Source organism: Doryrhamphus excisus, chromosome 14, assembly GCF_030265055.1.
Source record: "Doryrhamphus excisus isolate RoL2022-K1 chromosome 14, RoL_Dexc_1.0, whole genome shotgun sequence".
Taxonomy (NCBI): Eukaryota; Metazoa; Chordata; class Actinopteri; order Syngnathiformes; family Syngnathidae; genus Doryrhamphus; species Doryrhamphus excisus.
In genome coordinates, this window is record NC_080479.1 from 6,134,302 (window position 1) to 6,250,979 (window position 116,678).

Consider the following 116,678-nt stretch of genomic DNA (forward strand, 5'->3'; position numbering starts at 1 on the left):
GTCTCTGTGCAGAAGTGATTGGGTTTTGGAGGGCGGGGTCTTGATGAGATTAAATGAATTAAGTTCACCCGTCCCCAAGTCCCTGCATCCTTCCTCCAATCACCGTCTATTTTGCGGTGGTGCAAACACACGCAGAGATGCTCAGGAATGTGCATGTTATCGGGAATGTGTGACGTGAGAATCATGTTGACCTTTGACTTGTCATCTTTCCTCCTTCATCCCATGTAACGAGGGATCAATCAATCAGTGCCCACCTCTACTTGCAATTAGCACCTGAGTGTGTCTTCATCTTCATTGCGTTGCTGTGACGCCACAAGGGCACCTCACGAGTCCTCTGCTGCTGTTGCCATGGTAACGTAATTTGCTCGCTCTGTAACACACACACACACAGCCATCCCCGTGACTTTTTTATGAGTCAGTGCTTCATTAAGTGTTGGGACCCAGAAGGAGACTTTGCTTTGAAAGCTTCCAGCATCATTGGTTGTACTGCAGGTACACACACACACACACACACACACACACACACACACACACAGCCGTGTTACACATCAAGCCTCCATCAAACATCAACAAACAGGAATTGTGACCTGCCCAGAACTTGGTGATGGCGGGTGTCCCAATCCCAGCGACCCAAGGAGATTTCCCAGGTCCAGTCTGAGCCGCAGCACCGCCTGACACATCTTTTGTGCCAACATGGTCTTGTGTGCATGCTTGTTGTTCAGCTTTCACCTGTCTTAAACGTCTACAATGTTTGTCTGCCAGGTCTGTGATGCCCACCCAGGACGTCCGGCTCAGCTGACACACTGACGACAGACCATTTCCTCATCGCAGCGCCATCCTTGTCTGAGGACATCATGTCCGGTTGCACAAAGTCCTCCTCCCCCTGCATGGTACAAGTCCTTGGACAAAGTACTCCGAAAGAAGTGGTGGACATCCAAATGTTATCAGAAAACAACCTCGCAAAAAATCCTGAAGCTTGGATGAAAACTGATCCCGTGCAGAACAGCCATGGTCCGGACCGTGAAAACAGAGATCCTGAGGCATTAGAAGACGACAATTCGAGTCACCACGACAAGGAAAAGGAAACGGATGTGTTGGAAAGTGACCACCAGTCTCAGAAGAAAGCCAAAGGCTACAAATGCAAATGCTGCCCATTCCGGTGTCAGAGCCTGACTGATTTGAATGCGCACATGGACTCCAGCCACCCAAACGTGTTCCTCAATCCACAGTACCACTGCACCAACTGTGACTTCAGTGCCAAAAAGTTTGAGATCCTCTCTGAGCACAACAAGAGCCATCATGCTGACAAGAACAACTTCAAATTCAAGAGGATTTATAAAAACAATCAGGCTATCTTGGAGCATGCTGGAAGCAAAGCTGGCCTGTTCCCACATTGCTTCTCCACCACAGTGAAATCTCCAGATTCTTTCGAGGTCCTCCGTGGGGACAGTCATGTCCCTGACCAGGAGGACCAAATCACGGCCGTCAGCCTCAACAGGACGATCATCATTCCAGAGCCCTGCATCCTCCAAGACCTGTCCCATGTCACCCCGGTGCTCCAGCGCCCACCGAATGTAAACTGTCTACCAAAAGTAGCCGTTCCACTGAACACCACCAAATATAATCCCACCCTGGACCACAACCTGACCCTGATTGCTTCGTTTAACAAATTCCCCTACCCGACGCACGCTGAACTGTCATGGCTGACGGCTGCCTCCAAGCATCCGGAGGAACAAATCAAAGTTTGGTTCACCACCCAGCGGCTCAAGCAGGGAATCACATGGTCTCCAGAGGAGGTGGAGGAGGCCAGAAAAAAGATGTTCAACGGCTCCATCCCTGCCGCCCATCACACTTTCCCAGCTCCGCCCACAGGTTTTGTCTCTTCACAGTCGACTAAAGCCTCACATCAGGCGGCAGTGGAGAAGCACAACCGAACAGCCAACCCCAATTCTGACACCAAAAAGGTTCTGTCAGGAGACACACTTAAACGGTCCTTGATGTCTCAATCTGGTCCTGAGTCAAAGCGGCCTGTCATGGTAGTTGCTCCCAGTCCAGGAGACTACAAAGACAAGGCCCTAATGGCTCCTCCTCCACCTCCTCCCTTTCAAAAAGACAGCCATTTGAATGCTCCCCTGGGAGGCCTTCCCCCGGTCACCACGGAGAGGAAGAAGCCACCCACTGCTGTGTCTTTAATGCCAGTGTCATCATCACTAGGAGTCAGGGGGAACAGTCTCTCCAACGCCAAAACTAAACCGGTGGTGTCGCTGCCGTCCATTGTCTTTCCGGAGTCCTTAACGAGGCCAATGATTGCTCCGCTGCCCACCTTTTCCCCGCTATTTAAAAGTTCGTTACTCATTCCCCGATCTTCCAAAGAAAAGCTTCTAAGTGTTTTGCCAACCGCTGATGTGATGTTCCCAAATTTGTCTCAACTTGGGACCGCTCAGGTGAAGAGGCCTCTCATCATCCAGTCTGAAGCCCTGGTCCACGTTCCAGGTATCCAAGAACAACGGAGTGCAGATGTGAAAGGCACCTTGCAAGGAGACACGACGCTCATTCCTGTCAAGGATGCTAACGGGATGTCTGGTGACTTAGCTGATGTGCCGGAGGAAGGCCAGGTTCTGGTTGCGACCAAAGCAGATTCCCAGCAGAGGTCGTCAGTGTTGACTCACTTTCCACTGCTGGAGAGAATGAAGGGGAAGACTTCGGAGCAGCTGAAGATCCTGGAGGAGTACTTCCAGAGGAACAGCTTCCTCTCCCACTGCGGTGTGGAAAGTCTGGCAGTTGCCACCTCTCTGTCCCACCAGGAAATTGATGGTTGGTTTGCAGAACGCCGAGCCCTTCGGGATAACCTCGAACTAGCTCTCCTCAACTCAATGGGTGCAAAGAGGATGGAAGTGGACAAACATTTGATGGAACCTCTCAATGGGATTCACAAGCAGAGTTCTAGTGTGGAGGATCTTAAAATCCCAGCTCTGCTGCCACCCTTTTCTAGCCCAAACCAAAATTCCTGCTCAGTGCCTCCGAACAGCCAATGTGGGGCGCTCCTCAAAGATTTTACACAAACCGAAGGGATGAGCCTTTCGGAGGTTCCTCCCGGGCAGGCCGGTGAGGCCCTCGCACGCTGGTTCTGTGATGGCCAACTTTTCCCAGACACTGGACTGAACGGAGGCCAGGGGCTGCTACCAAAAACTGCTTTGTCCACTTCCTGTGAGAGCTGCAAGGAAGTAGACGTGGCCAATAGCGGCAGCAAGATGCTGGAGCTCGGCTGGCTGATGGAACAGCACACCAACAGCCTCAGCACTCAGCAACACAACTAGCTCCAAGACCGCATCAGTGGCAGGTACTGTGTCGCCGAGTCTTTTTGGATTTTTCTGTGTTCCCTCCAGAATGTCACATGTCTGCATTTTCTCTTTGCCTAAACAGTTTTTTCGTCAAGTGTTTTAGTGTGAAGTATGCACACAGGCCGAGAACGTGTAAACTCCAGACATTTTCCAACACGGATGCCAGCCCAGATCTCCTGACTGTGCCTCCGTCGTGCTAGCCTCCGACATGCCAACCGCTAGCCTCCGACACGCCAACAACTAGCCTCCGTCGTGCTAGCCTCCGACATGCCAACCGCTAGCCTCCGACACGCCAACCACTAGCCTCCATCGTGCTAGCCTCCGACATGCCAACCACTAGCCTCCGACACGCCAACCACTAGCCTCTGTCATGCTAGCCTCCGACACGCAAACCGCGAGCCTCTGTCATGCTAGCCTCCGACACGCCAACCGCTAGCCTCCGTCATGCTAGCCTCCGACACGCCAACCGCTAGCCTCCGTCATGCTAGCCTCCGACACGCCAACCGCTAGCCTCCGTCATGCTAGCCTCCGACACGCCAACCGCTAGCCTCCGTCATGCTAGACTCCGACACGCCAACCGCTAGCCTCCGTCATGCTAGACTCCGACACGCCAACCGCTAGTCTCCGTCATGCTAGACTCCGACACGCCAACCGCGAGCCTCCGACACGCCAACCGCGAGCCTCCGTCACGCCAACCGCTAGCCTCCGTCACGCCAGCCTGCGACACGCCAACCGCGAGCCTCCGACACGCCAACCGCGAGCCTCCGACACGCCAACCGCGAGCCTCCGACACGCCAACCGCGAGCCTCCGTCACGCCAGCCTGCGACACGCCAAACGCGAGCCTCCGTCACGCCAGCCTGCGACACGCCAACCGCTAGCCTCCGTCACGCCAGCCTGCGACACGCCAACCGCTAGCCTCCGTCACGCCAGCCTGCGACACGCCAACCGCTAGCCTCCGTCACGCCAGCCTCCGACACGCCAACCGCTAGCCTCCGTCACGCCAGCCTCCGACACGCCAACCGCCAGCCTCCGTCACGCCAGCCTCCGACACGCCAACCGCCAGCCTCCGTCACGCCAGCCTCCGACACGCCAACCGCTAGCCTGCGACACGCCAACCGCTAGCCTCCGTCACGCCAGCCTCCGACACGCCAACCGCTAGCCTCCGTCACGCCAGCCTCCGACACGCCAACCGCTAGCCTGCGACACGCCAACCGCTAGCCTCCGTCACGCCAGCCTCCGACACGCCAACCGCTAGCCTGCGACACGCCAACCGCTAGCCTCCGTCACGCCAGCCTCCGACACGCCAGCCTGCGACACGCCAACCGCTAGTCTCCGTCACGCCAGCCTCCGACACGCCAACCGCTAGCCTCCGTCACGCCAGCCTCCGACACGCCAACCGCTAGCCTCCGTCACGCCAGCCTCCGACACGCCAACCGCTAGCCTCCGTCACGCCAGCCTCCGACACGCCAACCGCTAGCCTCCGTCACGCCAGCCTCCGACATGCCAACCGCTAATCTCCGTCACGCCAGCCTCCGACACGCCAACCGCTAGCCTCCGTCATGCTAGCCTCCGTCATGCTAGCCTCCAACATGGTAACCAGTAGGTGACTGTGCCACCTTGGTCTTTATTGCTGTATTGCTTGTCACCATTGAAGTAAAGAAACAAGCATATATCCACCAGCATTATTTGATTAGGGCAACATGGAGAAGGAGGAGGAGGACGAGGAAGCGGGTGTCGGAAGATGGAAGAGACTAGAGACAGAGACAAAGCAACTACAGACAAGGAAAAGAAAATGCAAAAAAAACATGTGGCCAAACAGGAAGTTCAACAACGCTGTGGTTTTGTTTATTCACTATTTTTTTTCTCGCTTAGCACTTTTTCGTCTTTCTCTTTGGGCTTTTCCCTTCAGGGGTCACTACGGCGAATCAACTGCCTACATTCCAACCCTGTCTTAGCCCGGAACCCACAATAATAGTAATATACTAAACATTTCAACTTCACCTTTGTTGGCATAGAGCGTACTAGATAGCCCTAAAGAGAATGGCCATTTATGACAACACGGATCCAGAGAAGGTAACCAGTCCTCCTCCATTATTCAGTCAAATGTTGTCTAGCTGCATGGTGATGGCATGTACTGGTGAGACGGGTACATCACGTAGCGTGATGAAGGGGTTCTATGCGGTGGAAGCTGGAGGTAAGCACCTTCACGTCTACTTTCCACCCATTGTTTGACAGAAGATGAATGAAAGGGATGAATGGCCATGGAAGACACGATGCTTACCAAAGACGCTGCGTGGCAGCCAGATCTACGCCACACGTCCATGTGCTTTCAGGACATGATTGGGTGGTGCCATGTCATCAGCAGCAAAACAAGCTTTGATTCCTTTGTCTTGTCTGGTAAATCGGGTGTGTGTGTGTTTTTGGGGAGGGAGCAGCCTAAAATAGCGGCGCCCCCCTGTGGTGCCAAAGCATGCAGATGAAAGCGATGTCATGCGTCATGCTGACAGATTGCAAATATGCAAAACAACATGGCCGACACAAAGAAAAGGCGTCTCCTTTGGAGGCGACTTGAAGAGGTTCTGGCTTTGGACCAGAATCAGTCCTGAGCCAGGTGACGGTGGTTTTTCACCTGTCTCTGTCCTCTTCCTTTCAGGTGCGAGTAGGAGCCAGCATCATTGTCGCCATGGAAACCACGCACGAGGACTGCTGGTCGACACCATGACCATGGATCCTGTCAACCTCATCCGACATCACCTTGGCAACAGTGACTGCCCCCCGCCACCCCCCACGTGACACCGGACCTTATTGGCCGTTAGCAGCTAGCTTGTGCGGCTAATGTGTCCGTAATGTTTCCGTCCTAGAAAGTAATCTCAGGTTTTGTCCCGATTTCGCCCTGAAGCCGCGTCGGGGGGGGGTGGGGTCAGGGAGTTGCTATGGAGACACAGGAAGGATGCCTCAATGTATCCTCGTACTGGTTGGACAAACTTCTCCTTGATTTTGCTGTCAATAAGCCTTTTCTTTTGGAACCATCCAATCACCTCCTTTTATTCTTTAGCCACGCCTCTCACACACACACACACGCACCGGACTTCCTGTCCTGCCTTCTCATTGGGCCTGGTACACACCTGTCCTCTTGAATGTGGGACATTCTGTGGGACAATGGACCTGATGAATGTGTCACACACGCACACTGCTTGTTGGAGAGGTCAGGGGTCATGTGAGGCGTTTGCAAATGGAGGAGGAATGTTTTCCTGGAGCTGAAAGCAGAAAAGTTGAATGTGACTGTTCCTGTGAGGCTCACGGTCGCTTTCATCGCCAAAGTGACAGACGCACACCGCGAGTTGTGATCACACTTCCTGTCAGGCCGGTGCCACTTCATTCGCTTGCGTCTCAGCTTTCATCATCCAGCGTTTCAACTTCCTGTCAAAAAGCAAATGTCTTGGGAGCCTGCTGGAGACGAGCGGGTGTCTTCTGGACGCCGCCGCACATCATCGGCAGCCAGCGCAACCCGGTGGATGCGTCTGGAGTCTGTAGGCCTGAAGAAGCCCCGCCCACCAGAAGCTGCTCCTCGGGGACTGGTGGCGCCGAGGGAATGTAAGGAAAAGATGAGCGCTTAGTAGGAAGTGACAGACTTTGAAGACGAGTTCATGCGTGTTAATGGCGCTATACATCACACGCCGCAACACGTTAACATACGCTAACCAACAGGTGCGCAGAGCTCTGTGAGGCCAACCGCAGGAAGCAGCGGCAGGGCACGCTGCCATCTGCTGACACAACACGGTGCCTGCCATTGTAGGCTGGGAAGGGTAAGGTTGGGTAAGGCTGGTAAGGAACACTCGCTTTTTTTCAGCTTTTTATTCCTGGCAAATGACAAGGTCAAAGTTGAAAGAGAATAAATAGGAAGAGGAAGTGGGTGCACTAAATTACAAATGAAAGTGTTTTTGTGTGCAAGGCTGACGTGGTGCTGGACCGTGTCAGTCCAGGAAGCCGTGATGTGATCAAGTCCAGTAAAAACATGACCTTCTTGTCCTGGCAAACACGCTTGACGGCACTCACTGGACGTCCTTTCACAATAAAAGTCCGCTTGGAAGGTCAGCTTGGAAAAGTATTTGGATACAAGAGGTCTCACTCGGAGAAATATCTGCAATCTTCTCTGTCATACAAAGCAGCCGAGAGAAAGAAGCAATATAAAAGCTGGCTTGTTCCCGCCACAATAAAAGGTCTGTCCTGTGACGACCGTGTCTTCCTCACCACTCGTTCAAGCAAGAGCCTGCTCACGTTTGCTGTGATGTCCCGCCAGGAGACAACTCACCATGATCCTCCTCTTCCGGCTCCGGGTTGCAGTCATCATCGGTTTGTTCTTTCACGTCCATGTCTCCTTCGCTGTCCGCATGTTCTAGTGCTTCCTCCTCCTCCTCCTCCTCCTCCACCTCGCTGAACACCTTGCCTTCCTTCGCCCGCTGACCCAACTCACAAAACCACGCCCTCACGTGTTGCTCGCTCATGTCCGACTTGGCTGCCAACGCATCCACGTCGCCTTCCCTCAGGACGCCGTGCTGGAGGTAGTAGTCCCTCAGGACCGCCTTGCCGCTTTTGGCCTGCAACACACGCACATTTGTGTATGAAGTACACCACCCTGTCCGTCTCAAGGAAACTTCTGCTACTTTGTTGGAAAGGTCCCATCACCTCCTGGTGAGCTTGGATATCCAATCCTTCATTCTTTCACCACTCCATCCAAACATCCTTCATGCATTTGACTTGCTGCTAAATGGCTAATATTTGTGTACTTCAATAAAGTTGAAAAGAAGGTGCTGGCTTTCCTCTCCATAGAAGGGCGGCAGTGACAAGCACCTTCCAGCTCACACTCACAAAGCTTTCACCATCTTCCACAATCTGCACCTATTCCAGCTGGATTCCCTTTCTGCTTCCCTGTTTTAATTTATTCCAGCCCAGTGATTGGCTGTCCACCCGTCCAGCTGGGATAGGCTCCACCACGCCCGCAACCTTTGAGAGCATAAAAACGTCAACGTATTTTTTGACGTCATCGCCACCCTAATTGAGATGCAGATGGAAGAGTAGTTTGTGCAACCTTGGAGGTATGAAGGATGGAACAAACTCCCCCTGCAGATGCAGAATATAGCAGCGTGTCACACATGCAGAGTGTGGAATGTTCAAGGGTCCTCCAGGTGGCTCTAGTCCTTGGGTTGGCTCCAGCAGCGGTTGGCTGTCGCCAGCGCCAGGTGTCCATCGTGGGATGTTGGCACACGGAGACGTCCTGCACCATCCAGCCTGGCCAACCACCTAACAGCACAGCATGGGTCATCTCGCCTTTCTGAGCGAATCAAGCGCTCCTTTTCTGTGACGTGCTACAAATGGTCTGTCTTGTACACAAACATGGCGTCGAGGGTGTTCATATTCACTCTAGAAATGACTTGCTAACCACTAGCAAGTTCGAGTGGCTGAACCAAAGCATCAAATGTCAGCACGTTCCTTGAACTCTTGGCCCCAGGGAGCATTTCAGCCCTAAAGATGGCTAACTGCAGGAAATACAGTCCAGATGTTGGATGTAATATCTGTGAGAAGTGACATGTACGTCTGTGTTAGCATGGTTAGCATTGTGTATGGCGCCAGCGGCTGACAGCAGCTCCTGTGTGAGCGTGACTGCACCCTTGCAGTAGTACTGTCCATTAATGAGACAAGAAATGACCAACAGTTATCTCCTCTAGTCACGTCTTCCACATGGTGTGACATAATAGCATTGGTATTCTATGGAGCCCCACTGGGGTACCAGCCAGTGCCTTGTGGTGCCAGTCCCAATCCTGGACTAAATACAGAGAGTTGTGTCAGGAAGGGCATCCCATGTAAACATGTTGCCAAACCAACTATGCAAATCCATACTTCCATACCGGATCGGTCGAGGCCCGGGTTAACGACTGCCATCGGTGCTGTTCACCTACAGGGTGCGGGTGGAAATTGGGTACTGTTGTTCAAAGAAGGAGAGGAGGAAGATGTGTACGTAAGAAGAGGGAAGAGGAGCGCCAAGAACCGAGAACTGAGAGCAGGGACTTTGAATGTTGGAACTATGACAGGACAAGGTAGAGTTGGTTGACATGATGCAGAGGAGGAAGGTAGACTACTGTGTGTCCAGGAGACCAGGTGGAAAGGTAGCAAGGCTAGATGTTTAGGAGCAGGGTTCAACTGGCTCTATCATGGTGGAGATGGAAGAGGAATAGAGTAGGAGGAGGTGGTAAAGAATGTCCTGGAGGTAAAAAGGTTAGCTAAGAAGAAGTGGGACAAGGGGATGACTGAAGAGAGTAGACAGGGGAACAGAGGGATGAATGCTAAGGTGAAAGGAGAGGCGGCAAAAACCAAACAAGAGGTCTATGATGACTTGTACGCTAGGTTGAACAGTAAGGAGGGAGAAATGGATCTCTCCAGGTCGGCAAGGCAGAGAGACGGAGATGGGAAGGACGTGCAGCAGGTCAGGGTGGTCAATGACAGGAATGGAAGTGTACCAACAGATGCCATTAGTGAGATGGGAAGATGGAAAGAGTATTTTAAAGAGTTGATAAATGAGGAAAAGGAGAGAGAAGGAAGAGTAGAAGAGGTGTCTGCTGTGGACCAGGAAGTAGCAAAGATTGGTAAAGAGGAAGTAGGAAAAGGAAGAATAGTGGGAAGGCACTTGGTCCTGATGGTATACCCGTGAAGGTATGGAAGTGTCTAGGAGAGGCAGCAGTAGAGTTCCTGACTGGGCTGTTCAATAGGATCTTAGGTGGTGAGAAGATTCCATTCCTCAGGAATGGAGGAGAAGCGTGGAGAAGACGTTTATTGGTATTATGTCCCGATTCCACGATACCAGCCTGATAATGATCCATCTGTGGCAGCATGACATTCCACAGCCTGCGTGGAAGTCACATCATTATTCTCGCTAATTCAGAAATGCTACATGGGAGGCCCTGCAGTACTGCCCTCATCCTGAAGGAGGTGGGGGTGGGGGCGAGCTCCAAAGGCTTCATTCATTAGAACTCCTTCATTCATTCATTCATTCTCTACGGCTCATCGTCTGGCTCATGAGGGTTGCTGTCTTCGGGCGAGAGGCGGGGTACACCCTGGACTGGTGGCCGGCCAATCACAGGGCACATATAGACAAACAACCATTCACACTCACATTCATACCTATGGACAATTGGGAGTGGCCAATGAAGCTAACATGTTTTTGGAACGTAGGAGGAAAATGGCTCCTAGCTGTGTGGCCTGCGAGCTAACCACACCTCCACCGTGCAGGCTCATTTTTGGAACTTGTTAATGAAAATATATTGGAAAGAAGAAATGTGTTTTATTCAGGGAATTAAAGTTGCATTAATTGCTATTTAGGTGGGCTGCACGTCGACTGAGTGGTTAGCACGCATGCCTCACAGCTAGGAGACCAGAGTTCAATTCCACCCTCTGCCATTTCTGTGTGAAGTTTGCACGTTCTCCCCGTGCATGCGTGGGTTTCCTCCCCAATTCCAAAAACATGCTCGGTTAATTGTCCAGAGGTATGAATGTGGGTGGGAATGGTTGTTCTGTCGTGTATTTGTCAGCAAATTCCAAAATGTCTGCTTGAACAGAACCAAGCATTTCCAGAAGGGTAATGTAAACTGACCTGGCCGGGCGTGGCGCCCCCCTGTGGCGAGCGCTTGCAGGGATACGGCCGACGTGTTCTCCTGGACCAACCCCGGAAACGCTTCCTGGACTTCTTGTGGATTTTGGTCCCACCATTGAGCGCCTCGTCCACCTTCAGACAAAGCACATGATCACGTCACGACGTCACGTGATGTCACATGGTGGGGGGGTGGGGTACCTTGCCGCTCTGGTACAGGTAGAACCACTTGAGGTTGCTGTTCTTGCAGGCGTACCGCGTGTCTCCGAACCAGTTGACGACGTAGGTGCGTGGCAGGCCGCTGTCCTCCGCCATCTTGTCGTACTCCTCGGTGGTCGGCCATTGCGAGCGGACGAAGGCTTTCTTCAGGATGTGGAGTTGCTCGGGCGTTTTCTTCATCATCCTGCGGCCCGAGGGGGTCACTGGGGGGCGTTCCCGAGTGGTGGCAGGTCTGAGCTTGTCTTCGGCCGTCTTTCCATCGAGCGAGCGCGGGTCCTGAGGTGTTTTGCGTCTCTCGATGAACCAGGCATCCACCTCGCGGCGCGTCAGCTTAGTGAGCGCCCGCAGACGCATCAGCTCGTCGTCTGACGGCGTGTCGGACTTGCGGAAACTGGACTCCAGAAGGAGGAGCTGCTCTGAAGTCTTCTCCTTGAACTTCTGGGGCGTGAAGTCTGGGAAGGCGTGGCGGAGTTTGGCGCGGCGGTCTCCCAGGGTGCGGGGCGAGGCCAGGGAAGCTGCGAACGTCGGCGAAGCGTCGCTGGCGTCGTCGCTGGAATCGATGACAATGGCGGCAGCGTTGTCGCCGGCATCGGCGTCATTTCCACTGCCTCTTGCCACCTGGGCGCCTGCAGCAGGCGCCGGCCCCCTGCCGGACGGACTGTCGGCGTGCAGGTCCTTGGAGTTGCGCTGGTTGTAGCGCGTGTCGCTGAACCACTTCTTGATGGCGCGTTTCGACAGCTTGGTGACCTGCATCAGGCGGGAAATCTCCGCCTCGGTGGCAAACTGACGCCTGCCGTAGCTCGCCTTCAGCTCGGCCAGCTGCTCTTTGGACTTTTTGGGTTTGGAGGCAGAGTCGAATGAGGCCGGCGAGGACACCTTCTCCGTCTTCGACTCAGATGTGGAGAGTTCAGCAGCTTTGGGCCGGTTGCCGAGAGCGCCGGCGACGGTCAGAGCGACGGGAGACCTCACAGACACGGTGCCGCCGACCCCGCTCACCTGCGTGAGGACGAGACCCGGCTGGCCCATGATCTGACAAGTCTGGAAGATGGACTGCAGGCCGTTGGCGGCGGGGATGACAGTGATGGTCTGGGGGATGGTCTGCACAGTGCCGTTAAACTTCTTCCTGCGCGCCTCCTCCACCTGCCAACGAGAAGCGGGTGACTTCTACAAGGTTCCCGCGGACTGGGCTGAGAAAGTCGTACAAACGAGGGATCGACCGATATGGTTTTTTTCGGGCTGATGCCGATACCGATTTTTTTCCATCACCCTTAGCCGAAGGCCGATTTTGCTTGGGCCGATATTTGTGGCCGATACTGCTTTTGCTGCCTCAATTTACATGAAAAAAATGACAATAATAACAAATATTCCAGGTCTCAAGTATAAACAAATATTTAGTTAAATGTAAACACTGAACACAGAAGGATTGAGCTTTCTTTAACAAACATTTAAACAGCGTTATCAACTTTAAAAGGAATAAATCTTCCATTCAACCATGTGCAACATTTCTGTCGTAGTTTTAAGATGCACATCCCCGAAACCACACGCGTATCGGCCGATACCGATTCAAGTAAAGAACGCAATCGAACGTATCGGTCGATCCTTAGTACAAACCTCCTCGGGTGTCCAACTGACGCCATGTTTGAGCCGCTGGGCGGAGAACCACACTTTGATGTTCTCCTCGCTGAACTTGGTCTGCGACGACAAGGCGGCGACCTCCGACACCGCTGGATAGGGAAACCTGCGCATGAGAAGACCTTTGACCTCCTGCCACAATTCTTTACATGGAAGTGTAACGCCGCCCCTGTGGGCGTGGCTACCTGTTGTAGGAGCTGACCAGCAGAACGTTATTGTCCATGGCAGCGTTGTAGGCAGGAATGCTGCTGACGGGGATGAGGAGCTGCGTCTGGTTCTGCTGGTTCTGCAAAGCTGACAGAACCTGGGCCAGCGTCCCAGCGGGTAGCACGGTGCCACCACTGCTGCCGCCTTTCACGTGCAGCACGTTGGCGCTGTTCACCACGAAGCTCGGGGACACCGTCTGGACGTGAAGGGGAGACGAGAGGGGGACGAGTCGTGGGCCGGTGGCAGTCACGGGCGACAGTGTGGGCGGGTCCTCGTACTCGTCAGTCTCGTCCTGGCTCTCCACTTTAATGCCGTCCTCGATGGCCATTTTGTGCGAGACTGTGAACTTTTTGGGCTCCGCCCTGCTCCTCATGATGGGGGTCTTGCTGAGGGCGATGCCTTTCCGACACACATCCTCCCCCTCGCCGGCTTCCATCTTAACGAAGCCGCCGTCGAAGGTGAGGTCGTTGACCGTCTGCTGGAAGACGGTCTCGTTATTACGTCTCACCATCGTGCGTGTGAAGTTGTCCTCGCCCGGGTGGTGGCGAGCGTTGTGCACCAGTAGCGTGTCGTAGCTGCAGGAGAGCGCACATTAGGACAAATAACCACACAACACACAGAGGTGGGCGGAGTCTACCTCCTGGTGTGGTAGTCGCACTCGACACACACGTACGACGTGTTGGTAACCACATCGGGATGCTCAGAGTCCACGTGCACGGTGAACAAATTGAGTTGAGACGTCCGGAAGTTGCAGTACTTGCATTCGTAACCTCCCTCGGTGGCGCTTGTGTGAGAGTAACCCCTCCCCCCCACAGGCCTGGAGACACTGAACTCGCCATCCTCGGACTCCACCTCATCCGTCACTTCCTCCGTGTCCTGATCGGAGTGGAGCGCCTCCCGAGGAGGAACCATGCACGGCGTGCTGGACTTCCTGCGGCTCGCCATCGTCCCTCGGGAGGGTGGAAGCTGCTTCAGTTGACGGCGCCTCCTTGTGGCGAATGCAAGTCCATCGCCCACCTTTCAAACCTGCCAACAACAACAAGCTTTCACAACAGTGCACGTACACGCACGCTTTGTGCATCAACGAGCTCAGGAATGACAAGACAGACCGGAAGCGGCGTGGCGACAACCATAGACAATGCACGCGCGCGCGCACGTACAGAACTAGCGCGGAAGTGGCAAACAAACTGAAACGAGCACGGTGGCTCGCTTGCGTTAGCTAGCTGAGATGAGTGTTTACCTGCCGAGTCAGCACGAAGCTGACTAGAAGTTTCCAAGGAGCAGAGTAGCAGCTAGCTAAGTGCGGGTTAGTATTTGGCTAACCGTGGACTAGCGGCCGTGTAGCATCTTGGCTTCGGCGTGTGGATGCGCAGTCTTCCGCCTTTTGCCCACCGAGGAGTCCATATGTCGGAGCCGGGCAGAGCCGCTCCAGCCGCCACGAACAAGCAGACTATGGGCCGTCAGCTTCCGTCCCGACTGTCATAGTTTGTTTGCTGGGTTAACAACTAGGATAGTTTGGCGAAAAAGACGTCGATAATGGAGCGAATCTGACAATGAGCATTTTGATAGCGTTACCGATGTCAGCAGTGGCACACAAACACATCCGCTTGGGGATTTTGGAAATAAAGTAGTCCGGTAAGTGAAGTAGTGTAAAAAGACATACCAGTTTGTTATATTAAAACATATATGATGGCGGACACCGTTTTGTATTAACTGCCATTATAATACCTGAGCTGGTCAGATGGAGCTTTTGCATACTGTGGGGCTCTCGATAAGACTAACGACCGACATTACGGCTTTTTATTTTGAAGACTAACATTGTAGCGGAAATGCTACCCGACTGACTGATGTGGAATTGATCGCTAAAGCTGTTGGTGTCTTTCTCATGAGCGTCACTGTGCGCGATGACGTCATCGGCGACCGTCTCCACTCGGCCGCAAAGTTGTTGGAAAACTTCATTTGAAATTGCTATAATACGATATAATCTAGCTAGGTGTGGTATACACTGATAAGAAAATAAAAGTAACACGTTGTAGACCTGAATAAATGAAATATTTTATGAAATACTTTTCATAGATGAAAGTGTTGACAACAAAATCAACAAAAGTTATCAATGAAAGTCAAACGTATCAACCCATGGAAGTCTGGATTTGGAGTTATAGTCGAAATGAAAGTGGCAAAAACACTACAGGCTGATCCAACTTTGATGCTTTAGACAAGTCAAAATGAGGCTCAGTAGTGGGTGTGGCCTCCATGTGCCTGTATGACCTCCCTACATTGTAGGCGTTGCCTTGGCGTGTTCCTGATGATCCTCGGGGATCTCCTCCCAGACCTGGAATAAATCCACCATGGATGGAGCGAGACATGATGTCCCAGATGTTCTCCATTGGATTCAGGTCTGGGGAACAGGCGGACCTGTCCATAACAACAATGCCTTCATGTTGCAAGAACTAGAACTGCTGACACCATCCAGCCACATGAGGTCTAGCATTGTGTGGCATTAGGAGGACCTCGGGGGAAACCGCACCAGAATGTGGTCTCACAAGGGGTCTGAGGATCTCATGTTGGTACCTGATGGCAGTCAGGCTACTTTCTTGGCAACAATAAGGGCAGAAAGTACGCAGAACAAGCCAACAACATGCTGACTGCTTTCAGAAACCTGGGCTGCAGCAGGAGCGCCCAGATGCACTAGCTTTCCACATATGAACCGGAACCTTCTGAATCCTCAGAACCTGGGTTCGATGAGTGACGAGCAGGTGGAGAGATTCCATCAGGACATGAGAGAGATGGAGACCAGGTATCAGGGTCATGATGGCCGACTACTGTTGGAATCTGAAGAGAGACCTCCCTGCCGCTGAGCATTCCAGGAGTTCCAAGAAACGGATATTCAAGCCCACAATGATGATGCAACATGCAATTTCCTGTACTACCTTTATCAATGCCCACATTCATTTGACAGTAATCCATGTTTCTGTCAGGTAATCAATATATGGAATCAATACATGGAAAAAGTGTTTTACCAACAACATACTATTTAGGATGAGAAGCATGACAAACATTAGCTGATAATGCCACAAAAATGTCATCGATGTCACAAGATCAGATTTTGTCAGACCGACAAAAACCTGACCTGATGAAGAGAAACGGATGCCAATTCCCGTTTCAGCAGTGAAGCCTAAATCAATTTGTAGTAGAGTAAGAGTAGAATGAATGTTTGTTGTGTTTGCTGATGATGACTGACTCCGCCCACAGGACGTCATGCGTTGGAAGATGGATGCTATGGAAGATGGACCATAGATGACGCTGACAGGACACGCATTTCATGGGTACACAGCCTGACGGTGGCCCCGCCCACACGATGGCGTCACATGGAGGAGGTCAAGCCGGGGTCAGCGGGTTGGAGTTGCATCAGCTGCAGGGGGCGCACTGTGTGTTACAGCGTTGGAACAGTCACATAACCGGGCCCCGCCCACCCGGCCACGCCCACATACCTGAGTCACACTGGGAGGAACCGGAGCGTCTTCCGGCGGGTCACGTGGGGTGTCGGCGGGCATGTCCTCTGAAGACGGACGCAGCGTGGCAGAATCACAGAAGATGCCGGAGTCTAAGGACCATCCGGTTCCTGTCAAGACAGGAAAGGCGTGTTACAGGCTGTTAGAGCGGCGCCACGGCCAGGCGTGGCGGCGAGGCCTCACCTTCCCCCTTGCACGGCAGCAACGATTCACTCGCTGTTGAAACTTGAAGGACACAAAGACACTCAGCGTTACACATGACATCACATCATCAGGGAGGCGGGGCTCATTTACCAGAGTCCACAGGGGGCGTGGCCTGGTGAACAGCATCTGCAGAGGAAGATGATTGACAGGGCAGGATTTGATAACAAAACCCAGACCGCAGTGACAGGGACCCCCCGCATTTGGACGTCCTGGAGCAGAGCATCCAGAGTAGCGGCACAAATAAGACGAAGGCCAAGGCCGTCACGAGCCCAATGGTGACGCCCACGCTCCAGCCTGCGTCGGCGGCGCTGACGATTGTGTGATCTGCAGGAGAAACGGAACCTTGACGTGGTTCTGGTCCGGTAGCGATGCCAAGACAAGCTCACCCCAAACGGCTTCCACCTCGAGTCCGGACGGCAGATGGCGGAGCACGCAGGCGAACATGGCCGTGTCGCTCTTCAACACCTCCACGCTGTCTCGGCGCTGGAAGGTGTGGTCTTCGTTGGGCCGCACGCCCGACGACGTCATCCCGTCCTCTGGGGTCAGAGTGCGGCCGTCCCTCCGGATCTCCAGGGAGACGTTCTTGTGGTAGAAGCCCGTGGCCAGGCAGGTCAGCACCACGTTGTTCCTGACGTTGTTCCTGGCAAACACGTGCACGCCGGCCAATGCTGCAAGGACACGCATGTGACGAGCGGGTTCTGGTCCACCGGCGTACATGACGGCTACATACATGCGTTGGCCGGGTGGTCCCGCTCGAACTGGAGGAAGCGGCTCATCCAGGTGATGCACTCCTTGTCCAGGTAGGCCCGAGTGTAATTCTTCAGCAGCTGGACCTTGTCCCACTTCCTCTTAGTCTCCATGGCCGCGTCCGAGGTTGCCACCCACACCGCCTCGTCGTAGTCGAAGGACAGGAAGTTCCGTCCGTCGTAGCTGTACCTGGCCACGCCACGCCGGAAGAGGACAGTGCCGTCGGACTGCAGGTCACCGTGGCAACCGTGCAGCCACTGTAGAGCGTGCACGTCTGAGGGGTGGAGTCGTGTCGGGTGAGCGAGCCCCCGGAAGCGTGGCGGGATGCGGTCCTACCTGAGTGGTTGTGTCTCATGCGCTGGAGCAGGATGTCCACGTTGACCTTGAACCAGCGCTGCTTGTTCTGCCTCGACTCGGTGCCTTGCTGCCAGTAGTCGGCGCTCAAACCCGCCTCCATCCACGGCTGCTTGGCCACCTTCTTTGTGGTGCCGCTGTCGTAGTAGTCGATCACGTGGCCGTCCAGCACCCCCATCGCCGTGAACTCCCGCGCCCCCGCCAGTACCGCCCCCTCCGACAACGCCGTGTAGATGTAGGTCAGGGAGTGCGTCTCTGGTGGGGGCCAACACCACCATTTAATACACACACACACACATTTAATACACACGTGGAGGCAACTTAAGCTTAGCGTTATCGTTGTTTTTGTTCAGGAAAGCTCATCATCATTTAGCTCCATCTTCTCGCCATTCATGTTCAATTTTGTCTTCTGCTTGAATGCGATTTTCAACATTCAATGAGTTGCATATATTTTATATATTGTTTATATTTTGGTACTTTTTACTCGGTGCTTTTCTGGTTGTTCTCATGACTAACTGTGGGGAAGCTACTCCATTTGTCTTTTCTTGCTCAAGTGTGCCACCCACTCTGCTGCCGCTGCCATCTGGGCCATTGACCATGTTGGTTCCTCTGTCCCATTCACCAGACCCCCCCCCCCACTTAGTTTAGCACGCCAGTCGAGGTGCCGGGGTACGACCTTCTACTTGGAGCTTGGAGCTCGGAGATTTAGGGTGATCGAGGGATTCCGAGCATTAGATTGCCTTAAAGATAAGAACCGGCCCTAAGCTAGTCAAGGCTATTTTAGGTTTTAGGAGTTAGCTTGCTGAGTAAATGTAGTATTGAGCTGTATAGAAATGTTTTTACTTTCGCTTTGACATCCAACGTTCGAAGATTCATAAAACTTACCACAGTTTGCGTTCATTGAAGGTCCGAAGACGACGTAAAGTACGAAGAGAAACATGTCAGTCAAAGATGTCAAACTTGATGCCGACTGACTCCAATTGTGTTGACTTTTTGACTTCTTACGCTTCTCTAGCGAGACCAGCCGTCGGTGCGTTCAGGTGCAGCTCGGATATGAGCGAGGTGATGCTTCTTCTATTTCCTCTTGCGCGGTAATTAATATTACAACGTTTAGCGCCATGATTTATATCTATCTGGTTTCCTTCGAATCACCCTAGAGTCAATTTAACAACTCAGTAGCATCTTTAATATTTTTGGGGATATGTTTTACATAACCCTTTAATGTTGCTGCATCTGGTGTGACACCCCTGCCTTGAACGCATCACCACTCTTTACCAACTTCAAGGTGTTGAACAAGTCATACCTGTAAAACAGGGGAGTCAAACTCAATCACACAAAGGTCCAAAACTCAAAGCCTACTTTTGGTGGTGGGCCCATAATTAGACATTACCCCCCCCCCCCCCACACACACACACATGACGATTTTTAATAATATTTTTATTTTTTAGTTGTGCATTCATTTTGACTTGGTTGTTTGTTTCAACAAAGCGATTGTTGATCGACCACTTCTTCCTCATTCTTGCCATGTCCAGGCAAAAGCTGCAGGATTTTTAGTTGGCAGCTGGGCAGATTATGTTTCCCAGCATGCTTTGCTGTAGTTAAAAATGATGACTTTTGACTCCTATGTCTTTGAAGGTGTGATGTTGGACAAAGTGCTGCAGGTTGTAGTCATTCATTCATTTTCTACCGCTTTTCCTCACGAGGGTCGCGGGGGGTGCTGGAGCCTATCCCAGCTGTCTTCGGGCGTAAGGCGGGGTCACCCTAGACTGGTCGCCAGCCAATCACAGGGCACATATAGACAAACAACCATTCACACTCACATTCATACCTATGGACAATTTGGAGTGGCCAATTAACCTAGCATGTTTTTGGAATGTGGGAGGAAACCGGAGTACCCGGAGAAAACCCACGCATGCACGGGGAGAACATGCAAACTCCACACAGAGATGGCCGAGGGTGGGATTGAACCCTGGTCTCCTAGCTGTGAGGTCTGCGCGCTAACCCCTAGACCACCGTGCCGCCCCAGGTTGTAGTCATGTACAATTAAATTATTTGGACTTTCCGTCTGAATCTGGCACCTGTATTAAGAATGGTTATTATTATTATTATATTTGGTGCAATAGAGAATATTGTTTCTACTTTTGAAATGAAAATTCCAGTGGAGTAGTTTACACCGGAGGAATCGCTTTCAGCACTTTGTTTGATCAGGTCTGCCAGGTGGGCCAACTGAATGCTATTTTCCAGTGGGCAGTTCCGTGGGCCTGATGAAATTATATTGCGTGCTGCTTTTGGCTCCCGGGCCTGAGGTTTACACATATGCTTTAAAAAAACAAAACAAGCGACTCGTGTGTAGGGAAAGAGAGAAATGAGTCCACGGTGTCAAAAAGCTCGGACTGTACAGTCCTCATATTTGTGCCAATATTTGATTGCTGATACTTTTTATGGGACACCACAAAGTAGTCAGGGTACAGCCTGGACTCCAGCTGTGGACATACTGTAAAAGTGGCATCACAACGCAACGCAACGCAACGCGCCCCTCTTGCGCTGCCCCCCACGACTCCCACGTCGAACTCGTTCTCAAATATTGAAATATTAGATATTATTTTCACCATGAACATACAGACAGGCATTGTCAAAATGAAGGTATAACAATATCAACAGATACGGGTGTAACCCCTCAAAAAAAAATAATCGTCATAATAATAATGTCAAAATAAATAAAAATAACAAAACTATACAAATAATCAATAAAAAGGCAGACTTACTCAGGCCAGTTCTACCAGTTAGTAGATTGCTTTTTACTAAGCAAGAAACAAAAAGGTAGACGGCAGCAAAATAAAAACCTACAACTCAGAGCTTCCCAGATGTCAAAGGTTCCAAGCGGGTTCCAAAGCGGGTTCCAAGGATTCCAAGCGGGTTCCAAAGCGGGTTCCAAAGCGGGTTCCAAGGATTCCAAGCGGGTTCCAAGGGTTCCATGCAGTCCCTCCTGTTAGTCTACACTGAATGGGAGTCGTGCAAATAGGTGAAGAAGGGTTGCCAGGTCCTGTGGATTTTGCCCATTGAGCCTCTAAATACAAATCTTAACTTCTCCAAAGTAAGGCAGCGCATGATATCCCTGAGCCACTGGATGCTTGTCGGCGGGGACGGCGCCCTCCATCTAAGCAGAATGTCCCGCCTGGCCACATGGTCATGATCCCCAAAAACACCGAGCAGGGCAATCATACGGTTTGGATCTTGGATCTTACCTTTCAAAATGATTGATAGAGGATCAAAACTTTGTTCCAAAGAGGTTGCAGTCGGGGGCACAGCCAGTACCTATGATAAATGGTGGCGTCCCCTGATTTACATCCGTCACAGGTGGGGGAGACGTCTGAGTGCATTCTGGCCAATTTAGCCTTTGACATGTGAGCCACATAAATCAAATCAAAATCCAATCAACTTTATTTGTATAGCACTTTTCCTGCAAAGACATGCAACACAAAGTGCTTTACAGAATTAAAAACAATTACCCCAATTAAAAGGAAAAATAAATACTAAGAAAGCCCCTCCCTCCCACCCTCCATACTAGACACACACAGACACACACAATCACACAATCACACACAGTAGGGAGACATGGCATGGCACTGAGGATCAAGGAAACGCCACCTTTGGGGCCGTCCACACTGGGAGGAGCCGCAGGCCGTGCCATTGGGGGACCAGCCCTGGGCCCCCCGACTCCGACAGACGGGCGACCCCCACATTAAAGGGAGGAACCCCCAGCCGGCCGGGTCCGAAGGGACCCAGGGATGGCACCCCCTCAGCAGACCCGCCACAGTGATGAAATGTTATAACTGTGTGAGTGTGGTGTGAATGGTTGTTTGTCTATATGTGCCCTGTGATTGGCTGGCCACCAGTCCAGGGTGTACCCCGCCTCTCGCCCAAAGACAGCTGGGATAAGCTCCAGCACCCCCATGACCCTCGTGAGGATAAGCGGTAGAAAATGAATGAATGAATGAGCTCTGGGGTCGGGTGTCTGTCAGACTGTGAGAGCTGACATGTGGAAATGTGTTTCTCCATAAACTTAATCAAAGTGTTGAGTTGAATCGCCATTGGCTTTTGGGTGTCGGAATCCCAGCCAGCCAGTTCTTAAAGGGGACACCATTTCCCAATGCTCAGTGAAAGAGCGGAGCTTTCAAAGCCCGTTTGCAGATGTAAGTCTGCACATGTTGATGGGATTGAAGAGGTATTCCTTCCACCAATCCACAACATCTCAAATTGAGGTCAGCAGCACACAATCGCCACCATACACAGTATTGACTGTGCACTGCTCTCCTCTCCTGAGACGCCGGATGGTGGTCCAGAATCTCTTTGAAGCCGTCCGGAAGTCATTCTCCATGGCTTCTCCAAACCTCCCATGTCAGAGATTTGCATCAGTGACTGCCAAAGCCGGGGACTGCTTGGCCGGCCGGTACGTGTCAGCTGCCTCCGAAGTCCCATGAGCCAAAGGCCTGATAGGACTCCTTCTTCAGCTTGACGGCCTCCCTCGCCAATGGTGTCCACCAACGGGTTCTGGGATTACCGCCACGACAGGCACCGACCACCTTACGGCCACAGCTCCCATCTGCCGCCTCAACAATGGAGGCACGGAACATGGCCCATTCGGACTCAATGTCCCCCTTCTCCGTCGGAACATGGTCGAAGCTCTCCCAGAGGTGGGAGTTGAAACTCCTTCTGACAGGAGACTCCGCCATTCCCTACAGACCCTCACAATACGTTTGGGCCTGCCAGGTCTGACCGGCATCCTCTCCTGTCATAGGAGCCAATTGACCACCAGGGGGTGATCGGTTGACAGTTCCCCCTTCTCTTCACCCAAGTGTCCATTACATATGGCCGCAAGTCCAATGACACGACCACAAAGTCAATCATCAAACTCCGGTCCAGGGTGTCCTGGTGCCAAGTGCACACGTGGACACCCTTATGCTTGAACGTCGTATTTGTTATCGACAAACTGTGACGGCCACAGAAGTCCAACAACATAACACCACTCGGGTTCAGATCGGGGGGGGGGCAGTCCTCCCAATCATGCCTCTCCAGGTCTCACTGTCGTTGCCAACATGAGCGTTGAAGTCCCCCAGTAGAATAAGGGAATTCCCCAAGGGAGCACTCTCCAGTACTCCCTCAAGGGTCTCCAAAAAGGGTGGATATTCTGAACTGCTGTTTGGCGTATAAGCGCAAATAAGAGTCAGGATCCGTCCCCCACCCGAAAGCAGAGGGAAACTAGCCTCTTGTTCACCGGGTTAAACTACAAAATACAAAATACAGGCCAAGAATTGCCACCCATGCCAATCGCCTCTCACTGCCAGACTATAAGTCGCCGGAACTTCTCAACCTCGCGCACCAGCTCAGGCGACTTCCCGACCAGAGAGGTGACATTCCACGTTCAAAGAGCTAGCTTCTGTAGCCGAGGATCGGACCGCCAAGGTCTCCCCCGCCGGCCGCTACCCAACTCACTCTATATATACGTATATATTTATATTTATATTTATATATATATCTTGGGGGTTGGCTCTCCTCCAGCCTGCTGACTCCCTGTTTCTGGTAGGGGTTGCCTCTCTGCAGCCCCTTGCTGGTCTCTTCAGGGGGTGGTCTGCCTTGGCTTTGCCCACACCCGTGGGGCCGGTGGTTCTCTGGCGGTGGGAGTTTGGCCTTGCTGCACAGGGTGGTTTACTGGGTTTACTGGGTGGGAGGAGGCAGTACACATATGCTCACATTTACGTACACACATGTATACGTATGCGTATATAAACACCAACAAAAGTACACACCTCCATATGCGCCCTCACAGCACATGGGTGCTTCTCTATACAATCTACCATCTTATCCCTGATGTCTATATGCTATTGGTATGCTATTATTACAGTAATAATGATGTCAAGCAGTGAGATTGTAATTACTGTAACTGTATGGCTGTAATTGTGTTTACTATCACGGTTCATGCCTTCATTGTTACTATTGCTACTGGTAAGTTGGACTGATATCATCTCCATGGTGACCCTTAGCCATCATTGACATTTAACTCATGCAGTCCTGTTTGTCACTCTTGTTGTTATGGGAATTGTTGTTGTTGTTTTGGTCTCTCCCTCCCGTTTTTCCTTCTTCTTCTTCTTCTTTTCTGTCCCCTCCTGCTCCAGACCGGAGGCTGAATGGCTGAGAAGATGATACCTCTCTTCTGTGTTCATTTCATATTGAGCCAATGCACACGGACACATGCAGAGGGAGCCCTCTTGTCATCCAGCCTGTGTAGTACTGAGAGACTAACAGACAAGTATATGTCCATTTATCATAAAGACCCACCTGCTTTCATCATAGGATAAATTCATATATCCATTATGGTAACAGTGCAGTAGTCAGATAGCAGCTAGTACTGCAGTAGTGTGTTGAGTAAGTGTGATATAAGCGAGTACTTTATTGTAGTAGTATATAGTAGTATATAGCGCAGTTCCTATGAAGCACACATGCTTTCCTGCCCACTGATTGGACAAATGAAGAGCAGAGAAGAAAAAGACAAAGATGTTTAGTCCATTATTTTAACCCACTTTAAGCCCCTCCCCCTCCACGCCCCATTGGTCCATCTCTTCCTCCCGAAGCGGAAGCCAAAGCCTCCTTTCTCTCTGCTCACGCTTTGGAGCCCTCCCACAATGGACGTCAGGGGCTCCTTCAGCCTCTGGCCCTCCCCTTCCTCTCCCGCCTGACGCTCGTGCACGGCCCGGAGGCGGGTCCGTGGTGGGCGGGGCATAGCTTCAGCTCTGCAGGCACGCAGCAGCTCCTCCTCATCCTCGCCCGGCCACACCTCCCACTCCCGACGATCCCTTTGGGCCTTGGCGGGAACGTGGAACCGCTCCAAGGCCGAGCGCAACCTCAACGACTCCTCGGTGGGCGGCCGCGGGTACGGCGTGACGCTGGGCGGGACTGGGAAGAGGAGGCTGAGAGAGAGCAGGGTGAACTGCGAGCCGCCATGATGGCGGCAACTTCTCATCTGCTCAAAAAAAACAAGAACACCAAACACTCGTCACAAACACGCCTTCTTCCTGCCGCCATCTTGCTATGTGGGCGGACCCTCATACCACCCAACATGCAGCTCATGTAGACATACACCACACAGACATACATCACGTAGAATCAGGTCACAGCCAGACAACACATAGGAGCAGACCGCATAGAGTGATCTTACATAAAGACCCGCCACATAGAGTTAGGTTACATAGAGACACGCGACATAGAATGAGGTTACATAGAAACACGCCACGTAGAATGAGGTTACATAAAGACACGCCACGTAGAGTTAGGTTACATAGAGACACGCGACGTAGAATGAGGTTACATAGAAACACGCCACGTAGAATGAGGTTACATAAAGACACGCCACATAGAGTGAGGTTACATAGAGACACGCCACATAGAGTGAGGTTACATTGAGACACGTCACGTAGAGTGAGGTTACATAGAGACACGCCACATAGAGTGAGGTTACATAGAGACACGCCACGTAGAGTTAGGTTACATAGAGACACGCGACGTAGAATGAGGTTACATAGAAACACGCCGCGTAGAATGAGGTGAGGTAGAGACACGCCACGTAGAATGAGGTGAGGTAGAGACACGCCACGTAGAATGAGGTGAGGTAGAGACACGCCACGTAGAATGAGGTGAGGTAGAGACACGCCACGTAGAATGAGGTGAGGTAGAGACACGCCACATAGAGTGAGGTGAGGTAGAGACACGCCACATAGAATGAGGTTACATAGAAACACGCCACGTAGAGTGAGGTTACATGGAGACACGCCACGTAGAATGAGGTGAGGTAGAGACACGCCACATAGAGTGAGGTTACATAGCGTAATGCCATGTAGAATGAGGTTACACAGAGACACGCCGCGTAGAGGGAGGTTACATAGAAACACGCCACGTAGAGTGAGGTTACATAGAAACGTGCCACGTAGAATGAGGTTACATAGAGTAATGCCATGTAGAATGAGGTGAGGTAGAGACACGCCTAATAGAATGAGGTTACACAGAGACACGCCGCGTAGAGTGAGGTTACGTAGAAACACGCCGCGTAGAGTGAGGTTACATAGAGACACGCCACATAGAATGAGGTGAGGTAGAGACACGCCACATAGAATGAGGTCACATAGAGACATGCCATGTAGAATGAGGTTACGTAGAAACACGCCGCGTAGAGTGAGGTTACGTAGAAACACGCCACGTAGAATGAGGTCACATAGAGACACGCCACATAGAATGAGGTCACATAGAGACACGCCACATAGAATGAGGTCACATAGAGACACGCCACATAGAATGAGGTCACATAGAGACACGCCACGTAGAATGAGGTTACACAGAGACATTCCACAATAGAGACATTCCGCATAGAAAGAGTTGAGCTAGATAAAGATGTCTAACCTCGAGGGAGTTGGATGTGGTCTGTGGTCCAACATTGGTTGACCTTTTTAAAAGGAGCCCCCCCCCCCTCCCCCACATGATGCCATGGGGGCGTGGCCATTGGCGGGAGCGTGACGCACACCAACAGGCTCTCGTGTGGCCTTCATTAGCGGTGCCTGATTGCTCCGCAGGAAGCACGCGCTCGTTAAGATGTTTGTCTCCAGGAGACCACCGTGTCACCTCTCAAGGTCATCCCATCCATGTCCCCCTCGGCCCCGCCCCTTCTGCCCGAAGCTGTAAAGGGGGTGTGCCCAGCAAATGGGTCATTTGAGTGATTGACATGTCAGGTTGTCATGGCAATGTGTCATCCGTTGGTCGACGGCCGAACGCTGACCTGGCTGACCTTAACACATCCTGACACCCCCCCTGAGCCTCAGCCAAGGTCGTTGTGGGACAATAGGTCCTCCACTGATTGGAGGAAGTGGGCGGAGTCAGTGTAAAAATAGACGCCAAGATGTCACCTTGACAACGAGACTTTTATTTCTACCAAAAAGCAAACATTTCTACAAATGGGAAAGTCAGAGATGTTCCGCTCCTCGGATACGGCGGGCCAGCTGCACGTCGCGAGGGAACAAGGTGACGCGTTTGGCGTGGATGGCGCACAAGTTGGCGTCGGAAAACAACATGACCAGGAAGGCCTCTGCCGCCTGGAAGGAACACCTGGTCAACAAGAACCTTCAAACCTTCACACCGATCACCTTTACCTCCTGCAGGGCCAGCAGAGCAAACACCTGCCACCTGAGAGCACCTCCGCTGAAGTTTTGACACACCTCACGGACCTGGGTGGGGGTGGGGGTGGGGAAGGGAGGGGAGGAGCCGGTTTATGCTTCACGTGACTTTAGAACAGCAACACAACAGGCTAACGTCTCACCAGGCGGGAGAACGGAACCTTCCTGAGGAGAAGATCGGTGCTCTTCTGGTACTTCCGGATCTCCATCAGGGCCTTCGTCCCCGGACGAAACCGTCGCTTCTTCGGAGACTTCGGCGGCCTCCCTGAGAACATGTTTGTTTTGACCAAGCAAAATCAAGATGGCGTCCCCCCCGGAGCGCATCAGCTCACCAGGCCGAGGCGTGCGCGACGTGGAGGCGACCGGCTGGGGCGGCGGCACCGGCGGGCGATGTCTCGGGGTGGCGCCTTTCCTCCGGCTGGATGACGTGTCATGGTGCATGGCGCGTCGGAGAACTGCTGCCGGAGAGGAAGAGATCAAGTGACCGTTTCAACGACGCAAGCCATTCGAAGTTAGACATCATCACTTTCCCCGTCATTCCGTCCACATGAAATCACCCGTTTCTTCAATCCACCTGCGTGTGGCGTCTTTCTCACCTTCGTTCTGTCCTGGTCCCTTGAATTTGTAGGAAGTAAAACCAAAGTAAACCGTCTGCTGCTCCTCTTTGCTAGCACATTTTTTTTTACCCCAGCCCCATTCGAACTACGTTCGATTATTAAATTTATGTTGGAATGAATGTAAACGCGACCGCGGGCGTCAAATGTACCAAATCCAGTACGGATGTTTGGAAAAATGAACTTTGCAGGAAGAAGCGCAGCCTCGACAACACAACAGCATCAGATTCAAACAAGCCCTCGCTGAGCGTTCAACCAATCGGCTGGCGCCAGTGGGCGGGACATCTGTAGCGCTTTAAAAGCCTACAGACATCATTCGAAGGGGCGGGCAGTAACGAAATGGCTTTAGTTTTTCATTGAAGACACCGCTCACCTCACGATGGACATCAAGCGCACCCTGGAGCACACGCGCAAGAATGTTTTAACCGATGAGAAAATAACGCGGGACTGCATGTTGCCATGGCAACCTGATCAGGTTTCACTAGATTGTTGGAAAGATGTCACGTCTTATTTCTTTGCAGTTCGTCTACTGAGTTTGTAGAGTTTGCGAAGTTCATCACAAGACGGTAGAGATTGAATATTTAACAGAAGGAATTCATGTCCATGATGTTCAGGTGAAAAAGGTTAGTGGGTGTCCAAGATGAAGAAAGCGTGCCATCTAGTGGAGCTTGAGGGAATAAAACACTTCTTTTGTTTTGAATCTTTCATTTTTCATACAGACAGCTCTGACAGGGGACAAGGTGAAGTAGAAGGGAAGAGAAGGAAGGAAGGAAGGAAGGAAACGTTGGTGATCAGACAGCTAAGGTCAACATGGCCGACGTGGATGTGTTTCTTCTAGATACAATAAAAAAGCAAAGTGAATATTTACATGTCGCTATTTACAACATTAAATAAAAGGAGACCAAAAAAAGTCAGGTGCTGGGATGACCACGCCGACGCCTCTTCAGACACCCTCTGATTGGCTGAGGAGATATTTGTCCTCACGGCTGCGACGCGCCGAGGAAGGTGAAGATGAGGGGTGGCGCTGGTGATGCCCACGGAGGACGGTGTGGTTGCCGTGGTGATGGTGGGCGTGTGAGCGGGCTGGAGGGGGCGGGTCACGCAGGGACCGGGGGACGGCAGAGGACTTGATGTGGACGGTCCGCGTGTCCATGACCTCGCAGTCCACCTGCATCATCATCTCGTAGCCACGGGAGGCGTTGTACAGGCTCTCTGATGGACAGACAACAACATCAGTCGGGCGGAGGAGGACGCCGAGCGACACCATCGCCGTGCTCACCGTTGACTGACATGGCGGGCATGACCAGCGACATCTTGGGCCGGCGGGTCTTGTTGTGGCTGATGGCGGGAAGCAGCAGGTGGTCCTGCGGGGACAAGCAACGTCAGACAGGTCGGCAGCTCGCTGCGAGATGCTGACGACACGAGTCTCTGACCCGTCTGAAGGACACCACGTAGAAGGTGTCCTCGCGGCGGTCGATGGCGTCCAGGAAGTCGCTGTAGGTCACCTCAGGCCCGGGAACAACCTGCAGCTGACTGCACAGAAGACCTGTCAGCGGGGGCCATCCTCTAGCAGGACGAAAGCAGCACTCCCACCTTTCAATGGAGCCATGGGTCTGGATGGGAAGATACCTCGACACGTTGGTCTTCCTGAGCTGGGCCCGCTGCACGCACACACGCACACACGCACACACGCACACACAAACACACAAACGTCACACTTGACTCAAGGAAAGAGGCGCCTGTGGTTCAAGAACCCACCTGAGCCATTTTGGCCTTCTTGGCTTTCCCACCAGACTTCTTATGGTTGATCTGATGACGCTGAACCCAACCTCGCAACTCAGCCGCCAGCCTGGAACCACATGGAGCAGAGGAGGAGCATTTGGAAGAATGAAGGAGCAGCATGAAGGAAGAGCGTGAAGGAGGCGCCTGAAGGAGCAGGCTTACCTGAGTGACTCTGAGCGGTTGAACTGCGGACAGTGGGCGGAGTTAAAGTAGCGTTCCAGATCATGAAGGAGGAGTTCCTTGGTGTCGGTGAAGATGCTGCTGGAGTTCCTGAGGACGAAGATCCTGGGTGATGACTCACATCAGGTTAAAGGTCACAGGGCTCTGAAAATAACCTGAATTGAAAGGATTCCGCCGCAAACGTTTTCGCCTCGCCGTCGTCCTCCGCAGGCATTTTGTCTTCCTGTCTGCCAGAAGGTCGGCGGCTCGGTCGGGGCGGTGGCCGCATCTCCAGCAGCCGGCGACTTGTGAAGGACTCGCCGCCATCTCGGAGGCCTGGTGCCAACTTCCTGTCCATGATGCTGCAGGACAGCAAGGAAGAGAATGCTCCTGAGCCCCGCCCACTTCCATCTCTGCTCCTCCGATGGTGATGGCCGTCCTTACCTGACGGGTCCCAAGCTGAAGGTGATGAAAAGAAGAAGAGCCATGACGCACACGGCTCGCCTGCTGCTCGGAGACTCCCCACCCTACATGACACAGAGCGGAGTTAAGGACATGTTAAGGTGTTCCTGAGACGGTCCAGATGTTCTGTGGACCTCCTTCCCAGCCAGTCTCTCCTTCAGCGCCTGGTTCTCCTTCCGGAGTTGCTCATTCTCCTGCTGCGCCCTCCTCAGCTGGACCTCCAGGTTCTGAACGTACTCCTTCTTCTTCTTCCTGGACTGGCATGCCGACTCCCGGTTCTTGATCATCCTCTGCTGACGCTTGAGAACTTTCATCTGAGGTGGGGAGGAGGGGGGGTGGGGGGTGACGGAGGGCGGAGGGCAAGAGGAGACGTGCTGGAATACTCACGTCTACGTCGTTGCAGGCTTTGCCGAGCAACGGCGTCGCCGGGATGATAGCTTTGCCAGGGGGCGGGGCCGTGGGTGAGACGGGCTCCACTTTGACGATGGCGGGGGCGGAGGCGAGACAGACCACTGGAGCGATGACCAGGGGACATAATCAGATCACGGCCATGTTGATGGCGTGCGTGCGTGCGTCTCACCAGGTCGCGCATGCTCCATGGCGGGAACGCCCGGCAGGAGAAGCGTCTTGGCGGCCGTCGGTGCCTGGGGGGCGGGCAGAGTGGCCACGCACAGGGGGCGAGGCTGTATGGCAGGTTTGGCACCAACGATGGCGTTGGTCTTCAGCGAGGTCAAGGCAGGAAGTACTGCAGGTCACAGGAAAGGATGCGCCTTCATGTCTATGACATCATCAAGGGGGGCGGAGCATACCGTCCCACCTGCAGCCTGTGTCTGGATGGCGGCCACAATGGCGGGCAGCCGCGTGGTAAACGATGTATGCGTCTCTGCGGCAGTGGTCGCCACGGTGACCTCCATGGCGCCCAGCGGGGGTGACATCACATCTCCAAACATGCAGGGAGGCGTGGGGGGATTTTCGCCTTTCAGCGGGACCTGTGAGACAAACCAGCACGCCGCAGGTGGACGTGGACAAACATGGCCGACTGTCAGTACATACCTGAGGATCGGCCAATGATGGCGAGCAGTCAGCCTCCGGCGATGACGCAGGGGACGGCGGCTCAGCTTTGACCTGGAACACTAAGCACATGACGTGTTGCCATGACAACACCCACACACCAACCCACACCATCACTCACTCATCTCCATCGGCGCCGCCGTGCTTCCCTCACTCCCGGCGCCATCGCCTGGGAGCAGATTATTGGGTGTGTGTTGCCATGGAGATAGGGGGTCCTCGCCATCCAGCGTGAGCACGAGGTCATTGTCGAACTGACAGAAGGAAAAGACGGGACAGGAGGTCACATGATTAGGAACAAGAACACATGACTGCAAAGGTCAAAGGGCAAGCAGCAGCGTCTACGTACGGATGTGTCGTACTTGGACGCCAGGCAAAGGCGGTCATGGTCGTCCTCCAAGCTGTCACAGTGGAACAAGCAAGCATCTGCGGGACATCATGCAGCCAATTGATTAGGTACAGCATACCTGATGTCTGCTCGTGGTATTGACTAGATTAATTAATCTTGAATCAAAGATCACTGCATCTCTGCTACCAGGAGGAGCAGAGTATCGAGGGGGAGGTGCCACCCCCTGAGTCACATGCTCCGAGCAAACCTTCTGTACTTTCCAAACGCCACGGCGTTGGCGATTTAGGTGGCTGGTAAGGTTTTTGATGTGCTCAGCGGCGTTCTCATGGTAGGGCAAAATGTCTTCCTCTTAGAGTGAGCTCAATGGACGCTAGGACAGGCCTCTAACAACACAGGGGAAAGGGGCGCTTGATTTGCTCACCCACACAGCACAGGTATTCGCTCCTCAAGGGAGCAATTTACAATCAGAGCTACTTCTAATGTTATCAGATTTATCTGCATGACGTTATAAATCCAGGCTGCACGGTGGACCAGTGGTTAATGTGCAGCGAGGAGAACCGGGTTCGATTCCCCGCTCGGCCCTCTCTGTGTGGAGTTTGCATGTTCTTCCCTTTTCCTCCACATTCCAACATGTTGGCTTCATTGGCCACTCCAAATTGTCCATAGGTATGAATGTGGGCGGGAATGGTTGTTTGTCTATATGTGCCCTGTGATTGGCTGGCCACCAGTCCAGGGTGGAACCCGCCTCTCGCCCGAAGACAGCTGGGATAGGCTCCAGCATACCCGCGACCCTCGTGAGGATAAACGGTCCAGAAAATGGATGAACATATAATTCCCCGTATGCACCCCTACACACCAGCATACAAACTCTCAGTATTTGGAGTATTTCTAGTACTACTAGTACACAAAGCCTCCCTACAAGTGGCCATATCCGGGTTTGCAGTGAGGAAGCACGATGTGGACGAAGAAGATCAGCTTTCTGTGACGTCATAATAGAGAGGAACAAGGCCGAGGCTAAACGTCAGATGACGTCACAGTAAAATGAATGTTTCACGTTTCTTGGCTCTTCACAACGTCACAACACATGCGATGCAAGGTGTTTTTGCAAGGTGCTTCTGCTGTACTCACCCCAGTCCTCGCTGGTCAGGAGGTTATCCTCGAAGAACCGACTGTCCAAGTCCGACATTAGATCCGTACTCATCGTCTCGAACGGCTTTGGCGCAGCGTACATATGACTCTTTCATCTCAATTTATTTCAATCTCTCATCCACTTTCATTTCAGCTCTAAAAACGACGTTTTCTGTGCTAGCTCTTAGCTGTGCGTGGAACAAACCAGGAAATGTCGTCTTTTAGCGTATACGCCCCTTTGGCACAAAATAGCCAATGGCAGGCTAAGTAGGCGTGATTCTCGCCTACCAAAACACCAATGAGACGATTTAAACTTGAGGGCGGTGCTTTACGGTATTAATATGGGGTTACGGATGATTTGAGCCAATAGAATCGCTGTCTATGTGATTGACAACAGCAAAACACCAATCATGTTCAACTTGTTGTTTTGGTTTTAATGAATTCGTTAATTCGTGAACATGTACTACATATACAAATTACACCAGAGCACATCACATCACAATACAGTTCACAGTTCCACGTGTCCGAAAGGGATTAGGAAGAAGCCCTCATTCATACCACATTTGTCACTCCCTTTGCGAAGTGTGAGCACATCGGAAAGTGGCCTTAACTATATCGTACGTGAGGGTTCATTTCCATGCAATACCATGTATATGAGTGGAAAGCAGTGAGGACACGGAGCCTCAACTTTTCGTCCAGATTGCGTCTGTATTGAAACTTCATACATTTCAAGAATTACATTCTTCTACAATCAATTGTCACAAATACGTACAAATAACATTCATTCATTCAATACCGTCATTACCTTTCCCAAATTGCATCCACTGTTTTGGTTTAACATTGGTAACATAAACATGTTAATACCATCACTTGACATAAGTGCATAGAATCAGCAATTTGTTAATTTGCTACGACACTGGACATACATATAGAAACAAATAAATCTCACACAAAGTGTGATGTCAACATGTGAACCCCTTTTTCTTCAGCATAGCAATTACAATAAATGGTCGAGAGTGTGTCTGTGTGTGCGCAGGAGCTCAATAAGTATATTCAACGAGCTTGCCTGTGAGACAAGGGTGAGGGCCATCTGAACCCAAAATGCCCACGAGACGGCACTAACTAATGTGGCCGGACGCTACTAATAATCTTACCCTATTTCGAAAGCGCTTAACAATACGATATGTTTAAATTACTTCCCTTCACGTATTATGAGTTTACGGAGATTGTATTTGTTACTTTTAACAACAACTGACCTGTAAGGACAGATATGAGTGGACAGCAGTGAGGACACGCAGCAGCAACTTCTTCGTCCAGAAAATGGAAATGGTCTTGTTTCTGCAATGTAACCTTCACAAAGATTTACAGAATGCTGTGAAATTTCTGTGTTTATCAGGAAAATTCCATATTCACAAATCCAGAGTGATGTTATGCAAGCCAAATATTCACCAGTTTTCTTCTGAACTGAAGATATTATGTGAATCACTGAAGCTGATAATCAAAAACAGAAAAACAGTGAAAACCTTCATACATTGGAGAACGTTCTAAAAACAATTCACATGAAGAACAAGCTTAAGTGACATGTTTTCTATTGTTTTTATTTTTGTTGTTCTTATTTTCAAGCAATATCCCTCACACATTCCTTTCTTTGTTATTTACTTTTTCTTATTATGTTATTGTTCTGTAGAATTGTTTTATACTGTTTTGTAATTGAAGTTTGTAATAAAATAAAATAATAAAAAAAAAAAACAATGCAATCTTGGCACAACAGCTCCCGAGACAAAGGTTCCACCTGAGTACTGCCCCAACTGTATAATACTATTAGTTTCACATTTTCTACCGTATTAAAGTCATCAAAAAAATATATGCGTATATTTGCTTTTTGGGTGTATGACACAAGCAGCAGGTTATTTTTTGAACTTTATGCATACTTTTAGCCATTTGAAAATGGAGCAAGTCGGCCACAACCATAACAACAAATTCCAACGTCTCCATATCTTGTCAGGTGCCCTTGAGCATCAATTACAGCTTGACAACAACATTTCATGCCGTTGATTGGATTTCATCATCCGGTTTCTCAGGGCGGTGTTCACAATGTAGCGGTCATCGGCACGGAATGTGGCGAACAGCATGACGAGGACGACTGTTTAAACACCAACTCTACTTGAACCACGACTTTTATTGGTCGATTCAAGGACCAAACAAATGCTGGGATTTTTGCCGTTAAGCTCTTCGTTAGAGAACAGCAACTTGTGCAAAAATGACTGAAACATTGAAGAGTTGGACATGTGCATTCAAAAGCTTAGAGAAGGTCACATTAAGGTCGCCTGTGAAGGTTTGAATGCCCTTTAGGCTGCTCCTGAAATTCACCCAAAAGCCGAATATCCCTAACCTTTTGTGAGTAGTGAGTGGGCGAACATGCAAACTCCACACAGATGCCCAAGCGGAGATTCCAACCCGGGTGTTCCCATCTCCTGACTGTGTGGCATGCTAACCACTCGCCCGCCGTGCGGCCCGGTGTTAGTCATTTCCTCTGTAATTTCTATTAGTGCCATGTTGGCTGCAAGTCATTAATTTGTATTGATAAATGTGTCCAACCTGTTATTGAAGAGCTTGTAGATCATCATCGACTTCAGGCGATCCAGCCACACTCGGCTCCGCACCAACACAACCATAGAAGTCGTGACTTTCTTACTCACTCTCAAAGTGTATGGTTAAGTTATTTTTATGTTTTCTACATCATTTCCGCTTCTGTAGGTTTTTTTTATTATAAATCTCTTTATAATGTGTTTTTTTGCAGACATTTCACAATCCTTTTGTCATTCATGGCGGATTCTTTTTTCGTATAGATTCTATATAGATATATAGTCTTTCAGTGGCCAATGATTGTAGCACTTCATGTAAGCATTGGTATGCTTCATCCACGTCATGTTCCCTGTACACGCTCCCATCCCTGACATCATGAAGTAGTTGTGCTAATCATGAGCGAATATATTATCAAGTGACGTAGCAAGTGACAATGCTCTGTAATTCTGCTCGGTTTGGTTATTTTAGAATGTGAACTCAAACTGTAGACTGCATCTCTAAAGTGGGCTGTTACCTTTGCTTTATTGGATTGAGCAGGTCAAAAGTGAAACCTCCACAAAGATGTTTTTTGTCTGACGTCTGTGCAGGTTGTTTTGATCCATCAGGAATAACTCCATGCTTGACTTGGGTGTCCTGCATATTCAACTTATCAATACATTCTGCTTTCTTCTTGACTGATTCCAATGGTCATACTTTGTAAAATAGCAGCACCAGTGAAGGACTGTTATTTTTTTACCACAATTGAAATATTCGTATACAGCCGCTCCTCCTCCACCTTTATTCTTCCTGTTTGTGCAACATATCATAACCTGGCAGTTCCAAGTCCACGCCCGGGTCAGAGTTTATCCATGTTCCTGAATGACTTTGAAAGCTTCCTTAAAATGACGTTATTATAATTTGCATACATACTGTTGATATGGATAATTGATAACTTGTTGCCAATATGAAGGATATTATTGTATTGTTCCGTGTAGTAAAAGAAGTTGATGTCCGGATCAACCTCTTCCTCCAGTTCTAGTTATTCCTGTTTGGGGATCAATTAATTGCATGTTATCTATTATTCTCCTTCCAATAACACTCTGGCTTCTTCTGGATTGCCATTTCATTTTCTTTACAACTGGATTGGATTTTCTTGACGTAGGTATCTGGCTCTCTCTGCAATGTCAGCGCTAATCTGGGTTAAGTGTTTGATGTGCATTTGTTCCTTTAAGCATCTTTCCTCGTGGCAATAAGCTGTTGGCAAATCTCTAATCATTGCTGCTGGTTTCCTTTGTCTTTCTGGGTAGAGGGTGACAGGTTGTCATGTTTTATTTCTGTGTATTAATACCTTTGTCCTGCAAAAGCTTTACTACTTGCTGCTCAACCGAGTCCCGGTCTTGGTTCCTAAGGCCCGATCCCACCACCCTGGGCATCACTCTTTCTGAACTGGCGAGACAGCCAGTCACCAGGAAAGAAATGTCACAACTGAGAAGAGAACTGACAATTTGGTACAAAGCGCCTGTTTTATGATGACTCCATGGAATAGGACCAAAATACATTTGTGACAGAAGGCAGTGTGGCTGAAGGGCCGAATGTCTGCAGGCAACTCTGGCGCATCCAGAAGGTTCCTCCCAAGTTTGGGCTGTAATTCTGCAAACGGACTTGAAGATGTGGTCGGGGTTAAGGGTGTCCTCCAAATACAAGCAGATGTTTATCCATCTGGGAGGTGCATGATTGGCCACACATGCATCGGGACCAGGAGGGACAATGAGTCCAAGCATACAGCCATGGTCACAGAGCGCTATCTTCAGCGTGAAGAGGAAGAAGAAGTCCTAGAAGTGATGACATGCCCCCCCCCCCAGAGCCCTGATCTCAACATGGAGTGTGTCCGGGACCAAGAAACAGAAGGTTTAAGGAGGCCTGTGTCTACAGAAGATGTGTGCTTAGCTCTCCAAGATGTTTGGAACAACCTACCACCAGAGTCCCTTCAGGAAGCGTGTGCACGAGTACGTGGAAGAAGGTAACGGGTGGTCAATTGATGGCAATGTCTCGTCTGTTCATTCAATGCCTTCTGGCAACTGATGAAAATAAACTATTGACACGTCTTCTTCTCACCTGGCTACAACTGTACCGTCTATGTACACACGGAAGATCATTCCCTTTTCCGGAATGGAATGCATCGTCTTCCTGCCTGCCAGGCCTAGAGTGCCGCCATCATTCATTTGACGGCCTTCATCTGTGTCGTGTCATAGCAGGCCAGAGGTCCTGGCTCACAGCTGCAGCAAGTCCGCGTCACCTTCACAGGTGACAACCGGACGTTTGGTGGCAGCGTGCACCTTCATGTGCGCGTCCAGCGAGCGTTTCTCCTGGTACCGCTTGCCGCATGCGGCGCAGACGTGCGGCTTCTCGCCCGAGTGCGTCAGCATGTGCCGCTTCAGGTCCACCTTCTGCACGAAGCTCTTGGTGCACACGTGGCAGTTGTAGACTTTGTCCTTCCTGTGGAACCTCTCGTGTGTCTCCAACGAGATCTTCTGGCGGAAGCTCTTCCCGCAGAGGCTGCAGATGAACGCCTTTTCTCCCGTGTGGATCTTCATGTGCGAGTCCAAGTTGCCCACCTGCCGAAAGTTCTTACCGCACACCTGGCAGGTGTACGGCTTCTCGCCGGTGTGGATCCTCTTGTGCACGTGCAGATGTTGACTCATTGTGAACTTCTTACCGCACACGTCACACGTGTGGATGCGAGGCCTTCCGCCAGTGTGCTTCTTCAGGTGCCGCTTGAGGACCGCCTTCTCCATGAAGGTCTTGCCACAGTACTCGCAGATGAACGGCCTGTCGCCGGCGTGCACTCGCACGTGGCGCTCCAGCGAGCTCTTCCTGGGAAAGTCTTTGCCGCACTCCTTGCACACCAACGCCTGTTGCGTCCTCGCCTGCACCGCCTCCACCCGGAGGTCACGCTTATGCGGCTTTGCTCCTTTTTGTTCCACGTGGGGTCGAACAGAGGCACGCTTATTCCCGCACAGGTCGCACAAAGGCTCCAGCTCCTCGGAAGGCTTGTCTGTACGCTTCCCACACTCTTGGCAGCGGTGCACCACGTCTCCATGACCTTCTGGAGCATGACGATCAGGCCGAGGTGTCCGGGGTGGAGCCTCTGCAATGGAGGAGAACACCTGCACTGTGATTGGCTACCAACAGTGAATCTAATCAATGAACGAGAAAGAAATAAAGTGGCATTGCTGGGAAGCAGCTTCCCCAACAACAACCAACATGGCTGACCTTTGCAAATAAACTATTGTTACTTGCTAGGAAAGAACACATAATAATACCCCGTCAACGTGTAAGCTAATATTCCTTCACCTGGTCTAGTAGTAAAAACGTAACTGATGTTTTCCTGCTGACCTGCGGCCGCTCCATCAGCCTCGTACTCGGTGAAAATGTGCTCCACGACAGCGGTGAGCCGCTCCAGGACCATCCGCTTCAGCTGCGGCACTTCCAGGTCTCCTCGCTCCTCCAGCAGCCGGACGACGTGCTGCTCGACCACAGAACGCAGAGTCCGCCACTCTTCCGTCGACATTTGCCCGCTGGATTCATCAAACGTTCTCACACAAAAAGCGGAACGTAAACACTCCAGCTTCCGGGGTAGCAGCGTGTCACGTGGTGTCGCGCATGCGCAGCAGTTGACCTGCGACTCCAGAGGCGTGACCGTATTTTCACGACTGAAAGCCATATTCCATGTAAAAGTATTCCTCCTCCGTCTGGATCCAACATGTATGTTACTAAGCACACGGATATCCCAACATGTTGGATGGCGTATTTTGGGCCGGGAAATGACATTTGGACATTTTTATATTGCTAAACACTCTGTATAATCAAAGACACGGATTGCAGAGGAAGGATGTTGAAAAAGTGTCACAAAATGGATTCCAAAAAACAGAAGACAGACAGGTATGGTAGTTCCATGATGAAGTAGGAAGGTACTTGATGTCTAAAGTATTGTATTACTGCTGCTGAGGCAGAAAAAGCTAAACAGAAGACAGTGTGTACTTGTCAAGGAGAAACTACAATACTGCTACACCACCCCAAATGGGCGGAGCTTTCTTCATCAAGGTTCAGAGTCGTCGTCCTCATCTTCCTCGGATTCTTCATCATCCACCTCTTCTTCCTCTCTGCTCACAGGGCGTCCGGCAGCTCTCTGTTGCTATGGCGACCAGCAGAAGGGGTCAGAGAGCAGGAGGTGAGAGTGGGACAGCCAAAGAGTGAGACCTACCAGGAAAGGTCCCGATGCAGACAGGAAGGAGGCAGTCCCGTCCAGCGAAGTCCTAGAATTGGCTCGCACGATGTCAAAGCGTGTCGGGTAATCGGGGGGGTGCAGCGAACTCCTGAACACCTAACACAGTCCACAGGGGGCGGCGTTTTGGGTCTCCTGAGGAGCATCATAAGAGGGTTGGTGGGCGGGACCTACCTTCAGGTCCTCCTCCTCGTCCACAATCTGGATGCTCTGATAGGCCAGCGTGTAGAACTCTAAGGCCTTGGCGTGGAAGGACATCTCCACGGTGACAAAGTCACACAGGATCTTCTGAGGGTCAAAGGACATGTCAGACACGTCATCACGGAGATGATGATGATGATGGAGCGCCATCTCCGGCCCGCCCTCGCGCACCTTGATGTCCCGGATCTTTTGCTTCTCAAACTCGTCCATGGTCTCCTCCAGTTGGCGTGTAGTGCGCGTGGCGTCCATGGTGGCTCGCTGCAACTCGCTCTCAGCCTGACGCGCACAAGAGGAACATCAACACAAGCGCCGCTCACACGTCATCAGAAACACGCAACGCACCTGAGACTGAAGGCGGGGTCAAGGAAGCCTGACTTCATTCACGCCTTGACCAAGGACTACTACTACATACAGAGTACTCTTTACTCTATGTGGTCTACATAATACTCCATACATCTACGTACTGTACATCATAGGCTATACAATCTTTGAAGTGAAGCCCCTCCCCCTGGAGAAGGATACGATGATTTGACGGTTGGACGGGTTCCGCTGGCGAGTCCTTTCCAGCTGATCCAGTTGTTTGGATTCTCGGGTTCTGGCGCTCTGAGTGGCCTTCACGTCCTCCTGTGGTGGCACGGGGCGTTGCCATGACGACGCAGTGCTCGCCATGCTATTTGGAAAGCGGCGCACTCACCCTTTTACGTCTCACCACGGCGCCGTATCCTTTCAACGGCTCGATAACTTTGGCTTCCAGGCGTGACACCTGAAAGGTCAACACGTCAACACGAGACCACGTCGCCACGCACACAACACTTACCTCCGCCTGCCGGTAGTCCTGAATCTTGGCCAGGTGGTCTGCAAACAGCTTCAGGCCGCTCTTGAGGCTCGGCGTCTCGGTGTCAGCGTACGCTCCGATCTCCCGCACCAGGAGGTCGGCCTTGTCACGAAGCCGTGCGGCTTTGCGACCGTAGGCGGCGAACATCTGGCACATCTCCCCAAAATGTTTCTCCACATTGCTGATCCTTTCCTGGATCGTCTTGGTCTGATTGTCCCTATAGGAAACACCTCTTAGTCTTTACAGCGCCATACCACAGCTAATGCAGAACACGACATTATGTCTTTATGTTCCTGTTGGAAACTCATATAAAACATGACTTTAATGTCCCTGTGGGAAACTCGTATATAACATGTCTTTATGTCCCTGTGGGAAACTCCTATATAACATGTCTTTATGTCCCTGTGGGAAACTCGTATATAACATGTCTTTATGTCCCTGTGGGAAACTCCTATATAACATGTCTTTATGTCCCTGTGGGAAACTCGTATATAACTCGTGTTTTATGTGTCTGTAGAAAACGCAATATGAAAAACTTTTAAAAAAGATGAAGGTCACTGAAATGAAAGATGGTCACTTGATGCAAGACGGCTAGCATTAGCAGCAGAGCTAGCGTTAGCAACACGGCTAAGCTTGGCAACAAGGCTAACGTTAGCAACACGGCTGAGGTTAGCAACACGGTTGAGGTTAGCAACACGGCGAGCGTGTGCCGGGTAACACCAGCCTATGTCCCATAAGACCTGGACAGCAACATGTCAACATGAATAAACGATACCTAGCTCGGGCGTCGGGGGTTCGACTCATCCCTGCTGAGAAGACTCACCAACCAAATGTAACGTCGCCGCGACACCACCCGAAGCTAACCGAGGTTAGCAAATAGGAAGCTAGCAAACTACTCCGTGGTTTCCATGGATTTGGTTGCGTTTAGGTACAAAGATAAAGTAGGATTTCTCAGCTGTTCTTCGCGAAACTGAAGTAGCTACCTAAAGCGTTGTGAAGTCGCAAGAACGAGTGATAAACCAAAACTGATTGGTAGACATATTATTGGTCTATACTGAGGAATTCCTTATTTAGAAACATAGCTGTGATATTGAGCTATAATCACAATCAGGTTTATTCTGTTGCATTAAACCTCGACTGAGACTTCCTTTATAGTCATTTTACAAAAACACAGCAGTGAAATTGCCAACGAAATGTCTTTGCCAGGCTCCCGGACATCAGAGACTAAAAAAGGAAGAATGAAAAACAAAGAAACTTAATTAAGAGCTAAAAAACGGGTGCAGTCGAGATTAAAGACAATAAATAGATGACACCGAATGTAAACAACATCTATTCCTCCAGAAAATATTGTAATATAAGAATATGACCAGGCTCAGGTCTCATGCAAGGACTACTGTGACATGTAGGCCTGTGTGGTGTCCTTTTTAGGACATAAGAGATTCTATTTTTCTATTTCTTTCTATTTTTACTTATATTATAATCTTTTATGTGACAAGATGTAATCGTATATGTAAAAAAAATTGATTCCAGTAGAAACAACTGAACTAGTAACATTTATGTGTGGAGAGCTGTCCTTAAAGGGGTCCTTTGGAAACTAAATTTAAATCAGTATTCTTTTATGTCCACCAGAGGCCGCCAGAGTCGCGAGGGGTAGAAAAAAGGTTTTATGCCGCGACAACATTATTGCTGACTCAGCGGTTCTCGGTCTCACCGGAAATAACCCACATTTGGCTCAAAATGGCTTCAACCTTTTAGGGTTTGAGCATGAATAAAATATGAGCTTTAAGACAACACCAAAATACTATAGCCAATCACTATAGCCAAGACGACGGCCACGCCCCACTAAAGATTATATAAGTTGATGTCCAGCTCTGTGGAGCTCAGATGTTGTCTTGGCTGCAGCAGCTCAGCTCGATCAACTTTTTGGACACTACCTGGAACCTGCCTCCAGTGCCTCATTTGGACTTAGAATTTTATTTGGCTTGCAACACTTTCACCTCCTGAAAAACGTTCTGAGGTTCTGAGGGAGCTCTCTGGACTTTCTGGACTCTCACTCGGAACTTTTAGTTTCTACTAAAAGAAACTTTAACCCGGACTTTATGTTGTGAAGAAAAATTACTGCTAGTTTTTACAAAAAGAACAACAAAAAGGACTGAAAAATAAAGACATGTGGGTTCATCCAGGGGCGGGCTTAGACGCTATTTAGCTGGCCCCGCGTATGACATCAGGCCGCCCGGATCTGATGCACCGTCACCTGCAAAAATCGGTCCAGTTCATATTTCATGTTGCATGTTATTCCTGATTCCTGATGTTATTCCTGACGTCTACATGTGTGACAGAGAATGTGGTGAGGGAACACTAGTGAATGAGTTTGATGCCCATGTAGCCAGGCCTGTGGCTTCTGCCCCCACGGAGGAATGAAGACTAGCCGCACCAAGACGGACTATATGTGCGTGAATGAGAGGGACCCAAGTGGAAGAGTGAGGTTACAGGGAGAAGAGATACAGAAGGGGGAGAATTTTAAGGAGACCAGCCATGTTGTTTGGTCTAGAGACAGTGCCGCTGAGGAAAAGACAGGAAGCAGAACTGGAGGTAGCAGAGATGAGGATGCTGAGGTTCTCAATGGGAGTGACCAGGATGGATAGGATCAGGAAGGACTACATCAGAGGGACATTACATGTTAGATGCCTTGTAGATAAAGTCAGAGAGGCCAGACTGAGATGGTTGGGACATGTCCAGAGGAGAGATAGTGAATATATTGGTAGAAGGATGTTGCCGGGTAGGAGGCGTAGAGGAAGACCAAAGAGGAGGTTTATGGATGTAGTGAAGGAGGACATGAGGGTAGTTGGTGAGAGAGAGAGACAGATGCAGAAGACAGGGTTGGATGGAGGAGATCGGTTTGTTGTGGCGACCCAAGAGAAAAGCCCAAAGAGAAAGAGGAAGAAGAAGAATGCCAGAGTTTAAAACTGTTTAAAACTTTAAACAGTATAAAGCATGTGTGCTCTACCTTAAAAGTCATACAAAAACGTTTGACTTGACTTTACTGATCAAGTTAGTCCCTTCATAAGGTTTGCTAAAGGTGTTTCACTGAGCTTGTATGAGCTAGCTAAGCGTCTCAGCTGTTCAAGCTCTTGCTGCGATGTCGCCTTCTCACTGGATGCTATGCCTTGCACTTCTGGCCATGGTCCGCCCCCTACTTGGCAGCCAATGGGAGTTGGCCAATTTTAAATTAGAGCTCGCCGCGCCAATTCACCCCTGCCCCCTTCAAAAAAAAAGGTGCGTTGCCAAGCTCTCAAAATGGAAGGAGGAGACAGAGGCTAGCTAACAAATATATTTCGGCATTACGATGCCACAATGGCACTTGTCATGTGTTAATGTCATGTATTATTTCAAGGACAATGCTCTGGAAGTTGGGAAGATTTCTACTGACAACCAGAGTACTGACAACCAGCAACAATGTACAACATGCAGCTAAACGAGAAGATGGATGATGGATGAATGATGCATGGACGATGAATGGAGAATGGATGGATGAATGATGCATGGATGGATGATGGATAATGGATGGATGATGGAGGGATGATGGATGGATGGATGGATGGATGGATGGATGGATGGATGAATGGATGGATGGATGATGGCTGGATGGATGCATACACAGTAGAGGTCTACACGGAGCGGCTGGCCCCATGGCTGGCCGGACTCCTCGGCTAACGGGGCGGGGCGGGCTGAAGAAATGTCAAGAACATGGCCACGTCCGTGGCCACGGCTATGGAAAACTAATATAAAAAATATTGATAGCCTCATTTGTTTCTTGAAAGGTCACCTATATTGTCCATAATCCTTCCTTATATCATCTTTTTCACACAATTTATACTATCTTGAGCTGAAAAGAGGTAATTTAACTTTTGTGCTTGTTTGGCCGGCCGATGGCTCGCCACATCCGGTCGTATGCCCACGCTATATGTCACCGCCATATTGGATGTGGCAAATGAATACAAGTACTGCAAATGTACTTACTTTATAAAAGCATCCTTCTACAAATAATTGGCCTTGTTTGTACATCCACACACCCACAAATATACCTGGGAAATAGCCAGGCACCCAAAACAATATATTGTCTCTTCTAATAATACAGACAACTTTATTGATCCCACACAGGAGTCATTCACATTACATCAGCAATAGTTTCTCACTACTTTTCACCAAATACTTTCTTACTCTTTATTATTTGTATGACTGACTAATTACTGTGTGATATTGTTGGAAAACAGTGCTACTGAAATAGTTTGGGGTGGGGGTCGTGTGTGTGTGATCCCTTTAGAATTGTTTTTTTTTTTTTTTGCTGATTGCATTTAAGTCGAGAAGTGTACTTGTGGTATACTTTAGGTATATTAGAGTGTACTTAGAGTGTAGTTTTATGAACTTAAAATGTTCCAATTTAGTTTGAGGAAGTATTGAGTTAGTATACTTTCTACTACACTAAATGTACATGGTCTTTAGTACACTTATTATACTTATATTATACTTACAATAATTATACTTATACTCGTACTTATACTGAAGTATACTTCTCAAGGTATGTCTTATCACTGAAAACGTTGAAATGACATTAATTGTAATATTTCAATGAAAAATGAATATTAAGTTTGGTGTTATTGGTTATATGTCTAGTTTCTTATTTGCACCATCTCATGTAGCTAAAACTCATCTGAGAATAAGAAATGAAAGAAAAATATTAAACTCACGTTAACACACGAACAAACTTCGGGGGTCCAGTCCATCCCGGGGCCCTGATTGGCTACAGCTGGGCGAGAATGTTTCTCTTTCCATTGGTCGGGCATCACGTCACTCACATATGTTAGGGCAACGATTGGTCGGAAGACCGGTAGTGATGTCCGTTGTCTTCCTGAAGTCGAACAGTCGAACACAGCCAGACTCAAGCTCCTTGACTGCAACTTTTATAAACAATTCATTCCCCATCACAACAAAAATATTCCCACGAGGTGACCCAATCTGACAGCCATCAATAAACCCGTGTTCCGCCCAAAGGCGGCTTCACTGGCCTTGTGATCGCACAGTTCCGGCGCCTTCAGGTCGGCGGGGAAGGCGAGGCGAAGCGGCTGCAGATGGAAGCTGCTCCGACGAAGGCGAAGCTGCAGGGCCGCCTTCTGGTGTCCAGCCAACTGGACGCCAAAGACGAGCTGGAGGAGGTAGGTTCACCACGACCTCCCCGGGGTGATCCGTGGCTCTTTGGGATAAACAGCCAGCGTGCCAGTTAGCATTGCTAGCAGCGTCATTAGCCTAGCCCGGTCGCTGTGGCTGATTCCTTCACGCATGAAGTTAGCCTGGCATGCTAATGCAGGTAAACATAAGGACCGCTTGAGCTACAGCGGCGTGTGTGTGCTTGCAGAAACTGGAGCGGTGTGTGGGAGTGGTTCATGCCTTGTCCAATGGACTTTCAGAAAGGGAAGCTAACGATGCCCTGACCGCCAACGTAAGACATCATTACCACACACACACACGCGCGCGCACACGTTGTAGTGATGGTGTTACCATGGCAACCAGGTGTGCAAAGGCCAGCAGCAACATGAAGAGGTGTGTCTTGGTCTCTTTGCTCTGCTCCTCACTGAACCGGCTCAGGCCCAGAGGGTAAGTCTGCCACCAGGCCAAGGCAGACATTGACATTGACACTGTGGCAACAAGTGTGTGTGTGTGTGTGTGCGTGTGTGCATGCTTGCAGTGTTACAGAGACCTGACACTCATGAACAGAGATGGAATGAACGTGATCCTGGTGAAGATCAACCAGATCCTAATGGAGAAGTTCCTCAAGTTGCAGGATGTTCCTAGGAAGCAGGTGGGCACACATGCAAGTGCACGTGCACCTACATGAGCACGGCGGTCTATACAGTGTGTGTGTGTGTGTGTGTGTGTGTGTGTGTATGTGTGCAGCTGGTGTGGCTGGTCAGAGAGCTGGTGAAGAGCAGTGTGATGGGAGCTGATGGGGTCGTCATGACACTGCTCAAACAGATCGCAGGTTAGCCACACACACACACACACACACACAGCGTGCACGGTGATGTCACCACTCTGTGTGCAGGAGGAGATGTTTCCACAAAGAACCTTTGGTTGGCTGAAAGCGTCCTTGACATCCTGCTGGAACAAAAGTATGACACACTCATGTTGAGAAAAAACAGCTGTTCCACCTAACGGTGGTGTGTGTCTCTGTGCGTGTGTGTCTCTGTGCGTGTGTGTGTGTGTGCAGGGAGTGGGTTGTGAAGAGCGGGATGCTGATCGCCATGTCCGTGTACACATACCTACGCCTGATCGTTGACCATGGCGCGCCGAGCCTGCTTCCTCTACGTCAGAAGGAAGTAGACTTCTGCATCAGCATGCTGCGGGACAAGGTAAGGAGGCAAGGAAGTGAGGAGGAAAGAGTCACACTTAGCCCGCTTTAATCGCACGTGTCGGTGCCGCTTGTGCTCCGAGCAGTTCTTGGAGTGCGTGATCATCGGGAGAGATCTGGTGCGCTTGCTTCAGAACGTGGCTCGTATCGCTGAGATGGAGCTCCTGTGGAGAGACCTTCTCCACAACCCTCAAGTCCTCAGTCCCCAGTTCACCGGTGAGAAGATCCTGATCTGATCCTGATCTGATCCCCGTGACCACGTGGGGCCGCTCCTGGGATTTTTAATGTATTTATTCCCTTGGAAGGAAGGTCTGGAAGAAAAACCTCCATGTGGCTCTGTGAACACACCCTGAGATACAACCATAGAAGCAGAAAGAACGTCTGGTCATGTGACACATTGTATACGTGCAGGCCATGGGAGACATGAGCGTGATATCTCTAAGATAAGACCTGCTCACATGGATAGAAAACCACGCTGGAGCTTTTGGAGCTCTTAGCCTGGGTGTGGCCCATTCATTGGCTGCCTCGTTCAGCACACAAAAGGATTGTGGATGATGGGTGCACTTTTCCTTTCATGGCATCCAGAACGGATGAAAGGCTGCAGCCATCAAATACTTGACCTTTTCCACCTGAAACCATGGCGACCAGGCCCTCATAGCCTGTGTGTGTGTGTGTGTGTGTGTGTGTGTGTCAGGTATTCTCCAGCTGCTCACGGCTCGGACTTCCAGAAAGTTCCTGGCGTGCCGTCTGACCCCTGACATGGAGACCAAGCTCCTCTTCATGACGTCCAGGGTGAGAGGAGGCTTCCTGCCGGCACGGAGAAGAACGTGTCTTCACAGGTGTCCCGTGTCCCATGTCTAGGTGCGCTTCGGGCAGCAGAAGCGCTACCAGGACTGGTTCCAGAGGCAGTACCTGTCCACGGCCGAGAGCCAGTCTCTGCGCTGTGACCTGATCCGCTACATCTGCGGCGTGGTCCACCCGTCCAACGAGGTCCTGAGTTCTGACATCCTGCCGCGCTGGGCCATCATCGGCTGGCTACTCACCACCTGCACGGTAAGCTCACTTGGAGGGTGCTGAGAGGTCATGACCTTTCACCTTTCAACATGTGTGCGTGTGCCCAGTCCAACGTGGCCGCCTCCAACGCCAAGTTGGCGCTTTTCTACGATTGGCTCTTCTTCAACCCTGACAAAGACAGCATCATGAACATAGGTGACACACACACACACACACACCTAGAAGGCGTCACAGTAATCAAGGTCATGTGACACAGAGCCCGCCATCTTGGTGATGCATCATTCCATGAAGCCTCATCCCGCAATCACCGCCACGCTGCTTGACTTCATGTGTCGGGTGAGACTCCACCTCCTCCTGGTCATGTGACATGCCAGCCAATAGGAAGCATGCTTTTTGTCCTAATTCCCCGCCACCTTGCTTCCTACCCTGTCTCCTCAGATCATTCCTCATTTCTTTCCTCCGTTGGAAGTTCAAGTTCGTCAAGGCGTCTTTAACTCTCTCAACTTCATCATGGAGAAGAGAGTGCTGGCGTAAGACACACACACACACACCGAAAAGGGACTGGTCAGGGACTGGCCAGTGACTGACCAGTCCCTGACCAGTCCCTGACCAGTCCCTGACCAGTCCCTGACCAGTCCCTGACCAGTCCCTGACCAGTCCCTGACCAGTCCCTGACCAGTGACTGACCAGTGACTGACCAGTGACTGACCAGTGACTGACCAGTGACTGACCAGTGACTGACCAGTGACTGTGTTGTTGTAGTCACTTGGCGCCATTGTTTGACAATCCAAAGTTGGACAGAGAGCTTCGCTCAATGCTCAGAGAAAGATTCCCTGAGTTCTGCAGTGCTCCTTCACCACCTATGGAAGGTACACACACACACACACACACACACACACACACCCTTGGATGTGATGTAAGTGTGTGTGTGTGTGTGTGTGTGTAGTGAAAATGGAGGAGATGGACAACCACATGATGGACAAGGATGAAGGTTGCTATGACAACACAGAAGCTGCCTTCAGTGATGATGAGGAGGAGATGAACAACAAAGGTTAGATCATCATCATCATCATCAGAATACTTCATCTTCATCAGTGTGTGTGTGTGACAGGAAAGAAACGGGAGTTCAGGTTTCATCCAATCAGAGAGGCAGTGAGGGAGGAGCCTGCTGACATCTCACCCTGGCTCGACCAATTAGAAGACACCATGAAGGACAAGGTGACCCAGCTGCAGAAGTCAAGGTCAGACTCACCTGAAGGTCAACAGCTTTACTTTCTTCATGTTTGCTGATCCATCTTCATCACGTCTTCAGTGACACGGAGACGCAGTGTGAGGTCATGCAGGACATTGTGGACCTCATCCTGGAGGTCTGTCTCTCTTGCTCTCTCTCGCTCTCTCACACACACACACACACACACACACGGTGGCACAGAGCAATGAGTGTGTGTGTTTTCCAGGAGGACTTTGACACAGAGCAGATGTCTGCTTTAGCTTCATGTCTTGCTGAAGTCTTTAAAGAGCATTTCCGAGGAGACGTTCTACCAGAAGACATCACAGAAGAGTAAGACTGCTGACACCACTACTACACACTGTGTGCGTATGTGTGTGTGTGAGAGAGAGAGGATTCCTCTAACCTGCATGTGTGTGCGTGTGCGTCAGGTCCCTGGAGGAGTCTGTGTGCAAGCCAGTGTGTCTGGTCTTCAGGAACCTGGTCACCATGCAGGAGGACAACAGTGGCTTCTCAGTTCTTCTTGACATGCTGGCTGAACTTTACCAGAAGCAACCTAAAATTGGCTACCATCTCCTCTACTACCTCAAAGCCAGGTGACACCCCCACCATCATCACATGTCATGTGACCTGTCCAGCATATTCATGTGTGTGTGTGTGTGTGTGTGTGTGTGTGTGCAGCAAAGCAGCTAACGGGAAGATGATGTTGTACGAGTCGTTTGCTCAGGCCACGGCTTTAGGTGACCTTCACACGTGTCTCATGATGGACATGAAGGCGTGTCAGGAAGATGACGTCCGATTACTTTGCTACCTGACACCCTCCATCTACTCTGAGGTACACACACACGCACACACACACACACACACACACACACAGGCACACTCAACGTGTGAACGTCTTGCTCCAGTTTCCTGATGAGACGTTGCGAAGTGGAGAGCTGCTCAACATGATCGTAGCCGTCATTGATTCCACACAGGTAACAGTTAGCTTAGCTTAGCACCAGGACCGCCAACGGATGCTAACGCTGATTGTAATAAAGTTGCAGGAGCTGATGTGTCACGTGATGATGGGCAACCTGGTGATGTTCCGCAAAGACTCGGTTCTCAACATCCTCAGTGAGCATGTGCAGCATCTTGACTGACTGCAGGGGGCGCCATCTTCACCAGCTTGCCTTCTTCCTCTCCTTCCTCTTGACAGTCCAGTCATTGGACTGGGAGACCTTTGAGCAGTACAGCACCTGGCAACTCTTTCTGGCCCACAGCATCCCCCTGGAGACCATCATCGCCATCCTGCAACACCTCAAGTACAAAGGTACTTAGCATCTTCGCCGCCCACCATCATGATGCTTTCATCGCATAACCCGCGTGTGTGTGTGTGTGTGTGTGTGTGTGTGTGTGTGTGTAGAACATCCAGAGGCCTTGTCCTGTCTGCTGCTGCAGCTACGTCGAGAAAAGTAACACACCACATGACGACCGCACTCCTATACAACAACTACACACTGTCATTAGCTGTCCACTGAGTCTGCCTGTGTGTCTCAGGCCCAGTGAGGAGATGGTGAAGATGGTTCTGAGTAGACCATGTCACAGTGAGGACCAGTTCACCACCAGTCTTCTGAGACACTGGGCATCCAAACACGACGACACTCTGGCAGAACACATCAAAGCTCAACTCATCAAGAACAACAACCAACCCCGAAAGAGACAAAGGTTCTGACTTGGAGCCCCTAGGACTCACTTGGGACTTAATAAGACTCATTAGGACTCATTAGGACTTACTGAGGACTTACTGAGGACTTAATAAGACTCATTAGGACTCACTCAGGACTCACTCAGGACTCATTAGGACTCATTCAGGACTTATTAGGACTCATTAGGACTCATTCAGGACTCATTAGGACTCATTCGGGACTCACTGAGGACTCACTGAGGACTCACTGAGGACTCACTCAGGACTCATTAGGACTCACTGAGGACTCATTAGGACTCATTAGGACTCATTAGGACTCATTCAGGACTTATTAGGACTCACTGAGGACTCGTTAGGACTCACTGAGGACTCCTTAGGACTCACTCAGGACTCATTCAGGACTCATTAGGACTCACTGAGGACTCATTAGGAATCATTCAGGACTCGTTAGGACTCACTGAGGACATATTAGGACTCACTGGGGACATATTAGGACTCACTGGGGACATATTAGGACTCATTCGGGACCCATTAGGACTCATTCGGGACTCATTAAGGACTCACTCGGGACCTCTTAGGACTCATTCAGGACCCATTAGGACTCACTGAGGACTCACTAGGACTCACTCAGGACTTATTAGGACTAAATCAATGGATTTGTATGTCTGTCTCCAGTCTTCGTAGTTCCAGCAGCAAACTGGCTCAGCTTACTCTGGAGCAAATCTTGGAACACCTGGACAACCTGAGACTTAGTCTTAGCAACACTAAGAACACCTGTGAGTATCGATCATCCAGCGGGTTGATAAATGGCTGTATTGATGATTGATTGTGTGGCCAGTCTTCAGCCAGACTCCGATCCTTCAGGCTCTGCAGCACGTTCAGGCCAGTTGTGATGAAGTGCACAAGATGAGGTACACATACATACACACGCGTACGCTGGGGCGTTGGCATGGTGACGGCGTGACTGCCTCCCGCAGGTTCAGTGACCTGTTTGCGTTGGCCGAGGAGTACGAGGACTCGCAGTCAAAGCCTTTGAAGTCTCGTCGTAAAGCAGCCGCCACGTCGCCTCGCTCCAGGAAGGGCGTGGCTCCGCCCACCAACAACGAGGAGGAGAGCGCCTCCAGCAGCGCCTCGGTATGAAGGGCACCCGAGAACAGTGTCATGTAACAGGCTGGCTGGCTGCTGATGTCACTTCCTGTTTGTGTCTCAGGAGGAGGAAGACTCCAAGCCCAAAGCGCCAAAGAGGAAGAGGAAAGGCTCGTCAGCCGTTGGCTCTGACAGCGACTGACCAGACTCCGCTGCCTTTTTTTTCCCCCCTGTGAACACTGGCTGCCAACAGGCCCCGCCCCCTCCCCACCCTCCGCCACTCTGACAGGAAGTGTCTGGGTCGGCCTTTTCCCACAATGCACTGTGATTTTAGCAGGATGTTGTCACTTTGGCTTGTGTTTTTTTGGAACTCTTATTGTGGAGGTTTGTGACTTCCTGCTGTTTTTTAGCAGTTTCTTCCTGTTTGTCACGCTGCAGTAAAATACTTTGTATAAAACCTGCTGCTGTTACACTTATTTTGAAAGCTAATGCTAACATCACAGCCTGCTTCTGCCCACATGGAGGCGGCAAGTGTGCTCATCATGCGTGCGCCGCTTCTGCTGTGCTGTTCCTTCAAGAGTGGACAAGACCTTTTCAGGTGACGCTTTCATCTGGGACTAGTACAGGTACTTGTACAGGTACTGGGAGTGTATGTCTTACGGGTAAGATACAGGTGCTAAGAGTTGTGTTGACGTGATTGACACCTGCTTTGTTTGGGCTTTCAGTGGTTGCAATCATGTCAGAAGTCAAGTCGTGATCATCTCTGCGGACTTTGGTTCTGACTTCAGAACGGATTCCGGACTTTTTTTTATCCTGTCCCGTCGTCCATGTCCCCTGTTGTCCCCGCAATGGTGCCGCAGCACCTCGCCGGACCGGAGCAGGCTGCTGACCAGGATGACAACCACCCCAGTCCAGACGGCCGGGCGGGATGGGCGTCTCCTCCTGGCATTTTACTGCGCCTGCCTCAGGTTGCACTTCCCGCCAAGGACACTTTTAATTTCCTGTTTGCAATAAAATGCTTTGTGACCTCTATAACAAGCTTCTTTGAGCCCGCCCACTTCCCAAATTGAAGGGTGGGCGTGGTCTTTATTTTCAGGACAAACATGAAAACATGTTGAACATCATTCAATGTGAATTTGAGTCTTCAATGACATCTCAAGGTCACAGGTCATTGCTTTGTTCCGGGGCCGAGCTGCCGTCTGAGGACCAGGATTTGTCTTTCTGGGTGGCCAGGTGGAAAAGATGAGCAAGGTCGTGGAAACGAAGACGCACCTGCAAGGAAGCGACCCTTCTTAGCATGGGACCAAACCTTGGTGGCAGAAGCCCCGCCCCCTCACCTGGTCAGTCGTCTTGTTTCCCAGCTGGGCGGAGACTTGTCTGAATGTTTTCTGGTTGGCTCCTCGCTGCTGACAGGCGGTCAAGATGGCGCGGTCCGCTTCCCTAAAACAGGAAGTCAAACTTCTACTTCCTGCATGGGGACAGGTGTGGGTGGGTGTGGCCTCACCTGGTCCAGATGACGAGTCTTTCTCCGTTTACGCCCATGGAGACATTTTTGGCAAACACTGGAAGCCTTGGCGCTTTGTGGGCCGGTGCGTGGCTCCCTGCTTTGGCCCGCCCATCATCCTCATGCTGGTTGTCCCCAAGATGGCGGCCTGTCGTCAAGTGAGAAGATGCCCTGAAGATGTCCTGCTGAGACAAAACCTGCTGAATATTTATCTTCCGTCTTCCACCTCTATGTGGGTCTACCTCGGATGGCGGACAGGAAGTTGAAGATTCAGGTGAGGACATTCCTCTGTCTTCTGCTGGGGCCGAAGCCACACCCAGATCACTTTCGGACTCCGCCTCCTCAGCCACAAACACGTCAGAGGCGGAGCATGTTGAGGATTCTGACAGATGCCAGACAGGAAGCACCGCCTCTTCGCTATCCCGCCCATCCATGTGGGTGGGAAGGGGAGGAGTAATGGGGGGGGGCGGATGCTGGACAAATCCTGTGCGGCGGAAGCTGAGGTCCGGTGGGGGGCGGGGCGGATAGCACATTGGGGTCGGGAAGCTGGTGGTGGTGGGGGCGGAGCCAGATAGACTGTTGGATCGTTGGATCGCTGCCAAGATGACAGGAATACTCCGCTTTGGGGGAGGTGGGGAGGGGGGGTGAGGAAATACGGTACGTATGAGTATGAGTATGTGTGTGCATGCGTGTGTGCGCGCGTGTGTGCACTCACCAGCAACCACAGAGGCATGATGCTCAAGGGTCTTTCCACTGGGGGGCGCTGCTCTGATGCAGCAACCTGACTGCAGGCTAGCGGCATGGACCACAACACCTGCTGGTACCTGTAGGTCTACACACACATACACGCTTACGATCAGGCAGGCGCGCACGTGTGTGTGTGTGTGTGTGTGTGTGCATGCGTGTACCTTGACCATGTTGTCGGGGGTGCCAGGTCTGCAACACTGCAGGATCCTACGTCGCACCTGAAGATGACTTTTGCCCAACAGAAACTCAGACACCAGCTTGGTCGGGTCACATGACCCCTTCATGTTCCTCAGACCCATAACCAACAGACTAACACACACACACACACACACACACACACACACACACGTCTCCATTGCTGTGCTTTTATTTTCACACCTGATAGTGTGTGTGTGTGTTACCAGTCTTCTGCTGCAGTGAAAGCAGCTGTCCTGCGGGGGCAGTAGAGAGCAGGGTCCAGACTGACACATGGCAGAAGTTCTGGGTAGAGGAAGACTGCACGAGTGGCAAAGATCCACGCCAGTTCAGCTGGCATGATGGGAAAACCACGCACTGGAAACACACACGCGCACACACACACTAAGTGTGTTGGCTTTAAAGCAGTGCTTCTCAGTTTTTCTGCTCCTCCCCCCAGGACAGAAATGCTGCCCCCTGATTGGCAGAGCTATTGAGAGAGGGATTTATTGATGTGCACTGTATAGACTGAACATTGTTCCCTGACCCCCAGGGGTGGTGTTAAAGGGGACCTCTGTCCATCCATTCATTTCTATGCTGCTTTTCCTCACTAGGGTGGGGGTGCTGGAGCCTATCCCAGCTGGACTGGTGGCCAGCCAATCACAGGGCACATAAAGACAAACAACCATTCCCACCCACATTCATACCTATGGACAATTTGGAGTGGCCAATTAACCTAGCATGTTTTTGGAATGGGGGAGGAAACCTGAGTACCTGGAGAAAAGCCACGCATGCACGGGGAGAACATGCTATTGACATGCTATTCCATGTCCATCATGTCCCCTAGGGGCCACACCACGCCAGCTCGCTACTAGCAGGCTCGCCAGCCAGAGTTAAGGCTACGGACTTTGGGAAAGTCAAGGCTAGCGGTGCGGGGGGGGGGGGGGGGGGGGGGGGGGGGGTTGCTCACTTTGTCCGCGTGCGTCAGGGGTGTGTCTGCGTCTCACGTAGCTGATGGGGTGATGTTGCAGCTCGTCCAGCAGCTGCAGCGCCCCCCGCAGGTTGGATGCTCTGAAAGCGCTGACGTCACCACGCCGCCATGATGACATCATCAGCTCGCCTCTTTGTGCCAACACATCTAACTCAAACTGAGAGACGTTGTCATAGTAACAGAATGATGCCATCAGGGGTGTGTGTGTGTGTGTGTGTGTGTGTTACCAGAAAGTGTCTGGTGCTTTCAGCTTCATTGTGAAGTTCTTCCACAGGTGAGGTCAGCAGGTGAAGCTCCACCAACAGTTGGACATGCTATAAACACACACACATACACACACACAGTCAGACAGTGCATGTGTGTGTGTGTGTGTGTGTGTGTGTGTGCATACCTGCTGCAGCTGCTGCTCGAGTGTGTTGCGTTGTTGTGTATCCAGCATCAGTGTGTGTGTGTGTGTGTGAGTAGAGGGTGTGTGTTGTGTGCTTCTGATCAAAGCCAGCTGCTGCTTGACAGTACGACGCTCTCTGATTGGTCCGTCCTCTGCCTCACCACTATGACCGTATTTGGACACGTCACATGCCTGTGTGTCCATGTGCTTGTCCGGTGTGGGCGTGTCCTCCTGTGGCTCCTCCTCCTCGTGTCCTTCCTCATCCACCTCCTGCCCCCCCAGGTCACCTTTAAGCTGGCAGCAGAGTGCACGTCACACCGTGCACGTTAGCCAACTCACACTCACTTTGCTGTGTGTGTGTGTGTGTGTATACAGGTAGTAGCCAAAAATCAGAATACCAAGTAAAAAGTGTTTTATTTAGCCAAAGTACCAAAAGTGCGAGAGATACGTCCATTGGCATGTCATGGATCAATACAATTGGTTGGTTCATCTATTATGGTACATTGGCTAAATAAAACACCTTTTACTTGGTATTCTCATTTTTGGCTACTACCTGTTTGTCTGTTACCGTGTCAAACAGCTCCTCCATCAGTTCATTCACTTCCTTTTCTGGAAAACATAGCATAACATCACATTCATATCTCTCATATCATACTCATACCTCTCATATCATATTCATATCATACCTCATATTCATACCTCTCATATCATATTCATACCTCTCATATCATATTCATCTCTCATATCATATTCATATCTCTCATATCATACCTCATGTTCACATCTCTCACATCATATTCATACGATAGTGATACTGATATGTATTGTTCTATACAGTGATATCGATATGATGTATACTGACTAGTGATGCGGACTGCCTTGTCGTCACGGTAATCCTCCTGGTCTGGTTCATCAAGGTCAGCCAGGAAGTTGTACTCTGGGTCATCTTCATCATCACACTCCTCTGACAGAGACAGGAGAGGCGTTACGTCGGCAGGCAGGACATCCAGCGTGAGTCTACTCACCGTCGTCCATGTCGGAGTTCATCAGGCCTCTCAGCCAAACGGTCCACTCTCTGTCCTCCGGGGCGGAGCCACAGTCGTACATGTCAGGGGTAATGTCCGGCGCCCTGAGCTCTGCCTCCAGTTGGCCCAGGGGGACGTCACGTAGAGGACGCTTGGACCGTGTCCGGTACGCCATCAGCCCCACTTCGTCATCTGACACTGGCTGACACTGCATGCACGAGCACACATGACATCACAACAACCATCATCATCTCAATCTGTCTCACACAACTATGGTGCATTCAAGTACCACCAAACATATGGCCAAAAAGGCTACATACTATATATTCTATTTCTTTCCAATGACAATATGGTGAGGATAAACAGTATAGAATATGGAGGATGGATGTATGATACCCCCGCCACGCTGTTTATGTCTTTATGTCACAGCCTTATTCCAAAACAGATCCAATTCATACTTTTCTCAGAAAGTCTACGCACAACACCCCATAATGAAAAACCTTTTTTTAAATTGTTGCAAATGTATTATAAATTAAAAAGTGAATAATCACATTTCCATAAGTATTCACAGCCTTTGGCGTGAAGCTCCAAAGGCTCCAGCTCAAGTGCATTCAGTTTCCACTGATCATCCTTGAGATGTTTCAGTAGCTTCATTGGAGTCCACCTGTGGTAAACAGTTGGTTGGACACGATGTGGGAAGGTCCTCGTCTCCAAGGCTAGTGGGGTGGGGGGGTTACAAAAACATTTCTGCTGCTTTGAAGGCTCCAATGAGCACAGTGGCCTCCATCATCCCTAAGTGGAAGAAGTTTGGAACCACCAGGACTCTTCCTAGAGCTGGCCAGCCAGCTAAGCTGAGGGATCGAGGGAGAAGGGTCCTAAGTCAGGGACGGACCAATAACCCCATGGTCCCTCTGTCAGCGTTCTTCTGTGGAGAGAGGAGAACCTTCCAGTAGGACAACCATCTCTGCAGCAATCCACCAATCAGGCCTGGATGGTGGAGTGGCCAGAAGGAAGCCACTCCTTGGTAAAAGACACATGGCAGCCTGCCTGGAGTTTGCCAAAAGGCACCTGAAGGGCTCTCAGACCATGAGAAACTAAATTCTCTGGTCTAATGAGACAAAAATGGAACTCTTTGGAGTGAATGACAGGCGTTACGTTTGGGGAAAACAGGAACTGCTCATCAGCAGGCCAACAACATCCCTCCAGTGACGCATGATGGTGGCAGCATCATTCTTGGAGTTGTGTTTCAGCAGCAGGAAGTGGAAGACCAGTCAGGATGGAGGGAACGATGACTGCAGCAATGTAGAGAGACATCCTGGATGAAAACGTGCTCTGGAAGCCGGGGCCACGGGTCATCTTTCAGCAGGACAACAACCCCAAGCACAGCCAAGATATCAAAGGAGTGGCTTCAGAACAACTGGGTGAATGTCCTGGAGTGGCCCAGCCAGAGCCCAGACCTGAATCCAATGAAACATCTCTGGAGCGATGGCTGTGCCAAAAGAGGAACAGGCTAGACTGGCCCAAGACAGGCGTGCCAATCAGGGGCGTCATATTCCAAGCACTTGAGGCCGGAATTGGCCAAAGGGGCATCAACAACGTATTGGGCAAAGGCTGTGGATACTTATGGTCATGTCATTGTTCACTTCTTCACTTGCAACAATTTTCCCTCCAAAAATTCACATTGCCGTTAGGGGTGTTGTGTGTAGCATCTTGGAGAAAAATAATCATTTCATCCATTTTGGAATAAAGCTGCTACATCTAATGTGGTAAAGGTGAAGCCCGGTAGATATAAGTGTTGGGATGGAAATGGGAATATGGAGGGCAGCTATCATGGCCGTGTAAGTGTCCCAAGGATGCCGAATAGAAATGTGTGCGCTAGAGCCCCCGTCTATCCTATACTAACTATTGTATTGTAAATAAAGAAGTGTGACCTGGTAGGGTTCCATACACACGGCCAGTTCCTCCTCCACGGCGTGAAGCTTCTCCAAGAAAGTGCTGTCTGTCACTGCTTTGGGAGGTGGGGCTTTGGGAAGGGGGGGGGGGGCCATCGGTCCGGACCCCACCCTGAAATGGCAGGGTGGCGCGCGAGAGGTCTGAAGGAGAAGAAGACGTGCTGAGCGTGCGGTCACTGTGTCTCAGGCGTCCCACTGGTACCTTCCAGGGGGGGCGGCGGGGGTCCCGGTCCGGCCTCTGCACTGCGCTTCCTCTGGGGGGCGACGCCGCACTCTCAAAGTCGCTCTCCTGCAACGTCTGGCACACAACCAAGGAGCGTCAGCAGAGGTTGTGAAGGCAGCCAATCAGCTGTCAGCCTCACGTCTTCAGCCGTCTCGTCCTCCTCCTCCTCATCAGGACGATACTCTTCATCAGAGGAGTCTTCCTCAGCCAGAGGGATGTCAACGAACTGGGGAACCTGAGCCAACACACACACCTTCCCTCACGTCTGTCCCATAGCTTGTCTGGCTCACCTTCACCTTCTACCTTGGAAACGGGAGCACTCTTCTTGATGGGAGAGATGTTCCATGCTGGGATTACCTGCCAGGAAGTGAGCAGGACGGGCGGACAGGAAGTGAGTAGGCAGACAGGCAATATGCAGGCCCCCAAAAGCCAAAAGAAGTCTCACCACGCCTTTTTCCACAACTTCTTTCAGCTTGGACCGAGTCATCTTGGGCTCCTGAGCAGCACGACAGGTTTCAGGAAGCAAAGAATAAAACATGAGCAACATCAGCATCGCAACTCACAAATGGCGGCACGGCGTCCGTCTGGTTGATGGCGGCTTTCATCATGGCCACCACGTGTTCATTGGTGATGACTTCCTGGAGGTCAAAGGTAAATGTCATGATCCACACAACTCACATCAGCCAATTGGACACACACTCACGTGGATGATGTTGCGCACGTTCACGCTGGTCAGGTTGTGCTGTTTGGACTTGTTCTCCAGTGACTGGTCCAGCTGACTGTCAATCATCTCTCCGCCCGCCCCCTCGTCTTCTCTCTCATCCTCTTCCCCTGCTTGAATTTTCCTCTTCCTCCTTGCTGCTCTCCTCCTGGCGCTCTTAGCGTGTTGGTCATCTAGGATGCCAAGACCGGCCAATCAGAATTGTGGTTGGAGTTGTCATGACGACCGTTTGTGCGCGTTACCCGTGGTGATGACCAGGCTGGATTCTGTGGCGTCGTCTTCAACTGGCGAGCATGCCTCCTCGCCAGGCCAGCGTTGATGGGACGTTCCCAGTTTCAGACGTGAGGCGTAGTTCATGGTGGATCACCGTGACCTGTGACCTTTGGGAAATAAGGCCAGCAGCGGGTCACCAGGCGTGTGAATTGAACTCTGACATTACACAGTAAAGAATAGTCACACATTAACGACTAGTTTGTTTTCGTGTTAATACATCGTCACTCGACAATCGATATGTTACAAGTGTTTCCGTTGATGTAGCATTAGCAAACGTTTAGCACAAGGAGCTAACAGCTAACATTTGCGACTACCACGTCCGTGCACGCTAGCAAGCTTGCTTACTCGCAAGCGGCCATTAGTCGTTACATCAAAGAGCAAAGTGTGTACTTGTGCACAAGAACGATCACCACCTTTGTCGCCATCTACACTTTCATCAACACTGCTTTCCTTTCCTTCCTGAAGCTTCTTCTTCTGCCTTCTTCAGCCCTTTCAGTTGACTGCCCCCTTCCGGAATGACGGCAGATGACACTTTCGATGTCCACTGTCTTCCATCGGTTCATGTCCTGTTCAATAAATGTTAAATAAGCCTTCATCGGCTTCAGCGTACATGTGAACAACGTTAAGTACGTTCTTTGTGTTGACATGTACTGTGACAGTAAATGAGAGCGTCATTAAAAGGAGACGTGTGATTTCAGGCTGTGTTTGAATCCGGGATCTGCATCCTTCTCCGCCAGTAGACCGTCTTGTTCTATTTATCTTCATAATATGAAGTGTTAGGTATTTACAAAAGTCAAATCTATCCACGTTGTAGAAACTTTGAAGAATGACTTTAGATTCAAAGTTGCACACATCAAACTGCCTACATAAATAAGTCACTTCATATTACGAAAATAAATAGAACAAGATATGTCATTATTTGTGTATATCGCATACATGTTTTATTGTGTTAACTTTTATGAATGTAAAACTTAAAACTTAAAAACTTAAAAAGGATCTATGAATATTACTACTGTTTAATATATCAGGTTCTCTCTCCTGTAAAACCTCATTTAAAAACTAATACGTTTGTTACTTTATTGTCGCAATTGAAGGCAGATATTCTGTCAGGACGTCAGGGTGAACGTGAGACCACGTGACACAACCAGGAAGTTAGACCTAGTCTGGCCAACCCGTGGCTCGCGAGCCTCATGCGGCTCTTTGGCTAGTTTCATGCGGCTCTTCAGGAGCTTTCACATGACATGCGTCAAAAATACTTGACTGACGCTGCCATTCAGTCCCCCTGCGGCTAGATGGCACGCTGACGAGGTAAGCCTGTGAGAGCGACGCACGACGAGAGAATCTCTGTCGTGACATTGTTTGCATTGTAAACAATTTCTGCTAAGTTGGCTCTCAAAATGGCAGGGAAAAAATGCACAGTTAAACGAAAATATGAAGAAGAACACAAGGACATTTTGACAGAGTGGGAGAGTTTATATTTTTTTGTTGAACGTAATGGCAAGCCGGTCTGTCTTATATGTCACGCAGCATTAGCGCATTTCAAAGCTTCCAATCTTCAGCGTCACTTCAGCTCACTCATTAACATCGAACAGGAATTTTCAAAAGGGACTGAACAAATTGGTCGCTTTGAAAAGTCAGGCAGAAAAGCAGATTTTCAAAAAGTTTACGAAACACTCAGAGACCGTAACGCTTGCATCATATCAACTGGCTTGGAACATCGCACGGGCTAAAAAGCCATACAACGAAGGGGACTTCATTAAAAAATGCCTCATTGACGCCGTTGAATTATTGTCTCCTGAAGACAACAAACTAAAACTGAGCGTATCAGACATCCAACTGTCCCGCCACAGTGTTGAACGGCCGTTGAATCACAGTTGCACTCTGACTTCAAGCATGTGAGTATTTTAGTGTGGCATTAGATGAGAGTTGTGACATACAAGACAAGCCTCAGTTGGCAATATTTGCACGGTCTGTGTCAAATGAATGTATGATCAAAGAAGAACTCCTTGATATTGTGCCATTAAAGACAGAACCCGTGGCATAGATGTGAAAGAAACAATGATGGCTGCATTTGCAAAAGCAAGTCTGCCCATACCTAAACTAACTGCAATAGCCACGGAAGGAGCGCCAGCCATGATCGGATCTGTGAAAGGGCTTGTGGGCCTGTGCAAAGCTGATCAAACATTTGCCGACTTTTGGAATTTCCACTGCATCATCCACAAGGAGCAACTTGTGTCTAAATCATTGAATTTAGAAAACGTCATGAAGCCTGTGATGGAAATCATCAACTACATCCGCACACATGCGCTTAACCACAGGCAATTCAGGAATCTCATCGCTGAGTTGGACCAAGGGCTTCCAGGTGACCTGCCACTGCACTGCGCTGTGAGGCGGCTGTCAAGAAGCAAGGTACTCTTTCGCTTTTTTGAGCTTTTTGATGCAGTGAAATTGTTCATGGAAGAGAAGGACAAGGACTATCCCGAGCTCTTGGACCTTGAGTGGATTATGGATCTGGCATTTTTAGTTGACATGCTGTGTCACTTCGACAGACTGAACCTGACCTTCCCGGGTAAGTTAAAAATGCTGCCTGACCTGGTGCAAAGTGTGTTTGCGTTCGTCAACAAACTAAAGCTGTTCAAGACGCATATTCAAAAGGGAGATTTAATACTCTGCTAAAAGCCAGTGAACAAGTCACCAGCCTGAAAAGAAAAGAGAGAGATATGCAATACTGATTGCAAACCTGCACGAAAGCTTTGTGACCCGGTTCTGTGATCTACAACTGAAAAGAACACAGATTATGTTCCTAGTCGACCCATTTAATGCGATAACAGACTGTTTGAAAGCCCGGCTCCTCACTGATGAGGCTGCGGCTGAGTTGGAGATGATCAATCTTTGTGAGGTGATCAACTGACAGCTGTTATAAGGGAAGGGACCACTGAGTTCTGGAAAAGTGTGCCAATAGAAAAATACCCCAACATCAAACGGGCTTAAGCGCTTAATAAAAACTTCACGTAAGTTTTTATTAGTTCATGGTAAATTTACATCCAAAGAAAATAGACTAGGGTGAAAATAAAGTAGAAGTATATTAATTAACATATATGAATAGAATGTGAATAATCTAAACGTATTATTGACTTTGACTCAGTCATCTCGCACTTTTATTATGAAGGCAGGCGGGGTTTTTACGTCAGTAGATCATGTAAAGTAACACAACAATGAGAAAGAGCGTCTCATTGGTGGAGGCCATGTCATTTAAGCCGACTAGTCCAGTCGTCGACCCGATCTACGAAGGCCAGCCGTTCGGACCCAAGATATCTTGGGTTTGGGATACTAATGTTTGGGTCAACGTGCCTGTGCGAGTCTGTTTTTTTCTGCCCTGAAACATGTGAAATCAAAGCATCAATCTGTTCTGACTGACACTCATTTGAAAGAATTGCTTTGAGTGGCAACAACAGAATACAAGCCAGATTTGAAGAGGATTGTTCAAGATAAGGAATGCCAGAAGTCTCACCAAGCAGCATAGTAAGAGAAAAATGTTATTACAATTATTTTATTTTATTTTTGTTTGTGGACTTGCTTGAACTGAGAGTTTGTGTGTGTGAGACAGTGCACACAATGTTAACTGTTGAAAACAACTGATATTATCATGTTGGTGTGGGATGTTTTCAATAAATATGGCTGAGCAGGGTTCTTTGTGTGTGCCTGCATACGTGGTTAAGGCATGGGATGATGTTCATGTGTGCCCATGTGGATGATGTGGCTCTTTGCAGTAAAACACAGTAAAAAGTGGCTCTTAGTCTCTGACTGGTTGGCCACCCCTGAGCTCGACCATCTGAATTCATCAGGCTGGTTCGCGATTGGAGGAGGGGCCTCCGAACGGCTGGCCTTCGTAGATCGGGTCGACGACTGGACTAGTCGGCTTAAATGACATGGCCTCCACCAATGAGACGCTCTTTCTCATTGTTGTGTTACTTTACATGATCTACTGACGTAAAAACCCCGCCTGCCTTCATAATAAAAGTGCGAGATGACTGAGTCAAAGTCAATAATACGTTTAGATTATTCACATTCTATTCATATATGTTAATTAATATGCTTCTACTTTATTTTCACCCTAGTCTATTTTCTTTGGATGTAAATTTGCCGTGAACTAATAAAAACTTACGTGAAGTTTTTATTCTGAATGTCTTTCACGGAAACCAGTTTATTATTATTTTTACTTTGCAGCAGAAGCATGAGGAGCATCCCCCTTCGCCATAAATCGTTTTCTCTGAATTGTGTCCTGAATCCTGCGTCTTCTCATCATGGCGGCTGCCGGTCGGCTCCTTCCTGCCGTTACACTGGCGTGGGCTCTTGCTTTGCCGACCATTGTGTCGTCTCGCAGAGATGTGCTCCAGCTCGGGGACGCAGACTTTGATTACCTAGCAACCGAGCACGACACGATGCTTGTCAAATTCTACGCTCCATGGTAACGACCCCTTAGCGATAGCCAACAGCTAGCATGCAACATTTGACTGTTAGCATGCTTTCAGTGCCATTTCATTCCCTACCTCTCTTTCCTTGTTCCTCTCCTCTTTCCTTCAGGTGCGGTCACTGTAAGAAATTAGCTCCAGAATTTGACAAAGCAGCGACCAAGCTAAAGGGGACTGTCCAATTAGCAAAGGTGACGTCATTATCGTGTGTGTTTTTGTGTGTGTGTTTTGCCTATGTCTTAACTGTGTGTGTGTGTGTGTCTCAGGTGGACTGTACAGCTCATGTTGACACATGTACTCGTTTTGGCGTGACTGGGTATCCAACACTGAAGATCTTCAGGAATGGGAGAGACTCTGCCTCCTATGACGGTCCTCGCTCTGCAGGTAAAAGACACGCACACACAACATAAGCTTACAGGCATTCATTCCCTCTTTGTGTGTGTGTGTTAGAGGGGATCTATCATTACATGAAGAAGCAGACAGGTCCGGACTCGGTCACCGTGTTGACTGAAGAAGACCTGCAGACCTTCGTCAATCACTACGATGCTTCAATCGTAGGTATGACGAAAACACGTCTGATGTGTCAACTTCTTGTTTGCTGGATTGTGTTTTTCTCTCAGGTGTGTTCTCGGGTGAAGAAAGTTCTCGTATGTCTGAGTTCCTAAAAGCTGCAGGACTTCTGAGGGATCAGTTTCGATTTGCCCACACCACCCAAATGAACCTCTCTTCACCATATGGACTCCACTCAGAGTGAGTCTTCAGACCCCCAGTTTAACTACCAACACCTAACCTAACGTTTTAACTCTATCTGTCCACACTTCAATGTTGCAGCTCATCAAACAAATATTAGTAAATATTAGTCAATGACAACACCGGGCATGTATGAGGACTGTTACACAGGGGTAAGATGTGCTGGAGGTGTGACTGAAGAGTTCAAGGTGGAGGTGGGACTGCATCAGGGATCAGCTCTGAGCCCCTTCTAGGGGCGCAAAACATAATATAAAAACAATATCTTATAAACTTCTAAAGTTTGAATCTTTCTTAAGTCTACCAGCAGAATACAACAAATTGTTGTTTCTCGCCACTAGTGAAGCATACATGTAAGCCAGAGAAGCAGAGAGGACCATCTGCATGGACAGATGCGTCCATGCAGAATTAAAAACTCCAATGCACCTTTGGGGGGGATATATTCATGGTTAGTTTACCATGTTGTAACGTTCCAACCAGAGCCAGAGCAGCCAACACCTGCTTACACTCCATGCCTCCAGCTCATCCAATCACTCCAAATATTTGAGCATTGCAAAGGGAGCCACAACAAAGAGGCTGAGGAACCATATGCGGCTCTGGAGCCATGGGTTGCTGACCCCTGAACTAGCTCATGTGTTGTGTTGTAAGTGAGAAGCGCTGGTGTAACTAGACCATGTGTTGTGTGTTTCAGAGGTGTGATGTTGTTCAGACCTCCCAGATTGTCCAGTCAGTTTGAGGACAGCGTTGTAATTTTTCAAGATTTTCTGACCATCTCATCTCTGAGACGCTTCATCAGAGATCACATGCAAGTATACGTATGTGTGTGTGTGTCTTGGGAGGACGGCCTTCACCTTATCCATGTGATTCTAGATTTGGACTTTGTCCACACATGACTTTGGAGAACAAAGATCGTTTGCGGGTTCGTGACCTCCTAACAGCGTATTTCCAGCTTGACTACAAACACAACCTGAGAGGTTCCAACTACTGGAGGAACCGGTAACACACGCACACACCAACCATAGAGATGTTAGGAATATCGAGCACGTGTGTCTCTTCACCAGAGTGATGAAGGTGGTGTCCAAGTATGTGGGGCGGGGCCTGACCTTCTCAGTGGCCAACAAGAAAGATTTCCAGTCTGAGCTGGAGGAGGACTTTGGCCTGGGGACTTCAGAGAGTGGAGATCTGCCGCTTGTCACCATCCGGACCAAAGTGGGTCACAAGTACACCATGAGGGAGGAGTTCACGTAGGTACCGGGCCTACAAGGACACAAGGAGGGGTTGACATGGTTCCACAGGTCACATGACTGTGTCTTCCAGGAGGGACGGTCAGTCTCTGGACAGGTTTATCAACGATTACTTCACAAACCGACTGAAGCGTTATATCAAGTCCGAGTCAGTCCCAGAAAGGCATAGTGGTGCTGTTCAGGTGCGTAGACTGAATATCACAAGACAGGCAGCAGGTGGCGCTGAGGTGCATGTTCAACAAAGCCATAGGGATACAGTATTGTACAGTGGTATGAAAACTATTGGGCACACCTGGTCATTTTCAAGATGTTCCTTTCTAATTGACTAGTTGTTGGGATCATCCATTTGAGTCAAATATTTCATATCGCAGACCAACACAGAGATAGATGAGAGGTCAGATGAACTGCACAGGATTTACAGAAAGTCTGCAATCATTATTTCAACAAAAGTAGGCAGGTGCAAAGATTGTTTAACATCATGGAAGGATACAAAAGCTAGCTCAGAGATTCCACCTGTCAGGTTCCACTCTGAGGAACATAATGAGGAAATGGAAGACCGCAGGCACAGTTCTAGTTAAGGACCGGCGTGGTAGGCCAAGAACAATTTCAGATAAGCAGAGGCCCAAGATGGTGAGAAGAGTCAAGGTCAACCCATAGACCAGCTCCAAAGACCTCCAACATGGTCTTGGTGCAGATGGTGTCACTGTGCATCCTTTAACTATTCAGCTATTCTGGGAGAGTCATGCGCAAGAAGCCTTTTCTGATCACATGCCTCAAAGGGAGTCGCACATTTGGACAAGCCAGCTTCATTTTGAAATAAGGTGCAGCGGACTGAGAGGGTGTAGGGGTGGTTCTGAGCAGCACCTCACATTGGTTGCAGTGGCTTATCTTTGATAAGGCAATCTAATGCTTGGACTCCCTTGATCACCCTAAATCTCTCACTTATGGCTCCAAGTAGAAGGTCGTACCCCGGCACCTCGACTGGCATGCTAAACTAAGTAAGGGGGGTCTGGTGAATGGGACAGAGGAACCAACATGGTCAATGGCCCAGATGGCAGCGGCAGCAGAGTGGTTGGCACACTTAAGCATCGTCTTGGCAAGAAAAGACAAATGGAGTAGCTTCCCCTTCAGCTAGTCATGAGAGCAACCAGGAAAGCACCGAGTAAAAAGTACCGTGCTGGGATCCCTACAGCATGGCCCTCTGTAAATAGCACCAGGGAAGAAGAGGAATTCCTGGCTGACCTGGAAAGATCTAATGATACTGGAGGCTCAAACCAGAACTGGAGGCCCTTTTGCTGATGCGTCCCATCTCAATACCAGGAGAAAAATCTTAAACCTTGGAACCTGGAATGTACAAACATTACATAAACAAGAAAATCTAGCCAATGAAATGAGGAGACTTCATGTTAACATTATGGGAATATGTGAAGCAAGATGGACAGAGAATGGTACCTACCAACCCGATGAAGATATGCTGTACTTTTCAGGAGGAAATCAACATATCAATGGCGTTGCAATTATGGTGGAAAAACAATGATCTAAATCAGGAACTGGATTTTGGCCACTATCCAATTCTAATGATTACAATGAAGGCAAAACCTTTGAACATCTTAATGGAAGTTCACATTCCAACTACAGCCCATAGTCATGATAAATCTATGAAGACATAAACTAATGCCGACAATATGCAAACTCGGATGAAATGATCATCGTCCAAGGTGACTTCAATGCAAAGATAGGAAGCAACATCCCAGGAAGGTTCAGCATAGGTACCACCACCTAGGAGAAAGGTTGATTGGGTTTGCTGAATAGCATAACCTAACTATCTCGAACACTTGGTTTCAGCACCCGAAACAACAACTGTATACATGCAGAAGTCCTGGTGACATCTACAGAAATCAGATATATTAGGATAAATGAATGAAATATTACGTAAAATTATATCTAACTATTATGTAAAATGGTATCGGGGCAAACATTGGCTCAGACCACAACCCTGTCATTTGCAAAACTCTAATTAAGCTAAAGAAGATCAGCAGAATTCGAAACACTGAAATATACAACCCCGACTGTCTCCTGAAAGAAGACTTTATAGAAATATATGCAGCTGAAGTCGAAAATACACTACATGACCAAAAGTATTTGCTCACCTGCCGTGACCCACCTATGAACTTAAGTGCCATCCCATCCTAAGTATGATGCCGGTCCACCTTTTGCAGCTATTACGGCGTCAACTCTTCATGGAAGGCTGTCCACAAGGTTGAGGAGTGTTTATTGGAGTCTTGGACCATTCTTCCAAAAGCATGTTGGTGAGGTCACACACTGATGTTGGTGGAGAAGGCCTGTCTCTAGGTCTCCGCTCCAATTCATCCCATAGGGGTTCTATGGGGTTCAGGTCAGGTCTCTGTGCAGGCCAGTCAAGTTCATCCACACCAGACTCTGTCATCCAGTTCTTTATGGACCTTGCTTTGTGCCCTGGTGCATAGTCATGTTGGAAGAGTATGGGGCGGCTCCAAACTGTTCCCACACGGTTGGGAGCATGGAATTGTCCAAAATGTTTTGGTATCCTGGAGCATTGAAAGTTCCTTTCACTGGAACTAAGGGGCCAAGCCCAACTCCTGAAAAACAACCCCACACCATAATTCCTCCTTCACCAAATTTCACACTCGGCACAATGCAGGGCCACGTGAAGTTTGAAGCTCTGTAGCAATTGACTGTGCAGGAAGTGGACAACACTATGCGCCTCAGCATCTGCTGACCCCCATCCATCAGTTTACATGGCCTACCACTTGGTGGCTGAGTTGCTGTTCTTCCCAAACTCTTCCATTTTTTATACTAAAGCTGACAGTTGACTGTGGAATGGAGATTCTTGTCTAAGCTCATCTGTCAGCCTGTCCATCACCATAGCAAACAAGAAGGGTCTCAGAGCTGATCCCTGATCTCTTCTGTCCCACTTAACTGTCTTCCAGTCCACATACATGTCCTGCACCACTTGAACATACTTCTCTGTCACTCCAGACTTCCTCATACAATACCACAGTTCCTCTCTAGGCACCGTCATAGGCATTCTCCAGATCTACAAAGACACAATGCAGCTCCCTCTGACCTTCTCTGTACTTCTCTATGAACATTCTTAAAGCAAATACTGCATCTGTAGTACTCTTTCTTTTTTTGGCATGAAACCATACTGCTGCTCAACTACTCTTTCCCATAACTTCATGGTATGGGTCATTAGCTTTATACCGCTGTAGTTGCCACAGCTCTGCACAGCACCCTTGTTCTTAAAAATGGCCACCAACACACTTCTCCTCCATTCCTGATGCATCTGAATGGCCATCTCAGTGCCCAGACCTAAATGTGATTGAAAATCTGTGGTGTGATTTAAAACGGGCTGTCCATGTTGGGAAACGATCAAACCTGACTCAACTGGAGATGTTTTGGAAAGAGGAATGGTCAAAAATACCTTCAACCAGAATCCAGACCCTGATTGGAAGCTATAGGAAGCATTTATTTCTGCAAAAGGAGGATTTACTAAATATTGATTTTTTTTGTTGGGATGCCCAAATTTATGCACCTGCCTACTTTAGTTTAAATAATTATTGCACACTTTCTGTAAATAAACTTCATTTGACTTCTCATCTATCACTGTGTTGGTCTGCTATATATGACATATTTACCTGGAATGGCTGATCCCAAGCAGTCATTTAGAAAGGAACATCTTGAACATTATCAGGGTGCCCAAACGTTTTCATACCACTGTATGTGATGGTGTACATGGTGTTTATGTGTTGCAGGTGGTGGTAGCTGAGTTGTTTGACGCCATCGTTAACGACCCTACCAAAGATGTCTTCATCCAGTTCTATTCTCCATCCTGTCCACACTGCAAGAAACTCCAACCTGTTTATACCCAGCTGGCCCAGATGGTACACCTTCATCTCACCATTCCCTCTCTCCTACTGCATTTCTCTCATTCAACAGTATAAACACACAACACTATACAAATACACAACTCTAGAAATACACTATATAAATACACAACACATATATAACAATGTAATACATAACACCATAACTCGTGGGATGTAGTTTGCGTACATGCCAAATAGCAGTGTGGGGTACCCGGCCTACTTGGAGTCCATCAAAGAGGGTTCAACGCCCATGTGGGCAATTACAGTGTTCCCTGGGGGGGGGGGGGGTGATTGGGAGGAATGACCTCCCCAATCTGAACCGCTGCATTGTGATGTTATTGGACTTCTTTGCAAACCACAGTTTGTCCATAACTAACATGTTCCAACATAGGATGTCCACATGTGCACGAGGCACCAGGACACCCAAGGCCGCAGGTCTATGATCGACTTTGTAGTCGTATCATCAGACCTGCGTCTACATGTTCTGGGCACACGGGTGAAGAGAGGGGCTGAGCGCTCAACTGATCAACACCTGAACAGACCTGGGTGACCCATGTGTAATGAGGGTGTGCTGGCAGTGTCTGCCTTTTGTCAAGTCTTCAATCTCACATCTGGCAGACCTTGGCTGCATCCCGGGGGTTGACGAGGATATCGAGTGTGAATGGTGCCCCAAACCCTATGGTAGACACCAGAGATCAGGGGGTGCTGTCAAGCTGAAGAATCTGTCCTATCAAGCATGAATGGCTTGTGGGACTCCTGAAACGGCTGACAGGTACTGTCAGGCCAAGCGACACGCTGCTTTGGCGGTGGTCTAGGCAAAAACGTGAGCTCCGCGAGGCACTGCCGCATGACTTTCGATGGCAAACCATCTGACGCGCCAGAAAGTGGAAGCAGTGCCCGGGGTCTGCTGACCTGGACTGAGGATACAGTCAAACGGTGGGAGGAATACTTTGAGGCCCTTCTCAATCCCACTGACATACCTTCCATAGAGGAAGCAGAGCCCAAGGACAGTTACATCACCATGGCTGAGGTATCTGGGGTCGTAAAAATGCTCCCCAGTGGCATAGCCCCAGGGGTTCCGCCCTAAATTCCTCAAGGCTCTGGATGTTGAGGGACTGTCTTGGCTGACACGTCTTCAACATTGAGTGGAAGTCGGGAACGATACCTGTGTCCACCGATTGGTATTGGCTGATGAGCATGGTGGGTGCGTGGTGGGTGCACGTCAGTCTCAGCACTTTCCCAGTTCAGCTGTCCAATGAGTGGACCACTCAATTGTAATCTGATGCATGTTCAAATGAAATAAAACCATTACCATATAAATACACCATATACTGTATGATAGTATAAATACATCATAGACATACCATATATGATAGTATAAATATAAAATGGACAAGAGTCGTTCTTGTAGTTTTATTTTGAAAATCCAGACCCATTGGTTGAGTCTTCCTCCTGTTCTGCCAGTTGTCTACAGATCCTACCGTCGTCATCGCCAAGATGAACGCCATTGCTAACGATGTCCCCCCCGGATATGACGTGCAGGGGTGAGAAGATGTGACACACGTGTTGGTGTGTGGCGTGGTGACGAATAATCCATGTCTCCTCCCCAGCTACCCCACCTTCTACTTGGCCGCCGCTGGCAGCAAGGACCAGCCCGTTCGATATGAGGTGAAGAAAATGCTTTATTTAGTTCATTTCCTGCCTGCTCCAGAAAGGTTGTACAACCGTCATCCTATGTTGCAGGGGGGACGAGAACTTGGAGACTTCCTGCGTTTCCTGCGGCGGGAGGCCAATCACAGCGCATCCAAGCAGGAACTCTGATCATGTGTGTCACATGGCTTTGAAAGACACCATTCTTATCGATGTATTTATTTATTCATTCACGGTGTATTTATTTGTCATGTATTGTTGAGGCAGTCCCGCTGCACAATTAAATAATTTCTGGGTGCTAAAACGTGTTGTTTTTTGGAGCACAATACCTACCGAACCGGCCCTACATACACAGTATGCATCCACCATAAGTATATACCGTTTACATGGCTGTATAAATATGTTTACGTGGACACATATTTTATATATACCTGTATGGATGGCTGCGCACACAGATATATTATGATTACTGTGTAAATGCATTGTCGCGGAGGCGCCGAGTAGGCGGGGCTTCGATGTCGGTCGTCCTCATGCCCTCCTTATTGGCTCCGCCCATGCTACCGCCCAAACCGTCGCTAGTTCCTCTCTGATCTGGAAGCTGCGTTGTCCCGCTGTTCCTACAACATGCTCGGCCAGCAGGTGCTCGTATTAAGTAAGTAGTAAGGTTTTGTCCAAAGTCACCGCTTGTTGTTGTCACAAATCTACCGAAAGACCGCGATTGACCACCAGCTCGAAGACGCCTTAAAAGGCAGCGGCCCACGGCTGCACGTGCTAGCTGTTAGCCGTGTTAGCCGTGTTAGCCGTGTTAGCGTGCCGACAAAGGCAGCCCACATGCTAGGTAGCCTGTTAGCTTCTTACATTTTCATGTCCAGTCATACTCGATTCCCGTAAACGAGCAGCTGGCATGACGTAAGACATGCTACTCCACTGTTGGACATTCATTCATTTCCTACAGCTTATCCTCACGAGGGCGGCGGCGTGCTGGAGCCTATCCCAGCTGTCTTGGGGCGAGAGGCGGGCTACACCCTGGACTGGTGGCCAGCCAATCACAGGGCACATATAGACAAACAACCATTCACACTCACATTCAAGTCATTAGAATTTTTATCATGCACCCCCAATTTGAAGTACTAGAGAAACTGCTAATATGTATTCATGTATCTCAACTGTACAGGCTGAACTTAAAAATGAAACCAGGAAAATACAACAAAATGGAGAGCATACAAGCATATTCAAGAGTCAAATTGCATGTTGAGTACTCTAAATTTGTACATGTTGGTAGGTCAGTATTGAAATGAAAGCCATCTTAAATGGCTTATTTATTTACTTATGTCTACTATATTGGCCAATAGGAGTGTAAAGGTGACCACAGGGGTGTTATATCATGTCTAAAAAGCTCTAGTCATGTTGTAAAGCATATTTTAAAAAGAATGTTTGATGACATAACTATGAATTTACAAATGCTAGTATGTGCATGTCGTTTGTTTTTCTGACGTTGAGACCAGTGGTTCCCGAAGGGGTCCACAGGGGGTACAGGAAAAAAAGGAAAACAATTTGTGCCTAACACTCAAAATTACGAGTGCACCTGAACGCCTCACAGTGCGAGGAGACCGAGCTGCAAGTTGTCCCTATGGGACAATAGTTGTCCCAAGTTGTCCCTATGTGCATCACATCAGATGAGTAAGTGTGAGTGATGACTTTGTGTTTCATCATGAAGATGCCATTTCTATTGGTGTTCCAATTGATCCCACAACCTGGCACTATGATGGAGATTCACCCCACAATGCTTGCATGTATTGTTGTGTTTCAGGTACTATTTATTAACAAGGAGGTAGTGGTTCTTAAAGAGTTGGGACACCATGGAAAGATTCCAGGCAGATCATTTACACTTCATACTCAACAAGCAGGATCCAAACTAGCAAACTCCTGTCAGTGCTGCTCCAGCTTTTTCTAAAATGGTGCATTCAGGTGCATCACCTAACCCCTGGGACACAAGTTGCCGCTGCATTCAGGGACACTTGTGAATAACAGCAAACACAGCCCCACATGCACATGCAGCCCAAAGTAGGTGATATCTCCAATGACAATGTTAGTCTACTTCTAACAGACATCCATGTTAAACAAAGCTTTGGACAGGAAGTGCTTTACCATGATTGGTCAGCCTTCCCCTTCCATTTGCTATGACATGAACATTCTGACTTCAACCAGAGCCATCCTGAGTCAGGCTTAGATGAAGATGAACTGGATGGAAGTGTGGTGTGCAGGAGTAGGGGTACGTGGCTTCAGGTCAAATGTCTGAAGGGGTACGTGACTGTAAAAGGTGTGGTCACTGGTCTAGACCCTGGGGATCCGGCCTGGCGGTTAGGGTTAGGCGCATGGATGGAATGTGAAATGGCCGTATTGCTATTTCAAAACGCACTTCCTGTGTGCAGACCAGAACGTGAAGAGAGAGTCGGGGCGTAAAGTCCAGACGGGAAACATCAATGCTGCCAAGGTGAGTGTCCGCCCAGCGCCCAACCACACCCCCCGACATGCTGATGACTGTCAAACGCCATGTGTATCACAGACCATTGCTGATGTCATCAGGACATGTCTGGGACCCCGTGCCATGATGAAGGTGAGTCATCTTCACATTTACGACACACTGTTTTACCCACGTGTTGTATTTACGGTACTCATAATGCCGTGTGTACTGGCGACTCTTCCAGCCTTAGTAGATACTAGGCTAGTAGTGCTGATGTTAGCTGGGTGGCTAGCAATGCTAATATATGTGGATGGCTAGCATGTTGTAGCACACCTGGTGGCTCGAAGACCGAATATTTTTGTAGGTGGCTAGCAGCGCTAATGTTAGCAGGGGGGCTAGCAGTGTTAATATTTATGTAGTTGGCTCACGGCGCTAATGTTACAAGGTGGCTGGCGGTGCTAATGTTAGCAGGGTGGCTAGCGGTGCTAATGATGTGTTTCCAGATGCTGCTTGACCCCACGGGAGGCATTGTCATGACCAATGATGGAAATGCCATTCTGCGCGAGGTGAGCCTTGCTAAGTTTTTGCAATGCAAAGATCTATCTTTGTTTGACTGCTTCCGTGTCTCCATGGTGACAGATCCAGGTGCAGCATCCCGCCGCTAAATCGATGATTGAGATCAGCCGGACGCAAGATGAGGAGGTGGGAGATGGAACCACGTCTGTCATCATCCTGGGTGAGGAAGCTAACATCCGTGTGTCATGTGGACAATGCTTTTATTTCTTACTGTGCGTGTGCGTGTTAGCTGGAGAGATGCTAGCGGTAGCGGAGCAGTTCCTGGAGCAGCAGATGCATCCGACTGTCATCATCAGTGCATACAGGCGAGCGTTGGAGGACATGTTGGAGACTTTGAAGGAGATCAGGTAGCCAAACGATACATGAGCTTCCTGCCAAACTTGTCGTGTGATTGAACGTTTTGATGGTGGTCAGCATCCCTGTGGACACGGCGGATCGCTCCATGATGCTGAAAATCGTGCACTCGGCCATCAACACCAAAGCTCTGAGCCGCTGGTCGCAGCTGGCGTGCGGCATGGCGTTGGACGCCGTGGTCACCGTGGAGATGGAGGACAATGGCCGCAAGGAGATTGATATCAAGAAGTACGCCAAAGTGGAGAAGGTAGGCCACATGGCCCACCACGTGCACTCTCGTATGCTGAGTGCACTTGTGGAACATTTTCCAGGTTCCAGGAGGGATCATCGAGGACTCGTGCGTGCTGAGAGGTGTGATGGTCAACAAGGACGTGACGCATGCACGCATGAGACGTGCCATCAAAGATCCTCGCATCGTCCTCTTGGACTGCTCGCTGGAGTACAAGAAGGGCGAGAGCCAGGTGACCTTCACACATGCTGTCAATCATCATGCCGGTCCTGACAGAAGGTACCGTGTTTAGACGGACATCGAGATCAGCAAGGAGGAAGACTTTGCCAGGATCCTGCAGATGGAGGAAGAATACATCCAGCAGATGTGTGAGGACATCATCCGCGTCAAACCCGACCTCGTCTTCACGGAGAAGGGTGTCTCAGGTAGGTCACGTCACGTCATGTTTGATGGACGCCATCTTGATGTTGTGGCTCCGCCCCACCAGACCTGGCTCAGCACTACCTGATGAAGGCCAACATCACCGCCATTCGTCGTGTCAGGAAGACGGACAACAACCGCATCGCCAGGTAAAGGCAGCTCATCTGCATAAAAGGATGTGGCCAATCAGCAGGACGCCGTGTCTTCCTGCAGGGCGTGCGGCGCTCGCATCGTCAGCCGCACCGATGAGCTGCGTGAGGAAGACGTAGGGATGGGGGCGGGGCTGTTTGAGGTGAAGAAGATTGGAGACGAGTACTTCACCTTCATCACAGAGTGCAAAGACCCCAAAGCCTGCACCATCCTCCTGAGAGGCGCCAGCAAGGAGATCCTCGCCGTGAGCTCCTCGCTTCCTGTGACCTCACCCCACCTCTCACTGTCTAACTCCGCCCCCCTCTCTGCAGGAGGTGGAGAGGAACCTGCAGGATGCCATGCAGGTGTGTCGGAATGTCATGCTGGAGCCCTTCCTGCTGCCTGGCGGCGGTGCTGTGGAGATGGCGGTGTCCAAGTGTCTGATGGAGCGTTCTCGTGCCCTGGTGGGCGTGGAGCAGTGGCCCTATCGGGCCGTGGCGCAGGCACTGGAGGTCATCCCCCGAACGCTCATCCAGAACTGCGGTGCCTCCACCATCCGCGTGCTGACCTCACTGAGGGTAGGATGGTTTTAGCCGCTCCAGTACTTGGCCGTATGACCGCCTCTCGCCCCCAACAGGCCAAGCACACCCAGCAGGACGCCGCTGTGTGGGGCGTGGACGGCGAGACGGGCTCCCTGACCGACATGGCGGCCGCAGGCATCTGGGAGCCGCTGGCTGTCAAAGCACAGACGTACAAGACGGCGGTGGAGGTGAGATGCTTGATTACTTCGCTCTCAGTTGCTCACTTCTGACCCGCTCTCTCCGCTCTCGCCGCAGACCGCCATCTTGTTGCTGCGCATTGACGACATCGTGTCGGGGCACAAAAAGAAAGACAAGGACGAGCCCATGGGAGGCCCTGGCGACCAATAACGTCATCACATGGCCGCTCCTTCATCCTCTGTCTTACCAAAATAAAATACACCTTATCTCCAGCTTGCCAGAATAAAACACCTCTCATCTTCTTACTAAAATAAAATACACTTCTAATGAATCAGGGTGAAATGAGTGAATTTCCATGAGTGAAATGGTCTGATACCGATACCAGTAGGGATGGCATAGATGCTTACCTCCGTCCTTAGTGCCTGGAGAGGGGATGTGATATCACTGATATCGGTGTGCATGTACGCAAGCTTGTTTCAAGCACGGTGCAAACGCTCACACATCATCCGTACCCCCAGGCAGCCCCCCACGCAAGGAAAGTTCCTCCTGCACTGAAAGTCCTATATAGTGTCTGCATGCTCCCAATCCGTACTGAGGCGGTACTCCTCCCCTAGGGTTGCCCACGCTTGCAAGTACGGCGGGGGGGTGTCTATAGCCGCCGCCTGAAGGATGATCACATCTCCAGCCTCAGACTCACATCACAGACATTTTTGAGGCACCTTTTGTGAGGGTGAAGAACTACACTTTTTCGTTTTAAGGAGGCGAGGTGTAAGGCGTATAGAGTGACTCTTTTCAGGACCAAACCTCACGAACTCGTACTCTTTGGAGAGGACGTGTGGGCTCCGTTTGTTCAACTCAATAGGTGTCTCAACTACAGTCGCATTCTCATGACATCATCCGTGCGCCTACTTTACAGGCATGAGCAATCATCTTTCGCCAAATTAGTAAAACAGCTACACTAATTTCTCATGTGTTTTTTGCCCCAAAATAAAGTCTCTTGGCAATTTCCGTTCACCGGTCAGGGAAGACACAGGACGACTTGTGCCCGGCAGTCGGATCGTTGGCGAATGACCCACCACGAGCCAGCTGACATATGAGGCAATCATGTGACCTGTAGTCACAAGAAAGATGGCGGCCGCCCTGCGGATGTGCGGCGTTTGGATCTTTCTACTTTTTTCTGCGGGTTCGGTCAGCGACGCTTTGACCAGAAAGGTAATATTACTTCAAATCCAAAGTTACACATTCAAGTATTTATGTGCTGTCGTAGCATACATTTCCTATTATGATAATAATCAACAAACACAAAGCAACTCCGCTAGCTTTTACTTTTATAGCCACATATAATATTGTATTGTTCAGCCGTGAACTTCCATTTAATTGAATCAATGTACTGATTACTTTGACTTTTACATTCACGTGATTATCAAGATAAGATATGCCGTTATTAGTCCCTCAGTGGGGAAATTTGCAACTTTTATTAGGTCTTTGTTTTACCATTGAATTGATGGCAAATATTGTTTTCTTGTAGACAAAAGCTGTAACGGAAGTAATGGTAACAATATCCATCCCTGTTCATCTTAGTATTTATTTCAGACACTGCAGCAAGAGCATACAGTTCACACAGAAATAGAGGGGTCTCGGGAACCTGGTCAGGACTCCAGGATGCCCCCCTGGGGAGGTGTTCAGACCTCAGGGAAGGAGCTGGTCAAACTGGCCGGAAAGGGAAGTCTGGGTTTTCCTGCTTAGGCTGCTGCCCCCGGAAGAAGATGGAGTGATAAATAATAACATAAATAATAAGACTGCCAGATCAATCAATCCCACATAGGAACATACATCCCTACATACATTCCATACATACATACGTTTCATTTGCATCCTTCCTCTTGCATTTGAGTTTCACTTTCTTTGTTAAAACATCAGGACTGTCATTTGAGCATAGAAATGTCATACTAGATTCTTGTGTAAACCTCCACCCCATGAAACAGTACAATTACTGCTTTATGTATACATGTACAGAAGTACTGCTAGAAGTGCATACTCTTATTGCCTTTACTACCTTCTCACCATCACACAGCACCTGGACTACAAAGGAACTCAAGTTACTTTACTTGGTCAACATAGCCATCAGTGGTTATTGATGGGTGGTTATTGATGGGTGGCCACTGATGGGTGGCCATTGATGAGTGGTATCTTCAGCTTTCTGTGCAGTTGAATCCTGGCGCTGTGGCCCCGCCTCCTGGTGGAGACCTCCTGCACGTGAGAGCTGAAGGAGACAACGACACGCTTCACTTCCTTTTTTGCAGCCAGGGGGCGCCAACTCTGCTGCTGGTTCACACCGACGTGCATTATTCTTCTGTCTCGGTCTGATAAGCTCCTCCCCCACGCTTGACCTCACACATATTTTCTAAAAGTTCAAACTTCCTCTCAGGTCAACTGGCCCCTTTTCTTGAGCCGCAATGCTAGCGGGAGCCTGCAGGTGGAGCCGGCCAGCAGCATTCTGTCCAGCGGGGCGCTGGTCTTCAGCCGGGTATGTTCCATGTGTCCATGCTGGAGCCTACCCCAGTTGTCTCCCTTTGTCTCCCTGTGGAAGTATTCTTCACGCTCACTCACCAAGCGTGTGTGTGTGTCAGCTGTTGGAATATGACGACATCAACAACACAGCAGAAGTGACCTCTGACCTTTTCCCGCCATATGAGCTGCACAACATCAGCTGGTCTGGCATGCAGCTGTCAGGGGCGTCGGCTAGGCTGTGCGGCGCCGTGGCTGGAGGTTCCGTTTGTGTGCATGTGGGTCCACGCACACACACACACACACACACACTTTGGTAGATTTTAGATCTACAGCGCACAGAACCTAACGCTGCTTTTTTCCTGCAGCTTTCTGTGTTTGAGTCGGAGGGGCGTGCTGAGATGTGGCCCCGCCTACGCCATACAGCTAACTCCTCCCAGGTAGAGGTGTGGCTTGACGGCCTGGTCCCAAGGACGCCGCAATCACGCTTCTTTTTGGAGCTGCAAGCAGTGGGCGGAGCCTATCCCCCGAATAGGGTGGAGGTGCATCGATCCATCGACGACGAGTTCACGCCGTCCATATTTAAGGTCACTCAACGTTTATTTCACCCGGGTGGAGGAAGTGGGTGTTGACCTTTGACCTTTCAGGTGTCTCAGTGGATGTCTGCCATCGACAGCGCCCGTGAGCGGGGCTTCATCCAGTGGAAGCCGGTGGCATATCGGCACTCGCCGCCCACGCTGGAGGACGTGACACCGTGTCGTCACTCCGACCCGCGCCCACTGGCAGGTGTGGCGGTGGCGGCGGCGTCCAGCCTGGTGCAGGCGTTTTTCACGACGGAGGAAGCATACGGACTGAACGTGAGCTTCGGCCTGGCGGGGCAGCCGTTCTACAACAGCACCAAGTTCCTCAGCTGGTTGGTTCTGTCGCTCCACTTTTGTCGCCGCTTCGTTTTCCTACACATCACTCCTCTCCTGCAGGACGGCGCTGGTGGGCGTCGGCCTTCCGCCTGCCGACACCTTCTCCCCACTGGTCCTCGCCATCATGGCTGTGGGTCTCGGTGCGCCGCTTCTCATCCTCACGGCAGGCGGAGTCTTCGTCTACACGCGAAGGAGATTGGCACCCTTGGCGCCAAGCTACGAGCCAATCAACTGACAGCAGAGTGGCAGCCAATCAGGTTGCACTCTTTTTAAAGTTGCTTTTAGTATTTATGTCATCATCTTCCTGGCCACGCCTCCAATCAGAAATGTCACCATGATGATGATGGACCAAGAGGAGTCTTTTAGAACGTCACAGCACGGCTTCCTCTTCATTCCTCTTTTTAAATCACCACACTAAATAAAGACTTAACATCTTCCACCTCATGGTGGACTTTATTGAAAAACAACCTGATGCTGCTCAGAGATGCTGGGAAATTTCAACATTCCAAGATGAGTTCATGGCCACCGGGTTTTACAGCCCTTCTAGATTGACTCAATCTGTCGGCGGACTTTCTCAGAGGCGAGTCGATCTAGCCACCGCTGGCGCGTGACCACAATGATGGCGGAGAGCGCTGTCAGGGCCATCATGGCCGCCTCAAACTTCCAGAAGAGATGCTCTTCCATGACAACGGAGCGGCAGCTGCAAGGACGACATGACTGAGACCGAGTCTGCAGCTTCCTGTCCATGTGACTTTGTCCTCACCTCTTGTACTCGTCTCTGTGGGACTTGGTACAGTTGACCCGCTCCACGTAACCCGTGTGGCTGCAGGCCAGCCTCGTCTTCTGGACACAAACATGTCATCACCTCAGCATGCTAACCGCTAAGCTAAGCTACCTAGCCTTACCGTCTGGAAAGCGCTACACTGAGAACACTCCACCGTGACCACAAACTCCTCCAGCAGCCAGCAGGGGGGGTCGACAGGCTTGACCACTGTGGAAGGACAAGAACCATAAAGAACGCGACAATGAAAGAGATTAACAACGGTGTCTTTTACCCGCAGTTTTGTCTTCAGCCAGCAATGCCGCCCCAAACACCCTGCAACACAGACACGACACATCAACCCCAGAACTGAACCCGTAAAGTACCATGTTCTCGGACCCACCTCAGGGCCACTAGACCCCAGAACACTGCGTGCAGGACCAGAACTCGAGGCCGACAACACGCCACTGGGACGCGCCAGGAGCTTTCCATCAGGCTGACGAGGTCCTACAGCTGCGACTCCATGAGGCTGAAACGGAACCGCAGAGGACTTCACGAGGCTGAAACAGCAATCACACAATACAATTGGACACCATTTGTCTTGTATTCATTATTCCTCCACGTCGTTTTCTTGTCTGACATCGCCCACATTACTCAACTGAAAGAACACGCTGGCTAACCATCAGGACTTCTCCCATTGAAGGCCATTTCAGACTTTGTGACCGTTTTACCCTCATTGAAAATGGGTGGTCAAGTTGACGCCCCCTTCTGGTGACAAAGTGATCTGGTATTTATTCTTTATTCGTGTGTTAAAAACGTAATCAACGTCTTATCAAATGAACGTTTTGTGTCATCTTTTGAATTAGCTAGATGACGTCATACGTTGAGGACAAATATGAGCTTTGCTAATGCTAATGATGCTAAGAGTTAGCATGCTAGCAGATACGAGCCACCATCAGCTTTGATAGCGCATGCGCTCACTCACCGTCATTCATTGACGCTCTCGTCATTTTACAAACATTCCAATGGTCACTTCAGCCTTTTAAACTCCAACTTATTGGACGTGTCGACGTTTAGCCTAGCTACATGCGGACACACAAGTTCTTGAAAGTACAAAGGAGTCATATCCGCTTAAAACCCTTCACAATAAACGTTTCACGAAGTCAATCAAAAAAGCCAGAAACACCACCAATAGAAATATAGGTATAATAATGGTTACACATGTTCATATATTATCGTTCCATAATTTTAAGCATTTTTCCATCGTCGATTATTTTGAAAGCTAAGGTTGAGCTTTCCTTTACGAGTATGAAACCGGAAGTTCTCACGAGGACAGGACAGTTGTGGTCCTGCGTCAACGACCAAAGCATTGGGAACACCCCCTTTACGTCGTGTTGATGACGTCAAGAGTTGCCACTGATCGAATGTCCGTAATGAAATTGTGTTTTTATCGTCACATGCTGGATACATACATCAGTGAGATGGCAGTCACAGGCTGCGGATGAAGACACGTGAGCACCTGGAACCTCGTGGACATCGGCACACCTGACCAGCCTGCTGCCCCTGGCTCCCCCCCCCCCAGCAGAACTGCCTCTTGTGACACTGCAAGCAGGAAGAAGGCTGTGAGATGGGAGAAGAAGCCATCAAAGCGACAGAGCAGTTTACCACGTAGCTCAGGCGACGTCTCCTCAGGCGGCGACACAATCCGGGAAGTCGAGCCAAGTCGCCGGGGTGACGCGTCGTGCCCAAGGACTGCGGTGCCGCCTCAGTGGTCACCTGGCACCCCCACCCCCAAAAATAAAAGCAACAAAAAACAAAACAGTCCATTGACGTGCCAGCGCCAAGCTCGCTACCCAGCATGCACCTGGCCTACCTCCAGCAGCAGGATGCAGTCCACTTCCTGCCGACACACTCCGACTAGCAGGAGCGCACAGAGCACACACACTCTCGTCCTCATCTGGCGATCGAACACGCTGGTTTGGAGGCTGACAAAGGGAGAAAATGATCCTCTTACGTCACATGACCGCAGGTCAGCTGATGAAGGCACGCCCTCTCACACGTCACTACAAGTCTTCGTGTATTTTTTATTTACTTCAACTCCTTCTGTGGTTAGGTTAGGTTTAAAATAACATAACATAATAAAATAGCTATAACAACATGATCTTTCCAACTCACCGACATGTTTTATATTATCATCAGTGCATTCCATTTCATGTATTAAACCATACTGTAGTAATGGGATGTCCCAAGGCAGATTTACAGTTGGCCCAGGCCCAGGAAGATTAACTTATGAAAAACACTAAAACAAAAAAAATGCAATTGAAAAAAATACGTGAATTATCAAAAAAAAACATCAAGAAGAAAAATTGTATTCACTCACATCAATGAACCACCGTACTGTGGGGGGTTGTAGGACACAGCCACACATCACTGCCCTCCCCAAGGAAGCCCCAGCTGCTCCTTTATAGGAATCTTATTCTGCCCAGCATGTTCCACTGTAGCCCATAGGTTGGTCTAGCAAACGTCCCATCACGTCACTTCACAAAACTGGATTCCCACAACACCATCTATGTGACCCCAATGCTGCTACCACTCCCATTAAACATTAACACATTAAATAAAACCTACAACCCCCTCCCTCATCCCCAGTACATGGTATGGTCTGATGATGTCACTGATGACATCCTCCCAAACATTCCTGCAGGTGACTCCCTTGGTCAGTGTCCACAGGTAGATGAACTCTGTACACCTGTTCCTAATGAATCCCAAATCCTAAACGGCTGTTGGATTTAGTTGGAATGAACCAAGTACTATTATAAATGATCTAACTTTCAATAAACAATGACGTCATTTATGTATATAATAATTGACAAGGGATGAGTTCTAATTCATTCACTTGGTCACACATTCATTCATTCATTCTTTTTCTACCGCTTATCCTCATGAGGGTGGGGGTGCTGGAGCCTATCCCAGCTGGACTCGTGGCCAGCCAATCCCAGGGCACATATAGACAAACAACCATTCACACTCACATTCATACCTATGGGCAATTTGGAGTGGCCAATTAACCTAGCATGTTTTTGGAATGTGGGAGGAAACCGGAGTACCCGGAGAAAACCCACGCATGCACGGGGAGAACATGCAAACTCCACACAGAGATGGCCGAGGGTGGAATCAAACTCGGTCTCCTAGCTGTGTGACCTGCGTGCTAACCACTCGGCCTGCACACAAACACTATTTCTATATTCATAAAAACAAAAAACCCAAACCTAAAAACTCATAAACACACACACACGCAAGCGTGCGGCACACTTGAACAGGATTAACAGATTTTCACTGCAGCTCACAGAAGCTTAACGTTGCTAAATGTAGCTAATGCTAACAACACCCAAAATCCACGTGACACCATGGAGAAACACTTCCAGGTAATGTGAGGTAGTTACATGCTGGTAATGATATAAAAAGCAATACTGGGTATTATAGTATTAATACTTAAATATTAATATCAATAATACTTAATATATAAATATAGGGTTAGGTATAAGGTTAAGTATTAAGCCTCATAGTATTCTAATGAATTATTATAAAGGATATAGTAAAAGAACTTAAATGCTGGCCGTGATATAAAAAAATCCATCTATCCATTTTCTATGCTGCTTCTCCTCACAAGGTCATGGAGGCTATGCTGGAGCCTATCCCAGCTGTCTTTGGGTGAGAGGTACAGGTGGACAAATGGAAATGGTAGTGATATAAAAAGGAAACACTTGAAATGATGTAAAATGCTGGTCACTATATAAAAGAAGATAAGTGCTGGTAATGATATAAAAAGTGAATGCTGGCTAAGTGAGCTGTCAGGGGAGTACCATGCGGGTGTCCCAGGACCACAGGGACCAATACAGCCGGCACCCCTACCTGTGTTGCTTGTCCCACATCAGATAGCCAGACAACCCTGCACACCGGTCCATCCATGAAAGTCAGCCGGTGAAATTCAGCCCCCCCGAGGATGGATGCAGGGTTGAGCAGGGCGATGTGGGTGCGCCTGCTTCGAGAACCAACCTGCCTCGAGAGACAACGGCTGTGGTAATTAATTAATTAACGCCTTCTCCACATCTGTTGCCCCTGGTCCATAATCACTCTGAACATCTGGCGGTAAACTGTCCCACAAGGCGAACCCTGCTCCGCCAAGTCTCGTGGGAAAAAGACTCGCCAAAGCGGCAACACGACTCCCTTCCCTGACTGGTGCCTCACCCACATGAAAAGGGCGTCTTGCCGTCTCTGTGAAATGGACCTGAGAGCCCCACAGGGACTGGTGGCCTGATTGTCACAATCATGATCCATGTCAAAGTCAAAGCAGTCACGTCGCAGGCCCAACACGCTGCTCCCGAACACAGCTAGCCAGCTAGCAGGGCCGACTAGAAAAATAGTTCAGTAATTGTGGTGCTGGGAAGGATTTAAAGAAGATAAATACTGGTAATCAAATAAAAATTGAATGCTGGTAATGACACAAAGAAGATTAACACTGGCAATGACATGTAGATGATAAATGCTGGTAATGATGCAAAGAAGATAAATGATGGTAATGATATAAAAGAAGATAAATGCTGGCAATTATATAAAAAGTGAATGCTGGTAATGATATAAAGCAGATTGGTGCTGGTAATGATATAAAGAAGATAAGCACTGGTAATGATATAAAGAGTAAATGCAGGTAATGTTACAAAGAAGATAAATGCTGGATATAAAAGAAGATAAATGCTGGCAATGATACAAAAGAAGATAAATGCTGGTAATGATATAGAAAGTGAATGCTGGTAATGATAAAAAGGAGAATGCTGGTAATAATATAAAAGAAGATAAATGCTGGTAATGACAAAAATGGAATGCTGGTAATGATATAAAAGAAGATAAATGCTGGCAACGATTTAAAAAGTGAATGTTGGTAATGATATAAAGAAGATAGGTGCTGGTAATGATATAAAGAAGATAAGCACTGATAATTATATCAAGAGTGAATGCTGGTAATGATATAAAAAGTGAATGCTGGTAATGATATAAAGAAGATAGGTGCTGGTAATGATATGAAGAAGATAAATACTGGTAATGATATAAAGATAAATGCTGTTAGTGATATAGAAGAAGATAAATGCAGGTAATGATACAAAGAAGATAAATGCTGGTAATGACATAAAAGAAGGTAAATGCTGGTAATGATATACAAGAAGATCAATTATCGTAATGATATAAAAGAAGATAAATGCTGGCAATGATAGAAAGAAGATACATGCTGGTAATGATATCAAATAGTGAATGATGGCAATGATAGAAAAGAAGAAGAAGAAGAAGAAGATAACAATCATAATATAAAAAGTGAATGCTATTAAAGAAGATAAATGCTGGTAATGATACAAAGAAGATAAATGGTGGTAATGATATAAAGAAGATAAATGCTGGTAATTGATATAAACAAAGATAAATGCTGGTAATGATATAAAAGAAGATAGATGCTGGTAATGATATAAAAAAGATAAATGCTGGTAATGATATAAAAGAAGGTAGATGCTGGTAATGATATAGAAAGTGAATGACGGCAATGATAGAAAAGAAGATAAATGCGGGTAATGATATAAAGAGGATACATGCTGGTAATGATATAAAGAAGATAAATGCTGGTAATTGATATAAACAAAGATAAATGCTGGTAATGATATAAAGAGGATACATGCTGGTAATGATATAAAGAAGATAAATGCTGGTAATTGATATGAACGAAGATAAATGCTGGTAATGATATAAAAGAAGATAGATGCTGGTAATGATATAAAGAGGATACACGCTGGTAATGATATAAAGAAGATAAATGCTGGTAATTGATATGAACGAAGATAAATGCTGGTAATGATATAAAAGAAGATAAATGCAGGTAATGATAGAAAGAAGATAAATGCTGGTAATGATATAAAAGAAGATAAATGCAGGTAATGATAGAAAGAAGATAAATGCTGGTAATGATATAAAAGAAGATAGATGCTGGTAATGATATAAATAAGATAAATGCTGGTAATGATATAAAAGAAGTTAGATGCTGGTAATGATAGAAAGAAGATAAATGCTGGTAATGATATAAAAGAAGATAAATGCTGGCAATTATATAAAAAGTGAATGCTGGTAATGATATAAAGCAGATTGGTGCTGGTAATGATATAAAGAAGATAAGCACTGGTAATGATATAAAGAGTAAATGCAGGTAATGTTACAAAGAAGATAAATGCTGGATATAAAAGAAGATAAATGCTGGCAATGATACAAAAGAAGATAAATGCTGGTAATGATATAGAAAGTGAATGCTGGTAATGATAAAAAGGAGAATGCTGGTAATAATATAAAAGAAGATAAATGCTGGTAATGACATAAAAATGGAATGCTGGTAATGATATAAAGAAGATAGGTGCTGGTAATGATATGAAGAAGATAAATACTGGTAATGATATAAAGATAAATGCTGTTAGTGATATAGAAGAAGATAAATGCAGGTAATGATACAAAGAAGATAAATGCTGGTAATGACATAAAAGAAGGTAAATGCTGGTAATGATATACAAGAAGATCAATTATCGTAATGATATAAAAGAAGATAAATGCTGGCAATGATAGAAAGAAGATAAATGCTGGTAATGATATCAGAAAGTGAATGATGGCAATGATAGAAAAGAAGAAGAAGAAGAAGATAACGATCATAATATAAAAAGTGAATGCTATTAAAGAAGATAAATGCTGGTAATGATACAAAGAAGATAAATGGTGGTAATGATATAAAGAAGATAAATGCTGGTAATTGATATAAACAAAGATAAATGCTGGTAATGATATAAAAGAAGATAGATGCTGGTAATGATATAAAAAAGATAAATGCTGGTAATGAAACAAAAAATGAATGCTGGTAATGATATAAAAAGTGAATGACGGCAATGATAGAAAAAAAGATAAATGCTGGTAATGATATAAAGAGGATACATGCTGGTAATGATATAAAGAAGATAAATGCTGGTAATTGATATAAACGAAGATAAATGCTGGTAATGATATAAAGAGGATACATGCTGGTAATGATATAAAGAAGATAAATGCTGGTAATTGATATAAACGAAGATAAATGCTGGTAATGATATAAAGAGGATACATGCTGGTAATGATATAAAGAAGATAAATGCTGGTAATTGATATAAACGAAGATAAATGCCGGTAGTGATATAAAGAGGATACATGCTGGTAATGATATAAAGAAGATAAATGCTGGTAATGATATAGAAGAAGATAAATGCTGGTAATGATATAAAAGAAGATAGATGCTGGTAATGATATAAAGAAGACAAATGCTGGTAATGATATAGAAGAAGATAAATGCTGGTAATGACATAAAAGAAGATAAATGCTGGAAATGATATACAATAAGATAGATGCTGGTAATGGTACAAAAAAAGATACATGGTGGTCATGATATCATGAAGTGAATGCTGGTAATGATGTAAAGGTAAAGTTTCACGTCACAGTAACAAGTCCTGCTGCCTGGCTGTCATTGGACACAGTCAAGTCAAGGGGGAGGGGCTTATGAGTCCTGATTGGCTGAGAGAGATCTGGACTCCTGCTGTCCGGAGGTGAGTGTGTGGTTCAGCTGCTGAGGACGTTCTGAAGAACATGCTGGACAAAGCGCCCAGGGAGAACATTCATGTGGCCCTCATCTGAGAAAATCCCACAGAACCTTGGAGAAGTGAACATGAAGGATTATTTGTTGTGGATTACAAGAGAACACGGTTCTGGTCTTCAATTGGATTAAGCGAGCGGGAGGTGGATTACCCAACGTGCCTGCAGATCACCATGGAGACGCCAGAATAGAAATGCAACAGGTAGTTCCCTGACACATCTCATACAGACCTGTTGGAATTGGGTGGGATTGGCGGGTCTGAATGGAAGGCAGAAGAAGAAGTTGAGGGCCAAAGTGGTGTCGCTGCCACCATCTTGCCGACTTTGAGCAACTGGATTAAAAGGAATACGATGGCGTGCGTCCTGCTGTGATTGACAGCTATCATGTGTTGATTGACCAGTGAGTGTTGCGTCATGTGATCCATTTGAGCTCCCTAATTATGTCTGACCTTACACCTTTCACCAAGGAGACATGGACAGCCATTGGTGGGATCATGGTGAACCCGCCCCGATGTCCACGGTAAGCCCCGCCTCTTCTGTCGAGCGCCACTTTTGTGTTGTTTATTTCTTCCCACTCTGACCTCTCAGCAGTGGCGTCCGTCCCGGGATGGAGAGCGCCTCATTGGGCGGATTCTGCTCAACAAGATGACCAAAGACAGTTCGATTCCCACTGACACCGGAGCACTGCTCGGACTGAAGGTGTCACACGTGTCCTGTCCTGTCTTTGGTCCTCTGGGAGAGCCTGGTGTAACCTTCCCTGTACCTCCAGGTGGTCGGCGGGAAGATGACCGAGTCGGGTCGTCTCTGTGCGTTCATCACCAAAGTGAAAAGAGGAAGTCTGGCAGACACTGTGGGACACCTGAGGGCAGGTAAAGTGGTTTGCTAGTATTTGAGATTCCTGTCTTGAATGGACTTTTTCTTCTCTGATGAAGGCGACCAGGTTCTTGAGTGGAACGGCCATGTTCTCCAAGGCGCCACCTTCAACCAAGTTTACAACATCATCCTGGAGTCCAAATCAGAACCGCAGGTGGAGCTGTTGGTGTCCCGACCAGCCAGGTGAGGTGATGTTGAGAGAACGTCTTCCTGGTAACCGCCCTAACGTCAGTGCTCCGATGTTTGCAGACCTGCAGGCTCCGCCCACATCCAGCCTGTCTCCAGTGACACTTTGCATTCAAGTTCAACTTCCTTTGAATGTCCTGTAAGTCCCAAGCACTGTGGAGGGACAGGTCTCAGGAAGTACTTTGTTTCAAGGCCGTCAGCCAATCAGCTGACAGTTTACAACACCTGCTTTTCTTCTACTTGCAGACTGAAACCAAGCGACTTCTGGTTCCCAGACTTCAGGTATGTGATCTCCTCCACTCTCAAGGTCTGTGCTGGAGTCTACTTGAGAAAAGGTCCATCCCTGCCTGGTCCATAGCACATAGCCGTTAGCATAGCATAGCTGTTAGCACACAGGCTGAATGTGATTATGGTTATGATAAAAGTGGAAGAAGGAGGTGAGAATGTGATTATGGTTATGATAAAAGTGGAAGAAGGAGGTGAGAATGTGATTATGGTTATGGTAAAAGTGGAAGAAGGAGGTGAGAATGTGATTATGGTTATGATAAAAGTGGAAGAAGGAGGTGAGAATGTGATTATGGTTATGATAAACGTGGAAGAAGGAGGTGAGAATGTGATCATGGTTATGATAAAAGTGGAAGAAGGAGGTGAGAATGTGATTATGGTTATGGTAAAAGTGGAAGAAGGAGGTGAGAATGTGATTACGGTTATGGTAAAAGTGGAAGAAGGAGGTGAGAATGTGATTATGGTTATGATAAAAGTGGAAGAAGGAGGTGAGAATGTGATTATGGTTATGATAAAAGTGGAAGAAGGAGGTGAGAATGTGATTATGGTTATGATAAAAGTGGAAGAAGGAGGTGATATCAGTGTTTGAAATGAGACTGTAGTTCCTCTATATTGGCTTGGTCCTTGCTGGTGGTACTTCTACTTGTACTTCATCCTTTTTAACCATAGCAGTACCGTGATTAGCGTACTGGACTACGTGGGTTGGGTTAGGGGTGGGGTTGTCCTTCACTTGACCTTCTCTTTGAGTGGGCCTGTCCAAGTGTTACATTTTCACTACTTTTGACACAACTTGCCATTCTCGAACCAGGAAGTGAAGACATTTTGAAAAACGCTGCTGGTGACACTCGAAGCTCATTAGAACATCCTGGTGGAACTGTGAGCAGCAAGATGAAGAGGATGTTTCAATAGCCAAGCACCGCATTTATTGATCCATTCATGGATGACACACCGTTGTCGATGTTGAGAAGAGCAAGTTGTGTAAGAAGCAGGGAAACTTTCAAAGGTTTATGGGAGGTCAAATGAAGGTGACCTTCATCCTGGAAGCTCACAGCAAAGCCCAGTATCCCTAAGCATGTGTGAGTAAGTATTGTAAGTAAGTAACATTGTCAGGAACGGATGCATGGTGGTATCGGAACTAAAGCATCCATCAGGCCGAGTGGCGTCATCCATCCAATGTCTGATCATTCTTCTTAGCTGGATCATGTCATTCACGCTGGAAGGAGAAGGACACCACTCTTATTGTAGCATCCATGCTAGGTGTTTTCCTTGCAGGTGAAGCTGTGGTACGATAAAGTTGGCCATCAGCTGATCGTTACCGTCCTTGGAGCTAAAGAACTTCCTGTTCGAGCAGACGAGCGGCCCAGGAACCTTTATGTCAAAATCTACTTCCTACCTGACAGAAGGTGAGGTGGTGAAATTGCAGCAGATACCTCGTTGTCACCTGCTAACTGGAACTTCACATCAGTGATCAGAGTAAGCGCAGGACGAAAACAGTGAAGAAGTTGACAGAACCTCGGTGGAATCAGACCTTCGTGTACTCTACGGTCCACCAACGGGAGATCTCAGAACGGATGTTGGAGCTGACCGTCTGGGATCAAGCGAGAGGTCATGAGGAGGACAGTCAGTTCCTTGGAGAGGTGGGAACAGGCCGTGCATCTGAAGCTTCGCCGTTTGCATAAAATCAAGATATTTTATTCATCCTGAAGAAATTCTGGTCTCCAGTGGCAGCACTGGTTTGACAGCTCACATGTTCTCCAGTAGCCACGGGAACAACATCTAGCTTCAACAGTAGCCATCATCACAAAGCTTGCCAACCTGGACGGATATCCTTGCACACAGGAGATTGCTTAATGTTCTTGTAGGTCTAATTGTGCTGTGGTTCCTCAGGTCCTGATCGGACTGGAGACCGCCCTCCTGGATGATCAGCCCCACTGGTACAAGCTTCAGAGACCTGGCAGTGCCACTCTGCCACGAGCCAACTCCTCCCCCTACCTGCAGAGGAGAGTACAGCAGCATGAACCACCTGCCAGGAGACTCCACTGTGAGTAAACGGCCGATGGCCATCTCGACATGACTTCCAGACACAAACCGGATTCCATGTCATACCTCTCATAGGACACTTTGTTTGGTTATATGAGCAAAGACTTTTCAAGTCCAAGTTCTGGTCTTTGGTCTTGATGAAGGAATGAGTTTGTTTGGACACAACACAAGCTACTCTACCATCTTGTGTCTTCTCCATTGATTTATTTGGTTAACTACATCATCAACAACAACAGAGGCGATCAATGAACCTACCTCAAACATTGTGAGAACCGTCCACTGACTGGTGTGGGACAGTGGTGGGAAAGTCTCGGCCTACTTCCTGCTTCTGTCACACTTCAACGTTCCAGATCATGAAAGACATTGAAATATTAGTCAATGACATCACAACTCGGTGCCCTCCGGTGGGCTAGTGGTTGGCGTGTTGGCCACACAGTCAGGAAGACCTGGGTTGGATGAATGGATGGATGAAGTAACAAACGTGCAAAAACACTTCTTCAGAAGACCGTGTGCTTCTCTTCAAGCAAACGTTGATGATTGGACCAGCCAGAAACGTCGCTGTTACCATAATAGGTCGCTTATGAGATCTTCATGTTTCTGCAGGTTCTCAGAGGTTCAGCGATGGAGACTTTTCTGATTACGACTGTGAGGATGGTATGATGGTGATATCAGGTGATCTCCACGTAATGCATCATTGTTGCTTTGCCACGTCACATCCTGTTGCAGTCGCCAGCGGCTCAAACACTTGGGGGTCAAACAAGCGTACTTGCAGCTCAACGTCACGTGAAATCAGAGCAAAAATGCTTGCATGAATTGTTCTCGTGTACGCAAATGGGAAAAAGTTCTTCCCAAGATAATCCATCATAAAGGAAACATGTTGAAGAACAACATGTTGAAGATCAAGGGCAGAGAGAGGTGGCTGAGGAAGCGGTATCTCTTGTAGAGTGGAACCCAGTGGAACCCTGCATTCATCATGTGTGACGCAGAAGATAGCTGATTCATCCACTTGTACAATTTCATGTCTTCATGCAACATACCATGCACACTCACTCAGTTGGAGCAAATCACATGAATCTACCAACCACTGTCTACTGCCACCCAATGTCTGCCCCCCATTCAAACACAATGGTCTGCAGGGCCTCCACTTCATACTTTGGTCATGTGAGCCACTTGCTCAACACTTGTTCCAGGCTTGTTCTCTTATCCTTCCCAGAGTCCTGGCAGAAGGTCCGAAACCTCCATAGCTCCACCCACTCTCTGTGTGAGCACGTGCCATTGAATCATGGCTCACAATCCGATCTGGTCCTGATGAGGTCCCAGTCGCCAAGCCAGCTGGCTCCTCATAGGTAGGTGGCCGCTACTGAACGTGTTCTGTAGTCCAGGTGATGCATGCTGGGTCCCAGGTGAAGGACACCTTCCACACCAACGACAGTTACTTCTCCATTCTTGCCTTCTGGCCTCTAACATCTGACCTGGCCTCCAGTGCCAACACTCTTTACCCTTTAAACCGCAAGGACGCTGTGCGGCTGCTGCGAGGCACCAAGCTCAGCCGAGCTTATTCTGACGTTGGCCAGTACAACAGCCTGGACAGGTAAACCTTCTTCCATCTGACGGAGGACTGCCTGGAAGCAGTTTTCTATGTTCTGCTCCACATGTAGTCATGGCAGTTGAGCTTTTGTTGCAGTTGTGCCTGTAGTACTGGGACTCGTTGTGATCCATTTCGGGATTGTCTGTGTGTTCAGGAGGTCACTGAGGAGAAAGTCTGGGGCCAACTCTGTTGATTCTCATGACAGGTCCTGAAACACACCACGCAGACTCTCAGTAGTGCAAACAGTACAGCAGGTATTCGTAGTAATGAAGTGAGCAAGTCGTCTTCATCTCTGTGTATAGTTACTCTGGAAGATTGTGCAATACGTCCTGGCCGGGTCACATGACAAATGGAATCGTAGAGGACTACAGGTGAGTCCAGGGACAGTTGAATTTGTTGTAGTATCAGAGATCCTGACACGCTTATGCTCTTCAGCCAGGACTTCATCCCAAACTTTCCCTCCGAAGCAGAACCCTTCGATGAGGAGTTGCTCAGGTAACCAGTGCTGTTCCTCACAATTGTAGAGCTAAGATTTATTGGAGGACATATCTTGAAATAGATAGAAATAAGTCAATAGAGTAAATAGAAAGTACGATGATAGATCTTGACACTTGTTGGTCATGGAGCTGTTGATATTTAGTCTCATGGCTATCAAGTTGTAATTGTAGATTTCTGACAGGGTTAGCCCACAGGACGGATCTGTCCACATGAGTCCAATCGGAAGCCCCTTGTGCAGTCGGCGAGGGCGCCAGTTGCCTAGCGTCCCACCCAAGGGTGCCCCCGATACAAGTAAGACGGGTAGCACTTCAAATCAACTCCAGTAGATCTTCTTGACTTCGACTATTTGCAGTAGCTCATGAGGTTAGGTTGACAATCTTAAATAAAAACAACATAAATCCAATTAGCATTCAGCCTAAATATTCTTCACTGCTCAGGAAATAACAATCAGGGTTTCCATCAAACTAGAAATCTTGGAAGCAACAATACAGTCTTACCAAAATCAGCAGTAGTCTGTTCATAGTAGATTCCACAGTACATCAGTCAAACTACATAGTATTCATGATGTAAGTACACATCCAATTTGCTGTTATCCATCCATCCACTTCCTATGCCATATATCCTTGCTGGACCGGTGGCCAGCCAATCCCAGGGCACATACAGTATAGACAAACAACCATTCACACTCACATTCATACCAATGGACAATTTGGAGTGGCCAATTAACCTAGCATGTTTTTGGAATGGGGGAGGAAACCGGAGCACCCGGAGAACTTGCAAACTCCACACAGAGATGGCCGAGGGGAGATTCCAACCCAGGTCTTCCCATCTCCTGACCGTGTGGCCTACATGTCAACCACTCGACCCCCGTGCGGCCCCTTTGCTATTAAACATTAAAAAGAAAAGAAACCAAAACTATTATCCCGGTGACAACACAGCCAGTCAAAGCAACATCAGGAGATGGTGATTGCTGAGGTCACCTTTGCCACAGAGGAGCAACAGCGAATCAAGAGAGGACTTTGATATCATGTGATGTTTGTGACTTCTAATATGTCTTTTTATCTTTTCCAACCTTCTGTCTATCAGTTTGGGCCACGTCCACCAAAGTAGTCCCAAATGGAGGCAGAGCTCCTCTTACTCAACTTTCCCCTCCCCCCTCACAAAAACAGGCCCACCCCCATGTCAACAACGTAGCTGCTCCACTTATAAGAATACAAGCTCCTCCCCCAGCACCTGCCCAGCCCCGCCTAGCTCCACCTGAGGCAGAACCACCTTTGGCCAACAGCTCGACCAACCACATGCCACAATTTCATCAAGACCCACCCTTGCCCCCCTCACCTAGCCCAGCTCCCCCTCCAACCGCTCCTCCCCTTCGATCTCCACCAGCTTCTGATCAAGTTCTGCCAGCCCCCAGCTGCTCTCCAGCCCCACTCCCATCTCCACCAGCTTCTGATCAAGCTCTGCCGGCCCCAAGCATTTCCCCAGCCCCACTCCCATCGCCACCAGCTTCTGATCAAGCTCTGCCGGCCCCCAGCATTTCCCCAGCCCCGCCCCCACAAACTCCAGGTTTGTACCAAGCTACTTGGATGTGTTGGCGTTCAGTAAATCTCACAGCATTGCAAGCTTTGTCGTCATTGGTGTGTTTTGCTTACATCACATCGGACATCACATGACGTGTGCCAGAGGCGGACAGACGCTCAGCAACACCTGGTGGTACCAGGAAAGGTATGTTTCTCAACATCTGGTCATGTCCAACAAAAGCTTCAAGCTTTGTCTCTGCCACCTTGCAGAGGTCACATGGGAGGACCAGCAGAAGAAAACAGCGAATGGTACGCATCAACAGTGTTCCAGTACTGTCCTGTCACTGTCCTGGTAGGATGAGTAACGTAGTAACGTAGAGAGATCACCATCACTGTCCTGGACTCCATGGCTACTTGCTGACCAGGAGGTTCTGGAGGAGAAAGTGGGTCTTTGGACAGACACACAGTTGATAGCACAGTCCAAACAACACTATGGCGTCGCCCTTTCTTTTCTTTTCTTTTCTTTTCTTAATTTATTTCAGACATGCATACTATGTTACATTATTCTTTATTCCTCACATTTACACTTACAATACAATACACTTACAATATCTATCTATCTATATATATATATATATACGTATTATATATAAATATATATATACACACATACATACACACACAACACCTCATTACTACACATGTCTGAAAAGGAGCAGGGAGAAGCAAAGCTTATTAAATCCTACCCCTTCTCCACGCCATAGCAGCTACCAATTCAATAAGTGATTTTTTTCCACACATATAATCAGAATCTTACATAAGACAAAAGAACAAAAGAAGAGTGGGAACATCGGACACCCCAGCAAAACCCCAGGCCATTGCTGAAGCACACCACCAACCCACCTGGCCCCGACCCCCCTAGCCCCTGAGTGCACCCACCGAGTGCCCAGCACTCCAGCAGTCCCCGCACACCCCGCTGCCCTCCAATAAGGTGCCATTTTGGCTGGACCCACAATTATGTGTGATCCCTGGGCGGGCCTACATTTGGATGGATTGTTTGTTCTGTTATCCAACAGACTTCTTCCTCGTGCCACCGACATGTTACCAACATGTGGTCAACGTGACACCCGATGTCCAACCATCATTCACCTCATTATTGCGAATTATTGCGCCCCAAGTGCCATCTGCGGCTATCCGCGCAAGTGTGCTGAAGCACCTGAGACCCCGACTCACACCCCCAGTAGCCAGGGAAGGCCAGACAAGGCAGGGTCCACTTTACGAGCACACTCCCGCACACTCCCGCCCTTCCCAGAGCTTCACCTAGATGCCCGACATCACCCCCCCCCCCTCATGTTGCCTGCCTATAAATGATGTTACCATGATGGAAACATAACAACTGGAATGTTTGCAACTTGGCTCACAGCAACTGTTATGTAATCTATACAATACCGTATACAACTTGCTTTCTGGTACTCACGATTCCCTTTCATATTTGCTCATAAGATTGTTTATGAATAGTTGTTTAAATCTATTTAGCGTATCACAAGTTCATTCATTCATTCATTTTCTACCGCTTTTCCTCACGAGGGGTGTTGGAGCCTATCCCAGCTGTCCTCGGGCGTAAGGCAGGGTACACCCTAGACTGGTCGCCAGCCAATCACAGGGCACATATAGACAAACAACCATTCACACTCACATTCATACCCATGGACAATTTGGAGTCGCCAATTAACCTAGCATGTTTTTGGAATGTGGGAGGAAACCGGAGTACCCGGAGAAAACCCATGCATGCACGGGGAGAACATGCAAACTCCACACAGAGATGCCCGAAGGTGGAATTGAACCCTGGTCTCCTAGCTGTGAGGTCTGTGCGCTAACCCCTAGACCACCGTGCCGCCCCGTATCACAAGTTTTCATCTTTAAATCTAAATCATTCCATATATCTACTCCTTTGATTGACATACATCTCTGCTTTACATTTGTTCGTACTTTCCCTTTTGCATACACACTCATTCCTCGTAGATCATATTGACTAGTACGAATCTGAAACATCCCCTGGATAATATTTGGGAGCATGTCTTTATTTACCTTAAACATCATTTGCGCAGTTTTGAAATCAATTAGATGATAAAATTTTACAATTTGCGAATTTACTTGTTGGTGCTTGGTAAGCAGCTTGATTGATTATCCTTATTACTCTCTTTTGCATCATGTAAATTGGTTTTGTAGGTGTGTCCCCAGATTTCAATGCCATAAACAATATATGGCTCTATAAAAGTTCCATATAGTAATTGTAGAGAATGTTTATTGAGGATGTACTTTAGTTTATGTAGTATTGTGATTACTTTTGATATTTTGTTTTTTATATGATTTATATGTGATTTCCAGCTTAGTTGGTCATCTACAATAATTCCTAAAAATTTGCTTTCCTTTACTTGTTCAATTTCAGTATTCTCTATTTTAATTTGTGTTTGTTTTATTTTTTTTATGGTTTCCAAATATAATATATTTGGTTTTATGTAGGTTTAGTGATAATTTATTTGTGGCGAGCCATCTTTTTATGGTTCCAAGCTCCCTCTGCACTGCAACCAGGAGATGTTTCAGATCCCCACCAGTACATAATACATTTGTGTCATCGGCAAACAAAACAAAATGTAACAGCTTGGACACTTTACAGATGTCATTTATATACATAACAAATATATATCCTTTGTGAAAGGATCCCTCGTGGAAAGCACTTGTAATTAGGACCTTCCTGACTTGATAACTGTGGCGCCTGTTAAGCAACATCTGCACTCGTGTTCAAATGTGATCTGTGTCATCGCTGCTGTGAAATACCACATACCACATATGCGCCTTGTGTCTCCACAGGTGTGATGAAAGATCCGGAGAAGGTGAGCACACCCGTTATCCATAATGACATCATGTCGTTCATGACATCCTACTTCTCATTAGTGTCCACAGACCAGCCTCTCGGTAAAGTCCTCCCTCAGTGACATCAGTGATATGTCAGCTGAGTCCAACCTCCTTGGCAGCCAATCAGGTCAAAGCCTCAGGTGACTGGCTTGTCATGGCGATCACAGCGATGTCGTGTTCTGCATATTTGATGTCGGAAATATGTTGTCTGCTTACTGGTGGCCGCAGTCATGCAGAAGGTCTGGAGGGCCCATCAGTGGACTTGGGGCAGGGATTAGGAGAAGTGACCACGCTGCTGAAAAGTGACTCCGTGGATGAAGGAGAGGAGGAGGAGTCTGAGACGGCAAAGTAAAAGACCAAACAATGTGATGGACTTTAGTGCCCCCCCCTTTTTAAATGTCTTCCCTCTCCTGCAGGCCGTCAGCTGCTCCTGCCGCCAAGTCTTCCAGTGTGGGCGGAGACATTTGTTCACTGGGGCGCAACGATGACGATGATGATGACAAGAAACGGCGCTCCAGTTTAGGCGCTCGGATGATGGGAATGGTTGGACTGGGAAAGAAGAGCCAGAGCGCCTCGCAGCTCAATCCAGAGGGTGAGTTCCAGTTTAGCCCCAGCGGTGTCAGGATCACCATGGCCCACCTTGAGGTCTGTGGTGGTCAAAGGTGAAGGTCTAAAAAGATATCAGGACCAGTAGCTCCACCTAGAACCAGTAACAAAGCCACTGGAAGACCGGTCGTGTGTGGCTTTTACTGTATATTGTGTCTGTCCAGAGGAAGAGAAGAAGAAAAAAGTAGTGAGACTTCCTGTTCAGAGGAGCATGGAAACCGGATTGGCAATCGAGTTTAAGTCTCGCTTCACTCGACAGCCGAGCCGTGACCCAGATGCAGATGACCCAAAGCCTGGCGCGTATGAGCCTTCCTCTTCACAGCTGCCATTTTGCTCCGTTGGATCCGTTCCTTTGTCATCATTGAATCTGTGTTTCAGGTTGATCTTTCCAGGAGTCAAGTTGGCTACTGACAAACACTTTACCGGCTTCCTAGAAGGGCTAGGACCTGCGCAGTTGGCCGGGAGGCAGACTTTGGCCACCCCAGCCATGGGTACTGATCAATCATGCCTTAATACCAATGATCCAACAACTATCCACTACATTGTTCTGCTCTGGTGCTCTACTGGTCAGGAGATATCCAGATCGGCATGGTCTACAGGAAAGAGCGCCTGGATGTGGAGGTGATCCGAGCCAGGGGGCTTGTGGGTAAACAAGGCAACAAGAACACGCCAGGTAACGCCATGGACAGCCCCAAAGAAGGTTGTTGAGCACAGTGTAGAGTTGTAAGCAGCAGCCAAGCCAAGGGAAAAGTACAGTCATCGTATCAACCATCCATTTGTGGCTGGGCAGAGGTTGGCCGCTGCATTGATCTGGAAAGAACAGATCTTTACTGTTCTAGAGGGAACAGTGATACTGTAGAGAAAGTAAAGTTGCAGACAGCACAGTCAACATCTCCAGATTGCCATAAGGGGTATGTGAATAAAAATGACAGACATTAGAGCCGAATTGAGATTGAAGCAAGTGCAGAAGACAGGTGACAGCAAGAAGTTGTGGTGGGTTTGATGAACAGATCTAGTAAGTACGTTTATGATGACGTTATGCATCATGAAGGTCTTTCCAGATGATTGATGTTGAGAGCTGGTCATCTGTATGCGCCTGTCATTTCTTTGTTGGCTGGATGCACTATGTTAGGAAGCCCCCACTTGTTTGGGCGTTGCAGCCACTTTGTTGGGTAGTCATTGAATACAACATTTGCTGCACAGACAGACGTGGAAATTCGATTCTACCCTTCACCTTGTCCTTGTTGACAAATGTTAATGCTGTGCATAAATGCAGAGATGAGCTTTAATCGTATTAGCTGTGTGCTGTTGTGCATTTTTGCTCGGTGCATAATGCTATATGTGCTCCTATGCAGGGGAGTCCTTCGTCATTTGGGAGCCCTCCTATTTCAATTTGGCTCTGCCTCCTATTGACATTATTTCCTCATTGAATTGTACTATTTCCATGCTGTTGTAGACCAAAGCACAGCAAAAGAGCAAAAAGATCCCACTAACACAGCGTGTTAGAAATTAGAAAGGTACCAAAATGTACCAGGAGATACAGCCCTGATCTTAAAGGGGACCTATAAATGTAGTTAGAATGTTGTATTCTGGTGTTGAACCATGCCAAAGGTTCAGATAATAAGGTTTGTGCATTTTGGAAGTGATTCCTGAAAGAGGTTTGGGATGGCTCTAAACACTGGGTTTGAAAAGGTGTGGTAAAACTGTCCCTTTGTGATGTCACAGAGAGGCGGACTTTCAAATATGGGCGTGATAATCTCTTTGACCAGCTACTCTGTTTATGAAACAAGCTCAGGCAGACGTTATTGTATTTGGTGATCCCCAGCAAGATAAAAATATTTTTATCTGTCAACAACATTTCACACGGGACTGTTTATGTGAACATGAACATGAAATATCTGCCAAACTGTTCCTGGAGCCAGAAGCAGCGCCGGCAAAGGTGCATTAATTTTGAACACCCTGTTCGTCCACACGGCACCCTCACATCTGGCTTCTGAGCTCCACCACACCAACGGCTACTCTGACAAAGTGTGTCCGACAATGAGTGCTCTTCCTCGGGCAGGCGAGCTTGCTACACGTTCGGCTTCTCCTGAGCTCTACCACACCAGCTACGTTACACCGCTCTTGAGTTCATACAAGTTTCGTCAGGCGTCTCCAGCCAGTCGATCACGAGCTACCAGTAACACCTTTCAATTAACTCTCCAGAGACTTTATTCATTTATTATAACTCCTATTCCAACTTTATCATTTAGAAAGTGGGCTTCCTTCCTAGTTAGGTAGCACTTTGGGTGTGTGACCAATCACAACAGAGTGGGCGTGCCCGGAGGCGGGCCATGGGTGGAATGAATTAAAACAGACTGTTTTGGTGGGAAGCACAAATCCAAGGAAATCCAGCTGGAATAGGTGCAGATTCTGGAAGATCTAAGTTTTCTGTGTGAGTTCTTGTGTGTAGCTGCTCTATAGGAGTCCACAACTGAATACAAAGGGTGGAAAAATGAGCATAATAGGTCCCCTTTCAGACCAGTGTCAAAATAGCGAGAATGTAGCTTTTGCACATTTGGATCTTAATTAGGTTTTACGTAGAGTACAATATGCAAAAGCAACAACGGGGAGTGAGACAAAAAAAACTTACAAAAAAGTAATTTATTAAAAAGAAGAATTCAGGTGAAATAGGCTATTTATGAGCTGATCAAAAGTTGAAGACTGTGGCTCCAAAAATGATAAACAACTCTCCAAAGCAGCAGAAGAAAATGTCTCAGAAGGACTCAGTAATGAGGAGCTCCAGCTTTCTTGTTCTTCGGGCATGCTTGATGAGAGTGTTTCAGGAGGCTATTGGGAACATTGGTCCAAGTGGTGAAGATGATATCACCAGGGGCATCAGCTGTCTGGAACCGATGGCCAGTTTTGCAACCTTCCCTGCCATCAATCCCCAAATGTTGAGGAACCCAGCTGTTAACCCACAGAAGAGGGCTTCAGTCATGAGGGATGCCGTTTGACGACCCTGAACCACCTGAAGCTCCAGTGTTCCACTGATTGAAAAAGCATGCCGGATCACGATGGACCCCCTCCACTGTTCCGGGTAGAAAACATCTCAGGTGGATCTCCTTGTCATGCCAGGAACATTGGAAGTCATCTGGACCGTAAAGGTTACATCAGACTTTTTTCCACCTTCCAATGTCCTATGTTTGATGCTCCCTGGCAAAGTCTAAACAGGCAGTCTTGTGGCGTTGAAGGAGACCTGGTCTTTTGATTCCATTTTGGTTTTTGAAGCCTTTTCCTGTAGATGGCGTCTGATGGTTATTGGGCTGGAGTCGGCACTAGTAAGGGCCTTCTTTTGGGTCCAGGACCGCCCCGCGTGTTGATGGACAGTCCATCGGATCCTTTGGCTCGGTGCAGGTGTCATTTTTTGGAGGTCTAGCCCTTGACTTCTTTCTCCGGTAATACTGAGGATCTTTCCAAAAAGTGGAATGACTGTCTTCCTGCGTCCAAGCTCAGCAGCAAAGGCATGCTGCCAGAGGCCTGGCTGATGGAACTCCACCATCCCACCATGTTCAGGAAGAGAAAGCTTCTTAGCTTTAGCCATCAGGGGGCTGACCGTGTCAATGTGGAAATGGCCGTTTGGAGCAGAGTTTGACTTTTATAGCCTGTGGTCTTAAACTTTTGATCAGATCAAAAACAACCTATTTTACTTTCTTATTCTTAATGACAAGTTCGAAATGCTTATAATAATACTAATACATTTTAAACAACAATAATAAACATTTTTAACAAACAATAAATAAGAACATAAATAATAAATATAATATATATATATTATAATTATAATAATAAAATAGGGGGGGACCATGTGATGCAGTGAGGGAATAAGCTAGTTTGAACAGATGAGTTTTGAGTTTGGAGTTGAAGATGGGAAGGGTGGCAGAGTTACGGAGGTCAGGTGGCAATGACTTCCAGAGTTTGGGAGCAGAGCGGCTGAAAGCTCTGCTCCCCATAGTGCTAAGGCGTGCAGAGGGAACAGTGAGATGGATGGAGGAGGAAGATCTGAGGGAGCGGGAGGGATTGACAATGTGGACGAGGTCAGAGAGGTAAGGGGGGGCAAGGTGGTGGATGGACTTGAAGGTGAACAGAAGGATTTTGAAGGTGATTCTATGAGTCACTGGAAGCCAGTGGAGTTGCTGCAGGATGGGGGTGATGTGGTGGGATGAGGGGGTCCTGGTGATGATCCAGGCAGCAGAGTTCTGAACCAGTTGTAGTTCATGGAGGGATTTGTGAGGGAGGCCGAAGAGGAGAGCGTTACAGTAGTCAAGGCGGGAAGTGACAAGGCTATGGACGAGGATGGTGGTGGTGTGGGGGGGTGAGGGAGGGACGGAGACGATTAATGGAGCGCAGATGGAAGTAAGCTGACGTGGTGACGTTATTGATGTGGGATTGGAAAGATAGAGTGCTGTCGAGGATGACACCCAGACTCTTGACCTGGGGGGAGGGGGACACTAAGGAGCTGTCGATGGAGAGAGAGAAGGAGTCAACTTTAGATAAGGTGGATTTGGTGCCAATGAGTAAGAATTCAGTTTTATTGCTGTTAAGTTTCAGAAAGTTGGAGGTGAACCGTGATTTTATTTCAGAGAGACAGGAGGTTTGGAAGAAAGGTAGAGCTGGGTGTCATCCGCGAAGCAGTGGAAGTGAATGTTAAATTTGCGGAAGATATGGCCGAGGGGGAGAAGGTAGGTTATGAAGAGAAGGGGCCCCAGGACAGAGCCCTGGGGCACACCTGTGGTGACTGGGGAGGGGTCGGAGGAGAAAGACTTATATGCATATTGTAGCTCTACATAAAACCTCATTAAGGTCCAAACATGCTAAATACATATTCTACCTATTTTCACGCTTGTCTTAAGATCAGGTGTGTGTCTTATGTTATGACATGATTTTTTATCATCATAAATATTTCATCATATATCAAAGATGTTTCAATGTGTGGTTTATGTTTTTTGAGCATGTCGGAGTAGGGGCTACATGACTTGCAGCTAGTTGTCTGCAGGGGTGCACAACTGTGTAATCACTGATCTTGAGTAAGTAAAGTTCTAGATGACACTCAAGTTCTAAAGTGCTACATAAAGTTCTAGAGCGAACAGCAAAGCTCTAGATCAGTGGTTCCCAGACTTTTTACAGTGGCGTACTCCTTCAAACAAGTGACCTGAAGCCATGACCCCATGACCCCAGACCATGGTTATGGTTTAAAGTCTGCATCGTCATTTGGTGCCAAATTGAAGGGGAGGGTTTACCAATGATGCTAAAGCAGGATCCAAGTAGGAAAATACATACCACGACCATAAAGTCTTCACCCCCAGGGACGGCTTTTCACCACTGAGCATACACCGTCTCCTTTCTGCTCTGTTCTTCTCACGCCGTGAGGCCTTCAGATACACTCGTAATTGTGTGTTTGGAGCTAATGGTTTTTTATCCATATTCACATACCCCCTATTCCAATTGGTGTCGCCCACTTTGGGAAGCCAGGATGTAGAGAAATGCCAGTAAAGCTCTGAAGAACAGACAGCACAGCCAAGTCAAGATGTGATTAGCTGACACCGACTGCTGTGCTGCAGCTGCATACGTGAAGGTCTACCTGATGGATAACGGCAAATGTTTGCTGAAGCGAAGAACTCGCCTGGCCAGAAAGACACTGGAACCGCTTTATCAACAGCAGCTGCAATTTGAAGAAAACCCAGAGGGCAAAGTTTTACAGGTAAGATTGGGATGAGTGTGCTCACGAACGTTCGTACTAACTGTTGTATTCATACAACTAACTAACAACTAACTAACTAGTTCATACTAACTCCTCAAACTCTCAGATCATCGTTTGGGGTGACTATGGAAGGATGGACCATAAATCCTTCATGGGTGCCGCTCAGGTTCTACTGGATGACCTGGACCTCTCCAACATGGTGATTGGCTGGTTTAAACTGTTTCCTGCCACCTCACTGGTGGACCCTGCTTTGGCTCCGCTGACCAACAAAGACACAGAGGGCGGGGCACAGTAGGAACATCTGGTAAAAGTACCACCTACGATCCTCCCCTGATCTTCTGGTACTCATCTGCGATGGCTGTTTCTGGACCAGTCCATTTATACCAGACATTACAGTGCTAGCAAGTCACCAAGTGCATCCCTCGCCAAAATGGGCAGAGCAAGAACTCAGGAAGAACTTGGTCCATCAGGACACCAATCCATGCTTCTAACGGGAGGTTCTGCTTCTGTATGTGGACAAAATGCGGAGGGTAAAAAAGGCACATTCAGTTGACAAATGAAAATATAAGGTCGGTGGCTTTTATCACAACCCCACTCTAGTGACTGTAAACCCAAATAAAGTCTAAAAACTGAATCCATGAGCCTTTAGATCCTTCCCAGTGCTTTTGTCGTATTCCGAAATAAATGAAGCCAATGAACTTACGTTTGAAACTTTAATCTTTCCATTTGAAATGTCCAAACAAAAAGAAAAAGCGCAAACAAGCATGCGGGTCAGAGAACACAACAATGAGGAGAAATAAGAATAAATAGCTCAGGTACCAAAAGACGGCAACACAAAAATACTGGCAGGTCCTTCCATGGCTTCAGGAAGGTGAAGATGACATCCAGGACTGAACAGTCCTTCTCTGCGTCTTGCTGCCACGACCAAGATCACGCCAACAAGTCCACAAACATTTGTGAACTCATCGGGCTGGAGATATAGGACTTTTTCCCTTTAGAATCAGAGACCACAATGGTGAGCACATGTCGAACGGAAATGTAGAATTTGCAAAATGAGCACTTTTGGTTCTTGCTGTAGGGATCCCAAGGATCACCATGGTGCTGGATCACTTCTAAAGCCAGGGGACAGGGACGGGACACTCTTAGTTTCTGACCTGGGAGAATGCAGTGCGAGTGACTAAACACCAAACAGGGTTCAAAGATCCTCACTATGGTCTCGATCCAGGGGGGGTGAAAATGTGACACAGTCAACATGAAAGAGCTAAGTCATTTTCTGAGGGCTTTAAGTTGCATTGGACTTAGCAAGTTTAAAAAGAAATTGCTTAAATAGGTTTCTCATCTGCTGCATCACACTTTGAAAATTCCCGGTCCAGACAGAACACAAGCTAACGTGCTAATCAGTTAGCAGCTACAGCGGTACCTCTCGCATGTTAGCCAGCAGCTTAGCCTGGAGCCTGTTAGCACAGCTGCAGGAGCTCATCATCGCTGCTCTCCATCTTGCCCCCCACCTCCAGACATGCGTCAGGGATCCGGGCGGTGTGAACCTTTCCGCAGTGTTCGCATGGGCCATCCCACCCTGCTTGTGTGCTGTTCCCACGGGGTTGTCGTAGTGCATAACTTGTGTTGGAGGAGGGAGGTGGCTCCAACAGCGGTTGTCGAACATCACTGAACAACGAGGAGGAGTCCGAATCTGGGATCAGAAGCTCCACGTCCTCCTCTTCCTCTCCGCTGCCTCGCTGCTCCGTGGACTCAGTCCTGGCCCTCCCTGTGTCCGTTTGGTGCAGTGGACTGCGACCGGTCCAAGTCTGGTTCTGACTGGTTCTTATCAGGTTCCTGGTGAGTCGGTGCAGCCTCTGGGCCAGACGCTGCAGGGTGGAAGTGGCCGGGGATCGGAACGCCAAGGAGTCATTGTGACATATGCCTGGATTGTCCGTTACCATGGTGACTGGGCTGGCAGGGGGTTGAGCCTCCCTGGGATTGTTTTGGAGTTGGCTGGGGGCAGCTGGTAGGTTTATGGGGGCCGTGGAGGGCATCATAGATACTGAACTAGAGGGCGGGGTCTTCTGGGGAAGCGGGGCAACAGGACCACCCACCGCACCAACGGCACGCTCCCTACCTCTCTCACTCTCGGTGTCAGTGTCATCAGAGTCCGGGGAAAGCAGGTCTGATCCGGAACTTCCAGTTCCAGCACTGTCCTCCAGGTCAGCAGAGACCAGGGCCAAAGATGCCGACTGTCGCGAGTGGGAGAAGTTGAAGAGGCTGCGCCACAGGTTGCTATGACGACCGGCAGAGGGGAGGCGCAAAGTGGTGAAGCCGAGCTGAGACCGGACTGCCAGACGCAGGTTTTCCAGAACGGACGCCTGAGGGATGACAGGGTGAAGATGATTGTTCTTTCCGACCTTAGCGGTGTTATTCGACCATCTTATTTGGTCATGTGGACATATTAAATCTTTACCTGGCTCCCAGAGCACACTGGGAAATCCTCCACAGGCGGGATCAAACCCTGAGCTATTAGTTGGCCATATGAGGGCGGGGCTTCCCTCCTCAGCAGCTCCGCCTCAACTCTGGACAGCTGGGTCTCGAAAGACCTGTGAGCGAGCAATCAGTCATCAGCTGAAAAGTGGAATCTAAGCATTGGACGTCGTAGGCTTGTGCACGCTCACCTGCGTTCAAACATGCGCAGCGAGTAGAGTTTACACGTGCACCCGAGGGCGATGACTAGCAGGAGGCCGCAGACGAGGCTGCCGATTACTGCGGCTGTGATCACTCTGGTGGGAACGACGACGGGACAACTTTCTTCGTCACTGCCGTCACCGCAGTCGTCCTGGGCGTCGCACACCCAGGACTCGAACACACATCGGTTATTCTGGACAGAGGTCAAGATTCACTCACTGGTCACACGCTTAGCTATTTTTGTATAATACCTTGCAGTGGAAGTTCCCGGGTTGGCAGAAGAAGCAATTCTTCTCATCGGAACCGTTGGGGCAGCGGTTCTGGTAGTTACAGCGGTCTGATCGAGGATAACAGGCTCCGTTTCTGGAACAGGGGAACTCGTCCTCCTGACATGTGGAACAGTTCAATTCGTCCCGGCCGTTAGGACAGTGCCAGTAACCGTCACAGCGCTGCTGCTCGGTGTAACAGCCCCAGTTCCCCCCACAAGGCACCTCCCAGGGCAGGCAGAAGCCATCCACCTGAGGAACAGTACACAGAAGAATAGAACCCGATGTGGCCTTGAACAACACAATAAGATCTGGTGTAAAAGAACCTGGTAGGTGACATTGAAGCCTCTGGCGGCATTGATCTTGTCGGCGTAGAAATGGACTCGCAGCTGGCCAGATGACGACACCACCACCACGGGTGATCTGGAGTCGAAGGCTGTCAGCACCCTGAGAAGGCGGCGAGGGTTCTCCTTGAGGCCGTCATACACCTTGACATAGTCACCGTACCCTGTTCCGTCCAGTTTGAAGTCTGTGAAGCGCAGAATGACCTGCGGGAGCAAACGGCAGTTTCAGCATTTCCACTGCAGAAGCAATCTTTGCTTTCAGCCAATCCACACCTTCCTGTGGTCGCCGGTGTCAATCAGCCATGTGCAGTTACTCCCTGGAGGGTAGAAGTCAGGATAATTTGGAGAGCTGAAGGAGCCGTAAAAGTTCCTCAACCAGTCTCCGCAGGTTGGTACGTCACAGTCAATTTCATCTCCCAGATCCTGAGAAAGGGGGGGGGGGGTGAACGGTTAAGCCCAAGAAGCCAAAGTAAGCTAAGGGAAATGGAACTAAGTGACCTGGCAGTCGATGCTGCCGTCACAGCGGAGGCTGTGGGGCAGACATGTGTAGATTCGGGTGTAGCGGGACAAGCAGGGGAACTGGTTCAGGCCGCAGGGTTGAAATGAGAACGGTGAGTCTACACACAGGTCTTCATCGGAATTGTCCCCACACTCGTCCATGGAGTTACAACGCCACCAGTCGGGGATGCACTTCCCATTGGAGCAGTGAAACTGGTCCACATCACAGCTGGAAACATCAGACTTCCCTACAAAGACACGGCACAGTCACACAGGACCATGTCCGTTCATTGTGCAGCACCTCTTCACACTCACCTGTGACATAGGACAGTCGGAAACCTTTTCCTGTCAGAGTGTCGTCAGAGTGGAAGTGAATCCAGACGTGGTCCTGGGATGAGATGTAAGGAGGTGGCGGGGACGAGCCACACACTCGCAGTCCATCCAGGTTCTTGTAGCTGCTGATTGACATCCAGTCTGACGAGCAACGGTGTGAACCCTGCAGGTCGAAATCCTGGAAGCTACAAATGAGGAATTTGTCAGCCCACTCGTTGTGACATGTGAGCCGTGGCCACATTGTACCTGATGGTGACGGTGTCTCCAGGTCGGCCTCGGATGTTCCAGCTACAGTTGAGGCGCGTTGGGTACTGGAAGGGCCAACCGGGGCTCGTGATGATGCCGCTGGATGCACGTAACAGCTCAGACGAGTCGCCGCACGCTGAGAGTGATATAGATTGAGCTTTGATTGACACATGAACGTATCCATCAACTCATCACCTCACCATTGGAGATCCCAGACATGAAAAGGTTTTCGTTCCTCTGGGAGGCAGCAACGCATCCTGCAGACACACACACGAAAGTACTGGTTGAGCTTGAAGCAAATGACACAATCATTTTAGCAGCTCTACTTGCGGCACTCCCGTTGCCATGGAAACTATATTTGCTGTGTTGGCATTAGCAGCATTAGATTCTCCTACACGGATGAGATGTTGGGATGTCTGTTTGTTTTCAAGTAGAATTCCCGATGCTGCCTCGATATGAATGAGCCAGCAAAGCCAGTGTTGATGTAGCTGTGTGCGTCAATGTAAACATCACTCCCCTGACGCCTGAAGAGTGGTGTTGGACATAGTTGATAGGTTGGGCCTTTAAGTCGATGCCTAGCGAGCTCTCATGCCATGGACGCAGGTTCGAACCCCGGGGGTGCACGGGGTGGACCAGCAACACAGCATTCTCACAATGTGATGTGTCACGTCTAGTGTGACGTACAAAATACATAGAATACACTTTCACACCACAGGGACTTTTCCTCACAAGGATAGGACGGTAAAAAAAAAGACACAAAGGGACAGCCGGTCTGTCCTTACTCGAAAATGTGTGCCGACTTTTAGTGCTGCTCAGAAAAGTCATGCTATGTCGGACAGAAGACTCACCTGAAAAGAGGAGCAGGTAGACACCTGAACAGACCATGATGAAGATGACGGTAACGATGAGTCCAAGGTCACAAATCTACCTGACAGTTAGCTTAGCAAAGCACAAAGCACTGTACAATGGAGATGAATGCTAAGCTAAAGCTAACAAAGACGCTACAGTTAGCTCGTTAGCACAATGAACCAGGACCATCCATGACGGCGACTGCTTTCCTCTCACTTATACGGAATCAAGTCGGAATGTGTGTTGTATATACAATATACCAATTGCACGTTAGCAAACCTGAGACGAGTGCAATTTCACATGCTAAGCGGCTACTTGTACAAAAAGCAAGCGCAGATCGACTCATCGAGTGGCCGACTAGCCGCTGCATGCTAATGTGGCGAAGCAAGCAGCCTGGCCGCGCTCAAACTCTTCAGTAAAGGCATGAAGGCCCAGTTGGCCGCCAGATTTGTCCGCAGAGGAAGTCTCAAAAGCGGCGTGCAACACAGAGAACGTCGCCTTTTTTGTTAGCTACAACCCGCTACATTTCTATTGTATTCTAGTTGTCACAACAGCAAGGCCCCGCCTCCTTCAAAGTGACGTCACATAACAACTTGGCGTCATCCACGTGAGCTGCAATAAAAACCCTTCTGCTGACACTAAGTGATGCGCGATACCACAGACTTGCTTTCCGACACGATAGGAAGACCTGGGTTGGAATCTCCACTGGCCATGTCTTTGTGGAGTTTGCATGTTCTCCCCGTGCATGCGTGGCTTTTCTCCGGGTACTCCGGTTACCTCCCACATTCCAAAAACATGTTAGCTTCATTGGTCACGCCAAATTGTCCATAGGTATGAATGTGGGTGGGAATGGTTGTTTGTCTATATGTGCCCTGTGATTGGCTGTGGATGAAGAAGGGATGGGTGGCTGGACTTCAGCCTTCAGCTTAATTATACAATATACAGTAGTTGCTAAAAAAAATAAAACCCATTCAATTGTTAACATGATATCATATTCATGCTATATCAGTTGGAAAATGTGAAACAAAAGGGAGGGAATAGTGAGTGGATACCAGTTGGTTTAGCCTTGGCTGCTAGCTGGGTGATGGTAGATGATGATCATATTTTTGTCAAAAACACGTGTTGCTGACTTTGCTCCAATACTCACTACTGTTGAACGCCCTTACTAGTTGAACTACATTTCGGGTTTGATTGATGGTAAGTGGCTCTTTCCCACAACAATTATTTTGTCAGCAGTGAAGGTATTGTACTGTTCAAATAGCGCCATAACCTCCTCATGAGGGTCGCAGGCATGCTGGAGCCGAGAGGCGGGGTACACCCTGGACTGGTGGCCAGCCAATCACAGGGCACATATAGACAAACAACCATTCCCACCCACATTCATACCTATGGACAATTTGGAGTGGCCAATGAAGCTAACATGTTTTTGGGATGGGGGAGGAAACTGGAGTACCTTGAGAATGTCACCTTCCCAAGGTGAGAACAGGGAGAACATGCAAACTCTACACAGAGATGGAATCGAGCTGTGTGGCCTGCGCGCTAACCACTCGCCAGCCGTGCAGCCCCTACAAGCTACATTTCTACATTGTAAATGCAGCCCAGTTTCTGCTGTGGTAACCATGGTGACGCCAGATGCTCCTTCACACGACATGACGAAGCAGTCCTGCTGCAGCAGATGGGAGAGAAGTGGGGAGCGACTTCATGTGGTGTATCTTGACAAGCGGGGGTGGGGGGTTAACTGACCAGTGTAGTGCAAGTCTTAGCTGCCATGGGCACCAAGTCTTTGGGGACGCTCATTGACTACGGCCAGTTGAGCAACATCTGTAACGTCCTCTCCAACAACACTTGAAAAATATTATTTTGAACATATTGATTGGTTTAATTGATTTTTATTTTGACTAAAATCTAAATATTTTATTATTTATCTAAAAATTTTGTGGACAGAAGAAATGTGAACTAAGGAGAAGAAGAGTCCTGGACGTAGTGCTGCAGGAAGTGGTCCAACGTAAAAACCTTCCCCCATCCCACGCTGGGATCCATGCTGATGAAGTCATCCAGGTTCATGAGGGAGTCTGTGGGGAGCAGCACACGGATCACTCGCCTACCAGGCCTTTCCCACTCATCAACTCTGACCTGTGGTACAGATGGGGGGGTACGGTGGGGGTGGCATCTTCCAGGACCCGTCGTCATTCTTCATGTGTGACCGATCCGAGGCGAAGGTCAACAGGAAGCAGTTGGCGGGGACCACACGCAACTTCCTGTGCAACAACAGCGATAGTGACAAGATCACGTGCTGCGGGGGCTACCCGCGGTGTGGGGGCTACCTGCGGTACGCGGCCTGAATGCCGTGGTCCGTGCGTAGGGCGTGCTTGGCGTACAGCTCCAGGCTGCAGGGAAAGGGCATCGTCGAGTCCAGATCGTACACCACAGAACCAGACCCGCCGCAGATGTGAAGCAGAAGCACGTGGTAATCCTATATGACACAGACATGACACTTTCGACCCGGCCTGGAGACCACATCACCACATGAAGGTTGGCACCTACCCAAACCACAGGCTGGTCTCCACATGCGCACTTCTGCTTCCACAGTGGAATCTGATGGATGGCCATCATCTTATTGCTCATCTCATTCCTCTCCAACAACACTCCGCCCCTTCCCGGTGTCTTCTTTTGGCACATTTGTCACCCTTCACCGTTTCACCTCATCAAACAAACGGCCGTGTTGGTCAAGGACAACACGACTCAACCCTTGATGCAAAGCTGTGCAAACCACAACTGAGAGGAACGGACATCGATCAGCGTGGAAAAGGTTCTAAACCCATCTCAACGCTTTGGGACTCCAGCCAACCACAGGGAGAGCTAGAGCTGGGCGATATGGACCAAAAACTCATATCTCGATATATTCAGGTTGAATATAGATGTACAATATTATTCCATAAAGTGAGTTTAGACAAAATAAAAGCCAAAGATGCATGTCAAGTTGCTTTATTCAAATAAATACTTACTGTTGTTTTTACATTTTAAAGCTTCATGCAAGATGCACATTAAAAAAGGTTCTTGTATAACAATAGCGGCTAATATAAAGTGGGCCATTCCCTTTTCCTCATATTGGAGTTTTAAGATGATGAAAATTACGTTTAATGGTCTCCAATGGAAGTACCTCCATATTACCGAGTTACTGCTTACGCCTTGATGACTTTTCCATTGCAGACACCATAGCCTGTTTGCTAGCCTCCGGGCTTCTGCTCCTCCCCTTCTCCCTCCTGCATGATGGCACGAGGGAGATACAGCTCAAATCCAGTCTATACCGATAAACAATATGGTTAGGGATATCATGCTTACAGTAAATATGGATACATCGCCCAGCACCAGTGACAGTCAAAAGATGGAAGAGTGGTGAACCTCTCGGGAGCGGTTGGCCAACCAAAATGACCCCAAGCCCAGCCACGACTCATCCGAGAGGTCACAAAGACCCCACAACAACATCCAAAGAAGTGCAGGTCTCACTGGTCTCAGTAAAGGTCAGTGTTCATGACTCCATCATAAGAAAGAAACTGGGCAAAAAGCACTGAAGAAAAAAAACATTAAAACATCTTGATGATCCCCAAGACCTTTGGGGAAATGCTCTGTGGTTGAACTTTCCATCTGGCATTTGAGAAAAAGAAGTGTCAAAGACGGTGGTGGTAGTCTGATGGTCTGCTGTGATCAATGGAAGCATGAATTGTGCTGAAGGAGAATTGTGGGGCCATCTGTTGGTGACCTCAAGCTGAAAGCAACTCGGCTTGTGCAGCAGGACCATGATCCAAAACACAGCAAGTCCACCAAAGCAGATGAAGACTTTGTCCTGACCTCAATCCTACTGAGATGCTGTGGCATGACCTTCAAAATGCCTTCATGCTGGAAAAGCCTCCAAAGTGGCTGAATGACAACAATGAGACTCATTGCAAGTTATCACCAAGGCTTGATTGCACTTGTTGCTGCTAAGGGGGGCCGAACAACTTATTTAGCAGGGACATGGAGCTTTGTGTTGGTTCCTCCCCTCAGCATAAAAGTTTCATTTACTCAGTGCATCAAGTGTTGATTTGTGTTGTGGGGGACTACTAACTACATTTGGATGATGATCTGAAACATTGAAGTGTGACAAACATGCAAAAAGGAAGAAATCACCGCTGTCCCAACCCCCCATCAACCGTTTGAACCGAAAGTTGCCTGGCCGGATATGTAGTGTACTCTCACCGTTCTGTTGTCATTTGAGATGAAAACCACAAAGATTTCTTCTAGAGGTGCACTTCCTTCCTTCCCGATCAACTCACAAAGTTTCCAAACATTTTCTTCACTGCAAACACAATATACAAGAACAGGCTCAACATTGGTCTATTTTGAAAATATACCTCAGCAATACTTTTCTTACCAAATGTACGTGAACGTCGCACATGAACGCATCGTCTAGCTAAATACCATCCATCCATCCAAGCGAACGTGCATGTTTTTGGAATGTGGGAGGAAAGCGGAGAAAAGCCACGCATGCACGGGGAAACATGTAAACTCCACACAGAGATGCCCAAGCGGAGATTCCAACCCAGGTCTTCCCATCCCCTGACTGTGTGGTCGACATGCCAACCAATCGTCCACCGTGCGGCCCAAGCTAAATACGTATCTGTGTATGTACGTGAACGTCGCACATGAACGCGTAGTCTCAGTGTCAGGTGTGCCGTGAGCAATTATCCAATATCATTTAAAAAAATAACATTTGTTAATCATTTTCTGCAAATATTATGTCGTTGCAGAGTGTCTGTGGTGTAAAGACTGGCAGAGCAATGTAATATTGGTCCGTGTGGCAACACGTAGCTGATGGCCTCGTTCCTCCATTAGACTTAGTGATGCACGTGAGAGGTCTAGCGAAACGAGTATCTTTTTAAAAGTACGTAACAGTCTCCGAGGTATATTTCGGATTCAGTGTACATGAATACGTCCATGCAGTCTATATTTAGAGCTAAACATATGTGAAGGTGACAAACACAACACTTGGTTCTAAGTGAACAAGGTGGTGTTTACCAGTAACAGCTGGTATAGTCACACTTGTCTTGACTCGGTGTGATGACGTCTTCCTTCATTCTGTAGCAGTCATGTGACATGCGCAGCAGGGACGGCTGGAAGGGTCGACTCCTAGAGTGAGACGAGTTCCCAAATGGTTTCTTCTTTAGCACACTCAGTGCGGCGATTCCGTCATTGTATTGGAAACACCCGGAAAATCGGATTTGTTCCACTCCTTATTTATGTACAGTGGAACCAGCGATCACACACAAATTGAGTGGTAATCCCGAATAATCCAATCTTAATCGACCATCCACATAAAATGTCTTGTGACCGACGCCGTAGATTTTCCCAATATGGCAGCCGATCTACGCATGCGCAGTATCGATAGATCGATAGTTCTAAACTTCCTTTATCGTCATTGCACAAAAACACAGCAGTGAACTTCTGGCTCCCGTATAATACCAGAGATAAAAGAAGATAAACAATAATAATAATGTAGAGAACAAATAGATGACACCGAATATAAACAACATAATGTAAAGCACAAAAAGTAAATTGCACAAATAATTTGGTTTGTTATAGTGTAACAATTGAATATATAATTTCACTTCAATATAAATCACAATTCATAATTCCTCCCATCAGTTGTTCAAGAAACTGAATAAACAAAGTGCTCTCATTATTTTAAGCTTGCAGATGTATGTTGGCCTAGCTTGACATATTGATTCCTTTTTACCCTCTGATTCCATACCTTTCTTGTTTCTTTGGAAATATATTGTGATTCTTTGTATCAAATACTTGAGTTCACAAACACTATAGCTGCACACACTGCGATCCATGGAGGTTCAAATGTTAACGCTGTCCCTGTCATTCATTCTTTATACATTTTCCCAGTCTGTTGTTGAAGGCTATTCAATGATTCTAGAAAATTGCGACATATTAGTGAATGGATGTTTACTTCCAGTTTGATAATTAGTACTGCTTTAGCCATTTTCATTTGCTTTGGAAATATACCAGTGTGAAATGCTAAGTTCTCTCATAAATAATTCCCACGTCCATTCCAAGACAGTCCGTTGACGTTTTTGCAGTATGGCTATTGGCAATCTGGAGGGTTTTTTTGGGCGTCAGCAGTGAGGAACATGGCGTTAGGATTTGCGTCTATAGTTTCCTCCCCTATTGCTGTTGACAGGCAAGTTTGGGCTAATATTTAGCAACATTTCAACCACCTGTGTGGCATTTGCATGTATGAGCAGTATAGTCCAGGTTGCTGAGAAACACGCATGGTGTTTGTACTGTACATGCGCTTTACCTGGTGACCACCACACTATCTCACACAAAGAGCCTGTGAAAGCATGCAGTGAAAGTCTTTTGGAACACACAGTAAAAACGTCATCGAAGACAAGTCAAATGAAAAGAAAAGCTTGAAGACCCACCTTGAATGGGA

General features: G+C 48.6%; 16 protein-coding genes across 40 annotated transcripts; 6 read left to right on the plus strand and 10 right to left on the minus strand.

The window, feature by feature from the left end:
- The first annotated feature begins 762 nt into the window (after positions 1-762).
- Positions 763-8,895, plus strand: LOC131101891 (zinc fingers and homeoboxes protein 2-like). 2 transcript variants are annotated; one of them, XM_058047292.1, is made up of 2 exons: positions 763-3,340; positions 3,424-3,444. In XM_058047292.1, the coding sequence occupies exon 1, from the start codon at positions 855-857 to the stop codon at positions 3,315-3,317; it is 2,463 nt and encodes an 820-aa protein (XP_057903275.1). In that variant the 5' UTR covers positions 763-854; the 3' UTR covers positions 3,318-3,340; positions 3,424-3,444. The 2 variants fall into 2 exon arrangements, with proteins under 2 accessions (XP_057903275.1, XP_057903274.1); XM_058047291.1 differs by lacking the exon at positions 3,424-3,444 and adding an exon at positions 5,996-8,895 and having other exon boundaries at positions 764-3,340.
- Positions 7,116-14,831, minus strand: LOC131101882 (zinc fingers and homeoboxes protein 1-like). Of its 6 annotated transcripts, XM_058047280.1 has the most exons (8): positions 14,283-14,641; positions 13,680-14,059; positions 13,021-13,617; positions 12,815-12,941; positions 11,186-12,343; positions 10,988-11,119; positions 8,432-8,643; positions 7,961-8,346 (listed from the first exon to the last, which is right to left on the minus strand). In XM_058047280.1, exons 2-8 carry the CDS (start codon positions 13,985-13,987, stop codon positions 8,277-8,279), a joined length of 2,604 nt encoding a protein of 867 aa, XP_057903263.1. In that variant the 5' UTR covers positions 13,988-14,059; positions 14,283-14,641; the 3' UTR covers positions 7,961-8,276. The 6 variants fall into 6 exon arrangements, with proteins under 6 accessions (XP_057903262.1, XP_057903260.1, XP_057903261.1 ...); XM_058047279.1 differs by lacking the exons at positions 7,961-8,346; positions 8,432-8,643; positions 14,283-14,641 and adding exons at positions 7,116-7,940; positions 14,771-14,831; XM_058047277.1 differs by lacking the exons at positions 7,961-8,346; positions 8,432-8,643 and adding an exon at positions 7,116-7,940 and having other exon boundaries at positions 14,366-14,641.
- A 1,128-nt stretch (positions 14,832-15,959) lies between these two features.
- Positions 15,960-18,916, minus strand: LOC131101885 (major histocompatibility complex class I-related gene protein-like). Of its 3 annotated transcripts, none has more exons than XM_058047283.1 (8): positions 18,745-18,916; positions 17,842-18,114; positions 17,489-17,779; positions 17,145-17,426; positions 16,849-17,082; positions 16,738-16,779; positions 16,534-16,664; positions 15,960-16,468 (listed from the first exon to the last, which is right to left on the minus strand). In XM_058047283.1, the coding sequence occupies exons 1-8, from the start codon at positions 18,797-18,799 to the stop codon at positions 16,451-16,453; spliced, it is 1,326 nt and encodes a 441-aa protein (XP_057903266.1). In that variant the 5' UTR covers positions 18,800-18,916; the 3' UTR covers positions 15,960-16,450. The 3 variants fall into 3 exon arrangements, with proteins under 3 accessions (XP_057903266.1, XP_057903265.1, XP_057903267.1); XM_058047282.1 differs by having other exon boundaries at positions 15,960-16,454; positions 18,745-18,914; XM_058047284.1 differs by lacking the exon at positions 16,738-16,779 and having other exon boundaries at positions 15,960-16,454; positions 18,745-18,915.
- Positions 18,917-26,791: 7,875 nt separating this feature from the next.
- On the minus strand, positions 26,792-27,970 carry LOC131101888 (uncharacterized). 2 transcript variants are annotated; one of them, XM_058047289.1, is made up of 5 exons: positions 27,671-27,970; positions 27,407-27,529; positions 27,218-27,339; positions 27,051-27,125; positions 26,792-26,993 (listed from the first exon to the last, which is right to left on the minus strand). In XM_058047289.1, exons 2-5 carry the CDS (start codon positions 27,513-27,515, stop codon positions 26,865-26,867), a joined length of 435 nt encoding a protein of 144 aa, XP_057903272.1. In that variant the 5' UTR covers positions 27,516-27,529; positions 27,671-27,970; the 3' UTR covers positions 26,792-26,864. The 2 variants fall into 2 exon arrangements, with proteins under 2 accessions (XP_057903272.1, XP_057903271.1); XM_058047288.1 differs by having other exon boundaries at positions 27,407-27,532.
- Positions 27,971-28,344: 374 nt separating this feature from the next.
- On the minus strand, positions 28,345-32,862 carry LOC131101883 (cyclic AMP-dependent transcription factor ATF-6 beta-like). The gene is made up of 16 exons (XM_058047281.1): positions 32,637-32,862; positions 31,509-31,585; positions 31,284-31,413; positions 31,145-31,224; positions 30,909-31,080; positions 30,672-30,836; positions 30,479-30,603; positions 30,226-30,405; positions 30,074-30,156; positions 29,806-29,991; positions 29,633-29,740; positions 29,447-29,537; positions 29,282-29,349; positions 29,122-29,221; positions 28,968-29,052; positions 28,345-28,900 (listed from the first exon to the last, which is right to left on the minus strand). Exons 1-16 carry the CDS (start codon positions 32,737-32,739, stop codon positions 28,632-28,634), a joined length of 2,022 nt encoding a protein of 673 aa, XP_057903264.1. The 5' UTR covers positions 32,740-32,862; the 3' UTR covers positions 28,345-28,631.
- A 3,193-nt stretch (positions 32,863-36,055) lies between these two features.
- Positions 36,056-38,925, minus strand: LOC131101887 (zinc finger protein 32-like). The gene is made up of 2 exons (XM_058047287.1): positions 38,598-38,925; positions 36,056-38,349 (listed from the first exon to the last, which is right to left on the minus strand). Exons 1-2 carry the CDS (start codon positions 38,923-38,925, stop codon positions 37,472-37,474), a joined length of 1,206 nt encoding a protein of 401 aa, XP_057903270.1. The 3' UTR covers positions 36,056-37,471.
- A 155-nt stretch (positions 38,926-39,080) lies between these two features.
- On the minus strand, positions 39,081-41,332 carry LOC131101890 (CBY1-interacting BAR domain-containing protein 1-like). Its single transcript, XM_058047290.1, is given in 8 exon segments — positions 39,081-39,396; positions 39,466-39,585; positions 39,661-39,774; positions 39,859-40,035; positions 40,210-40,311; positions 40,382-40,450; positions 40,505-40,739; positions 41,298-41,332. Coding segments are annotated over 8 exon segments (942 nt in total). The 5' UTR covers positions 41,327-41,332; the 3' UTR covers positions 39,081-39,300.
- A 4,073-nt stretch (positions 41,333-45,405) lies between these two features.
- LOC131102036 (integrator complex subunit 3) lies at positions 45,406-52,868 on the plus strand. The gene is made up of 29 exons (XM_058047508.1): positions 45,406-45,735; positions 45,936-46,019; positions 46,091-46,174; positions 46,266-46,379; positions 46,475-46,559; positions 46,623-46,689; positions 46,788-46,929; positions 47,015-47,144; positions 47,623-47,720; positions 47,790-47,981; positions 48,050-48,137; positions 48,199-48,278; positions 48,381-48,472; positions 48,705-48,811; positions 48,889-48,993; positions 49,054-49,183; positions 49,255-49,309; positions 49,400-49,503; positions 49,602-49,766; positions 49,852-50,005; positions 50,079-50,147; positions 50,211-50,286; positions 50,369-50,482; positions 50,576-50,624; positions 50,710-50,877; positions 51,533-51,633; positions 51,696-51,768; positions 51,835-51,991; positions 52,068-52,868. The coding sequence occupies exons 1-29, from the start codon at positions 45,652-45,654 to the stop codon at positions 52,143-52,145; spliced, it is 3,045 nt and encodes a 1,014-aa protein (XP_057903491.1). The 5' UTR covers positions 45,406-45,651; the 3' UTR covers positions 52,146-52,868.
- Positions 52,869-52,995: 127 nt separating this feature from the next.
- On the minus strand, positions 52,996-60,493 carry LOC131102037 (GON-4-like protein). Of its 3 annotated transcripts, none has more exons than XM_058047511.1 (22): positions 60,355-60,493; positions 59,911-60,048; positions 59,651-59,841; positions 59,511-59,585; positions 59,393-59,443; positions 59,251-59,304; positions 59,087-59,182; positions 58,927-59,022; positions 58,704-58,865; positions 56,773-56,980; positions 56,610-56,711; positions 56,316-56,356; positions 55,751-56,041; positions 55,587-55,673; positions 55,339-55,516; positions 54,596-54,746; positions 54,356-54,503; positions 54,163-54,279; positions 53,690-54,067; positions 53,448-53,629; positions 53,281-53,383; positions 52,996-53,215 (listed from the first exon to the last, which is right to left on the minus strand). In XM_058047511.1, exons 2-22 carry the CDS (start codon positions 60,023-60,025, stop codon positions 53,105-53,107), a joined length of 2,937 nt encoding a protein of 978 aa, XP_057903494.1. In that variant the 5' UTR covers positions 60,026-60,048; positions 60,355-60,493; the 3' UTR covers positions 52,996-53,104. The 3 variants fall into 3 exon arrangements, with proteins under 3 accessions (XP_057903494.1, XP_057903492.1, XP_057903493.1); XM_058047509.1 differs by having other exon boundaries at positions 53,448-53,632; XM_058047510.1 differs by having other exon boundaries at positions 53,448-53,632; positions 60,287-60,407.
- Positions 60,494-61,205: 712 nt separating this feature from the next.
- On the plus strand, positions 61,206-72,266 carry LOC131102204 (protein disulfide-isomerase A3-like). 4 transcript variants are annotated; one of them, XM_058047711.1, is made up of 15 exons: positions 61,206-61,249; positions 62,260-62,510; positions 64,169-64,409; positions 64,526-64,604; positions 64,680-64,797; positions 64,864-64,971; positions 65,034-65,163; positions 65,852-65,965; positions 66,031-66,156; positions 66,222-66,404; positions 66,478-66,586; positions 70,199-70,327; positions 71,777-71,856; positions 71,923-71,980; positions 72,056-72,266. In XM_058047711.1, the coding sequence occupies exons 3-15, from the start codon at positions 64,246-64,248 to the stop codon at positions 72,131-72,133; spliced, it is 1,476 nt and encodes a 491-aa protein (XP_057903694.1). In that variant the 5' UTR covers positions 61,206-61,249; positions 62,260-62,510; positions 64,169-64,245; the 3' UTR covers positions 72,134-72,266. The 4 variants fall into 4 exon arrangements, with proteins under 4 accessions (XP_057903694.1, XP_057903692.1, XP_057903693.1 ...); XM_058047709.1 differs by lacking the exon at positions 61,206-61,249 and adding an exon at positions 61,751-61,836; XM_058047710.1 differs by lacking the exon at positions 61,206-61,249 and having other exon boundaries at positions 62,157-62,510.
- Positions 72,267-72,503: 237 nt separating this feature from the next.
- Positions 72,504-77,184, plus strand: LOC131101718 (T-complex protein 1 subunit gamma). The gene is made up of 14 exons (XM_058047061.1): positions 72,504-72,614; positions 74,395-74,456; positions 74,529-74,579; positions 74,930-74,992; positions 75,066-75,162; positions 75,232-75,349; positions 75,417-75,603; positions 75,668-75,817; positions 75,878-76,010; positions 76,073-76,154; positions 76,219-76,399; positions 76,467-76,712; positions 76,772-76,903; positions 76,971-77,184. The coding sequence occupies exons 1-14, from the start codon at positions 72,587-72,589 to the stop codon at positions 77,061-77,063; spliced, it is 1,623 nt and encodes a 540-aa protein (XP_057903044.1). The 5' UTR covers positions 72,504-72,586; the 3' UTR covers positions 77,064-77,184.
- Positions 77,185-77,942: 758 nt separating this feature from the next.
- On the plus strand, positions 77,943-81,877 carry LOC131102190 (glycosylated lysosomal membrane protein-like). Its single transcript, XM_058047691.1, has 7 exons — positions 77,943-78,065; positions 79,050-79,214; positions 79,282-79,380; positions 79,484-79,639; positions 79,730-79,948; positions 80,009-80,274; positions 80,339-81,877. The coding sequence occupies exons 1-7, from the start codon at positions 77,982-77,984 to the stop codon at positions 80,511-80,513; spliced, it is 1,164 nt and encodes a 387-aa protein (XP_057903674.1). The 5' UTR covers positions 77,943-77,981; the 3' UTR covers positions 80,514-81,877.
- On the minus strand, positions 80,700-83,023 carry LOC131102191 (protein JTB-like). Of its 6 annotated transcripts, none has more exons than XM_058047696.1 (8): positions 82,912-83,023; positions 82,704-82,814; positions 82,511-82,640; positions 81,442-81,567; positions 81,334-81,374; positions 81,184-81,269; positions 81,042-81,121; positions 80,700-80,978 (listed from the first exon to the last, which is right to left on the minus strand). In XM_058047696.1, exons 4-8 carry the CDS (start codon positions 81,528-81,530, stop codon positions 80,822-80,824), a joined length of 453 nt encoding a protein of 150 aa, XP_057903679.1. In that variant the 5' UTR covers positions 81,531-81,567; positions 82,511-82,640; positions 82,704-82,814; positions 82,912-83,023; the 3' UTR covers positions 80,700-80,821. The 6 variants fall into 6 exon arrangements, with proteins under 6 accessions (XP_057903679.1, XP_057903676.1, XP_057903680.1 ...); XM_058047693.1 differs by having other exon boundaries at positions 81,442-81,598; XM_058047697.1 differs by lacking the exons at positions 82,511-82,640; positions 82,704-82,814; positions 82,912-83,023 and adding an exon at positions 82,024-82,454 and having other exon boundaries at positions 81,042-81,118; positions 81,442-81,598.
- Positions 83,024-88,673: 5,650 nt separating this feature from the next.
- Positions 88,674-105,622, plus strand: LOC131101655 (regulating synaptic membrane exocytosis protein 2-like). 5 transcript variants are annotated; one of them, XM_058046967.1, is made up of 29 exons: positions 88,674-89,136; positions 89,204-89,256; positions 89,325-89,435; positions 89,506-89,605; positions 89,669-89,792; positions 89,859-89,934; positions 90,042-90,077; positions 91,353-91,483; positions 91,546-91,717; positions 91,968-92,121; positions 92,724-92,792; positions 93,334-93,466; positions 93,604-93,711; positions 93,863-93,913; positions 94,011-94,079; positions 94,144-94,203; positions 94,388-94,497; positions 95,293-95,772; positions 95,890-95,931; positions 95,997-96,035; positions 98,598-98,620; positions 98,682-98,782; positions 98,871-98,990; positions 99,059-99,234; positions 99,413-99,548; positions 99,627-99,739; positions 99,820-99,921; positions 104,849-104,988; positions 105,095-105,622. In XM_058046967.1, the coding sequence occupies exons 2-29, from the start codon at positions 89,209-89,211 to the stop codon at positions 105,281-105,283; spliced, it is 3,213 nt and encodes a 1,070-aa protein (XP_057902950.1). In that variant the 5' UTR covers positions 88,674-89,136; positions 89,204-89,208; the 3' UTR covers positions 105,284-105,622. The 5 variants fall into 5 exon arrangements, with proteins under 5 accessions (XP_057902950.1, XP_057902954.1, XP_057902951.1 ...); XM_058046971.1 differs by having other exon boundaries at positions 92,724-92,774; XM_058046968.1 differs by having other exon boundaries at positions 89,207-89,256.
- Positions 105,623-105,687: 65 nt separating this feature from the next.
- Positions 105,688-110,940, minus strand: LOC131101656 (low-density lipoprotein receptor-related protein 12-like). Its single transcript, XM_058046972.1, has 11 exons — positions 110,197-110,940; positions 109,549-109,605; positions 109,349-109,484; positions 109,085-109,287; positions 108,770-109,017; positions 108,545-108,694; positions 108,254-108,475; positions 107,913-108,179; positions 107,652-107,854; positions 107,444-107,576; positions 105,688-107,348 (listed from the first exon to the last, which is right to left on the minus strand). The coding sequence occupies exons 1-11, from the start codon at positions 110,231-110,233 to the stop codon at positions 106,446-106,448; spliced, it is 2,559 nt and encodes an 852-aa protein (XP_057902955.1). The 5' UTR covers positions 110,234-110,940; the 3' UTR covers positions 105,688-106,445.
- Positions 110,941-111,638: 698 nt separating this feature from the next.
- Positions 111,639-115,591, minus strand: LOC131101705 (protein N-terminal glutamine amidohydrolase-like). 2 transcript variants are annotated; one of them, XM_058047046.1, is made up of 6 exons: positions 115,253-115,591; positions 114,434-114,533; positions 112,742-112,792; positions 112,522-112,670; positions 112,331-112,455; positions 111,639-112,269 (listed from the first exon to the last, which is right to left on the minus strand). In XM_058047046.1, exons 1-6 carry the CDS (start codon positions 115,330-115,332, stop codon positions 112,154-112,156), a joined length of 621 nt encoding a protein of 206 aa, XP_057903029.1. In that variant the 5' UTR covers positions 115,333-115,591; the 3' UTR covers positions 111,639-112,153. The 2 variants fall into 2 exon arrangements, with proteins under 2 accessions (XP_057903029.1, XP_057903030.1); XM_058047047.1 differs by lacking the exon at positions 115,253-115,591 and adding an exon at positions 114,609-115,238.
- Positions 115,592-116,678: the final 1,087 nt, after the last annotated feature.

Excerpts from the sequence above, each read along its gene's own strand:
- LOC131101891 (XM_058047292.1), top strand. The coding sequence starts at position 855 with ATGTCCGGTTGCACAAAGTCCTCCTCCCCCTGCATGGTACAAGTCCTT.
- LOC131101882 (XM_058047279.1), bottom strand. The coding sequence starts at position 13,987 with ATGGCGAGCCGCAGGAAGTCCAGCACGCCGTGCATGGTTCCTCCTCGG. Across the intron at positions 13,618-13,679 it reads TGCGACTACCACACCAGGAG|CTACGACACGCTACTGGTGC; the intron begins GTAGACTCCGCC and ends GCTCTCCTGCAG. Across the intron at positions 12,942-13,020 it reads CTGGTCAGCTCCTACAACAG|GTTTCCCTATCCAGCGGTGT; the intron begins GTAGCCACGCCC and ends TCTCATGCGCAG.
- LOC131101885 (XM_058047282.1), bottom strand. The coding sequence starts at position 18,799 with ATGTTTCTCTTCGTACTTTACGTCGTCTTCGGACCTTCAATGAACGCA. Across the intron at positions 17,427-17,488 it reads GGACCACCCGGCCAACGCAT|CATTGGCCGGCGTGCACGTG; the intron begins GTATGTAGCCGT and ends GTGTCCTTGCAG. Across the intron at positions 16,455-16,533 it reads TTCCTCCCAGTGTGACTCAG|CTGATGCAACTCCAACCCGC; the intron begins GTATGTGGGCGT and ends CGCCCCCTGCAG.
- LOC131101888 (XM_058047289.1), bottom strand. The coding sequence starts at position 27,515 with ATGCACCATGACACGTCATCCAGCCGGAGGAAAGGCGCCACCCCGAGA. Across the intron at positions 27,340-27,406 it reads GTCGCGCACGCCTCGGCCTG|GGAGGCCGCCGAAGTCTCCG; the intron begins GTGAGCTGATGC and ends ACATGTTCTCAG. Across the intron at positions 27,126-27,217 it reads AGGTTCCGTTCTCCCGCCTG|GTCCGTGAGGTGTGTCAAAA; the intron begins GTGAGACGTTAG and ends ACCCCCACCCAG.
- LOC131101883 (XM_058047281.1), bottom strand. The coding sequence starts at position 32,739 with ATGTACGCTGCGCCAAAGCCGTTCGAGACGATGAGTACGGATCTAATG. Across the intron at positions 31,414-31,508 it reads CGTCCAAGTACGACACATCC|TTCGACAATGACCTCGTGCT; the intron begins GTACGTAGACGC and ends TCCTTCTGTCAG. Across the intron at positions 28,901-28,967 it reads GCCCGCCATGTCAGTCAACG|AGAGCCTGTACAACGCCTCC; the intron begins GTGAGCACGGCG and ends TCTGTCCATCAG.
- LOC131101887 (XM_058047287.1), bottom strand. The coding sequence starts at position 38,925 with ATGGCTTTCAGTCGTGAAAATACGGTCACGCCTCTGGAGTCGCAGGTC. Across the intron at positions 38,350-38,597 it reads GGCTGATGGAGCGGCCGCAG|AGGCTCCACCCCGGACACCT; the intron begins GTCAGCAGGAAA and ends CCTCCATTGCAG.
- LOC131102036 (XM_058047508.1), top strand. The coding sequence starts at position 45,652 with ATGGAAGCTGCTCCGACGAAGGCGAAGCTGCAGGGCCGCCTTCTGGTG. Across the intron at positions 46,020-46,090 it reads ACGATGCCCTGACCGCCAAC|GTGTGCAAAGGCCAGCAGCA; the intron begins GTAAGACATCAT and ends CATGGCAACCAG. Across the intron at positions 48,473-48,704 it reads ATGGAGAAGAGAGTGCTGGC|TCACTTGGCGCCATTGTTTG; the intron begins GTAAGACACACA and ends GTGTTGTTGTAG.
- LOC131102037 (XM_058047509.1), bottom strand. The coding sequence starts at position 60,025 with ATGAACTACGCCTCACGTCTGAAACTGGGAACGTCCCATCAACGCTGG. Across the intron at positions 53,633-53,689 it reads CTTCCTGTCCGCCATCCGAG|CAGGACATCTTCAGGGCATC; the intron begins GTAGACCCACAT and ends GTTTTGTCTCAG. Across the intron at positions 53,384-53,447 it reads AGACTCGTCATCTGGACCAG|GGAAGCGGACCGCGCCATCT; the intron begins GTGAGGCCACAC and ends TTCCTGTTTTAG.
- LOC131102204 (XM_058047711.1), top strand. The coding sequence starts at position 64,246 with ATGGCGGCTGCCGGTCGGCTCCTTCCTGCCGTTACACTGGCGTGGGCT. Across the intron at positions 66,587-70,198 it reads GGCATAGTGGTGCTGTTCAG|GTGGTGGTAGCTGAGTTGTT; the intron begins GTGCGTAGACTG and ends TATGTGTTGCAG. Across the intron at positions 71,857-71,922 it reads CCCGGATATGACGTGCAGGG|CTACCCCACCTTCTACTTGG; the intron begins GTGAGAAGATGT and ends TCTCCTCCCCAG.
- LOC131101718 (XM_058047061.1), top strand. The coding sequence starts at position 72,587 with ATGCTCGGCCAGCAGGTGCTCGTATTAA. Across the intron at positions 74,580-74,929 it reads GACCCCGTGCCATGATGAAG|ATGCTGCTTGACCCCACGGG; the intron begins GTGAGTCATCTT and ends ATGTGTTTCCAG. Across the intron at positions 75,604-75,667 it reads AGTACGCCAAAGTGGAGAAG|GTTCCAGGAGGGATCATCGA; the intron begins GTAGGCCACATG and ends AACATTTTCCAG.
- LOC131102190 (XM_058047691.1), top strand. The coding sequence starts at position 77,982 with ATGGCGGCCGCCCTGCGGATGTGCGGCGTTTGGATCTTTCTACTTTTT. Across the intron at positions 79,381-79,483 it reads GGGCGCTGGTCTTCAGCCGG|CTGTTGGAATATGACGACAT; the intron begins GTATGTTCCATG and ends TGTGTGTGTCAG. Across the intron at positions 79,640-79,729 it reads GAGGTTCCGTTTGTGTGCAT|CTTTCTGTGTTTGAGTCGGA; the intron begins GTGGGTCCACGC and ends TTTTTCCTGCAG.
- LOC131102191 (XM_058047696.1), bottom strand. The coding sequence starts at position 81,530 with ATGGAAAGCTCCTGGCGCGTCCCAGTGGCGTGTTGTCGGCCTCGAGTT. Across the intron at positions 81,270-81,333 it reads GGCTGAAGACAAAACTGCGG|TGGTCAAGCCTGTCGACCCC; the intron begins GTAAAAGACACC and ends GTCCTTCCACAG. Across the intron at positions 80,979-81,041 it reads CACAGAGACGAGTACAAGAG|CTGCCGCTCCGTTGTCATGG; the intron begins GTGAGGACAAAG and ends TCGTCCTTGCAG.
- LOC131101655 (XM_058046967.1), top strand. The coding sequence starts at position 89,209 with ATGGACAGCCATTGGTGGGATCATGGTGAACCCGCCCCGATGTCCACG. Across the intron at positions 89,935-90,041 it reads CAACTTCCTTTGAATGTCCT|ACTGAAACCAAGCGACTTCT; the intron begins GTAAGTCCCAAG and ends TTCTACTTGCAG. Across the intron at positions 91,484-91,545 it reads TACTTCCTACCTGACAGAAG|TGATCAGAGTAAGCGCAGGA; the intron begins GTGAGGTGGTGA and ends ACTTCACATCAG.
- LOC131101656 (XM_058046972.1), bottom strand. The coding sequence starts at position 110,233 with ATGGTCTGTTCAGGTGTCTACCTGCTCCTCTTTTCAG. Across the intron at positions 109,606-110,196 it reads CTACCTGCTCCTCTTTTCAG|GATGCGTTGCTGCCTCCCAG; the intron begins GTGAGTCTTCTG and ends GTGTGTCTGCAG. Across the intron at positions 108,180-108,253 it reads GCTTCAATGTCACCTACCAG|GTGGATGGCTTCTGCCTGCC; the intron begins GTTCTTTTACAC and ends ACTGTTCCTCAG.
- LOC131101705 (XM_058047046.1), bottom strand. The coding sequence starts at position 115,332 with ATGTCACATGACTGCTACAGAATGAAGGAAGACGTCATCACACCGAGT. Across the intron at positions 114,534-115,252 it reads GACTATACCAGCTGTTACTG|TGAAGAAAATGTTTGGAAAC; the intron begins GTAAACACCACC and ends TTGTGTTTGCAG. Across the intron at positions 112,793-114,433 it reads TCTCAAATGACAACAGAACG|ATTCCACTGTGGAAGCAGAA; the intron begins GTGAGAGTACAC and ends GCCATCCATCAG.